A 131,993-nucleotide genomic window follows, 5' to 3' on the forward strand; every position below is an offset into this window, starting at 1 on the left:
TGTGGAGCACCAGAATCTGGGCGAGCGGAGTTTGTCTAGGMGGAAACAATCCTGTCCATTCACCTGCTTAAAATACAGGCACTTACCTGTCTGGTGCTCCAAACAGAGGTTCAACCTTTATCCATCTCTTCTTACAAGCATCCAAAGAGGGAAATGTCATTCTCTGCATGTATCTTCACTGGCCGCTAGCTAAGGCTGTGTCTCACAAGGATGTGGAGAACGGATGGTTTTAGGGGAGCAGCCACTTGCATGCTGAGAACTGTTGTCATTGTCACCCCTAAGTCTTTCCCTTTTTCCAGTAAATAACCCAAACTCTTTCAATCTTTCTTCATATTTTCTAAACCTATGGCAATTCTCATTGCCTTCCTTTAAACRTTGTCCGTCCGGTTCCTTTCTTTCTGTGCCTCAAACTTGACACAGGTAGTGCAGCTAAACCTTATCAGTAGCGAGCAGAATAAAAGCATCACTCAGTAGTGTCTTGTGGGTCATGCTCCTGATTGCATATGCTAGCATAATGCTTGCCTTTTTTCATCATCTTTTGATGAAGCATAACTTAGAGCCTTTTCCACAGTGCTGTGACGGTGCTTTTTTTCCCCATCCTGCATTCGCGTGGTTGATTATTCTCTGCTGGTGGCCTCTGTGTTCCTAGTGCTTAAAAAGATTTTCTAGCTCTTTGTTCTAAGAACTGAAGTTCATCTGACTGGGCTATAGTTTCCCAGATCTTCTTTCCCACATTCTCCCTTCTATGGAAAGATGGATACAATATTATCTTTTTCCAGCCTTAGAGTACCTAGCACACCCTGGCACCACTCAAAGAGGATTGCTAAGGTAATAAGATTGTTCAGCCAGGCTTCTACGTATTTTACTRTGAAATTTGACAGGTTCAGTTGCAGTCTCTGAGCTTTTACTATCTGACATCTTATTTCTTGCTGAGAGGTACTAACAGTGCAAGACACTTGCTCATAGTTGACTTTTCAGTGAAGGATGATACTTTGGCTTTCTTGATATCAAATGTCATTTATTTTGCCTTTCCACTGAGAAATAGACCAGCATTTTTCTTGATTAATATACTTCTGGATTTTTTTTATCCTTAGTATCTCAAAAAATTAATTCTCTCCTGTGTTTTGCATGTTACTCACTTAAAGAATGCCTTGCAGACCAGTTATTGGGGAAAAATAAAAGGATTGTTTAGGTTTCAAATTCTTTTATTTCCACACTGACTTCCAGAACAACTCTTTCTTTATTAAGAAAAATGGGATTTCGCAGAAGCATTGTTCAACATATGGGATAGTGAACTTGGCGACTTTCTGTTCCTGTTACACACAAATATGTAGCTTCATTGCATCTTTGTTTACAAGGTTAGAGTTATGGGGAAAATCTCTGGCTGTTCAGCAGACAGGGTTTTTGTTATATACAGTGTGGCAGTGGAAAAGTAGTATCCATCATTATTCTTTGTAGACATTATACATTTATCCGTGATACAGAAAGTGATAATATTTCTTAAGCACCCTGGATATTTGATTTAACAGGCAGATGGCAGAGGAACACTAAAGTAAAGGACTACTACATGTGCCAGCTGTGTCCTGCTTGTGCARTCTAACCATGAGCATCGATAGAGTCCAATAGTAGATTGGTTTAGATGCTAGTAAAAGTTATTTCTTATTCTTGACCTCAGTTAGGAATTTGGCTATCTTATTTGGGAGACAGTRCAGTCAAAGTCATGTGCTATAGCAATACTTGTGCAGAATTGGCCCCTTAACTTGAGRAAAAAAAAGCCTAGTAGAACTTTGTAACCTGCTTCCTTACTTCAGGGAACGTTCGGTTTGGTGGTTCTCACAGCATTTCTATTTACGAGAGCCATGCAAATGCTCTACCTGTTATCAAATTCTGTTCTGAACGATTTTTAAWCAAGAAAATTAACCCAATGTCCTCAATCTCCAAACTAGTAATTTACTTTTCATATTCCCTAAGCTTGACGAAAAAAAAAAATCACTGATTAGTTTTCACTTCTGCTTACCCTAATTTACTGCCTTGTTTCTGGAGCACTGGAGTGTTGTAGAGTTTAAGCTGCAAATAATTTATGAGGAAAAACAATTTATTTGTGTTCCAAGCTTTTATTCTGATACTACAAAACACAAAGTCTGTCTTCATGCTTTTCCTTAAAATGCATTTTGGACGTAAACTACTCTGTAACTTCTCATGTAAAGCAAATATTTCAGACCTCCTTCTGTGTTCCAGTAATGATGATGCATGTTTTGAACTGAGATCTAGTAACTGGCTTGCTAATTTTATGTTACAGCTTTCTCATCAAGACTATCTAGAACATTTAAACAGATTATGTCATGATTTGCTATTGCTATGGATAGATATTATATAAAAACACACAGTTAAAAATGCAAGTATACTTGTATAATATTATTCCTGAAAACAGGCTATGATAGCCTAACATGCTGTTTAATTAGCTTTAAACTGCTTGCTAAAAAAAAAAAAAAAAGCATTTTTCAGTTCAGTGCAATATAACTCAGAGAATAGTTTGGTTTGTCAGTTTTCCTGGGGCGTAGTAGGAAATCCTTTATTGCCCTGAATGTGTGCATAAGCTCTGCCTTTGCTTCACAAAGCAGACCTAACAAAACCTGACAATTGCGTCTTTATACTAAAAAGGATTTTTAATATACTTGTATCTGTACAATCATATTTATCATATACTATATTTTACTACCTAAAGTATGCTGTCAATTCTTACTTTTGCATCCCTGATATCACATTTAAATCTTACATTTATGCAGGGATTGACTTCCCACTTTGGAGAAAGAGAGGAATTTTGGCTTCTTGGTACATTTTTAATGTACTTAAATGGTATTCCCTCCGAGACCCAATTTTAACCTCCTGTTACCTTATTGAAACACGTCAGAGTCACACAGGGCAATTAATTCCCTGAATGAAATCATCCAAAGTGACACGTGGAATCATGTCTGAAGACAGTGCATTATCTCTGACAGACTCCTGCTGTTAACTGTATCATAAAAGAGGCCAAGAATGCAGATTTTTTTTGTGTAGACTATGGTTGGACTGAATTACCACAGAGAAATTCATTAGAAGCATTTGACTTCTTTCTTTCTGGTCATCCAGGAACTGAATTATTAATGAGCAAGTACATTAATTTTATTTGCTAATAGCAGTTTGTCTTCAAGGGATGAATTAAATACTTTGGCACTTGCAACTTAACGCATTTGCAGCCTTTAATTTTCCAGCGACCAATTTCCCTGGGAGGAATCCAAACGCCTGAATTTGCTCCCAGGTTCCCAGGGCAGTGCAGGGAGACAATTTGGTTCTTCAGAAGAGTCACTGCCAAACTGGGCATGGAGCTGGTCTGGACTGGCCATTAATAAATAGTCAACACAGATAAGTACCTAAATAAATATTCCTTTCCAGAGCACAGATGCTAGAGTCCACGTTGAAGACTGATGCTTCTTCTGACTCCAGATCCAGTACTGTCTCCTGAGGGTAGATAGCCACAACTTTTATTTCCATGGAAATAATGTGCTACTACTGCCTCACTTCATAATATATGAGAAGAGACTCACTGTTTAAAATTATGGGGTAAAGGATAAAGCCAGAAGAGGGAAACTTGGTTTCAGTTATCTACCAAGCCTGAAATGAACCAAACAGGCTTTGGTTCCCTGGAGGAATGTCCTTTACATGAGGCTGAGAGTGGGTGGAAGAACAACTCCTCAAACTGTGCTGAAGCCAGATGTTTCTGCAAAGGATATGTAAGAGTCATGAAGTGAGAAAAGAACAACTTGGGGGAATCTGCCCACTGTTTCAGACCCTCCTGTGTGAGGTAAGTAGCCTGGATCCCAGTCCTCACTGGCAAGACTGCAGATATTTTTATTAGATGACCTTGCAATAAAAAGCACAGAAATGATTCTAGGAGAAGACGTCAGAACCTAGCACTCTGTACTTCATGGTAACCTCTTCTGGAGAGCCTCTCAGTTTATCTGGATACCCATACCTAATACATTGAAAGTTCATACCTTCTCTTCCTTTAAATAGAAACTGTGATTGCAATCACAAACTTTCATTTTTACACTGTAATCTTTGACTTACATCAAACCGCATCAATATATTTTCTTCATTCAGGACTGTTCAGAATGATGCTGATTTTTTTTTTCACCACAGTGGAATGTGTCTGGCTGTATTGGCAAAGAAAGTCTTGAGGTCAAATCTGAACCTATGACTTTCTACTACTTGGCAAATAAAAACATCTTTCTTGGTCAAGCATCCCCACTGACCTCTTATGTACCCCARTAATCACAAGTGTGAGCAAAGCTGACCAACAAATTTGGTGTTGGTCACATCCGTTTATATCCCTCTATATTTCCAGTATCAGTAGCAGTTATGTACTGAATGGCCCACTCGTACATAACTATCTGATGAAATGAATTAATACTAGTAATTTAAAGGGAAGTTAAGTAGGTAGCCTTCTTCATGACTCCTGAAATCCCCAGTTACTCATTCAGGAATAATAATAGTTGAATGCTGTCTTCAGATTACCTGTGGGCAAAATATTCCTCCCAAAAGAGTTTTAGATTTAAATCTCTCCTGAAAACGAAGTTATTAACACACAGATGAGCTGTAACAGTATGCAAATTTTTAATATTTCAGGACTATTTAGCTTCATGTAGTATTTACTTCTGATGGGCAAGGAAAATCTAAAACCCAATCAATTTCCCCTTGTCCTGCTCGTATTGCAGCATTACAAGCAAACAATCCAAATTACTCTAGCACAGGGAATAAACGCAGAGGTAGCTGAATGTAGAGAGAGACGAGAAAAAAAAACAGTCTTCTGCTTCATTGTAACTCCTAGTTTCTATAGGAGGGAAGAGCAGGAGCTCAGCCCTGTGGGAGTAAGCATTCTCTAGGGAGCCCGATCCAGATCCTTAGCTGTCGTAGGTCTTCATGAAACTGATGGCGTTTGTCTCATTTACCTAAACTGAAAATGCAACTGGAACAGTATCAAAGGCACAGCGAGAAGCCTGACTACTTAAACTAGCCCAGCCTGCCTGGACACACAGCCTGAGCGTCACYGGTGACGTTTTCCACGTGGAGGGTGGAGCTGCTGCGTGTGTTTGCAGCATTGTCTTTATGGGGCCCTCTGAAGCTAGGAGGAAGCTGAGAGACAAGGGCTGACAGTGAGATGGAAGAAATGGGAAAGTCATCAGTAGRGGTTACCTGCTCTCAGTGGAGATACACAAATATCATAGGCACCAGCATAGCTTCTGCAGCCCTGGCTATGACCCTTTCGTGCTGTAATGGGTAAATTAGAATACAGGATACATAATACAACCTTTCCTCCTAATTACAGTCCTCTAAGTATTTTGATACAGAATCATTTTTTTCTTAGAGATTTCCTGTTCAGTCAAAGGCTCTAGAGCTGTTGATTTCATATTAGAGAACAGAGAGACTCATGATGGATCTGACCATAGTTAAAGAGGAAGGCAAAACCAGAAAATGCTGCATAATTGTACATTATTAAAAAAAATCAAGATGGGAAATATCTTGGCTTTTGGAAACATTTATTCCCTCCTCCGAATTTGCATCAACTAATATAAAAGGATGATGATTAAAGATCACAGCCAATAAGAGTAGAAGACTTCCTAGTTTATGGGGGTCTCTGTGGCATAACAGGCAGAGCATTCAGCTGTTAATTGAAAGGCCGGTGGGTTGAGCTCACCCAGGGATGGTGCTCCCATGGTGAGGTGCCTGGGGGACTGTGCTGCTTGGCACCCTGGCTTTTATACGGGCCAAAGTAGCTCAGCTGGGAGAGTGTTAGACCTAAAGATCTAAAGATGCCTGGTTCAASCCCAGGCTTCGGCAGGCAGGGTCCTTGTTGCTCCTTCTCTGGAGATATTCAAAGCCTGCCTGGATGCAAACCTGTCTAATGTGTTCCAGGTGACCCTGCTTGAGCACAGGGGTTGGACTAGATGATCTCCAGAGGTCCCTTCCAACCTTACTGGTCCTATGAAGGAGGATGCCGCCTGTAGTAGCTTCCTCTGTCCTTGATGGAAAAGTTGTCTTCACCAGTCCTATGTATTGCCAAGAGCTAAATGTCTACAAAGGAGCTTCTAACAGCCTAAAACATTCCTATTGGAACTGAACACCGATTTCTTTCTCCATCCAGGCAGACTTTTCGCCTATCCTTAGATCAATCAATCTGCAAATAATGAGCTCTGCACTGTTTTCTGTCATAGCACATTTGGATTTTTGGCGTTGACACTGTCATAATTTACACATTTYGAAACAATATATATGGTATTCAAATATGGGAATATGCTATGTATACTATTGTATATACTGCTATATCACGCTTCTCCCAGCACCCAAGGGTCCTGCCTGAGAAGAGCCGACTGCTGGGGCATGTCATCAGCTCTCAAAGGGCGGGAAAGCACATTGAATTCTAATTTTCCTGTCATATGCACAAATGTTAGTTCAGCATTCCTTCAACATGATTTAAAAATACTGTTAGCCTAGAGCAAAAGGACAAACTAGAGTGCAGAGGCTTAGAGCGTATCTGCAATACAGGTGCCAATGCTCCACGCAAGCCCATCCAAAACAGAAGTGGTGGAGGGCAGACAGCCAGCCAAGGCTCACCAACTTGAGAAAGAGGCAACAGTGGTTCCAGTGCTGAATGTCTATGCCAGCGCAGCCCTTGCTGTGTTGTATTTTGTATTACACCAGTTTAGGCTAGTACTGACTTGGAGATATTCACACCATTGCCTGATGCAGACACACTGTGACAGACTTATCTAAGGCCAATTTGTAAACTCATAGTGCAAGTTAGATCCCCAAAACTGTGTGATCTTTGTAGTTAGTCCAAAGTACTTTCTTGTTATACAGAATAATAGGCAATAGGATTATTTAATTCAATCCAGAATATTTTTCAGGAAAACAAACCGTGTGGTAATATTGCTAAGGTAAAAGCGTAAGGGTTGAAATAGCATTGGGCTGGGAGAAAAAGGATAAAAAGAACCTACGCTGTGGTAAGGGGCTGCTGTAGATTAAGTACAAAAGATGGTAACCATACTCTTTTTGAACAAACTTATAGAATAACTAAAAGRGCAATAAATAATGGTAATGGATGAAGCACAATGTCTAGCCTTATGGCATACCTCATTTCATCCTTTGTAAATTATTCCACAATCTAATAGCTTTCAAGAAGCTTTTCTTAACCTTGAATCTGTCCAAATATATAAAAATGTATTTTTCTGCTCATTATCTCAGCTCTTTTTCCACAGCTTCTAATAGTTTTCTTCCTTCCAAAATGTTAGGAGAGCCTCATAAACAAAAAACTGAAGCTCTCTACTGGAGCTCTCTGAAACAAGTTCAGGTATGACAGCCCGCTCCAGGGAGGTCCCCACATCACAGAGAACATCATTACATCTGGCACTGAGTAGCAAATCTAGCAGAGAGGTCCATCTCTGACTACTATACCCTAACATGTCTGAATTGCTGATGTAGAAGTGGTCAGCTGGTGTAGCCAGAGATGGGTCTGTGTGTCTGTCCCATCTGAAAGCAAAATCCTGTCACTTTAGSAGCAGTGATTGCTCCGAGCTGGGTGGTAGCTCTTTTCAGTTGCTGTGCCTTTCCTAACAGGACTCTTCTTGCATGAAGAAGGTGTTGATCAACCTTCCTACCTCAGACAAAACTACCTAAATAAAAATAATGGCATGGCATTTTGATGCTCAGGCTTTGATAGGCTAGACCTAAGGTGTCTGACAGCAGTGAGAGGCAGAAGAGGAACATTCTCTGTCACTGCTAATACTGCATCTGTGAATATGCAGTCATGGACCAAACATTGTAAGGGTTTTGGAAACAGTCAGAAAGGTCTGTCATTTTTTTAAAAATGAAAATAAATAAACAAGGAAAATGACTATCTCGTGTGCCAACAACTGTGACAAGTGCCTTGATTTACTGAAGAACCAATTACTGTTCCTGCACATCCATACCTCCCACTGCATTTTACAAGACAYGTCAGTGCTATTACATCTAAATAATACAAAACAACTTGTTTACAAAAGCAGACATCATTTTTTTTCCTGCCTTCCACTTGCCAATGCAAGTCCATCATGTCAAATTTCATCTACTTTAATTAAAAAAATGTGCATACATTAAGTGAACTTCAAGATCCAATGATGGAATCAATGAAAAATGCCTATGCAGTGGGTGAAAGCAAACAGAAATGCCTCTTCCTTGTTGAAGAATGAAGCTACTCATAGAATCAGCGAGGTTTACGATCTGTTTATGCCCCAGTATTTTAGATCACAAGCACCACTGCTCCTTGAATGGCAGAGCTGACCCTAGGGCTCAAGAGAGTTAAAAATGAATAGAAAAAAAGTGATTTGTTAGTGGATTCCCTTTCCTCCATTCTCTTTGATATGAAGTAATTAATGCTGAACAGCCTGAGAAACAAATAATACATATCTAGAATGGAGCATTAAGTATCCTCATTAAAACAGGACAGAATCTAAGGGTGAATCTGGAAAAGCCAAATCTTTCCAAAGGCACTAACCACAAAGAACTGACCCAAGTTACACTTTTCCAGATGCCAGAATGCAAATGAAGGCAATATCTGCTCCCATGTCAGTTCTTTCCCCTTGTCATTTGCACAAATAGATGCTCCTGTTCACTTCTCCCGTTCTGTACCGTTGTCCTCAGCTGTCTTTGCAAGACAGGCTGAAATCRTCTCTCCTGTTTCAGACAGCTTGTGAGGTACTGTTTTCATCTTCCCAAGAGACCAATGGATTGGCTCCAGGCTACTTGCTAAGTATGCGCTTGTCATAGAGTGACACACGAAATAGATTCCTTGACCTACCATAAATGCCATTCCCCTATTTGTGTATTTGCAGGAAATTTTTACTGGTGAAGGACAAAAAAAATTACAGCACCATTGTTTCAAACATTTGAGGTTTCTTGTTTAGGTATACTCTGAAAATGAGGAAATATGTTTCTAAAATTTCCATGTTTCAGTAGTTTCCATGGATAATTTTGCTGCTAACAGACAKGAGCCCACTGGAAATCAAGTCAAACTCTTCCTAGTTCACATGCTAGCATTAGGAGTACATATTCACCAATAGTTAAGAAGCGCGTGGATAAATCTAGCCTAGGTCAATATCTGAAAATGAAGCTGGCTATCTAGTTCCAGCAGGAATAAAACAGAACTGTCACCCTTGTTATAAAAATAAGCAGGTAGGATTTGAAACGTACACAGAAAATGTGTTTACTGAGCAAGGGAAGGAACACTAGAGGATATGACTAATGTCTTCTGACCGTGGTCACCCTTCAAAGTTTTGTCATCGAAAAGGCAGCTACTCTTAACAGGCCTAGGATTCCAGCCATGTTCTTCTGTTTTCTAAATGAACAAGAGGCTCTCTCTTAGAATTACTCAGCTCAGATCCAAGGGAAGCTTACAATGCAAAACAGGAAAGCAAAACCTAGTAGGCGTGCTAGCCTATAGGATGTACTGCTACAGCAAGCTGTTGACAAATCTCCCATGATGTCTGTAGAATCTGTGGGTAGTTTAGTTTGCCTCTTAGTCCGTTAGCTAAATAATTTAAATAGAATACTTGAAAAAAAAAAAAACCCATACAATGTCCTTAAAATCATTYCTTTGTTTTGAAATGGAAACATTCAGAGATATCACTTATTAGTTCTTTGCTCTTCCTGAAGGAATATTCTAGCTAGCTTTTATGCCAGCTCCTCCTCTGTGACAACTAAAAATCTGAAATGCGTTATAAGTCCTAGGTATTGCAACGTACAAAGCTCGTATCTGTGGCACCTCAGAGACTGAGGTAATACAGAGTCAAAGAAAATAATACTGGGTGGGATGTGAAGAGGACATCTAGTCAAATTCCCTGGATTAAGGCAGAATCAGCAGCATCTAGACTATTCCTGAGAAGTGTCTTCAAAACATCCGGTGAGGAGGTCATGTGGTAGAGATTTGCAAGCTCCCTAGGCAGCCCTTTTCACTATTAACTACTTTAATCATTAGAAAGCTTTTTCTAATGTCTAACTTAAATTTCCCTTGCTGCTATTTAAACCCATTACTTTCATCATATTCTCAGTTGATACATAGAATGCTTTATTCCCTTCTTTTTCACAGTAAACATTCGTAGATGTGAAGACCATTATCATTTCTTTCTCATTTCTTCTTTTCCCACAGCTACAGTCCCAAACATTTCAGCCTTTCTACACAGGTCAGGCTTTCTAGACGTCTTATCATTCTCCTCTACTTTTCTTCCAGTTAGTCTGCATCACTCTTGAAAGTGAAGCCTAAAAATGGGATATTATATGCCAAGTACAGCTTTACACACATAAAACTTTCCTGTTTTAGCCCCACAAGTAATGAAAAAAATATGTATTTGTACTGAAGAAGAGAATAGGTCATATGAGCTAAGCACTAGACAGTCATATAGTAAGTGAAAGTTTCYCCCGAAAGGCTTACAAATAACAAACATAGCACATTAACAAGGGCAAGAAACAGCATCAGGAAAGTTTGTAATAACCAAAGTAGTGACATAGTAAATTCATTCTTACTATATGCTAGATACTCCTCTACTCCTGATAGTAAACCTGAAACAAAAGGGAGATGGTTAGGAAGATGCTCTGAGACTATGGTATTCATACTGGTATTTGGAAACCAGTATGTTTTGTAATGTACTGCAAAAGTACCTTTCATATATTAAAGCCTGCAGCCCACTAGTAGGCTATACTGAACTGTCCRCTGCTATCCAGAAGGAGCATGTTTCTCAGAAAACTTGATGTTTTTCATAGCCCACCAAGCCATGTCACYTGTCAAAACTGATCCATTTTTTATGGACCAATACCTAGCACCTATCAAGTCAAATAAACCATGTTCTAATCAAATGAGATATATTGACTATGTAGTGAAACCTATCAAATCACACACTGAATGARTTTAAGATACCTACAAAAGGGATGGAATTTTTTGATATGACAAATGTCCTACTCTAAGGTTTAGTGTTTTGTTCTAATCTTAAGCAAAGCTTCATCTGCTTTAGTGAAAACTTCTCAAGATCAGGCTTGACTGGATTTTTAAGAATTTCTTTTCATAAACTCCTGTGCAGTGATAGGTGCTCTTCATTCCAATTGAAAGTCTTCCATAAAAGAAGATGGTGTGATATGTAATAGAAGAGTATTGCTTTTCTACATGAGCTTTGCATGGTAAGCAAAGATTATTGTAATGAATGTTGCAGAATCCTTCATTACTTGCCAATACTAACCAACAGGACTTGGTGCAGAAGACTTGACTAAGATTTCCATGTCATGAGTTGTGATCAAATGCTAACCTGGATAAATCACAGAATAATTTAGGTTGGAAGGGATCTCCAGAGRTCATTTTCTCTGACCCCTTGCTCAAGCAGGTCCAGGTAGATCAGGTTACTCACAGTCTCATCCAGTCAAGTTTTGAGTATTTACAAGGATGGAGACTCCACAGCCTCTCTGGGTATCTTTCCAGTATCTGACCCATCTTATGGTGAAAAAGTATTTCCTCGTATCTAATTAGAAATTTCTGTATTCCAACTTGTGTTTATTGCCTCTTATCCTACCACTGTGCACCTAGTGAAAGTTAACTGCATTAAGGTCTTCCCTATTCTTCTCTTCTCCAGGCTGAACAAGCTTAGCACTCTGTCTTTCCTCATTCATCCTGTGCTTCAGCACCCCAATATATCCTGGCAAACCCCTACTGGAATCTCTCCACTCTAATAYGTCCAGGTGTCTCTTGCATCAGGGAATCCAAAACTGGATGCAATACTCCAGAGGTGATCTCKCAAGGGCAGAGCAGGGGGAACAGATAGTTTTCCCCAGCCTGTTGGTACAATCTTGCGTTAGCAAGCCCAGAATGTGGTTGTCCTTCTTTGCTGCAAGGGAACTCATGGTGAGCTTGCTCTCTGCCAGGACCCTCAGGACCTTTTCTGCAAAGCTGCTTTCTAGACAGTCAGACAGTCYCCAGCCTGTACTGGTGCAAGGGGCTATTCCTCCTCAGAAGCAGGATTTTGTATTTGCATCATCAAAAGATAGGGAATAAGTTTCCCTCGAGGTAAAAAGAAGTGTTCCTACTATTTATACACTGTATATTGATGGTATGTATTTAAAATACATGGAAAGCAAAAGTATGGATACCATATAGTTTCATTACAACACATGGTTGCCTCAACCACTTTACTCCAAAGGCTGCAGTCAAATTATTAAAGGTAGCTTTGGTAAAGGTGTATACATGAAYATTAACAGTTTGTCACTGTAACAGAAAAATCTCCCGCATGGACTGCTTTATGGAGGATTTTCTTTCTTTTCATATCAATTAGTTAGAGGCAAGAGCGTTTGCTACCACAAAAAATAAAGTGGATTAGCTCATAGCTCTCTCTGAACCCATGCCTTTCTGAGAGGTAATAGCTAACACACAGCAGTCTCCTTTTAGCTTTTGCTCTCAAAGAAGATCTGACTGTTTACTTAGATCTTCAAGGAGAAATGGTGTATAAGGAATAGGATCTTATCATTGAAAAGCCAGACTGACTTTTTTTTAAATTCAGCCTTTGCCAGTCTCTCTAGCTGAATTTAACAGAAACTGTTACCAAACTCACAATTTCCCTGAAGGGAACAATAAGCCACAAATCTCTTCTCTACAGGGAGAACTGTGACAGATTGAAAGAATAGTCATAACTATCCTCCCTCGTAAACCACGGTAAAGCTAGAGCAAATTCTCCACTCTGAGTGCTTTCAATGCTTTATGCTTGTTTGGCAATATTAATTCATGGACCACCAAAATATGGTCTTCCTCACCAGGAAGAATCCAGTCTAATCTGCTTCTAATCTTAACAAGAGCAGCGGAGAGCTTTTGTCTTATTTCAGACAAAAATCACTTATTCAAGAGCATGAAAACATATTTTTATAGAGAGCATTATTTTTTTAAAAATGTTATTCATTAATATTTATAGTCAAAAAAATAGAAAACACTGTATCATGTGGGTATTTGCCTTTTTGTATCCTCGCACTGTCTCCTAACTCTGTGGTGTTTGCGAGACAGGAACATTTCTTGGATCACTTTTCTAATTTCCTTTTCCTGACCTTTACACCTTTTAGGTGTATTTTAAGTTATACCAGTACAGTAACCAGCTCAATATATCATTTCACGAACTGCCAGAGACCACCTGCAACACAGAGACTGTAATTCTATTATCATGGGATTCTTGCAGCTCTWCCACAAGCCTTTGGGAGGTACGCTGATACCTCTTTTGGCCGGCTCTGTCAAAAAACCCATTCACAAGAAACATCTACTCTGTCATCTCTAGCTAATTCCTTCCATTATGAGCTAAGGTCTGATTTCAACTATTGATTGTAAAAAGATGTTTTCAATTATTTTTGATGTTTAAACAGCACCCGATAAAGACTATCTCCATTTCACTCTACTTTTTGGGAAGATTCCCCGTAAGTCTCTGAGGACTTTGGGGACTACAGAGTTGGTGCTAAGGCCTTCAGCTCAAGGCAACCACAGCTCTGCCCAGCAGTGGCTTAAATCAGAGGAAGAAAAGTTAAGCTGCCCATTGCATCCTTGCACAGCAGCAGCACTGRTTTCCTAACTATGCTCTCGTGTTTCGATGACAGTCTAGCACAGGAAGCAGGTTCGTGTACACCCTAAGGACAGCAAATGGGTCAACAGAAGCACCCATCTCTGAGGGCACCTTGCTGAGAGACACCATAACTTCCAGTCTCTTGGGTCTCAGCTTCGCAGATACAAACTGTGCACTAAGCAGCGGCCTAACTACCTGGCTTTGTCAGAGGTGTTGTTATAAGTAAACCCTAAAGGAAAAGATAAAGGCATTTCACAATTCTCTTTCAGTTAGAGGGGACCAAAGTATAAGATACTTACAGACTTAGAATTTAGCACTCTTGAAGCTTCAAGGTGCTCTGGTTTTGGAATTTTAGGTGAGCTTGTCCTACTATCACAAGTCATTCTGAAATCCACTTCTTTGAATTTCAAACTTTTCAGTATATTTATAACCAAGACTTTGATACTCACAGCCTGCTCACCACACTAGCCACTGATTTACTTTGAACATAAAAAGCACTTTCACAGAGATCAAAGWGTTTTTGCAGATTATTTCTCAAAAAATAAAAGGAATACAACAGCCCTGTTATTTGCTGCAATATTTGCACACTTCTCCCACAGTCTACCAGATACTCATTTTAGGGGCTGTGATGATGAATAGTCAAGATTTTTATATTAAGTATTCATTGATGTAGGAGCTGGAAACTAGGTCTCTACCCTCTCTCCCAGGTGATGCTGTGCCAAGAGCCTGTAGATACACTCTTTGTACTAGAGCACTCATGGGGCTGGTGGATATGCCTCAAGAGGTAGAAAGAACAGACCAGGCCAGAACAGACCATTCACGATTGCCAGGGAATTTTTAAAAGAAAGGTGTAATATGCACTTATTCTAGCAGCCAAGGAAGGATGTAGGAAGGATGTGTAGTTTGGGTGRCTTTCAGGGAAAAGGAGAAATTGTTGATTTTTTATACAGCATTTTGTATGGTAGGCATGGGCTGAAACCACTAAGAGATTGAGCCCTATGACTGCAATAGCCACAGATGTGTCTGGCTTATGAGTCCACACAGTGGCTGGGCATACAGGCATCTAACTGTTCAACTCTGTCAAAATAGAGGTGGTTCTGCACGTATCCAGGAAGAGATACTTAGGGAACTTGTGTACAACAGAGGCAGATATTGAAATGTTATGTGGAAGTTGAGTAGGGTGTTGAGGTTCTACATTTTAGATACAGGATAAGGTCAGATGGTGTTATATCCAAAGTTATATGTAYTATGTTAGAGATTCCTGAATATTTGACTGAAATAGTCTGGGTGACCATTCTCTACTCCTCTTCCTGAAAATGGTCTGTGTTAAAAGAACTCAATGCAGGGAGAGAGAGAGAGAGAGAGCATGAAAGGGTGCCTGACTAAGTCAGATAGGCCATGTTTTTAGTCCTTGGGCTAAGGACTGAGAACTGCTTCTCTATTTTACATGACAGCCCCTGTACTGTTTCAGGGCATGGCTCTGCAGTGTCAGCAAGACAGCAGTGCCCCAGGGCAGAGGATTTCAGGCCCCCCTGCAGGCATGCTGGCTCTTCTGCCTCTTTTCCTGCAGGGCTTATGTTCCCCCTTGCCCCATATAAGCAACATCAGACCTTAGTCCAGGTTTCCAAACCCAATCCATGAGCCAAGCATTTTAAATATGACTAAGACTTTTCTAATTGGTCTAGCTCATATTTTCTGAAGCCTGGGACAGCTGTTTCCAAAGTCCATGGACAAATTGCTGTTGACTGCACTATGGCAAGATTAGGCCTTTAAACAGCTGTACTAAATGTCCCTATTACTGAAGATTATCATATTTACCTATTTCATGGTGATATTGGGATRTTGTTATTCTTAGAGCATTTTGAAGCAAAAGAACGCCATGAATTCTTTTTCTGTGAAAGAAACTGAGATATTGGGGTTTGGGAAAGGTAAGTGAATGCAATCACTTTTTTGGTGATATTGTATATCACATATCTACATACAYTTACAATAACAGATTTAAAACACTTAGCAAAAATCAGCTACACTAGCAAATACAAATGACCCTAAACCACACAGATTTAAAAATGTAAGAGCTGCTCACATTTAGGAACAAAATGCTGGGGTTTATAAGACTGTATTTTTAAGTAGATATCAATATATATATATTTTACAAGAAAATATATTTCATTATATGAATTCATATAATGATTATAATTATAGCATATTTATAGTACCTGTATAACATTATTTATTAGAATATAACATTATTGTGATATGTTTCACACTTATATTGTAGGTTACTCACTTCATGTGCTTCTTAGGCAAGTGTAAAATGACTTTGTGCATCCACATTTCGAGAATTCAGGTCCTTTTTCAGGTGCCTCAAACAGGCATCTTTAAATCTTTGTTTCCTTCTGCAAAGTCTGGTGTGATAAAAGGGTGGAYTTGCTTATCATACACATGCTATTATCACAGTAGGAATTGGGTTAAGGAAGCAAGACCCACAGCTGAGTGCCTTTTAACTGAAAGCCTGTCAGATTTAGCAACCCAGCTTTCATCAATTGTCAAATACTGTTGTAAGGAAGCCCACTTAGAAATGTCATGTGATAGAGCAGAAGCGTAGGTGTACACTGTATGCCAGAGCCTGTTTCATTTGCTATTTTTCTTCAAAGTTCCTCGTTAAGTGATTGCAGTCACTGCCTTCTAATAATTTATTTCTAGGTATTAAAAGGCTTTCTTGCATCCAAGTAATATATTTATATGCTCTGGCAGATGACAATATATCTTGTAYACTTTACAAACTGTAACTTAAAATACCAATTAAAGCAACAGCATTACTGGACCCACACAAATTACTAGACCGTGAAAAACCAGTAAACCTAAGAAAAAGCAGCATGAGCATATACTTGATTCAGACCTAGTATGTCTAAATAATCATATAGACAGTAGGTAATTCAGATTACATTCTTATTTTTCCATAAGACTTGTAGATACAGTATTCTCTGCGCTAGCAGGAGTTTTGTCTCCTAATAATATGAGGCAAGGGCATCACTCCTGCCCTCATTATTGGTTCTGGTATTTGCTTTTGGGTTTTTCCAATGGACACTTCGAATAAGAGCCTGGCAACATGCAAACCCAGCTGTCCTATCTTCTGCAATGTTTTTAATACTGTTGGAGAATCTGTTCAGTACACAGGCTGGTGTACCTTCAACATGTTGACAGTATCCAGCACTGCTTGTTGGAAATGCTATCTGAAAAGGCTGTATCACAAAAAGTTTGCATTTATAACTGTGTGAGAGTGTGGGATGGAGGCGATGAAGCTACTTTCATGTTTCTGATGCTGATTTTCATATACTTCTGCAGATGCACTAAGCTTAGCAAGCTGTATCTGGGATTACAAACAGTAGTCACACATACCTACCCAGTGAAATCACCTCACTCTTTAGTGCCCAAATTTTATTTTCTTGTGCAGGAAGCAAAACATGACAAAAGTGACAAATACATTTAGCTTTCCAAACACTAGACGTTTACAAATCAGTATTAAAATTTATAAGTTAAAGATTTTCTTCAATCTGGCTAAAACCAGAGAGACAAGAGAGTTTTTGCAAGAATAACTTCTTCCTTCCTATCTTTGTAATGCGGTTTCATTCCCTAACATTAAYACAAACACAGATATACAGTGCACTAGTATTTCTTCATGGCCTAAGAGAGTCATTCATTACAGCTCTTCAGAATTAACCTTCTACCCCCAKAAGGCCAGCTGTGTTTTTAGACCATGCAAGTTAAGCACGGTAGTATTCTCTCTCTAAAACCCAGGATGTGTTTTGAAGCAAATTCTCACCTTTCTGACATGATAGTGTATTGGGAAACCAGAAACCTTTATGAATGTTTATGAAATAGGCAGGAAATGAGAGGTAAAATTGAAGTTATTTCAAGAAAGTTTATAGTTTATCTAAATATCCTGACTTTAAGGAGTTTATTGCAGTGCTGAATAAGAGACACTAAAGTTAATTGCCTTGGATGTTCTTTTTAATGCGAGTGCAATACTTGTACAAATGTACTTATTAAGGGACTTGTGCAGTACTGGGTTTTGGATATAACYGCAGTGCGTGTGAGCCCTAGGGAGGACCTGAGGCTCCCCTGGGCTAACAAGGCTGACAGARGTTGTGTCCAGCCTGCAGGGCAGGTGTTGCATGTTGCTTTCAGTGCATGGCTTGTGCACTTCTGTGGTTGYGCAGGTTGGGCATCCTCCCAGGTCCTGTGCTCAGGATACCTTTGCCCATGGGCACTAAGATGAAAGGACCAGGAAGGAAGTGATGTCTGTTCTGTCCTGTCTTGGAGGCAGGACTGCACGGAGACACGCTAGGACGCAGGATCTGGGCAGCTGCAGAGAGCTCCCTCACCTACCGCTGCAACAGAGGAAGAGCAAAAGGCCTTCCCTGTTTCTCAATGCTCACAGGCAGGGTATGTTGGGAACAGACTAATATTTACTTGATATTATTCCATCCACGGAAAACTACTCTTCTCTGGGGAGCAACCGTCAAGTCTTCAATGCAACATTCAAGCTCATTAACAGCCTATGTAGACTGTCACAAAAGGTGGTCAGCACTGAACACTGTCTGTACCTGTACCTAGGTACAGGTACCAGGAAAAAATGCAATAAAGTGGATAACATTTGCTCTCAGAAAGGGTATGTTTGTTAACAGGAGCCATTCTGGTGGCACAAACAAAACATAAATGAATATAGGGTATGTTATAAAGGGCAAATCCAAAGCAGATTTTTAATCTAGAAAGCAAAAAAAGCCAAACATTTTATGAAGTCTATTAGAGACTRCTACTGCTACTGATTATACACAGTAAATATGAAAATACAATGGTACATGGACAACACTATAAAACTTCCAGGCAGACAAACAAGTARTAGCCTACAAGAATCAGTTTACACACAAATTGAAAAGTAAAAGCAAAGGTGAGGACTATGCAACCACAAAAGYTTTAAGGTAAGAGATAATAGGCAAAAGTAGCTAAGAAATTATCACAAAATGTTAAATTAACAAATAAGAGGCTAGKAAAGTCCCAGGTCACGGCATTTGCCATCCAAGCAAAAGCATCTTATAGGAYGTTAATTCTTCCTACCTGCAAAGATCATGGTTCTTGGATATCAGGTAAGTTAAGACGTTTTGTCTTTAATGTACTAGCAGTCACTTAGTGATTTCTAAAAATACAGATTAAAAACTAAATTCTTTATACTGAATTCCTTTCTATCATAATTTATACATATTCATTAATTAATTTCTTATTATTCTTCCTTGTTTCGTGCTGGATTTTCTGGTTTGCATTTTAGTGAAGGGTGGATTTTTTTTTTATTCTTCACCTGTATATCAAGTCTTCAGCTTCTTTTTAATCTAGTTCTTTTTCATCCTATTTTCAAGGACATTTTGAATTCTATCCTTGTCCTCCAATGAATTTGCTGTCCCTCCTCATTTCATGAYAGTTGCAATATTAATGTAAAAGCTAACTAGTAGAAACTGGAAACCACTTTCATTAGTGCGTTAAGAGATGAATCACAGCTTGGAATCCCTGAAGAGAATCAAGATTTCATTTCAAGCCACCTCTAAATTGTAATGAAGCTCACACAGCTCAAAGTCRCTTGGGAGCCTGGACTGGTGTGGTAGGAAGCTGCTCACTCACCTCCAMATTCCTTGCTATCTCAGGGTCTAGCATGTGCAGATGTATAGCTCTTCAGCCCGAGGTAACCTGCAAATGACACCAAATGAGGGTTTGAGAATTGAATCCCTTTTACACAATTCATTCCTTTGTTTGCTCCTCCTGCTACTGTCTATTTATTTTAAATTATTATTTTATTATTTATATTATTCCATTCCCCAGTAAATTAAAGGTGCCTAAGGAACAGATAAGAGATTTGATTCGGTAGGTACATACTACATTGAGCAGGGGGTTCACTTAAGTTCTCCCAGAGTACTGTCTGTCCTTTCCCTTACGTGATAGGCAAAATTGCTTCTAAAAATGGTCATTACAAGTTTTGTTCTTAGTGCATACTTCAACAGTCAAGTTATTCAGTAATATGCAAAATAGAGTCACTGCTCAGAACTTTAATTTAAAGGATTATTCTTGCCTAATATAGATATTTTGGATCAGAGTTGGAAGGTGCAGTCCTGCAGGGCTCTGTGCATGCCACACAGCTCCTCCATGCTCCGGGCAGCGCACRGTTGTGGCAAGAAGGCTGGGTGCTCGGGTTCCCACGCGGCAGCGCGGGATGCTGCATGCCGGTCAGATCCGAAACTGCTGCCAGGAAGGAGCAGGCCTTAATTTGGATTTTAGAGGTAAAAAACACAAGTGTACATAATTTAATGCAATTAGTGCTTAAGAGAACATTTTAAGAACAATATTAAAGCCCGACTTCTCTGGAGCCCCATGTTCGCAAGATGCAGCTCCCAAGAAAGCTAAGCTCTTCATCAGATTATAAGCAAACCTCTTCTCAAACATTAGTGCCAACACGGAGCTAATAACACGGCTGGGTATAACCATGTAAAGTGCTGTGCTTACATTTTTTTGTTCAAAGGGGATTTAATGAGATTTCAACCCAAAAGCAGGAATGCAGRGTGGGGAAAGCCAGAGCTCAACAGCAGAGCTTCTCTTGGACTGCTCCTGCCCCCTTGTGACTACGGCGACCCACTTTCCACAGCTGCTCTCGGCAAGAGAAAAAACATGTACACATGCAAAACAGGATTCTGATTTAACCTGAAAATTGTTTTTTTGTTTTTTTGTTTTTTGTTTGTTTTTTTTTCCTTTTGCAGTAAAATGACAGATTTGCTTATACTGACTCTCTTTCACAGGCATATTGGGAAAAGTGGGTCTTGCAGATTTTCCTTACTGTAGCCATCTTTATGGTTATAGCAGCTTCCAAACGCAAAGTGTTTCAATAGGCTTGTTCTTCAATGCCAAAGCTCACCTATAACCCGAGCCTAGGCAGCCCAGTCTGTTGCGTTGTTCCAGAAAGTCTCTATCACCACTTTGGCAGATGCTTTTGCAAGCAACAGGCAGCTCCTGCTTACACCATCTTTCTCCCCAGGACTTCTAGGGAAACGATGTTTTCCACCCCAGGCTCTGGGATGAAGCCCTCAGGCTCTGTAGCGGTGGTTGAAGTGGGCCAGACTGCCGGGCTTGACCACACCAGCCTCAGAACATCCTACATATAGATGCRTACATACATACATACTTGTGTTCTTCCTTTATACATCTGTAATACAATTAGCTTTCACATAYGTAAATAGAGATAAAAGAAAATTTATCAGGGATTGTAATATATCAGGGATTCTCTCTACACAGAAAGTAGGAAGGTAAGAACAAAACATTTTTGCTCAGGTAGAATTTCTTTATTTTCCTCTGATCRCTGCTGGAGACAACCCTCTTGCCCTACTTGATGAAGGGATAGGTTTTCAAAGCAAGACAAGCTTTTTACGTTGACAGTAGTCTCATGGTCCTTATGTAAGCTTTTTCTCTCCTTCCTCTCCAAATTTTAAGTATATGTTCCAAAAAGCAATAATGACATTGCACAACAGATACTTTTATTATCCTGTGACGTTCTCTAAAGCCACAGTAAACTGGGGACTACTTACTGATGTGCAAGTCATACTGCTTAAATCCCTTCTCCATGACAAAACCATGGAAGATTAGAAAGGAGACAGGGAAGGGGAAAGTTCAGCCACCTCAGCATCATAATCACTCTCCTTCAACAACATGGAAATCATTCACAGGGGCCATTAAAGAATCTATGGTTTGTTGGGAGCAGATACTGTGATATACATTACTCTTTGCATTTTACAAATATTTATCCATTTGTGACTTCTGAAGGTATACTAATACTGACTTGTTCTATATTTCCTTTTACTATGACAAATTATTGGAGACATTAATGCAAAGGATTTTGCTTATAGGCAGAAATACTAGTACAGTTATTCTTGCTGCCCATATATGAATTGTGTAATAATCATATTACTCCTGTAACATAATTCATCATATAAATAATTGCCAATTAATTCTTGATTGTGCTTTAAAACAAGCAAGATTAAATTATGTGTTTTATTTATACCGTCTTTTTAAGAATTTAAATTCTTAAATTCATTTTCATAACAAATAGCACTCCAAACTAGTATTATTATGCTCTTCACAAAAAAAAAAAAAAAAAAAAAAAAAAAAAAAAAAAGGTCAGCCCAGAGGCTGGGTGTCTGAGATTCAGGCTCAAATATCAAACTGAAGTTTAGGAATTGTTTCCTGAGCCTTTAGCTCAAGTTTCCACATCCAAAGCAGCACGCAATTAGATAACAAAAGTGTTCCTGTTGATGCTGGATGCACTGCAAACAGCAAGGAGACAGATTCCACATGGGCTTGGAACTGACCAAAAACTTGTCCACTGAAATCGCTGCTGAAACTGCTATTGATTTCAAATGGCAATAAAGACCATAAGTATGCCTGCAAAAAGCACCATCCGAATATATTGCCCCCAGCATTTCAAAGAAGGGCTCTCCACAGGGTGCCAGAAGCTCTCACTACTCCTAGTCTCTACACGCAAAAGTGTGTTTTGACATGCTCACTAATTTCCCCATTGCTTAGCCATCAACTGTAATGATGGCTTTGTGGTTTACATGTTCCAGTCTCTGAAGGACAAGGAAGCCTTCACAATTAATCTAAAGTATCTTACAATATTCTTACAAGCTTTGGCATTGCATTTCTTGTAGATTGTCACTGCTTAGCAAGTAACTTAGGCTGGATGCACTCCGACATCTTTTTAATGAGCATCATTCAGCCATCACTAGGTGAGGAAAAGCTTATAAAAAACTGGAGAATGAGAGCTGTCTTTGAAAGCTCTTAAGCACCACAAATTATCATTTTTGTATCAGGCACTCTGCAAGCCTCAATGACATTCATTGGCTATAGCTAGGTTAGGAGGTATTGCAGCCCGGGGGACTGCACTTGCAAGTGATATAGCTGATGCTGAAGACCCATACTCCACACCAGGTGTGTTTTAGGGGGTTTATTGCCATAAGTTGGTCCCATTAGCTGCTGAAGTGCATTAGGTGTGCTCCTGGACAGCACAGCTGCTCTAGTTTCATCTGAAAAGAAATCAATTTGAGACTCTGATATGAAAGCAAGGTAATTGTAGTCTATCAGGCAATTCACTTCACAAACATATTCCTAGTTACATCCAAAAGATTAATGTAGATAAAACCAGTGTTTCTTTTAGCAGTTCTGCTTTCCTTCATGACAACTCCTACCTGTAGAAAAAAATGTCTTTTATTTCTAGTCACTTTTTCCTTCTTCTAAACCTGCTTTTAAACCTCTAACTTGAGCATGGTAGAAAACAAAAAAACAAAACAAAAACAAAAAAAAAACAAACAAACAAAAAAAAAAAACCCACATCTCTCTGGCACTGCACTGAGTATTTGCACATTTTCGCAACCAACCATTTATTGACTTCATCTAATCTCACTTTTCTTCTGAGAAATGTCACAGTCAATCCAGAGGTTTGGCCTGCCTTCTTTGTCACTTGTCTATGCAGTCCTGATGGTGCTCTAATTCCAGTTTGGCATTCATAAACAGCTAAAGTGTATGAAATCAAACAGAATGGGACCTAGAACTGAACTACAGCTCTGCAAAAACAAAGCCAGCTTTTTGGATCACTCTCCTAAAGGCTTTATGTCTCCTTATAAGGTGCCTAAGGCCTCATCACACCAGACCCCAGCTGCAGTGCTTCGTGGCCAGCTGAGCCTTGCCTCCAGCACTGTAATGCAGGCTCCCAAATCCCCCAMGATCTCACCCCTGGGAGAACATTAGGATAAGCTGGATGCTCTGCAGAGTTACATTAGCACCAGCAGATGTCCCTGCCGTGTAAGAAATCACCATCCAGGACAGTGCCCTGAGGAAAAAACCACTTTYGGCAAGGTTTTGTGTAATACTCACGGATACGAAGAGCATCCTTCCTCCCTCTCCAAGCAGTCCGTGACAGAACTGAAATGTTTTGAGTGCACCAGTGAACAAGTTACACTCAGCTTTCTAGAATTTACATAATAAAGCTTCGTATCGCTGATCTTGACACGTATCTTTAGATGATGAAAATGCATATSAGAAAATATTCTGACTGGACCTGAGAAGTTGATGTTAACTGCGAAATGTTTTGCAAAACAGAGTAACCGAGACTCACTCTGTCCCTGTTCAGTGTCGACTCCGGGAGCACGCATGTAGCTGCTGTGCCATGGATTTATACACTAGCTTCCCGCACAGCGTCACCCCTTTACCTTGGCCCTGAGAACAAGCCCTCACGCCCAGCCATGCTGCCTTGGAGCAGAGGTCCTCCGAGCCCCAGAGCTAGTGCCAGACAGTGGCCATGTTAAAGAAAGGCATACAAGAAGTGGAGATACAAAGTGATCTCTCCCCATTTCTACCCTCTCACATTCCAGCTATCAGGCAAGTCTTTCCCCACRCCTTCAAAAGTGCTCTTTCAGTGCCCTTTTATGCTTTTCCATTAAAGTAAACAAATAAACAAGTGAAACCACTATCTTTAACTGACCTGAACAATGCCACAGCATAGAGAAAAGCAGTGGTTGCAGCTGAAAAAGCTGGATTCAAAGTCAGTGGACAAAGCTTTGTGAAATAATGTATGTTTAATATAAGGTGCTGTGACAACCAATAATCATTGTTTTATTAGGTTTCTAATTCCCAGCTCTGCTTTTCTTCCCTGTTCCCTGAGCCAGCATTCAGCACAACATGGTACAGATAAAAGTCTCCAGAAGAAGGTTAAAAGAAAATAGTGGGAACACCTAGTAGCTTCCTACCTAGGTCAGCTGCTGCATCAGACAGTGGCTCCTTGGCAGACATAGATTTTTTTCCTTCTGTCCACTACCCTACCCATATCCACTCCAGTTCTCATCTACTGGTTCCCCTCTTCCTGCTGGAAGTCTCTGAATGAGCTCCTTATATAACCACACTCTAAGTGATGGGACAGAAACAYTGGTCTTTTCTAGCACAGAAAATATCAATTACCACCCATGCTTACAAGACAAATTTAACAATCCCAGTTTTAAACTGCAGCAGATGAGAAGTATAGGAGGACTTGAAGCATAACTGGTTTCTGCAATAGGACAGCACAGTTCTGCAAGGCTTGAGTGCATCTTTACAGGCCTAAACAAGATGGTTTTGACTTGCAGAGCCAAGCTCAACTTTAGGGATGGCCAGGCTCTGTCTGATCTCAACCATCCTGTTGTGGGATGGAGTGGGATGTATAAGACAARACAGTTTCTGCCTATCCAAATTCCATACTGCCCATGCTGACCTTCATGGACAGCAGAGCTTATTTCAAGTGATTTACTTCATGTACCTGATTTACTCTACATACCACCAACTTGCTGAAGCTTACACTCTTCTACTAAAAATGTAGCTGAATTGTATTTAGGGAGTTTGTAGAGCCAGTGGATAAAGCACAAGTGTTTCTGTTAAGCATGAATTCTTGCGCAGGTTCYATAAAACGTTCACTTCTTAGTTCCCAAATTCTATTTTTTTCCTTTCTAGTTACCTATCTTAAATTCTTTCTTTGAAAGTCATTGATACTACCTGAGATGAACTTCAAATCTACAGACTCATTTTAAAATTTGGATGTAATTTAGCACATCATGTTGCTCATGTAAATCTTAGTGTTATGAAACTGTTTATGATTTTATTATATGAGCTTCCTGCAGTGTATATGCCAAAATATTTATAATTAGAAAGACCTTAGTGCAGAGTTGCTATTAATAGACAGGTCCTATTTTAGAGATGTGGAAGATGCATTAGATCACTGAATCGAACAGTAAAAAAAAAAAAAGAAAAGAAAAAAAATTTACTCAGAGCTTAAAAGAAAAGCACCATTTTTTAATGATGCTTTAACCATTTAACCATTTTTAACCATTTTAGTTTAAAAGTACACAAGTGGAGTTATTTAGAATTAAATCACCATGAAAAGTTGCATTTTATGAAATGATCATTTGAATTTTCATATCATTTTTCTGCCTGAGGTTTTCATAGTGAAGGACAGCTTTAGTTCTGACATGTTTAGGCAYGAACAGAAGCAGCACTGGAAGCATCATTTAGTGCTACGCACTCTATTTTTTTTTTCCTTTGACACAAAAGTTAATAGGCAACTAGATATGCACAATTTGTGGATGCACTTACTATAATGTGCCCATCTGAGTATCACCCAGCTGCCACTCTTTTTGAGCAGGCAATAATTTCTTGAGTGATTTAGATGCACCGCAGTAAGCACATCATTGCCTGCCTCAACTAACTGTAAGCCACCATATCTAAAACATAAATGAATTAGTTGCCTAGCAAATTAACACTTTTGAGAAGTGAGGTTTTAGACAAGCGTATGTCTGATCAGCTTAGGCCTTTTGGCTGAGGACTCTGGAGAGTGTCTGAGAGGTGAAGCTGGGCCCTGGACTCCTTCATGACACCTCATTTGTTTGCAAACCTTCACACAGCTTTAAGAAGAAATAGTCAGAGAGGTTTTAAACTCAATTGGAACTAATGTCCCAAAAGTAAAGGTTTCAAAAAAGCAAAAATGAATAAAGAGAGAATGTAGGATGTATTCATTAATTCCTACCTCTTCAGRATCTAACGTATTTCTCATGTTGTTAGGCTTTTAGAAGTGTTTCCAGACCATGCTATTCCTTTGGGTGCTGTAATGACATTTATGGAGGCCGAAAGGAAGCTCCAGTGTATAAAACTTTCAGCAAGGGTGTTTTAAGACACAGCAATTTTGTGCCATTTGAAAAGAGTATCATAGAAAAGATTAAGGCTTTTTGCTAAAGAAGATTAAACTTGTAAATTGGAAAATGTCAGCTTTATTTTTTTTTTACATCTATGTATTGTGGAAACATTACCAGAAACAAAGTATCTGTAAACTGGCTTTTTTGGATAATTTTAAAATACAGTTTGCTGGTTAGTATTAATTTTGACACATAGCAAGTCCCTAGACWGATAAAGGCTCAGCAGTGAGACACTTTGGAAAAGACATCCCTTAAATGTTTTAAGCGTGTCCTTAATACCCTGTCTGTGAGAGAATCACATAGGCGTGTTTGTGCTCTATTAACGTAGCTTATATCTGATATCCAGATTTTTTTGTAGCTGATTTGATGGGGTGCTGCTTAGGTGGCAAAATTAAAAACCAGTGTAAGTTGAGAAAAGGAAAATGGTAGGTTTGTTTTTACCTGGGATGGTTCTAGAGAAAATTTTCACTGCAGAACTCCCCTAGCRAACACACTGATGGCATACCACACATAACAGTACATTAATCCTGGAAGCACTGACCAAGAAGTCGCATCTGTGCAGGCCAGTCACATAGTAGAAAAAGGCATTAAACTCAAGCCAAAGGGAACYGAGATGTTGTGGAGACCTACTGAGCAAGCAGCAGGCCTTTATAGTCTTTCGTTTTTACTTAAATTTTGAGCCCCAGTAATTTGGACATAGGGGACCAAAACTTGCCTGTACTTACAGGCAGGCGACCTTGATAGAGTGAACTGCCCTCAAACAGACAAGAAAAAAAATAGCAACTGGGTTTAAAATAGGTGCATATTAGTATACAGCCCGCAAGGGCAACTGGCTGACCAACAGCAATCAAATCTGACCAGTCCAACAGAGGTCATAAAGACAGGTTTTGTGAGGACAACTTGCCAGATGAAGGTCTCCACTGTAGTAGGAGCTTAGTTATATTATCAGCCAGAGAATTCTTGAGAGAGAGATGTTATTAATAAAACAACTGCAGGAGACATTTCTGTCAAAGCTGGCATCTCATTAAACACTGCTAGTGCCATCTTGAAACAGGAAACCACAGTGTTCTTGCAACTACCTGTTCTGTGTGGATGTGGCTAAGGAATAAGAGAATGCGTAGGTGCAATGCCTGGTAGATACATAGCACAAGTGAGAAAAACTGACTAAATATTTAGACTTCAGGAAAACAAAGGTGATTTGCTGAGCCATGATCTTGAATAAGAAACAAAATGTTGATGTTGCCTTCAACAAGTAGATGGCAGTAGTACTACTCTCTGTATAAATATTCTGTAGAATATGCTTTTGTAGGAAGCGGACAAAGAAGAATGGAAGTCCTGTTCTGGAACAGGCAACTGGAGGCAAGAGTTTTGAAGAAAAGAAAATAAGTGTAGGTCCTCCAGCAAATATAGCTCAAGGAACTCTGAGCTATTTACTATGCAATCAAGCACCCATAAAAAGCCTGTTTTTTCTCAGATAGAATTTCATTATTTTCTGGGCATGTAAAGAATTAATTTGACCTCAGGCCTATCAATATACTGACTATTCAGAAATTACACTGAGTTGWGAAGAACACATGCAGTGTTCACATACAATATAGAGTGAATAGCTGGGCTGAAGTAAATGTGCTTTTTAATTTCTATCACTAAGAATAGTTTTGCCTAGATCAGTAGTATTACATGGCTAGTATGCACAAGTTGGTGCATAACATAGCATTATTTCTGCAGGTTTTTGTGGCAAAAGGGTATTTAGTTATTTGATATCCTACCAAATTTGAGAATTTATCCTGCCATTCTGTTGCCAACAGTTGGCCCTGCTATCTGTGTGTGAAATCTTTTTCTGCTGGATTGGGTAGCGTAGTTTAATATGAGTATGGATGTAGTAACACAGCTGCTCAGTATTGGAGCTAAAATTGAATATTTCAATACATTTTATTCAACTTGTGTGCATTACAAGGCTGATCTGACATATGATATGTCTATATTGCATTGGTGGCAAAACAAGCATACAAACTGAAGGTAGCTTTAAACTAGATGACCTAGCAGGGTCATTACAGCAGCACAGAAGTTATTCTGGACTGGGAAACCTGCTAGTGACTCCTCTCTGGCACACTTGCTCTGAATTCCAGGTTTTAGAGCTATCATGTCTAGTTACACTCAGGTTAGTGAGTCTAAAACTAATGTTTGTAGAAACTGCAGTGACTTTGATATAGACATACCTACCTTGCCTTAAGAAGTTCTTCAAAAGGCAATTATTAGGCATTGGTTTTGATTCACTAAGGAGTTTATATAAAGTTAGAGTCCCTGGGTCTGTGTACAAATATTGTAACTACTTTACACATCTTTACTTGATATTAAAGCAACTACCACAGTCAGTCAGGACACAGCTAGTAAGCACACAGCTAATTACCATGGACTGTTTACCCTTTGCTTTTCACCTGTGCAAGGCCAGAACAGGAGAACAGAAATGTGCTAACACCCCTTTGATTACACCCTGGCAATCCTGGAGTCACAGGGGTTGTAAAATGTTGTGATCTGAGATGTTTTCCTTTGTCATCCCTCAAGTGGTAGAGTTTGGGGGCTCTATGCCAAAAAAAGGGCTTTCCATTAAAAAAAGTATTCAGGTGCACGGCCAGCAAACAATCTCAGTTTGTTTCCTCCAGCTACATGGAACAGTATTTGTGGCGGAGGTAGGTGGAGATGTGACACAGCTTCCAAAGTTCACGTGGTAGGTTCCAGGTACAAGAACCCAGGACTATCTTGGATTTCTCTAGCATCAAATCTACAGGGCCAAATAAAGGTAATCGGATCCTTCCCTTAATATATACCGTGAACAAGTTCCTGGAACATAGGCACAGCAGCTTTTGGAAAAGCTGTTTGAGAGAGAAAACCATTTAGAAGGGCAAGAGCAGGGTATGCAAGAAATGGGTCATACACTGGAAGCCTGAGGAACAAACAACTATCTGCCAGTCAACTAACCTAAGGCACAGGACATATGCTTTTCACAAAGGAGGAATTCGTATTAGCTTATTAGGGGGAGAGGAATGGGGAAGGGCAGAGCTTTGGAGAAATCACTGCAGAAATCACTGAAGGGAAGGTGTTCTGAATTGTTGCAAGAAGAATACAGCTGTGTAGAGGCCTTAATGTGCTTAAAGAGCTAAGAATTTTGCTGTGGAGAACACACTCTTCATTGCCTTTCGATGTTCTGGGTCACCCAGTTCTGCCTGTGCTGTTCTGCGCTTAACATGAGACATTTTCACCATATCTTTCATTATGAAGTTCTCAAGGAAAGAAAACCAAGACTGCAGAAAGTTAAACTTGCATATAAGGCAACATGATGATCTGGTGAGTCTGAAGGAGCAACTAACTTCTCTCTCTGCCCAAACTAAGTAAAGACTGGGCACACGTGCCTGTTTTCTTCACCTAGATCAACTGAAGGCAAACCAAGGACTGCTTTGGTCGGTGTAAGGCTTAGGAAAAGGCTTCTGTGGTTCTTTTATTAGGCTTCTATCCTCCCCCCAACCTCACTTTGCACCCCCCTTTGCACGGATTCTGGCAACTATTAATATCTTTTCTCTCCTGGGTAAAGACCATCAGTTTTCTGAGATGCCTGTGTTGCTGGTGTCCTGAATACTCACATTAGGAGATAAGAAATTGATCCAAACAGTTCTCTTTGAAAAACTAGAATAAACGGAATTACAAAAGTTGAGGATAAAGCAAGGAGGTTGGAGAAAGAGGTCCACATGAACAGACTGAGGTGGAATTGTGCGTATAAGATGAGAGTAGAAGAATCAGACTGGCTGAGTTCCGTGTCATTTTTTAAAAAAGATATTGTAAACTCTAGTTATTTACTGTAGCTTCATCAGATTCATCCTTTCCTATTGCTCCTCATTTGTTTGCACATCAAAGTTTTTATTTAGGCTAATGTACTGCTAAAGGTCCATAGGTCATCTAGCATTAGCCAGTACAAGCATACAGATAGCCCGTGGATTGGCTAAGCGGACAACAATATTTATATCTAAATACACACACACACACACACACACACACACACACACACACACACACACACACACATATATATATGTATATATAGACACACATTCTGAGTCACACACAAGGTAAGTAATTTTCCCCAGGACTACTCAGCATATCCAGAGTTGTTCAGAGCTCTTTTCTAATCTAGAAGTTTCTGTTATCAATTTAGCAACATATAGCAATGACARCTGGAAGAACTGCAGCCTTCCAAGGCTGACCAATATATTCTGGTAATTATTCTGCCATCAACTTCTGGACTGTGTAGGGTTATCTAAGACACCAAAGCATTAGTGGATCAAGCAAGACAGTCACAGGCAGGAGCACATGAGACTCATCTTCTCTCCTACTCACAGCTCTCAAATCAGATCAGAAATCATGAAGCCAGCACTTTTCCCTCATTACCTCTTTCCCAGACTTCAACTTCTGTTTGAATATCCTCACTGCATCATTCATTTTATTTCAGTTCAATAGAAAAGACAGCAGAAGTGCATGACAGGCTTACAAACTCAAGCCATTCTTTTGGTAGGACAGGAAGAGATGAAACATATGGTAAGGCAAACTCATGCTGAATGAATATCTATCACATATTATAGAACAGCCTGAACACTGCAGGCATCTCTATGACCTTCAAGAAAACTGTGAAATACATGGAAAGATGCCCAAGGAGTTTCAGATGAGGGCCATTAAGAACAAATGGGTGCAGCAAAAGAGGCATTAGCTGGGGAGGGGTAAAGAGTTTGATTTTTTAAGGGACCTAGTTTGCTTCATTACTTGATATTCAGAAATGCAAATAAAGACTGTAGCAAATTTGCCAACTAATTTTGTAATAGTTCAATTAACATCCACTTAATAAACATAGCTTCTGCAGGTCTGCCTGAAGCATTACAGCTCTTTTGAACCAAGTTTCTTTAGATTGTCACATCCTATTCTATTTAGGTAGGGAAGATCCTTACATTTCTTTTAACCAGTACCTCTAAAGCCCAAATGTGCTCACCTCTCCCCCTACTCTTCCAAACACTCTTGAGACATGTGTATTTACTTCCTTCTGCATTAAACCATATCATTTAGCTACTATTTTCAGTACTCGGAGATTTAAAATACTGTGATGGTAAATTATTTAGCAAACAATTAGAGGAAGGAGAGCAAACAAACCCACTAATTTCCAAAAGTATCATTAATCATTTGGTGCAGACTCAGAACCCCAAGCAAATATTAAAATGATTAATCACTGTCAACATGTCAGTCACATGAAAAGCACCTTCAATTAATTATGCAAACGTTTCCCTCATACTTCAGAAGGTGTGAGCACAGCTAGCTGCTGTTTCTGTCAAGGTCACGCTTTGAATTCAGGAAGCTCTCCCCATAGTGCAGAGGTTCAAATCTATTCTGATGGTTCCTTTAGGATTTTCAAGCCTTCGCTCAGCAACCTTTATCAATGAATGTAATGCTCACTTTATATCTCAAATGAATACTTCAAACATAACCTTTGAATAACCTCCAGTAATTGGTTGACGAATGACTTTCATGTGAATTTGGATGTAAAAGTTATTCTAACAGAATTCAGGCAAGCACAAAAAAGTAGAAATCTGCAATCAAAAACTAGAACCAGGGCATTGTTCCAAAAGGCAGTTGTTCAYATACTTTGCTTTAGAGAAAATATTTTGGCTTACACAATTTAAAGAGTACCTCATCACATGTTGATAACAAATATATACCATCAATAACTGCTTGGAATATTAAACATAACTGCAAATTGCTAGTGTTAGGGGTCTGGAGGGATTCTTAACACCCRTATAACTAACTATCCAGCAGCTCCTGAGTAACCGGAGACAACATAACACACTCCAGACCTTTTCCATTGTATGAATGATATGAGAGCAAATACTCTGAAAATGAGGTCTACCCACATTYGAGTACGCAGCACATGCCCTTCACTGTTCACAGATGCAAATTCTGTTTTGGTCATGATACATAACCACAGTGGAAAAGTATATGATTCATGAGAGTCAATCAAAAGGGTTGTTGCTGGAAATATGACAGCAGTCCCAGCAAAGGAGCACTCTCTTGGAAGGACGTTACTCCAAAGGCTCGTCTTCATTTTGGTGCATCCTCCTGAACTCCCAGGAGGCAATAAAGGCCTAAATTATTCTGATTTTTCAATGTCTGTCTTGCTAACTTAAGGCTATACTTCTACTTTAGCTCTTTTGTTGRTGGTTATTATATACTTGCATTTGGCCTTCTGCCTAAATGTTGTTGCATTCAAATACAATAGCATYGTGTTTTGATGCTTTTTGTGAGATCTCATTTACTTCTCTGACTTCTTATTGAAGGAAGGGAGCTATACAGTTTGTTGCCTGACATAGGACTCTACACAAACCCTAGTATAACTATTTTCATATGAAGCACTGCATAATACTGTAGTATTAAGTACAAAGATAAGCAGGAGAGAACATCTCACTACACAAGCTGTCACTAAAAGAGAACACTCCTGTGACCCACAAAGGGAGGGTGCAAATAAGGTTTCCAAAGGAATTAGGCACCCAAATGTGATTTTAGTGTTACTTAGACCATATTTACGCACATCAAATACTCAACCCCTCCTCCTCAGGCACTGCTTAACATCCCAATTGCCTAGCTCTGCATATTCAGACTCCTGAGCTTTTTATTTGGTGACTCATTCCCACCTACAATAGAAGAAATTGGAAAATAAAACAAAGTCCCACTATCACTTTGAGCATCTAGGCTTAAGTAGCTCCAAGCTGCTATGCAGGTCTCCAAAATGGGTCTGTCATTGCTAATGCTGGAAGAGGAGGCAGCAAAGAGTGCGGCACAACCTCCCTCTCCACCAGCATGCTGATCAGGCTGTGGACAAGACCACAGCGGCTTTTGTGTGCTCTGTTGCACTGTCCTGTGTCAGTGCATTGACTCTGGTTTCCCATTTGCTCAAGGCCTCTGAACCATGCTCCCCAAGAGCATCCTTTGAAGGCTTGCTTGYTTTTGTGATTTTCCCCAGAATAGTCTGAAGTCACCCCCTCAGAGTTTGGAGGCTACCTCAACATTTAATCTAGATGGATTTTGGACACTGGTTCTGAGGATGAGTTTCAAAAACTAGCTCCTACCATACACAATGAATGGCTTTAAAAAAGGGACACAGCTTTTCAACATCTGTACATTTTTAATATCAAGAATGATAAGAGCTCTCTAGAGGCAGGTTTGACTATACATTAATTTTTTCAGCATGTCAGTTTTCCAGTGTTGTTAGAGAAGTCTGTATGAGAGCTGAAGGCATTAAGACAAAGCGCATGAATGAGACAGTAGAATAGCCTTGAATAACTAACGTAAGCCAGAAATCTTATGTGTTGACTCTTCTCTGTTGAATTTATCCTCTTTTCAGGTCATGAACCAACTGAAAAGGGGTTGGTGACCACTCATACAAGCATGCCCTTGTGCATTTGGCCCAGAGGCAGCTAGGTAGTTCCCTCTAGAAGCTTATTATTGGGCATCAGGGGCAGCACGAGTGCAGCTGGGAAAACCAGCTAGGAGGTAAGCAGTGATCTGTGAGAAAAAATTTYATACGTACAGTGGCATAATCAAGTAATGTTGAAACTTTGTAAAAAAAGTTATTTTCACATACCTTTTCAATAGGATCTCATTGTATGTGTTCTTTTCAGTAGRGAAATTGCTGAAGTAAGGTGAGCACTCAAAAACATGGTTGCCTTTGTGTTTTTCTTTCTCCATCACAAAGAGAAGTCCCATCTTTAAAACAGATAGAAGTCAGAAGGTATTTAAAGTAGAGCATTATTCTCCAATACTATATGTACAATTTTATGCAGTACTGAAATGACCACTTCCCACTTTTGTATGCAGAATTCAACATTAAATTGTATTTGAATCTTGCACTTGAACTGCATTTACTCAATTCTGTTGAAGAGAAGGGACTTTGCCAGAGAACTAAACTCTGCTTGTATCCAACTCTTAAATTCTTTATGCAGCCAGAATGATATAGGGGACATTAGATTAAATTTAGTATACGCTATCTGTATTAAGACATCCATCTTTCTCCAAGGGAAAGATAGATTACTCTAATATGCAAGGTTTTGTAATATCAAAGTGTCTTGCCTAAAACCGCAGCTTAGTTGGTAGATTGGGTAGAAAGAATTATTCCCATGTAGATTCTAACATTATGTTTTAAATAAAGGGAAGGCTACTTCACACAATACCGCACATGCAGTTTTGCTTTGTTCTAATGAAATATTTACCACACTGTAATTGCAGTCCATCCCTCAGGCAGAAGGATACTGCCAGACATGTAATAAATATTCTACTATGCCTCAGCTGGGCTTTTTGAAAAGGAAACTTGTCTTGGTAGGTGACCATTTTTTGATAACGGCTTGTTCCGAGATGACCACTAGGATTTTTGTTCACTAAACAGATTTTAGAAACAGCAAGGGTGTAAGCTGCAGTACACCCTATAGCATTTTGTTAGTCATTTCTATGTTTGCAAATCTTTACTAACTATGCCTCACAGAGAAGAAACAGGCCACGTGGGTCAGATCACCACGTCACTTCTCAACTGCAAGCACTTCATAAAACTACTTCTAAGAAATACTGATCCTACCCACACTGCCATAGCTCAGCACTGCTTTAGTTAACCTCATTAAGAACCTAGATCTTCCTTCAGTCAATGTCAGAGTACTTCTTTCCTTCAAAGCTCTTTCCAAAGTCACAAGAAATAATTTAATCATAACACAGGACATCAAAGTAGGATTGGATTTAATTCCACCCTTGAAAATCTATTTGTATTCAAAAGTGCATTTATCTTTCAGCCTCCTCCGCAGATCATTTGCACTTCTTCCACTACTGCCACCTCACCACATGAGCCTTGCTCTTCAGGTGCATGTAAATTGTGAATCTCTGATTCCATTAACCAATTTTAAATACTTCCATAAAACCAAATTACTTGAACTAGTCAAAGTTCCTATGATGTTGTAGAGAAAACAAACAAAAAAGCAAAACTAGTGAAAATAAACAACAGTGAAACTTCAGCTCCCAGTCAGTGCCTCAGTTCACCTTTCCAACCGTTTAGAGAAAGGCTATCATAGAAATAGAGGAAAACACACAAAACGGAAAAGCAAACTATCCTCTCAACTCATGGGATTCTCCTGCTTTGCAAGGGGTGGAAATGGCTCTTTCCATTCAGAGATGACAAAAGTTATTTTCAGATTTCCTTTCCAGTGAGTGGAGTTGAAGATAGGGCCAGTTTCACTCATGGATCCAGAGCCAGGGTCCTCAGGCAGCAGCCAGCCAATGGTCCCAACGAGGTGCTACTCAGGCAGTCCTTACCTGAACACTAAGGCCCTCCCAGACTGCTCCCTATCTCCATCACCAGTCACAGTTTCTCTTTCAGGGGACAAATATGTCAAGGACAGACAGGGAGAGAATAAGAAACAGTAAGAGAGAAGCTATTCGGTCCCTGCTTTTCCTTATTGGGCTTTGATCTAATACTTTGATCTGACAAATGGAAAAGAACAGTGGATAGCCAGAAGGTAGCAATTAATATACAGCATGACTTCACTCCTTTTACTTTCCACCTCCAAYCATAGCAGCAGAATTGCCTCAACATATTCCTCCTTACAGAATGGGGAGGAGGACAGTTCATGCCAGGGAGAGATGTATTTGTTTCCTCTTAAAAGATCAGCCTCACACTTCTGTTCAAAACCACAGATTTACAGAGTTGTTACATTGCCTATAACCAGATTTTAAATATTTATTGCTCGTGTGGTTGAAAAATATTGCAATCAGATGACAAGCAATCCTCCACAGAATCTCCCTCTGACAATACTTCATGCCGCGGGGGAAAGCATACTACAGCTGGCTGGCGCCTTGCTCAGCAAGCAGCTTTCACGGGACATATTCTGCTCGGGTGGATATTGGGTTCCCATGCATTTGGGAAGGGGGCCACACATGAAGGATTCCAGTCTTTCACATCTCACAGAGAAGACCCACAGGCTCGCAAAGCAGTGCAGCTACAGAACAGTTGTTTCCAGTTTTGGACACTCATGGTGAGCCCCACAGCACCCCATGTTGGCTGGTGGCAGGGCACTCTACTGCAGGGTTGGTACCAGCCAGTCTGCTGGCCTAAAAGAGGGCATCCCCTCTCCCACATCTCCATGAAGGGATCAGAAGTAACAGAATGGGAAACATTCAGTGCCTTGTTGGTCTGATTCATCCCACAACTTTGCACATATATATATACAAGTGTGTGTGTGTGTGTGTGTGTGTGTGTGTGTGTGTGTATTTTGGTGGAGAGCTATTATCAGAGTCTCTGATATTAGTAATAGAAACCTACATCACTGGAAGCAACAGCAGGTCTCAGAAGGGCCACATATCATTTCCACATGGCTTGGGTATCATCAGTGCTCAGTATCCAACCTTTGGGAAACCACCAATGCATCCAGCTGAACTAGAAGAACTGCTGCCAAAAAYGGGCATAATCTTAGGTCTCAGTCAAGCCCTTCCTCATCAAGCACCCACTGGACATACAGTGCAGGCTCCCTCCCCGGTCAAGCACATTCTGGGAACTGTAGAACCTTTTCTGCAAACTTAGTTGAACACACGGAAGGTGGAGTCAAATACAAAATGCATATCCAAACTTTGAATTAAAAAWACACCAATAACCAGCTTTCAGATCAATGTTTTTGGCTTTTAGTCATCTCTGCAGGAAACTGCAGCACCTTAACTTTCATCCAGTTTGTGGTTATTCAGATGTATATCAATGCAGCTCTAATGGTTTCCAACTTCTACTGAATCATCTGCAGTGCCTGCTACACTGTATGAATATCTTTCAGGAATGGAAGCAGTGAACCAAGGACTGTTAAACATGGGGTTTTATTTTTTTTTTCTAAAAAGATAAATATTTACCTGCAGAAAGGTATAGATACATAAGTAACATCTTAATACACATAACAAGTCAGGAAGCTTTCCTGATGATTTCATGAAATTTGATAATTTCTCTTGTGGCTCTAGGCAGGAAAAGATTTTTTTTTCTGCCTGGTATTTTGACAAGTTCAACACTCTTTCCATGTTTTCTTGTCCAGGTCTTGCAGTCACAAAATTCCTGATTTACTTTCATAWAAGTGAGAGTAAAGATCTTTCTGTGTAGAGCACAGGTTGTCAAAGGCTTGTTAGCTTCTTCCAGAGAAGATTAAGCCGTTACTTATGGACCCTGTGTGTTTACACAGGGGATGAGATCCAACCACACTATTCTTCTCAGAAATAGACGGAGATGGCCCAGCAAAAGTCTCTATGAAAAGAATAAAAGTAGCTTTGTTAGCAACGATAGTTAGTGAATTCACTTTTGGGTGCTGTAAGTGCAGCAATACTCAAATAAGGGAAAAAAWTGCCTCATACTTTTCCTTTTTTTTGTCACAAGATAGGAAAAAATGAAGGTTTCCAATGCATTTCCATCCTTGGAATGATGCAGAGTGCAGAAGTGTTATTTACAGCTTTTAAGAGCTAGAACAAGTGAAATGTTGGGAAAGACTTCACACACAAAGGAAAYGTGATATAGCCATAAAGAACGGGGAGAAAGGCATCATGGGTGAAGACAGGCACAACCTCAAAACTTCTTAATWTCCCAAGTCATCTGCACTGTAAAAGAAGAACCCATATACAAAAAAGTTTCTTGTTCCAAAGCACATAGGTTATGTCTAAGTCAAAGACACATCAAAACTGAAAACACTTAAGAAGGCAAATTTTCACATTACGTGTAAGTTGAAGATTATAGTAGCCAGCCACCCAGCACTGAGAACACGCACAAAAAAAAGCAACCCTGAAATGAGGCCAATAAGATGTCAGAGGGAGAGAAGGCAACAGAAAGTGGCAAGCAGTGAAGGTCCAGTACACAGGAAACATGCTGGGAAAATGCCAAAAACAAGCAGCAGACAAGATTTTCCTTCTGCTTTAATTCTTTGAGACTCCTATTTGCTGACCCAGCTTGTTCCAGTTTCACAGCATAGAAAGGCATCATCAAAAATCTTCTGCACATCTGATAAAGAAGGTACTTTGCCCAATTTTGTCTGATTCTATACTACTTTAACACCACTGGATTAAACCATTTAAGAGTTAAACCTTTAAAAGAGTTAAATCAGACCCTAGGATTCARAAAAGCAAACTCTGTATCACAGAAGTTATTTAGAAAATATAATTAAAGACAGAGCTTAACCATGAATGGCCATCATTACCATCCGTCATTATCATCCAGAAGAGTTACTGGACTTTACAGGCTTGGCCAGAGGTTCTCACATGCAAGACATAYTCAAAGGGTAGCAGTCACATGTATTCAAGTGATACATGCACATTTAAATGAGAAAAAGCCACAGGCTTTCCTGAGTTCTGTTCTAATGCAACAGCATTAAGTATATTAACAGCTGAATGTAACACTGTAATTTTTTGCAAGGAAGCAAGATTTCTTCTCTTTACCTCATGTCTCAGACTCTGTTCCATAGGGAGTCATGGGCTACTTCTACCCTTCATGAGCAAACTATATCTTTAGAGTATAGCTTTAACAACTTACCTTTCCAGAAGAGTCAGAGCCCTTTCCTCTTGAGTAAAGGAGGAAAAAAAATCCTATGTCCTGTTTAGGACACAACTTTTTCCTAGTAACAAAGGCTATTTCTGTGAGTTATTTCTTCTCTGAGGGGAAGACATTTTCTTTTTTCTTCCTTATCCAAACAGCTCAATAGTTTTGTCTCAGCTTTACACCTGCTGGAGGAACAAGAAACAAACCCCTGCCTCTGCCCRCAGTCCCACCCTCTTCTCCCTCCTCAGCTACCTCCAATAACCTCCAGGTGCAAAGCTCACTCTACTCTCCCAAACCTCTTGCTTTAAGACCATTTCCTTGTGTTTCTACAGGTGGTAATAGAAGATGGATTCATATAATCTTCTCTTCCCTAGTACTTCTTGCTACCTCAGTGTAAAGGGTTCAACAGCACCTCAGTTTCTGCCCCAAACATAACCACCCTTCCCTGGGATCCCTTTTGCAAGCAGAAGTGAGGAGATGATAAAGGGCTCAGATTTCCATTTCACAGAGTTACAGAATAGTTGGTGTTGAAAGCGACCCTCTGTAGATCACCTGSTCCAACCTTCCCTGCTCAAGCAGAGTCACCTAGAGCAGGTTGCCAGGACCGTATCCAGTAGGRTTYTGAATATCTATGAGGATGGAGACTCCAAAACCTCTCCGGGCAGCCTGTTCCAATGCTCAGTCACCCTCACAGAGAAGAAGGGTTCTTCCTGTGTTCAAGTGGAGTTTCCTGTGTTTCAGTTTGTGCTCCTTGCCTCTTGTCCTTCCACTGGACACAACTGAGAGGAGTCTGGCCCTGTCCTCTTTACACCCTCCCACCACATATTTACACACATTGATTAAATCTCCCCCAAGTCTTCTCTTCTCCAGGCTGAATGGTCCCAGTTCTCTCAGCCTCTTCTCATATGAGAGATACTGAGAGATATAAGGAGCTGAAGCATCCTTAATCATCTTTGTCGCCCTTTGCAGGACTTGCTCCAGGATGTCCAGGTCTTCCTTGTATTGGAGAGAACTWGACCCAGATCTCCAGATGTGTCCTCTCCAGTGGTGAGCAGAGGGGAAGGATCTTTTCCCTTGACCTGCTTTCAATGCTTTCTAATGTCTCCTAGGATTCCGTTGACCTTCTTCTGGTGTCCATCTCATCTCTCTCTATGGTCAGCTCAGCTAGCTGTCAGGGGTTCATTTTCACGAAGATGGAAGGCTTTGGCTCTCCATGAAACAGTGTACTCCCATGGAAAGAGCTTTATTTGCCTCCCAGGGGAGAAAGGAGACTGACAACAAGTCTGTGTTCCCTTAACAAGATAATTGCCACATCTCTGAAAGGCCAGCACCCTGCTTTCCAGGGATGGTGAGGGCATGGGGGTGTGATCGGAGAGTGGCTGTGGAAAGGTTGTGAGAGGCCAGTGAAGAACCAGCACAGCAAATTCCAGAGCCAATACGTCTCTGGCTTTGCCTCCTGAGGTCTGCAATTGCTCCCAGCAGGACCTTCAGCTGTGGGCTGCTGATATGGGAACTGTGCTAAGGAACATATTATTTTCACTGCAGAAAACCTTCAGATTGTAGTCTCCAGTGCAGACCACTTTTCACGGCAGCTGCATTAGTTGCTGTGTTCTTCAAAGGTTTCCTGCTGCCAAAGCAGTTATTGACATTGTAGCAATGTGATGGTATACCCAGCAAAGAGAACGACAAACAATTGTAGCCCCAGATGAAATACCACGGAAAATTAATTAAACATTCATATAAAAATAATTGCATGCTGCATAAAGATCATACAACCTGACATTTTACAGATGACTCATACTTTACTGCTTTTCTCAGGTTTTTATGTGAAGCCTGCTCTTAGTCATATTGGGAAGAGCACATTTGCTCAAATAGCCACGCTGTCTGTGTTAAGTGCACTCGCACTGACCAGCAATACTCTTCACAACTAGTAAGGCAGCCTCCACTGTGACTGACAGCTTAAGAGGTGCAGACTGTCTGATGAGACTTGCCTATGTTTTCCCCATTCTTTCCTAATCCTCTGAAACAAAAAACAGCTCAAAAGCTCACAAATAGGCAGATTTATTGGACAGCAAGCTCTTTACAGATAGCTGCAAATGTGCAGTTAGACTAGTTGTGGGCCTTGTGGGCACAAAATCCACTTGATCACCGTCACTAGTTCTGAATGGAAGGACTGCAACTGCAGGAAGAACAAGATCGTACCAGGCAATAAAGCACAATTATTTCCTTTTTCTAAACAGCTTTATCAAAACCCTTGGAGTCCATATTGTAAGAGATGCTGACTTTTGTTCTTTTCCCCCAGTGATCTTTCTCGGTTGACCAAAGTGTGAAGTGTGTAAGGAAGGAATCTGCGATGCCGCATTTGTCGTACCTCTGTAGTCGCAGACTCCCCATGAGGGTCATGGTATGGATGTTACCCTTCCTTTTAGCTCCACAGCAGCTCTTGCCTGCAGGCTGGCCAGAAAATGTGCCAACAGGTGATGGAGACTCACTGCATTACCACTGTGAAGCCTGGATGTACTTCTAGTAAGATTCAAATAAGGGAAGAAGTGGGGCTGGCGGAGAGAGCCAAGGCACGCCAGGTGTGTGGTAGAAAATAAGCCCACAACTCCTTTGGCTGTGGGAAATGGTGATGATCAACAGCTGGTGGCCTCGGGGGCAGAAAAGGGATTAGCAGAGAAAATAGGGCCTTGGGCAAGGGGAAGGCTTTCARTTTAAATCTGAGATACCTAATGCAAAACAGCATGTCAAGCAAGGCCRTTTAGCTCTGATGCTGCCCTGCTCCAGCGCAGCACTGGAGCATGTATTTGCTTTCAGGCTTGTGGTCAGCCCAGGAAGCCCAGAGGACCGTGTATGCTTTCTTCAAGGGGAATACAAGCAGAAGTGCTCAGCTGAAGCCAGACCTGGAGCCAGGTCCTGCCTCCAGCTCCAACTGACAGCCGGGAAATGTCACCCCGCGTATACCCAAATGTAATGACAACAGCACTTACCAAAGGAAATCTGGTCAAGTGAACTAATACATTTAACTTCTATGCAATAAAGATATATCTTCTAAAGTAGTTATCCAAGTGCCCCAGGGCATGTACTATATATCTTTCTGCTTCAACCACTCTTTGGGAAATCAGGATTGCTAAAGAGTTTGTGTTGCTTAAAGGGATCTGTACATTTTGGTTCACAGAGCTTGAACTGATTGACACAGTCTGACATATATTTCATTTTTACACCTGGACTATTTCATTTCTTTTGTTAAATGCACTTCTTCTCTGCAATGACGTATCAGCAACAATGTTATAATGTGTGACTTGGTGAATAAAAAGACGCACAGAAGGAAGAAACCATCTGGCTGAAAGAAAGTCTTCTGTCCAGGGGACACAGACTATAAATAAAAGCTTACTGATCTGAAAGGATATTCGAAAGTGCTGGTCAGACACTGTTTTACTGTTAGTCACACTTCAGTAAATCTTCCTGTAAACCCAGCACAGACTGATGGAGAAACAGTCTACATGCTTATTGATTTTTTTTTTTCTTTATTTAGTTTCCAGGCAGTGGAATTCCAGCTCATGGGTGTTTGTTTTCAGACCCTTTGCTATATTCTAGGAAGAAACAAAAAGATACATATGATTTTGGTATTCAGCTGGTAATTTCAGAGATGTCTTAGAACCAGAACTGGTTAGCTGYAAAAAAAACTGCAAAAGAACTCCAAAGAAAATCTCGACCAGATTCCCAAACCTTCATCATGGGGTCCTGTCCACCCACATGGCCAACCAGAGGTGGCAGAAATCTGAAGAAATAGAAAAATACAGAAAAATGGTCCCTTCTCAACATCCACCAAGGAATGAGGCAGCACATGAGGCGGGAAGACATGGAGAATGGAGRAGTGCAGCATTACACAATATCCTCRCAGGAGACTGCACGGTTCTGCCCAGGGACATGCATTTTCAGTGCACTTGAGTTGGAGCCCTGGTGATGCCCTCATCACTGCTGCCAGGTTCCCTGCAAAGTTCTTGACAGCCACATCTGTAAAAAGATGTTTGGGGAGAGACACTTGGGAACAACTTTCCCAATCGTTAGCTACTTTTCTGTAATATATTAGCCATTGACTTTTTCTTTTCTTCTTCAACATATTTTTTACTCTGAAATCATAACATGGACAGCTGTGAAAGCTGGAGCTCTGGTACCACTGGATGATAGACAAGCTCCATGGAAACATCAGGCGGCCGCTAGCCGCTGCAGGACCTTTGCGCTGAGCAGGAACCTTTCAAAGTGCAGTGATATCACAGCCGTGATCCCCAGATGTCCTGGCCTTTGTCATAGTCACTGTCMCCACAGCAAAGTCAGCAGGGCATGTAAGTCGATTAGGATGGGGAACATGAACAAGCTCTTCTCAGCGTCCCTTCACAAGGGACAGTGCAGCAAGCAACCAAGCCCAGGGAAGAAGCAACTGTGTGTTGACAGGCTGAATTTTGTATCTCTGAAGATTTGTTACAGGATTGTCAACAACAAATGGACATCTCACTGCCTCTGTCTCTCTCCATCTCACCATCATGTTCTTCCACTTAATGACAGAAGGGGTTTGGTGCATGGGATTTACATGGGGGAGGGTGATCTCAGTTTATGAAAGACATTTTTGAATGTCAAAAAAAAGGAGGAGATTTGCATTCATTGCTGAATACACTGCTGATTTGTGTAGCAAGCTTTATAGTCTAGGTCAGCTGCTGAGCAGAGAAAGGTGAGCCGGGAGCAGCAACGTGGCAGGCGGCAGCAGCAACTGCATTGACAAGGTGCCAGGATGCCGAGTGGCAAGTCTGGGCTGGGATGTGGTCCCGAGACAGGGACAGGGTCACTGATGACCCAGCAAGGCCACAGTGGTGAGGTAGGTCTGCAGCCAAGACAAGCAACCAGACTGTTGGGTGTGGGTCCRGGGCCCTGAAAAGCTTTGTGGTTATGAGATGTTTTTAGCTTGCTCTGTAGCATTGCAAAGACCATAAGATGCAGTACTTCAAGGAGTCTGACAGCTGAATTACTTTTTCTAAAATCAAAAGCACCTAACCTCATTGGTCTGCCATGCTCAGGCCAGTGCTGGAGTCACTTGAGGCTGGCCAGATGAACGGACTCAAGAAATATGACCCCTATTTTGTGTAAGAGGCAACATACCTTTTATCTAAATTTGTAGAAAAATTTGCACAATTCTGTGCTGATGTAGGGGTGTACTTTTCTCTTTTTGATCTTTAAAACAGAAGCTCAGTATGTATCAGCAAGAGGCTTATAATACTTCAAAAGCAACAAAGGATACAAAATCCGTTTGCTAGCATTTGCACAGCTCAGTGAAACTGTTCATACACATTAATATACCATAAAATAGAAATATGTTAAAACTACTAATGAGTTAGTGGATTGGCTGATCATGAATCATGTGAAGAAAAACGTAAAACATTCAGCACTGAGATTTCAAAACAGTTTAGGGAATTTAGATGCCTAGTTTCTAACGAAAGATGTGTGTTGAATATTTCTCCATTGTCTTGAGTCTTTTCTTGATTATATTAGATGGGGGTTAGCATGATTCTTGTCAATCATACAATTTCAAACAGATCAGCTGAAAATAAGTCAATGAGGCAAAGAGAAATAATCAGATTTCTTTTTCTCTCTGATTAATTGCACTGTTGCTATAGCTAAATTGTCAGCTAGTTCCTCAAACCTGCAAAATCTATGAGGAACGACTGCAAGAGCTGGGCCTGTTTAGCCTGGAGAAGAGAAGACTGAGGGAGGATCTTATCAATGTGTACAAGTACCTGAAGGGAGGGTGTCAAGGGGACGAGGACAAACTCTTTTCAGTTGTCCCATGTGACAGGACTAGAGGCAATAGGCAAAAACTGAATCTCAGGAAGTTCTGCCTGAATGTGAGGAGGAATTTCTTTGCTCTGAGAGTGACGGAGCACTGGCACAGGTTGCCCAGAGAGGCTGTGGAGCCTCCTTCTCTGGAGATCTTCAAGGCCCACCTGGATGCAACCCTGTCTAACATGYTCTAGGTGACCCTGGTTGAGCAGGGGGGCTGGACTAGATGATCTCCAGAGGTCCYTTCCAACCTTGCTGATTCTATGATTCTGTGAAATACATACGCAAATGCACATTAACTCTAAAGGAACTAAGTCCCTTAAGCTGAGTTATGCACATGCATAAGTGTTAGCAGAATTAGCATCTGCATTACGTCCTAACGTGTATCAGGCAATGTCAGTGGGGGGTGCAGGAATGACAGCTGTGTGGTCTCACTGTTAGGTTTGAATGTGCTAGCAATTTGTATATATATGACATTGTTTTCTCTTACCTTAATGCAAATACTTTATATACTTTTCCATTTGCTGATGGATGTTTGAAAATGCACAACTCTAGATGCTGAATCCTTATCCCACAAGGTTTGTTTGGGCTCTAGCAACAATAGTATAAAATTATTATAAAGTACTACTGGCAATGTGAACTGCATGTAAAGAAAATCACTGACTATATTTTCCTTCCTATGATAACAAATTAATAAAAACATTGACAATGTTGTTTTCATTCATTTCTTATACATCCAATAACAGCTTTTTAGCATTAAATGTCTTTATTAGAGAAATAAGTATAGTATCTACAAAATAATATTGAATTGATTGATATGGAAAAAAAGGCAGCACATTAATATTTGAAAATGTATGTAGTAAATTTTAATTCATATCTTAAATTGACAAAGCCAGATTTGTAAAGACTTTCCCGTTAAGTTAGCAGGAACTATAGGTGAGAAATCACTCCTGTGTTACACAAGCATTTTATTACATTAACCCACCACCAGTCGGTCCACCATAATGCCACTGCTCCTCAAGAAGAGAGGTACCTATGCAAAGCAGCCAGTCTCCTCTGTACCGTTTCTGGCTCTCATTGTCTCCCATCTTGTGTCCTCTGTTCATGCAAGTCTATTAAAACTTTTCACCAGAGCCTGACACTGACTAAGGCCCTTGTTATGGTGGGAGCTCCATGGGATCAAGCCCGGAGAAAGACGTCAGGGCTACTCCTGAACCCCAGCTCCWGGAGGCAAGTCAGTGTATCAGCATCTCAGCATCCTAAACCCACCTGAGTCTAATCGATGATAAAGTCTGCAAAGAACAGATGATAAATTTGCAGTTCCCTTGCGTTGCAATAGTAGGTTGTCTGGGTTGATGAGAGGGCAAAGGTCTCCATCACCCCTCCAGGAAAGTTACCCACTGTCTTCAGTGTGAAGTAGGTGCTCCTGTAGCAGTCTTTGCCTTGCAAGAGGAGACTTTGCTCCCTRCTCTAGGGGACTAAGGTAGCCAAAAGCCAGTTTCTTCACCCCTGTAGAAGAAATCTCTGTCACTGCTAAGAAGTGGTGTGTCTAGAGCTCCAGATCATCTTAATCTGAATTGTACTGCTTGCTAAAGGAGGAAACACAGTGCTGTGAACATACCTATGTGCCTCATATGAACAAGGTAGGGTTTTTTTCACTCCACAGATCCCTAACTGACATCCAAAATAAATCCTTGCTGTGATAGCCAGCTAGAGCCTGAATCCAACCCCTTTGAAATCATGTCTAGTCTCCCACTGGGACCCAGGGATTCCCTGGCTTCAAGGGGTTTGTGTACGCATGAGCAATCTGCAGAGAAGCCTTGCGTCACGTTGGCACCAGTGACAGTGGAGGAGACAGGCAGTGGGCAGCCTTCTCCTGGATTCACAGCAGTGCACAGTCTTCTTCCTGCTCTGGGAGCGACAGATGCACTTAGTGGGGACATAGGGTCAAGCTGTCCCTGCCTCAGAGCTGAGAAGCCAGAGAGAAATTCAGGTGCTGAGAACACATGAATTGTCACTGATACGGTCAAAAAGGGTAACAAGTCTAAAAATGGGAAGGTTCGTATCTATCTGGTCCACCAGCTCAGCTAGTACAGCTGTATTGGTGCAGTGGTGAAAGCTCTGAGTTAGCCCTTCAAGCTAGACATCAGCTGTCGCTGGAAAAGACGCTGTGTCCTCTCAATGTTTGCACACAGCAGCCATGAGTCCCTACACTGCCAAGGCATATTTCAGGATGACTGGGCACCTTGCTAGGGGACAGCTACGTTTTGTAAAATTGTGTCAGTAGAAACAGTTGGGTGTTTTCAGTCTTGCAAATTGCCTTTCACCCTCCCAGTCCTCATGTGAAATGCAAATAAGCAAACCTAATGCTTAATACCAAGAATGTCTTATTGGATACCAGATGGTTCGTATGTAGGTAGAGGTATGTGAATGCATGTGGGATTTCAGCCTGGAGGAGGATTCCACACTGCACAGGTATTGTTTCTCTTGGGTCATTGATGGAGAAGGAAATCTATATTGATTTTTTAAGATCTTTATGAAGAGCTCCACAATGCACAGCCACATATTGAAACCCTGCAGGTTCTGCAGAGTATCTACTTTGAATGACTGTAGACTGGAAATAAAGGTGAAGAGTATTTTCTTTACTGACTGTATAAACTACTGTTCCTTAAATCTTTGTAATGAAATTCTCTGAGTACACAAGAGGTGCTTACATGTATGTGCAGTGTGCTTGTGGGCTGCCAAAAAGTCCTCTCAGAAAGCTAGCCAGGGTTGCTCGGAGGTCTGGTCAATACTTTCCTTGGAAGGTTGCTGCTGGAAATTGTTCCTGAAAGTTTTTCAGTAAGGCGCTCTTTTTTGTTTAGACATAGTCCTTCCAGAAACTGTCCAAGGAATAATACCATTTTTTTGACCAAAAACTGTATAGCCAGAAATAAATCACTTCAGCCAAATCACTGCTAATAAGTGGTGTGTCTAGAGCTCCAGATCATCTTAAACACATCTCCAAGTGCATAATTAGAAAATTCTGCAGTGCTGCCTCCCTAGATTTTTAATCTAGTTACTTTTCAGTCCACATTCCCTTCTATGCGCTGGGTTCCCTGCATATCCCACATTGTCCACTCTGAAATGTCACCTTCTCGCTCAAAAATATGAGACCTATTCATTGGACGAGATATTGAAGCATTTGGGGTGAGCTCTAGGATACAGATTAAATGGAAGGATATGACATTTAGACTTCCTGTGAAGTATAGTAGCAACATTTCCATACTAAAATTTTATCAGAATTTGGCCCAAGGTTTTTTAGTGTTTAGATGTCTGCTGAATCAAGATTTTAGCTGGGGAGGGGAGAGGGGGTAAGGGAATTAAACCAGTTGGTCATCCCCTAAATTATCAGACAATAACATGAAGACTACTAACTATCCTTAAAATAATATAACACTGACCCATACTAGAATTTTACACCACAATAAACCAAAACAGCAGCTTCATGTCTGCAGAATCCCAGAGTGGTCCCAAACCAAAGCACTCATCAAAACTGCCCCAGCTGCAACAGGCCAAGCATAGGTATGGGGGTATGAGAAGATGGAGCAAACAGTATATAAGAGAAAGACTGCCCTATCCAATTGTGCACAAGAAGGTATATTCCCCTATGAACACATGAATCCTGATCTGGTGAATTTTTAGGAGCAGTTATAGGAACTAGAGATGAGAGTTGTCATTCTTTCTGCCTCCTCCTTTGTTGTATGTATAATGTACTTAAAAAGTTTTTCTCTTCTTCCATGGAAGTCTTCTGTGCCCAGYGTACTATGCAGGCAACGCAGCAGATGCTAGCAGGAAGAATGGCATCTCCTAGGCGTATGAAGAGTTTTGGGAAGCACAACACAAACCATAAAACTGTACCGATAAGAACATAATGACATCCTTTAGTTTACAGAAGCAAAAGGTGTTGATTTTCATGTCTTATTAAGATACTGAATATTCATTTTCTTCTAYTTGGTTCATGCAGACATGGAGGTTCCTGTCACTGATGTAGTAACAGTTTATAATAATACCACCTTGGAGACCATTTCCACCACCTACAAGTCAAGCCAAAAATGTGACTGCTAACTTTTTCCTTCCCAAAGCAGATTTACTATTCAGCACCTGTAATGAGAAGTTTTAGTCATCCATTTATACTGCAGTTACTGACTATAAGGTACCATAGGTATATATGCTACCTAGTTGAATGTTTCATGTAAGTGCATGCTGACAACCGCTCATATAAAAAGACATTAGGCTAATTTGGCTCCTGCTGACATGCAGTGGAAAACAAGCCCGTGTGCATCTGCCTAAGTAGGCATACTTTCAGATTCTTCTATAAAACATTTCCCTTCCACAGTCATTCTTGAAAACATACTTTTCCCATATCAGTGTTCATGAATACCAAATAAAAGGTAAAGAAATTGCCCTCAAAGGAAACTCTTCATTTTTATTTAAATGAATACCTAATGAACCTACTTAAGCAGACTTGCCCCAGGATATTTCTAGAACTATCTGTGAACAGAAACCAGTTAAATTAAATTATTAAGTGTTAAACTTTTTATGGAATTAGATTAAGCTTTTTCTTGTCTCAAAGTGTAATAAAAGCACTGTGGTAAGACATACAGTATGAGGCTGCAGAAAGCGCAGTGTGGTGAGGCACCTGGACACCCTGYATTTGCTAAAGTAAACAGGATCCTTTACTCAGTGGCAAAATACAGCACACTCAAAATGGGAAATTATTCTCCCAGCAGGTCTTCTTTTGGAAAAGGAAGAGTAAACGAAATTTCCTCAGGGCTTTTTGACCCATCAGTCAGGCTTTGGCATGTTTGGGCTATAGCTAGTGTTTTCCTTGGGTGCAGATGCTGACTCTGTGTCTGAAGCAGCACCAGTGTGATGAACAGCAACAGTCACTAATATACTCGAGGGACAGGGGGCTATATGCTACTTTACAATGTAGAGGTTTAATTTGCAATATTAATAAAAGTACTCAATGAACAGCCATTCATCAAGCACCTTCATACCCACAAGAAGAAGACAAGTAGTATAATCCAATGCAGAGATWGATGAAGAAGTACCTGGCATTAGAGCTAGTCTCTTGGTTGGGACTCTTCGCTTCCCCAAGTTCCCTCTCAAAAAAGGCATCAAGTCTCAGATAGATTTCTTGGTGTGCTTGCTGCAGAAGGAGAGGGAAAAGTCCAAGAAAAACGTATGCCAAGAGGGTCGTGCCAGCACGAGGGGGCAGGCTGGGATTACCCAGATGTCAGGAGTATTTTCAGGTATGCTTTGGGACATTAGTGCTGAGGCCATGGCCACATGCTGAAATCAGCAGTAACTTCACCAGAAGAAAAATTGCAGGATGGAGGCAAAATGTATTTTACTCATTTTTTTTTCACTTGAGATAAGCAAAAAGCAGAGTTTCCTAAATCTTTAAAAAAAGAAAAAGAAAAGGAAAAAAGCAACATCAGCCTCATTCAGCTCCATTGAGCTGTCACTTATGTTTCTCACTCTCCCCAAGACCTGCAGCTCTACTGGCAGTGTCCAAACATTAATGAATGTTTCCTAAAACAGTTTGGTGTGCTCTGTGCCCCCTTTCTTGTTAAATCTCTCTCCATTTTTTTCAGCTTGCTTTTCCAGGGATCTATTATCGTGTCATGTTTCCATTATCACGAGATTATTGTTGCTCTTTTTTTTCAGTCTAATATTGAATTTCATTTCAATTTATTCACCGACCTTTTCCTTTCTCCCAGTGGTTTTGGTATTGAGTATGCGATATCACAAGAGACTAAACATCTTCTTTATGAGAGATGTTCCTGAGGGTTTTTCAGGCTTGCTTTTATATCCTACAGTGAAATTCTGTATTTTTGAAACCAGATCTAGCCTCAGGAAAGCAATGAAATGTTCATTATGGCTYCCAGAGGTACGAGATTGATCGCTGAAATCACTGAGACTCCAGGAACAGACATGGATCAACCTTCTTACTGCTCCAGATGACTTCAGTGGCAGTCCCCATCGTGCATGTGGGGACATAATTCAAGCCACAAGTCAGTAAACAATTAACTGACCTCTTTATTAAGAAGATCTTTCAGAATTAATGGGAAACATACTTAGGCACCTTGAGGCAGAATTGAGGTCTCATATTTTTAATGCATCATATATYCATATGTACTAAACTCTGAAGAAAAATGGAATCACCCGTTGTACATTCCTGACAAAAACACAAGTCAAAGAATTTCACTGTACCCCGCTCAGCTAACGCACATGCCCAAGAAGTGTAAATGGTTAACTAGCCTCACAGTTAAAGTGTGCTCTATATTCACAGCCTGGATTTCTCTTAAGCTCCTCACTACAGGCTCTTATACAGCTCTCAGTGCAGCTGCATAAACCTTTGCTCATGTCTCTAACTATAAGTGCTTAGAGAGTGTGACCAGATTCTGACAGCCATAAATACTGTGAATTTTGCAWTTTTTTTTGCGAGATGCCTCAATATCCCTTTCATTTGCTTTTTCCTTCTATAAATAGAGCCTTCTTTCTGCAACCAGTCTCCAAAGGTCACCTTTCAGTGTTTTCCTATTTCTCATATTAAACAGCAATGCTTTTCAGCTGACAGTCCCACCTCAAGTCATGCATATGAGCATGATGTGAGTTTGCTTCAGACTGCAAGGAAAGAGCTGCAAACAAGACTGCTATATAATTGCTGAGAAGAATAACATCCATTGTCAAAAAAAGGGCACTTCATCAAACAAAATCTTGCTGCATGAATACAAGTGTCTCCGAATATTTGGTTCATGCTAAAAATATAGCACATTTATTAAAAATATATTTTTATAAACATTGGTATTAACAGACACAGATGTTAAGCAAATGAGAAAGGAAAAATAACCATGTAATGTATTTCTCCCTATGTTTTATCAGTTTTAGGCAGATCTTGCTCAATGGAATTGTTTTTTCATGGCTGCACCATATGTTCATTCCAAATAAAAAGCTTGTCAGATTCAATGCAAGTAAAAGCAGAAAGCAAGAGAAAAAAAATCATTTGACCTAACGGACACACAATCTCTGCTATGCAGCTATCTTTGAGTTAGGTCTTTGCAGATATATGGTATACATTTCTAATTGTATATAGCATACGGTTTTGTATATTTTAAATGTGTGAATTTCTTCAAAGCTACTACTTACATAACTGTTGTCATTTCCCCCCAAATCAAGGACCAAACCAAAAGGAAGAGAGCAGGACAGAGAAGTTTAGCCTGTTACTATGTGAAAAAGTCTTGTTAAATTAGTTGTGCTTCAGCCTTCTTCTGCCTGCAGGCAGTGCTTTTATGATGTGTTAATATAATACAGAGTCAATTCTGATTAAACAACTTGTCAATAGTCAGCAACGCTTGTTGGCTTGTTGTCACCGTTAATGGATGTTTTATCTGTCCCATTTGCATGCCTTCTAGTTTACAATGTTGTGTAAATATACACAAAAATGATAACAATGAGATTCAGAATTGTCCCAATAATTCCAAGCATTGCCAGGATGGTTTCTTCTTTGCTTTCCTTTTCTTGATTGCCTTTATCTTCATCATTTCCACTAGTGATTACCATCTTGGTGGCCAGTTTCTTTATCCTCCCTTTCAGGATAACCTAGAATTAGGAAGACAAATATCACAGCAGATTGTTAGTTTGCATTTTTAAGTTGATATTAACAGTGGAGCCAATTGCAGAATTTCTGCCCTGTAGCGTTTGATATAAAATGATAAAATGATATAAAATTGATAAAATTCCCTTCAAACAGGATTCATGTTTTTTCCTAGGTACTTATTAAGTGTTTAATTAAAGCAGTGGTTCAACTAGCTTGTATATGTCTTATAACCATCCATAATACCCTCTGCTTATGTGCCAGCAGTCACTTATAACACGTATAACTCATCTGCAATGTGCTTTCAATGCCTATTACAAAACTGGTTAGAAATGTACCAATGAAGTGTGATTCCCAGCGGTGCCAGTGGGGACTTTGCCTCTGTTAGAGTGTCAGGAGAGAATCTCGTAAGGTTGTGGAGACACTAGACTCACACTTCACTACCAAGAAGCAAATGGGTGAGAGAAATAAAGCTGTGAAGACCTTGTTTCTTTTTAATAGGGAAAACAGACAGACAAAGACATTTTGTCTCCTGACAAGAAGGAAGACAACAGTGACTTCCCAATAAATAATTCAAAGTAAAAGTAAAACCAAAATAACATTCATCTTGGCTTTTATTTTCCTCTTTCTTAATGTACGATGAAAAGTTTCTTGCAGTGCAGTCAGCTGAAATGTATTGATCTGCCTGCAGGGAGGATGCTGCCATTTCCTAAGCATCAGCCCCAGCCTGCAAACCACTTAATAAGGAAGATTCATCAAGTCTGGGACCAACTCTGACTCTAGGCACCACTGTGGTGATAAAGAAGCTCCTCTGATGTTCTAGCAAGGCACTGAGACCTGGAAAAACATTTGATTGTTCAAATTAGAAAACTCGTAACCTCTATTTATCTGTGTTTGTCATCAACTAACCCTGCAAATTCAGATCTAAGGGGTAAACTGGACTGTCTCAGGAAAATGAAAATGGCTGGCTTGTTTCTGAAAGCAAACTGATCTGCCAGCATCTAGGTTCAGGCTATGCCCTGCTGTTATTTCCCAGGCTGTAAACACTATTCCATGACCTTTCTGCTGTGGGAAGCAGTGGCAGGACACAGCAGAATATGCCTCCAAACAGCTCCTGCTTGTTGGAGGATTTCAGTCAGAAGTGAAGTGGAGAACAGGCAATTCCTCCCTCCACAAATCTGTGGAGTAAAAAGCCTGTTCACACTCAGCTTGGCCAGGCAGGAAGGGAAGGGCTTCCCAGGAACCAGCCACTGTCTCCTGTGGCGTGGCACGACATGACACAGCATGGCACAGCACAGCACTGCCCTGCACGACACAGCTCTCCCGCAGCAGGCAACACACCCCAGTGGACAGCAGTTTGACTGAGGTCTTCAGCTAAAGAGTTGCAGAAGAGTAATCAAGAAAAAAAGGGGGGGGATGGGAAGGTCTGGAAGAGGTGAGAAAATTATAGACCTGAGATTGAGAAGAAAAAGAGAATCCAGGCAAATCAATCCATATTTTGGAGTTTCTACAAGTTCCCCTCAGGTACTTGTAGGCATTGATAAGATCCCCCCCCTCAGTCTTCTCTTCTCCAGGCTAAACAGGCCCAGCTTTCGCAGCCCTTACTGCTGACAGCTTCCTATAAAGGGCTTCACAGTCGAATCCTAGCAGATACAAGTGAATAGCGGTGAGGTAGCACCAGAGGGGTACAGAGGTGCTGCTGACCTCTTTGCTTACATTTGCATTGACATTTACATATTTTGCCTCAGCATCATCAAGTGATTCAGTAGAAAATAGGAACAAGTCAGTAACCTGAGGACACCCACAGCAAACACAAGTCAGCACAATCAGGGGGCACCAAGCAGAGGGATAGTGTATTGGACATCAGAGCACACTGCTCCAGCAGATCTTCTGATAACCTCACCCAGGAGAGCAGTGCTTCACAGGTACTGGATACCTCTTAGGGCATGCTTGTTCCTGCCGTTCCTGTTCCACGTTTCCTTCCAATCCTCACAAAATCTCCAGTCCCACCACTGTCCTGTCTTTATTTGCTTCTCTTCACCTATGGGACCTCTTCTGGTAGCAGAAGGGTTTCAGCATACCTGCACTCAGCACCATCCAAATAGGACCCTCTSTCCCACCTCCCTTGGTGCAGATTTGCATTTATTGGGTGACCTCACTTATTAACTGTCACTGCACAGTCTGTGGAATCTTAACAAGAAAAGTGGTTCTGRGAAGTCTCAAGAGACTTGTACCAAAGCCATTTACATTAACCTCACAACCCGAACGCTCTGGKTCTGTATGGCATCAGACCACAAACCACATCCCAGGCTACGAAGTGTAGCTATTACTTCACCCACAAACCCATGAGTCATTTGGATATCTCTTTCTCTTCCCCTTCCRTAACTGAGAGGTTTGCCCTCTGGTCAAATGTTTTCTTGTCATTGTTTACCTGAAAAATCAAGTGGAATCACAAATACAATCAAATAAAATCCCAGGCTGGAACACAAGGATTCTGCAAGCCAGTCTTGAGGAAAGGAAGGGTTCCCCATGCCATTCAATGTAAATTCACACASAGCAGTCCAGTCCCAGTTTGGGTGTATTTCTGCACAAATTGTGCCTACTGACACTTTTAACTTGGGCATGGTGTCTCTGCATTACACTCACTAAGTAATCCTATTTCTGGGCTTAATGTGAGYAGAGGCATCTTGGGGGCATCTGAACCCCTATTATTATGGATATGTCCAATCTTTTAATAAATCCAAAGTGTACAGTATGCAGTGAAACCCAGGACTTCTTCCTGCAGGACACTGTAGATGCTAAAATTAACATAAATTCAAAAAGTAGCCAGATGATTCACAAAAACAAAAAAGTATCAAAGACTATTAAATAAAAAGATTAGCCTCTGGCTTAGGAAGTCCTTCATTTGTGTATTTTTTGGAAGCTACGAAAGTATTCTGCGGAAGTACCACAGCATGCTTGCCTTGTTCTTACAATGCTCCCCAAGCCCTCATTGCTGACTACTGTTGCAGAGAGGACCCAGGGCTATGCAGTCTCTGATGTGATGTAGTGCAATCATTTTCATATGCTTAGCAAGTGCTAATTATTAGCAAGGAGGTACTGAGTAGCTTCAAAACTGAACATCATCAATGTGACTCAGGCTGCTAGATTATTTCTGTCCTACTAAGGGTCCTTAATTGAAGGGGAAAGCCCTTAGCACAGTGTGGTGAAATATGCCCGATGCAGAGAAATAGTCTTGGTGCAGTAGTGATCTGAACTATGATGACTTGAGAGGGGCTGGGGAGCAATGAGAAGGCTAGAGCAGTGCAGTTTATACATGGGACGATGCACAATGCAGTTTGTTGGACAGTCACCTCTGTTTATAGCCATGTTTATGCACTGCTCACACTGTGACRCAGTCTGGGACTGCACGTACTGCATCCTTTTTTTTGGATGAAACTATAGCTGAAGATGTGTTGTAAGAGCTCCTCATGTGCTATGAACAACAAAGGCTAATTTCCACCCATGGCACAAGAGTGCAAGACTAGAGCTGGTCTGAAGTAAAACCATCACAACACGTGGACACCAAAAACATCTGTTTCCCTGGAGAGATCGCTCCAGTGGAATCACACTACTCGCTGATGTAGACATAGCCTAAACCACACGAGATCATAACTGGCCTGGTTTTGASAGACATTTAACATTCAAACAGGACAAGACTGGGACCAAATACAATCACGTTAATACTTCAGTTTGYCAAATACAGCACTGTTGAAATCAAGGTAAGCTTTGACTTTGAACTGTAAAGAGAATCAAAATTACTTCTCTGCATTTAAGGACTGACCTTGGGAGAAGAGAAGCACTCTCCTTTCAGCAAACTCAAGCCTTTAAGCTTCATGGCTGTCATGCTGAGAGGGGTATTTTAGCTGGCTGGGTTTTGTGAGTGTTTCCTGCTACTGTGAAAATATTTGCTGATAGTTTTAGTATAATTACTCTAATTAAAAAAAAATAGAAAAAGTCTTTTGGCTTTCAGGGTACCTTTTTCAGCCCTTACTCTCTTTGGGGAGTTTCTTTCACTTATATGACATTGTTTTGTATTTTTAAGATTCTTGTGATACATGTCTCCCTTTATGTTTTTCTGATGGGACTTCATACTTGTCAGAAGTATTCCTTTTCCTTATCCAGAATTACTGATAAACTTCTGATAAAGGACCCCACTGGAAAAACAACAATAACTGTATCAGTTCCTAAGTGTCCTCCTCATTTAAGTACTACTTCTTTAAGTAAGTGCCCTTCTGCCACATCAAAAGTAATGTCTCCTACTTCATTTTGTGAGAGTCATCATTAACCTAAAATTACCCTTTCAAGAAGATATTATTCCATGTGTTCTGTGATGCTCAGGGGAGAAAAGAATAGTCCAGTGGTTAGGACATATCTCTGATATTCAGCTCCTTGCACTGCTACTGTCTTCTTAAGTATCTATGGGAAATCCACAGTTTTCCATCTAGCAGGCAGGAATATTTTTCCCTATTTAAATACTTTAAAGAACTGTCTAGTCCCTGTCAGAAAATGACCTATAATAATAGAGAGGCCATACAAATACTTTCAGCAGAGACTAGTTAACATGAAAAATGCTAAATCCAACAGTGCTGTAAAAWATACCCACTGCCATGTCCACAAATCTATAGGGCTTCTTGCATGTCATTGTTGTTGCAAACAGTMAAAAGCATTTATAGCAAGAGGAAATAATTCCTACTGTTCCGGTCACTCACAGGGTGACTAATAACTGAGCTAAAAGTGATCAGTTGGTGATAGGGGGTTGGAAAAGGCAGCAGCAAATGCATGTATGTTAATTTACTGCAGTAGGTTTTGTCACATCGAAGATACAAAGCACATCCCTCAAGAAGTACCTGCCCTGGCATATCTGACAGCATTTGAGCATGCTGGCACCTTGACTTGCTCTTGAAAAAGTTTTGTAATCTTAAATCCTTTCACTCCTAAGTAATCTTAAATCCTTTCACTTCTAGGTTGTTATTCAGAAGGTCCCCACGCAGGCTGCACGAGAAGGTGCAGGCAGCAGAATGGCATCCCTGCACACCCGGGGGAGCTGAGGATGGTCAGGGCTCTGCGGGGGCCCTCAGCCCTCCATACATCATGCCTGTGCTGTCATGTGTTATCTGACCCTTTCAAAAACAAGAAATAAGAACTTCTGAAAAGCTCCCAGGGTCAGATGCTCAGCCTGTGCAAAGCAGCCTCCTTCCCCTGAGTTCCCTCCGTTTATACAGCTGACAATCCCGCTCCCGGTATTCAATCTAGCTTGGATATCAGCATGTATAAATTTTGTATTCTTAATCCATAATCACAGACAATCGCCAGCTAAATTGTTTTGATATTTAAAGTTGTCTACAGTCCCCAGGCTATTAGTTGTGATGACATATTAACAGATAAGAGAGCTTTAATTTTCTGAGGATAGTTCCACCTTCTGAGGATAACAAATACACAACAGAAGCTTGTTTTGATTAGCAAACTGAAGAGGGCACAGAAATCATACCAAGCAGAGTGTGAGTTCAGATGCTGCTGGAGCCCAACACCTTCCCTTATCTCACAAAGAAGCGACTGAATTACCAAGTAGGGAAGAGAAGCTCCTCAAGGATTTAACCCCACTTGAACATCATAGCCAAGTGGAATATTTTTCCCTTCCTCATTGCAAGTTCTTTCAACTGCATTGTCCTCCAAGGAGAGGCTTGGGAAAGCTGTGTGCTCAGCTCAAGTCCTGGACAGCCCCTCAAGCAAGATGCGGAGCAGAGCTTTAAAATAGAGACACTGGGCTGCCATTAGTAGCCTGTGGGAGGAAAGCAAACCTAGCTGACACATTTGTGCTTGTTAGTAATCCTAGGGACCATTTTCTAAGGGCATATTGGCATATTCTCACTTGTGTGGTGACTTTGTACCCACTTACAATTCTTGTGTAGTTCTGACTGGAGAAGCCAAATCCTAAACTTTACTTACACAACACGCTTTTAGATGTCAGTCAGGATCCTGCTCAGCAGCACTGGCAAGTGCACGGACACATATTTGCATTTATTTGCAAAAAGAGTAGGATTTCATGGAGTTGAAAGGTACCATATAAATGCAAGGCAAGACCAAGAGAAAGAAAAGCAAGAAAGAAGCTCTGGGGCCATTAGAAGTTGCATTAAAAGTACATTTAAAGCAGCTTGCATAGACAGTGTGTTGTATGTATGAATAGCAGGCAAATCAAAATAGATCGGGGGAACTAATATAGAGTAGCAATCAAAATATCTGAGAAAGGCAGAGGCATGCCATAAGAGAAAGGGGAGGGAGGCATGGAAAGGTACCAAGGGAGAGGTGTCTGATGTGGAGAAAAGTGATCAGAAAGAGCAGAAATGTGAGCCAAGTTCAATAATGCTCCGCCACTAGCGAGCAGAGTGACCAGTGCCTAAAGCAAAGAGAGAAGACACAAACACTTATGTATTCGTCAAGCAGGAAAACCAAGTCAGACTGTTGCTATGCTGGCAGGTTTTAGTCAGTGTGAAATACGTGCTATTTATAGTCCTACAGCCAGGATATTTGCAAGGGGCTTAGCAGCATGAGATCTCCTCTAGGATAAAGGAGCAGCAACAGTAGCAGCAAAGTGTCCCTTATATCACAGGGGCAATTCTGAAAGGGCAGAATCCAAGCCAGTAATGCATATGAGGGCTCGTTCTGGCTCCTACCGTGGGTCCATTCCTGCTTGCCCTGGCAGCTGTTTTTGTCCCCCTGACAGCTCTGAATACAGGAGAAATCTCAGCTGATTTACTTTCTCCTCCTCATTTATGTCTCTAGGACCATGCACAGCTCTGAAACATCCCAGATACCTAAGTTTTTTATAAAGAAATACGATATTTTGAATACAAGTATCCCCATCTTCAGAACAAAACTATGATTTGTAGCAGAGTAAAGCTCTTTAAATAACATGCTATTGCTGCAGACTCTCCTTTTCTGCCTCAGATCTGCGAGCTACCCACAGATTCATAAACAGCCTTTGGCTCCTCYGCCTACAGCAAAGTCTCCCTTACTAGGGTTCAGAAACCTTAGTAAGAAATCCAAGCCCAAGCTACAAGCCTAGCTCTCTACAGGCTTTGCTGTTCGCGAAATGAATAGCTTCACTGTGTGTTCAAACCTGGATGAAATAATGGTAAGTCAGCCTTTAACACATAGCCCTCTCCCCTCTGAGATAAGACGCGCTCTGATGAATATACTATTGATCAAAAATAGCAGCTTATCTAAAATGGGACAAAGAGTGWTTATGATTCAAACTCCAAATTTTTCAGATCTAGAGATGATGAATTTTCTGGCTGGGTCCAAAMAGGGTGAAATTTCAGGATAAAGCTCAGTGGTTTAGAATGGCCTATTTTGTGTACACAATCCATTTTTTCTGATACACAGCACAATGTGTGTAGTTGCTTTGTGCTAATGCTCAGAGGCAGAAGCTTTTGAATTTCTGTTGGTACTGCAGCACTCACTTCCTGTTTTTTGTCCTTTTAAATACTTAGTATTTCTTTTCAGACCTTTTAAGTTAAAAGAGTATTTCCTCCCTCCCACTCCTCCCAAGGTTAACTTCTGATCACCTTCTATCAGCAAGAAAAGAAGAAGAATGACAGGGTCTATGTTTACTTTGGTCGTATTACTCTCTGCAATGTGGGGAAATGCAGTGTTTTTTTTTWAAAAAAACAGTGACAGTGACAATATGTGTGCTCTATTTTCAGACAATCTGCTGTTCTGATGGTTGCAGACARTTTAACTCTTGAGTTACAGGGACTATATTCATACGGAGGCAGAACTGCATTCAAGTCGCTGGAGCAGCTGACCCCACCAGGGAGCCAGAGATAGGAGCTGAATCTTCTCTCCAGGGCAGCTAAGAAGGAGTAGTGCTCAAAGGAAAAAATGCACATGCTGGGCACAACGATGGGTTACACATGCCTTTGGGACCAGCTCCCTCCCTCTTCATCTGGCATCTGCTGAACCCTCTCCTTCAGAGCTGCACAGGCTCTGGTCTCAGCAGCAGCAGGCACAAAGGGAGAAGGAGAAAAGAAACCAAACAGCCACCCCAAACCCACCTTCTGACTCTCACAGAGAACCACTGCTACTCCTTTTCCCATTGGGAGGGTTGGGAGAGACAGGGCTAACCACAAGGGAGATTCTCCCAACATTGCCTTATAAGATGTCCAGTAAAGGCCAACTACACTGCAGTGATAAAGGGCATGAAAGTGGTCCAGCAGAACAAGATGAAGGTCCAGCTAATCAGGTATCCTCTTGCCATTACTTGTTGCCAATGGTGCATGGTGTGAGAGTACAGTAATACTTGTCCCAGTATACCTAACTAGATTCCAGAAATCTGCAGGTCAAGGACTTCCTCCCTCATGGGTAGCAACTTTGGGCTTAATATCCCTTCAAGGATTTGTTTTCTCTAAATTTCTCTAGTTGCTTTCTGAACTCATGTTAACTTTTTTTCTATGTAGTATCCTCTAGCAATGAGCTCAAAAGATAACTAAGGGGCATCTGAGAAAGCAGCCACTTATGTTCTTTGAACCTGCTGCTTGATTCCTCATTATCTAGTCTGAGAAACAGTGAATAATTGTTTTTTATTCTGCAGGTCAGCCAGAGAGCTATAAATCTGCTATCATAACCCCTGTAGTATCACATCCTCAACYTCACCAAGGCTGAAAAATCCTAGTCTAAGACAAAAGCCATTCCATGCATTTGGTTATCTTGGTCTTTCCCTGGGCCTTTTCTAGTAGGGCACTAGGGCTTTTTTTGAGCAAGAGAGGACAAAATTCTTAAGGTTTCATGATATTAAAGTGGAGCCGGTGTACTATGTACTTTAAAAATATATTAACTTTACTGCAAGGATTTTGTACTTTATACAGACCAATGCTGATAGAATGGATACATTTCATTCACAAAACAGAAACAGCTAATATCTCCACATCTCCAAGCTAAACTCCAGAAACTAAAACAAAATAAAAATGTGAAGTCCATGTTTACTCCTTTAGTTTTTCATCCATCTTTCCTAAGCTTAAAACAGCATAGCAGCTCTACAGAGACTGCACCTGGCTGCTGGCATATTCAAATACCTACCCTGCTTATAACCTGTGGACATCAATTAATAAACCAGTACAGGGAAATCCTGGAGTTTTATCTTTGAATGGTCTTGTTCAGCAGTGTCAATTCCTAATATCATCCATTTTGAGAAAGAAAAAAAAATCTAAAAAAGCCTGAAAATTTGTATTTTGGCACAAATAAAAGTAGCAATTTGCTGGCATAGTCAGATGAAAGAAGTTAAAGTATGTCTTTCTATTATTTCAGATCTCAGCACCTCATTTTGTATTTCAAGTGCCTCTCTAGGATTCTCTTTTAGGTGCAAAAATAAGTTGAGAACTTAAAAAGGAAAAATGCAATACTCAAGTCTCAGTGAAAGACAGGTCTCAGTTATGTGCCAGTTATCTGTCACAAGCAATCTGAAGAGCTGCCCTCACACCACCGCGTTTGGAATTAATTCTTTAACACAGAGCTCAGAAGTAAGCCCTCCTTACAAAAAAGTTCTCCTTGGGAAGAGCACTGAAACACTTGAGGAATGTAATGCTTTAAAAGCAGCTGTTAGCTTGTGGCATAACTACATCTAGAAAACCTAAAATCTTCACTTTTACTTCCAGCTGTATCTATGCTCTGAAAATGAATTACAGTTAGATCCATAATTCACACACATCTATGACACTACATACAATTCTAGCTGATATACATATCTAACTGATATGTTCTGACTTAGGAAAGTTGTATTCAGTTTTTATAACTTTCTCAATTTCTCATTTGGCCTGACATGATGTATGCCAGACATTTATCCCAAGGAAAATGTTTTTTTTTATTATTATTATTWTTTTTGTTTTTTTTTAAATCACCAGGATTTACCCTGTACAGGAAGGATGCTTGGCAACTTACTATTGTTTTAGCTATGTATAAAGAATCTGACAATCTTTTCTGTGAAATATCTTCACTTTTGAAGCAAGGGCTGCATTAACATTATTGTAGCTGAGATGGCCTAAAGACAGTAAGACCTGAAGGTCTTATTTATCTGAAAACTTGTTAATTTTTAACTGCTCAGTTTAACAAAAGAAATTACTTCTACTGTTATTTTTTTCCTGTTTAATTACTATATTTGTACAAACGAGCTGCATGGTACTTTTATAGATATAATATTGAATCTATAATATTCAAAATATAATATGCAAATGATATTGATGGTTGCCAGTATGAGCCCACATGATGTGAATAGCAAAGCATTGTCAGTTTGCTTTCAAAAAAAAAAAAAAAATCCCTTGTTTAGGAATTACAGTTCCAAAGACCAGTTAAGAAATGTCAAAATTAAAGGAGATCCAGGGTGAATACAGCCCTCTTCTGTATGTACTATCAGGAAGGCTTTAGCTGATTACTGCTCTGCCCTCCAGATTCCTGCCTCATTCAGTGCAGGGTGCATTTGCCATTGAAGACAGGAGAAAAAGGCTTTTGTTTATAGTATTCTTCTATTTYGTTAACGTGCAATTTGAATGGCAGCGGGAGATTTTGAGATACGGAGTAATAGTCTTCTCTTTTTGCTTCTCTTGAGGAACGGGACGGCAAATTCGCACCACGCGTTTCAAAGGCATCCCCCGTTTCAGGAGGCTTCCTTTGCTGGGAGCCTGACTTGAGTCTTGGGGCCACCACACATGGAAGTGCTGCACACTGGCCGTGGTAACGGAGGCCGATGGGAGCTGCCTTATGTGCTGCTAGGTACTCTGAAAAAATTAACTTTGGTATCCACAGTTCTGAGGATTGTAACCTTAATCATCTTTGCCTTAGGTTTCCACMTGTACCAGCAACTAGTGAGGCCCAGACCTGTTATTAGGGTGATGTAAACATAAATAAATCAGCATGTACATGTAGTAAGGACCTGTGCTGTGGAACACCATGGAGTATCCCACAGGGAAATAATGTTGCCTTCATTGCAGGGTTTGAGCTATGCACTGAACACTGAAAATAAAATAAAGCACTGAAGTTGCAAACTGCGTCATCCATTCTGCACACCAGGTGTGACTTAAATCCTCTGCAAAACATAGTCTGCGGCTGGTGCACCTGGGCAAGGTGGCAAACTAATGTTGTAGAGAGAATTTTACCCGAAGCATTTCTTAACTTTGAGTGCTGAGGTTTGCAACCTTGATAATGTTTTTTTCACATACTGTTTTGTGTGCAATTATTACCTATGTCAGCCTAAATTTAAAAATAGAGCACCTCCCTGCTGAACACCTGCTTGCAGCTGCCTCTTAAAGGTGCCAGTAACCTGCAACTCACGGGGAAGGCTGCTGGAGCCGCGGCAGCAGCCCCAGCCGACCGCTGAAACCAGCCTGCTTCAGCGACGTGGGCTGAGCTTCCCCAAACCGAAGCCGCTGGAAATCCCTTGCMGCTTTCAAAATATAAGGCTTAATACGATAAAATAACAGATAATTCAAGGAAGAAACTGGTTTCTAGAACAAAGTTAGCAAACTAGGATAACGCCCTAGGCAACCAACTCCCACACCTTTTATTATCATCATTACTCATTTATATTGCAGCAGCATGCGGCAACCCCTGCTGACGTCCGGGCTAGAAACCAGGCGCAGACGACAAGAGCAATACCTAGCCCAAGAAGCTTACCAAACCACAACGGCACGGAGGGTGGGAAGGGGGAGAAAGGGAGCAGAAGTGTCCTAAGGTCAACCTGCACGTCCTGGAGCGGGCTCTGCCCTCCGAGCACCGGCCTCACCGGCTCGCGTGCAGCACAGCCGGCAACCTGTAGGGCCCAGGGGCTCATGATTAACTCCCCAAGTGCTGTGGCAAGTGCATTGGAAAGGACRCTGAAGAAGGCAGTACAGAAGATGCTGTATTTCCTACCCTCTGTTAGGAAACGGGTGTCACCTGGCGTATGGAGCGCAGCCATTTTGATTAAGCTTTTTCTTATAGTTTATTCCCATTTTCCTTACAAAGATACAAATTATTTGGCTATAGATCTAGCAAGATTGTTTGCTGATGGCTTCCAAATGTGCACAGTATGCGTAACAACCCATGCTATTTTTCTGCCTGTAGTGGCTAGTGTACCCCGTAAGGAACATATTTTGATAGCTAATGCAATGCAACATACACATCACATTGCCTCAAGGTCAAAGTAGGTTGTATGTGTTTGTATGATGAATCYCGACGTACTCTAATGTACTGCCAGTAAATTAAAGTAATTCCCAGATAAAATATGAATGAACTCMAGAATATAGCCATAAAAATAAACATATATGGTGGATTTCTTATATTAAGAGTATTTAGTAGCATATTGGTACCTCCCCTTAAGGATTTAGAGAGAGGAATAACTATTTTGCTACATTTTYCTTTAGTGGACACTGAGCCAAATTCTGTTCACAACTTCTGGGCATAGTTTGCTTTTCATATGTAGGAAAGAAACTGAAACCTGCTTTAAGTTCAAAACGCAATGCTCTATTACGAAGTGAGAAATGGTTCCTTCTAATGAATACTCAGGGACACTGGTAAACGTAATTAATTAATCTGTTCAGTGATASCATAGCATTGCTAGACGCTGTGATCTAAAATGTAAATTAAACTGCAGGYTGTACTGATTAATGTTAGATGTGAAAGGAATGACTGTGTGTTTAAAAAATTAAAAGTGCAAAATACTCTAAAAAATAGCATCACTTTACTCATCCGGAACAACTGAGGCAAAGCAAGACGAAACACATTATTTAAATTCATGAAGCTGTCCAGTGAAGCTGTCGCGGCTGTCCAGAGAAGTGAACTCTTTCTTTCTTGATTTYCAGACCAGTACCCTACTCTTTGGACCACACTGCCTGCTTGGACCATCCATGTGAACTGATGGAGCTCAGGTCCAATTTATACTTGTTGAAGTCTTGCAGCAYAAGCATTTTAACAAGTCACTTTACAGTACCAATAATTGAATTCAGCTTAAGATGAACATAGAAGAAAGAAATAGTAAAATGTCTTTTGACCTTTGCTGTTGGCTACAATCAGAACCATACAGCAAATAGTGCAGAGGGGCAATTTAGGACAAATGCAAAAGCTGATAGAAAAATGTTTGTGCATGTAATAGAGCACATTGAAGAAACTGCTSAAGAACAGTTCATCCTGCTGAAAATATTATCCCTATAAAGCTGCCAGGTCAACGTCATCTTAGATTATRCACTGTACTAGTGCCAGGCATAGAAAACCCACCCACAGGGCCTACAGTCTTGGGCAGGAGGTCACTAAATACTAGCAATTGATCTATGGCTCTAGAGGAGGGCCACAAGTACAGACAAAATGTGCAGACTTCCTTTGTTCAGTAGTATACCTACTATTTTCTTAAAGAAATAGATTTAAAAAAGCATTAAGAACACTGTTCTGTCAGTTCAGTATTTAGCAATATCAATAATGAATTAAAAGGCATTAATACAACTCAGAAAAACATGTTTAACATAAATTCCTCCCCACTTTCTGCTGCAGTGCCAAMCCTCCAAAAATCTCTTTTTGGTCAAAGAAGTCATTCTTCCCTGAAGACTTCCCAGTTGCATAACTRCATTCACATAGGCCTGCCTGACTCAAGAACTAAAGCTAAGTCCTATTTCACTTCTCCTGTCAGTCCTTGGCTTCTCTCAAACACACTGACACAGGCACAGTCTCTGACCCTTGTTCTGCTCACAAGGCTGGACTTGATCTTACCCTTTAATCCACTATTTCTATATCTATGTTGAAGTTGGATGCTTAGTTGCCCCTGCCACAGGTCTGACAGGGGACATCTTTTTGTCATCCAGAAACTTTTTCTGTTGAATCTGGTGTGGATGTGGCCCCAGCCAGACAGTTCCTGGTGCATCTCAGGAGCCCTTTAAGATGAATAATCTTACATTTGAACTCTACCTTCCAGTTCCAAAGGCTCTCCAATTTCAGAATTCCCAAACATGCTTCAGAAGTTCATGGAGAATACATGCAAAGTGGTTGGTGACTAAATGCAGCCAACTCAGCAGTGAAGCATAGGTAGTTACAAACCAAACAGCCATATCAAATGGTCCAGGGAAAGGAAAGGATGAAGATTTTTCTGGAGAGAAGATATGTAGCAAATTCATATAGGGGAACGTTTTATTACTTGAATCAAAAGAAATAATCTTTCTTTGCCAAAAACTGGAGAGACTAAAAGCTTACAACTCTGAATTAGCACAGCAATTATGTTAGCTCTCTTATATTTTAAAAACTCAAGACAAAAGTTTARTGCTCCTGACTTTGCTTTCTAAATAGAAATTAAGAGTTACATTAGACAAACTCCAATTTAAAATCTCAGCAGGGCTAACAGATGCATTGAAGAAGAAAGCTTTTTCATGGTACAAGCTTAATAGYGGGCATTTTCTTTCCATAGATCCAGTATTTATATTCATTTTGTTATTTGAAAATGTGTCTTGGGGGACATAAATCTGCATGCACCCTAATTACACTTGCCTACATTTTGTGCCTAGACTCAGATGAGGACCTATGGAGATAGCTTAGCAGAGATTTTGGAATTGGGCAYTCTATTCCACACTGATTATTAAGACTGACTCCAGTTATTTCTCCAAGGGTTAATCTATGTTATGGAGAAGAAATTAATTCTGTCAAATTTTCAGGAAGCTAAGATTTGACCAGCAGCATTTTTGGTTTCTTTCTGAAAGAAAACACACAGAGGATCACTGAGTCCATCTTCCCAAGCTCATGACTCTCTTCCAGTCGTTCCCAATTCCTTCTCTCCTCTCCTGCTCATTCCTTGTTGGAGCTGTTCTTGGATGGTGTCAGAGCTAGAGCTGTCCAGGCGTGGCAGGAGAGGTTGCAGGTGGTGTGCAGAGATAAGCAGTGTTCCTGTGGCTTSTTGTGCTCTGAGAGGAAGACACATGTAGGCTGATGGATTCCTTCCAAGAGAAAGCTTAGGGTTGTACAACTCACAGCTAGCTTCAAGTCCCCACAAAAAATCCAAGAACCTAGCTTTTTATGAAAACCCACTGGCAGTGTTTTACTCTGAATATCACTGCTTCTTGGACTACAAATGTCAAAAACATAGCTGCAGTGATGTGCTGCTGGAGGCTGGCCTTGGGAAGCCTTTCTTAAAAATCTGTCAGTGAGGCTGGGTAGTTCCCCTCCTCTGACGAAGTCAGCTGCTCTGGTCACAGCTATGCTCCCTGCACTATCCCTAGGGCTAAAGTAAACATCACCAAGGAGAAAATATTCATGACTTACAAATGCACAGTATTTTGCTACATGCAGGTATTCACAAATAAATAAAGGACAGAAGAGAATACTTTTCCCACGGATACCTTGCACACCACGCCCTAYCAGCCCCAAACTGAGCTACCGTAGGTGCACTTCACATACAGCTGGGGACAAATTCTTCCCAGCTACAGTGGCGTAACATTTTTGTCAAACACTGCTGCGTCTTGCAGGCAGATGGGAGAAGGATGATCRAGCAGCCAAAGCACGAGGTGGGAGCTGGTGAGTTGTGGCCTCTGGCGGGGCTTTGAGCAAAGGCATAGGGMCTCCCTTTGCAGCGTGACGTTGGTCAGCACAAAAGGCCGAAGTGCGGTTCTGGCTCTGTCTGATAAACCACGGCTCTCTCCTCCCTGCTCATTTGCTCTCTCTCCCCGAGGGATGCTGTGCTGAGCTACCAAATGTTTTATTAAAGCACCTGATTTCCACCACGGCAAAACACATAATGGGTTGCCTCTTCCTCACAGCTGCCAGGTGGCAACTGCTACCTAGGAAAACAGGGATTTGCAAAAATGACTGCTTCTTGCAGACAGCACRTTACCCTCTCTCAAAAGCCACAATTCTTCTGTTAGCACGAGTCTCTGTTTTCCTTCTGTTTTCTCATTTGTGACTTCTTGTAAATGCTAATTTTGGCTTTTCTGTGTCATTTTACTGTCAAAATTGTAAGACTAGACTATCACTAGACACCTCATCTAAGAAAGATTTACAGCTCTTTGGTCTTCATTATTTCTGTTTTATTTTGTTATAATTTTACCAAACTTTTTTTTTCCTCAGTAACACAGTAAACAAGCTATACAAAACCTCCCAAACTTGGCTTATAAATTACTGCTGCTCCAACTTGCAGTCATTTATAACTGACATCAGCTATCTCTCTGCTGCAGTCACAGGACTGCTGCACACATAGATGTGCTCAAGCTAGCTCCAGCACAGCCAGATGGGAGCAGAAGTCTCCCAGAAAATGCAAAGGCCTACTCTTCAGGGAGGAGCAGCTTCTTGAAAACTCAACTGCAGTCCTGCGGTATCTGCTGGATGTTCCCTAAAGCCTACGTTCTACCATCTTTCCTGTACTTGTTACTTATGCCAGGCAGATTAATGTAGGCTTGGTTGCRTAGTACAAGTGTAAATATATGCCCTAAATGGAGATAAGCTGTCATTATTGATCATTAAATGTCATTAAATGGAGATAGACTGTCATCTTATACAGAAGAATAAGAAATCAGTTCTTTTCATTGTTGACCATTTTCACAGTTTCATGACTGAAAAACAGGTCACTTGAGTGAAACTAAACAAAAATCATGGTAAAAATCAGAGATACCCAGTTACAGAGAAGATCACTACTTTGATCACTTGTTAATACTAGTGGAGGTCTGCAGGCAAAGGGATTGTACAGAGACAGAGAGATGTGAAGGCCTAAGTAGACAGCAAATATCTCTCTGAAGCAGTCACAAATAGAAAGTTTGGGGTAAAAAAAAAAAAAAAAAAAGCTACAAAGCCAGAGTCTGCTCGTATTCCCCCATTACCACATCAGACTCATGCTAGTAACTGTGGTGAAATCAGCCTGTGGTGTGATTTACCTGTGGATGCTACCCATGGCACAATTCTCACTGACTCCACTAGGAATTAGATGAGGCCTTAAAAGCAAAAGCTGCTTAGAAAAGCAATAGCACTAAAAGCAAAAATTACTTTTTAATAACTTAATCATCACAATTGTCAGCATATTTATCAACCCCATATGCATCTGTTASTCCCTGAAAACAATGCAGATACTGAGTTATTGTCTCCAGTAGCTTCAAAGARGATGATCATCTCAGAAAAACAAAGATTCTCAGAAAGTGCCTTTCTTTTAGCTGTCCTGCCTTTACTCAGTAACAGCTTTTGCCAAGAATAGCCCTTGGCCCTTGGCTGCAGCACTGTATTCTAGCTTATGCATTTAAAGAAAAGTACAAATACAACCACAGAGACATTAGCAAAGACCAGCAGTAAAAGACTGTCATTGCAAAAAGCATTAAGGATAATGAAAGTGTTAATCATTCTTACAAAAAATCGATAAAAAATCCATATATAATGCTAACAACTGGGTCCATATATTTAGTAAAATAACCAGTAACAACTAGATACTCAGTTTTTGACTGCTTTTTATTGTTCTGTGAGCTTATGGACTTAGTTGAATCTATGGAAGTTGCATTCATTCAGAAGTTAATCCTCCAGAGGATGCCCCTTCTCTTACTCTGTCTTTGTACAGTGTCTAGCACTATCAGGCCCTGGTCTCAATAACTGAAAATAGATACAATTCACTGTGATAAGCATAAGACAAAAAGCTAGAAGCTCCCAAATTTCAAGCACAGCCTGCTCTTGTACTGCTGTTTAAAGGTGCTTGATTTGGGCTTTGCAGCTGTTCTGAGCACCTGCAGCCCCCAGAAGCACAGCAGTGCCAAATCCTTGCCAACAGCTTGCAGAAGCAACTTCCGCTGTTTTCTCCTTGCCCACAGACAAGCACGGGACTGAACTCTATCTCAGCTTCTTCCAAGTGTCCTTCAGGCCTTGAATTGCACATACTCTATAGGAGAAACCATGAGGTTTCCTTTGAGCTCATGGTCTTGTGCTAGCATAAATTAATTTATCTACTATGTTCTAGATTATGTGAAAAAACAGCAGCCTTGCATATTTGCACTTCATCACCCATCAGTGAGCTAGAAGAAAGAGGGCCAAATCCTGAGAGGGTGGGAACTGATCTAATTCCATTGAGCCAGCCAAGATACATCAGCAAACACCAGCTGGAAACATACTCATTTTGGCATATATCTTAAGCCATCAGGACAAGCAGCCAATGAGCAATGCAGTACCTGACCTGTCAGCATGATACAGAACATTTACATAGCTTTTTACAAACAGATTAGCAGATTAATCCTCACCTGGGGACACACAAGCAAGGTTCAGTAGCCCTGCCGAACAGATTTGAAAGCTGACTCACAGAGCAGTGGTAGCCTGATTTTTAGGAGAACTTAGCGTCTTTACATCTTTTATAAGCAGAGAAAGGATGGCACTTCATGCCTCCAGACCAGGGGGAAAAAGAGATGTGAAACAGAACAGCAGCTCCTGCACAGCCACGTGTGTCTGCAGGGAACTGAAGCTATGGGGACTATCCTAAGTGCAGATTTTCTGGCTCCTTTTTAATACATTCTAGTTGTGACAATCCCTAATAGGATGGTGGCTCGTACCATCACACAGAGGACACAGGAGCTTCCATGTGCAAAGCGCTCTGCTTTTCAGATCCATAGCATAAAGCAAACCAAACAGCTAGGGTGGTAGGGTCTTGGATGCAATTTCGTATGTAAGTGCACCAGCGTGGCTATCCAAAACATCTCAGCTCGTCTCATTTCAATGGGATCTTTTTCTAAAAGTAGCAGCAGTCATCCCACTTTAGCACATGGATGAAAGGCAGGACTTAGCCCGTGTTTTGAGGAGCAGGGAAGCTGTGACGCTTACAGCCCACAAGCCATACTGACAGAGCTCATAGCCCAAAAGAGAAAGTGGGACATGGAAGTGGCTGGTGAGACAGCATAGGCTGTTTTGTTTAGTCATCTGGGAGACATCATTTATGCCACCTGTAGCATACCAGCAGCTAACGGGCCTGCTCTTAACGGTGTCGCCCAAGGACTGAAAAAGAGTTGTCTGTAAGCCACAGGGTACTAGGAGGTCAGGTCCAGACCTCCTAGCGAGGCAGGACTGGGAAYGAGGCCGCTCCTGTGCTGGGACTTGCAGTTAGGGTACAGACGTATGCACGGTAGGAATAAGAGGATCTGACACGCAGCAGACATGCACCCAACATATGTTGGGTTGTAGGGGGTTGTGGTGTGTGAAGGTTAAGYGCATCCCCCATGTTGTGGCGATTAGGTGTGTGCATTCACCTGTACTGGGGTAGACACAAAAAGGGCCAAGGGCACCTACTGCAGATGTGTGGGCAAGGAGGACATGTCACCAGATTCTTGAGTTATATAGTAATTCACGTGTTCTATCTTGGTAAAAAGCTTTGTGATTTACCACTAAAAAACTGAAGTCAGGAAGGTATCCTCTGTTTTATAAAGGAAATTGCTTATTGATCCTCTCTGTTTGCATCATATTCAGACTGCAATAATCACATGCTTAACCTGCAGGACTCCAGAAAGACTGTTTCTCTCTTCACGCATAATTTGACTTCTGCAGGGAGATGGTGTACCTCTCTCTGAGGCTCTGGAGAATGGCTGCAGGTAGAAAAAGGATATAAGGTAGAGTGCACTGATGTTTCTGATATTAAAATCCCTGTGGTGCCCATTTGGTGTGTCTTCTTCATGTACTCAGAAATATATTGAAAGTCAGATTAGATTTTAGAATGGAATTTGGGGGCAGATTCAAAGAGATTATTTTGGGTTTCTCTGTAACATCGGTTCTTGCACTAGTTTAAATTCAGTAAGGAGGACTGGGATTATTTTGTGGTGAACACGAATGGATGGAGCAGATTTTCTCTGGGCTTTTCTGCATTAAACAAGCATTGCATTGCTTTTGGTGAGTGCAGTATCCTCAAGGATACCAGGTGTCCCTTACAGTGCCATTATAGAGCATGAGCACGCACAGAAGCAGAAATTGAGAGTCTCGTAATTGGGAACAGCACTAATGGACTAACCCTTCATCCATAGCCTCAGATGTGCTAGTGCTATTAAAACTATATTATAAGGAACCCTCAGGATGGTTCCAGTGACATGACACATTGAAATACCCTGAGCATTACAGGAGGTTATGTCAAAGATGCTATTTGCTTTATACAAAGCACTGAGTTAACAGTATCTCAAAATGGCTCTAAAGGAGCAGGTGCTGTGTCTGTCGGCACACACTTATGTAGTGGTGTTTCAAGAATGCCTCCAAATGTGCCAAGCTCCAAGATGCTTTGATGCAATGTGAAGCATTTGCTGTGGAGTGAAAACACAGAAACCTGAAAACAAATGGGAATGACATGAGGGAAATAGATGACTCTTTCTAAGGAAAGGTCAGTGTTCTAGCTTTGATTAATACAGGTAGAGAACAAGTACTGTGTTCAGCAGCACAGAAACAATACCATGCTAAGGGTCATTATGGGCATCCATTAAAAGCTACTCTTTCCAGAATACTTAAAAAGCTCTTCCAAAATCATGACTTCTCCTGCTAAGTAGTTCATTGCTTCTTGATCAGTGAAAAGATAGATTTGCAATGAAAATCTGAACAAAATCCTTTCAAATAATTTCTATGCTGGGCACAAATTAAAAAGAAATCCCAACAATACGTACCTTAAYATATATCTTAATGAACAGTCTTGCCATATGCATCCTTAGTCCTGCAGGTTAAATAGTTTTGTTTTCAAACATAAAACTTGCCTTCCTTAACAGAAGATTCTGATATTCTTAATATATTTAGTTCAGTAGCATCTTACTTTACACACAGTATTAGTAAGTTTTGGGATGTGTTAACATGAAGTCTGATTATTATTATCAAAGGTATCACAGTTTGATCTGAAGGAGAAACTCACACTTAACAATAATCTAAAGACACATGCATAAAACAGTAAGGCCTAAATTTTTAGAAATCAGATATCAGGAATATGCAATGCATTAATTCCCTTATTAAACAGGTAAAAAAGTGTTAAGTGTGAATCTATGATTTAGATTCACAAAGGGGACATCATTTTCTACTCACACCACTCTCTTCTATCTAATTTAGCTTAAAAGAAATGCTGGGACAGGTGTTTCTCCATTTTGCTCTCTCATAAAGAGCTATACCAGACATCTGTTACCCTTCTTGCAATCTCTTATTTCACCAAAACCTAGTGATCTGTTTGGCTTATCAGCCTTCCTCCATGGTTCTTGCTTCTGAGGCTCTTTCTCTGAATAAAATTCTTAATTTTTGTTCATAAACTTCAGTACTTCTTCTCCAACATTTCTTACCCAGCTAAAAGCCACCTTACTTGCCAAAGTTCAACAATTATCCTCCTGTAATCATTAGGTTTAATTTTCTGATCTATTAATGTTACATGAAACACAAAAATGCTATAAACCCTATGCTCAGATCCTCAAAGGCATTTGGATCAGTGGTTTAAATAAGAACTAGAAGCTACACGGTATGTTAAGTTCTTAAATACTTCTATGTGTTTGAGCTGAGACACATATGCAGGAATCTATGGGAGATTTTCCAATCTAGCCAGAGAACCCTTTTAGGACCGTTTTTAGGTTAATTACAGATATCATATTGTGTGTTTTAGGAAGGGGGTCGGAGGTAGCAAGCAGCCAGGGGATGACACTGTATGCTTTCATTCCTGACGAAAACGGAATCCAGCWGCTCTTCCCGGCTGCCCTGTGCCCCGCGCTCGGGACAACCCTGCCCCTCTCTCAGGGCACACGGTTTTGAGGAAGGTTATCTGACCGCTCCCTGTAAAGGAGCGCTTACGGACTGAGGMACTTCTTCCTGACCCTTTTCCATCGCGAGCCAATAAAAAGTTCACGTCGGAAAAAATAAAAGGGTACATGATGCACTGGTACGTTTTTTAGAAGCTCTTCTTAACGCGTCCCGAGAATGAAATGTGTGCATTTGGAAGATGAGCTTTCCAGAAAAAAACACYGCTTTTAACTGACTTTTCATACTCCAGCACGTTCATACGTCACTGGGTAATCGGGTAAGTACCGAACCCTTCAACATCCCGCGAGTGCCACAGCCGGAGCTCTGTGAGACCACCCGAGCGAGGCAGGTCCCCTCGGCCCGGTTCTGGGAGACTGCTGTGGAATTCATTCCAAAACTCTGGCCGACTTGCACAAAGCTTCTCTTCCTTCTCAACCTGTACAGTATTTTCCTGGATTTATACTAGGATGCCAGAGTATACTTTTTTCCCCCTAATTTTTGATGTATTTTTAGCAACTAAGTACTTCTTCTTAACCTGTCTTTTCCTGTTTCATAAAGAGGATAAAAAGCTGAAAGATTACCCTGGACACAGGAGTCGTACTGGGGTTAATGAGAATCTCTGCTAGGCCCCGTATTCTCTGTGTCATCTTTCTGTGCAAAAGTATGGTATTCGTAATGACCTGTGTGAATTCCAGATAAGAAATCATCAGTCTTTTTGCTTTACAATGGGATTCTTGTCTGTGTTTATATTCGATTTATTTACCAAGAGCCCTGAAAATCGGTACATATTCCCACAAGTATCCTTAAATTCTGGCAGTACAAACAGATGCACACGTACACCCTACAATCTGTCTGGCATGTTTAGGATGCTTCCATTTGGAATTTGCTGTTTAATTGCAGATATAATTCTCTGTATAGCAAATCAATTACATAATTAAGGGTTACATTCAAATAAAATAGCTCGGAAGACCTGAAGAATTTTTAGGACAACTGTATAAAACTGGAAAGGAAGTATGCATCAAAAAACCCTTTTCGAATTTGATACTTCAACTAATATTAACTTAAAAGCCCAAATACAAGTAATTAAGCAAAAATGAATAAAATGAAGAATAACCTTGCAGGGACAGTGATGAGCTAAGAATAAGGACATTTGGGTTCAATTCCGAATCCTTTCCTTGCCAGTATAGCTTAGGGCAGTTCTTTTTATCGCTCAATTCCTYGTCTATTCAAAAGGGATGTTAATTCTCAATTAATTCTACTCTCTGCATTCATGTCTTTTGAAAAATAGGATTCTTCTGGTAGAAACTGCTTCTCCCGGTTGTGAGTTGTACAACTCACGGCAAAATGGAAGCCTGCTTTCAACTGGAGACACAAGGATAATTAAAAGAGAGAATCATCATCAGAACTTACGTCTACCATGGACCTGGTATGAACTACTGTTCCCTGTAAAAGATAGAGGGCTACACACTACGTAGGGCTGAAAACAGCCCTTCAAAGAACTTGCAATTAAAGAGCTGGCCTGTAAAAAACAAAAAAATGTTGGGGCAGCTATAACAGATCTAGTCAGAAAGTGCGCAACAAAATATTTTCCTCTCAAAATAAAATAAAAAAAAAAAAGATTTTTTAACATAGCTGCAACTCTGCATGAGGAAAAACCTATATATGCAATTTCTTGAAGGAAAAATGGAATAGTCTGATTACAAATGTTAAAATGAAGCATTGTGTCATTTTGAAATCCATACATATGTTACTAAAGCTTTTCWTTTTTTWAAAAAATATTTCAATTCAGTTTTCCATTTTTCATTTTTTTGTCCCAGTTTATGATAAACACAGATGTTGAACTACTGAAATTTCTTGTCAGAAAAATATAATTTCCATTGCTATTTCTGTTTAAACAACAAAAGCTTAAGACTCAGGGTTTTTTTTTTCTTCGTTTTTTTGCAGGCTGTGCAAATAAAACAGGTTTTGGTGGGTCTTGGATCAAATCTGCTCAAGGCATTCTAAGTATAGGAATTGCTTATATGCTGTATTATTAAAGAACATTTTTGTTGAATAGGAATAGTTGTGGAAAGTGTGGAAAGTATTTCTACCACTCAGTATAATTGCCCTGATAATATAGATGATACAACTCTAATTCACATAATTTATCCAATGAAACAGTTCAATGAATTGGAATTAAATATATGTGTTTGCAGCATCAGGCCCTCATTGGATAGTATCTTAAAAGAAAAGAAAATTACTAATTTCACTTGCTTTAGAATTCACAGAGAGAGAGAAAGCCAAATACAGCTGTCGTGCAACTGTTTAAAAGGAAATGATTAAAAATGCCACTAAGGAGAGAGTTCTAAGCCTCAGTAAATCATTGACAGGAATGTCTACTACAAACAAACGTCTGCTAAAAATATCTTATGTCATGCACAAAAGCTTCTTACACAAATCGCACACTTCTCAGAAAACAATCAACTGCTCTTGCTACGAATGTGGTGCTGTTTTAGGGCTAAGTGCAATTAATCTATTGCCGCATTAGTGTATAGTACATATTTTAAAGGTTGCTACGAGTGCTTTATCTAATGCTTTTCTTTCTTGCATACTGCATAACTTAATGCTAAAAAACTTGGTAAGCCTACTCATATTTAGTAATAGCGAGTGCTTTTGTAGGTGGTCAGTGGTATTTTAACGGAATTCACTTTTCTGATGAGCAACAGAAATAATTGCCAAAAATACCTAGTAACAATGTTAATACTGTCAGAAAGATAAATAAGACAGTGAATGATTCCAGTAAAAATATACTTCTTCAGATTTGGAGAMTATCAATAAAAGTAAATTTTGCAAACTCTGATAATTCCTCACTGAACAATGTATCTATATGTTGCATGATCTTTAAGAATGTAGTTAACCTATTTTTCTTGTCCTAATTACAAAGAAAAAGGATGCGCACGGGTAAAAGGAAAAATAAATCTGTTTAGAAGGGAAAATACAAATTATGCCCAAAGCTCAATAATTCTGTTGCCATGACAATCAAAGAGCCTGGTCGTACAAAACATATCCTAGTTTATTCACATGAGTAGTTCCTACTCATATGAGTTGTCCCACTGATTGAAACAGAACTGCTGATATGAGGAATGATTTGCATTAGGAAACTTGAATTTATGATGCAGCTCTTTCTTACTTAAAAAAGAGCTAGTAGGACATAAATACAAGCTTATTTCAACAGTGATGTTTGCAAGATGACTTTTGTGAGTTGTATGGCCCTTGCTTGGTTTTATTATTGCTTCTTGTACTGATTGCACATTTTATAAGGTAAAATATAAATATAAATTTATTTCAGAGCACATTGCCTATTTTGAACCTTTACTTTTAAAACCAAGGCTGGTTCCTTTCAACCAGAAAGATAGTTGCTACAGTAATATGTTTGTATCATCTCAGTTTCCTCCAGCTGCAGTGATTTGAAAAAGCTGCATTTCCATTCTCTCTCTCAAAGCTACCTTGCAAAGTTACTCATTGTAAAAGAAGAACTGCCTCAGAATTTGCATCCTTTTGAATAGGATTTTAGCTTTTGTTCGTGTTCATGAGCACTGGTTTGTCCTCGCGTAGCCTGGCCCAGTGTTCTGCTTTGGCTCTTTGGACCCTTCCCACTCTTGAAACCTGCTGCCAGGAAGCGTCACCCCTGTTCCCAGCTGAACAACCCCTGTCATTGGTGCCACGGACCTGCTCCTGATCTAGTTCTGACCCATCAAAACCAGTAGGACTTGCCAGTGATTAACCTTCGGAGCAGGGCAGGCTCTTACCACAGTTTGCTCAGGAGGCACTCACCTTTCCCTCTTCCAAACTCAGTGATCATCCACAGTGGAGAAGAAAATATGCCCAACYCACACCATCACTCTTTCATCTTGTTGTTCTACCCTAATTTTTAAAACACATATCCATACACTTTCTGGAAATCTAACTTGTTCTTCCAGTTTAGTATAGTCACTGTAAGTCCTGATCTGCCTGGCAATTTTCTGATCACAACCGTAACTTTTGGCAAATTGCATAGTTAGCTAATAACATCGTCTCGCACTCCCCTAGGATGTTCCATCCAAGAAATTGAAAGCACGTTACAGCTATTAATGAACAAAACTTTGCAACATCCACCAAAGAAATCATTTGTAATCATTTTCAACAACCTCGTTTACACATGACAAAAATCACTTGATACGTGAACTGCCCCATAGGATTCCTTAATTTTTCTAACAGAAGTAACATTATCAGAAGTAACTTTATCACTGCTCAAGCTGGTCATTTTCGGCTTTCTGAAATGTATAAAAGGATCCGTCTCCCTCCATATGTTAATCACAGCACCTGGCTCTGCATTTGACATTTCTTTCCCATGAGAAACAAAATAAAGTAAATATTTTTACCTGCAGATCTTGCATTAAGAAAGTACCAGACATTCAAAAACCTTCTGTAGCTTTCATTTACTYAGATAATATTTATTCATAACTAGTCTTAGGTCCAGACAGTATTTTTTTTACCTTCTATTTTTGCCTTCTAGCTATCAGTACACAACTGAGGTGCTGGAAAGGTATAGCACACATGACCCGAGAGAGAACGACAGGAAGAGAAAGGGAGAGAATGAGAAGGCAGGAGGAGGGAATGCAGGAAGGGAGAAAGAGAGAAAAATGTCAAAGCAAATTCTTAAACATCTGCTTTAGCCTGGAAATAGATATGATACATCTACTAATTTTCCTCTGCAAATACAACTGACAACACAGGTGTGTACAAACCACACACAAATATGCTCTATCAACAAGCAAGGAAGAAAGAAATGATCTTACAAAGCTGCTGCAGCAGTCAGGATACTTACTCCTGGAAACAACAATGTTAACAAATGTTCTTTTTGTCAGATCTCTGCGTTTTTTCAAATTTCATTTTTGTTATTATTATTTAATTCTCAGCATACCAGAAATATTATCAAGGAAGGAAAAAGGCCTTACCATGTAGTGCATCAGGAAGAGATGAGAAGCACAGAGCATGCTGCAGAGATTAAGCTCAGCATGGCATTTAGATATCCTTTGGAACTGAAGAAAATTGTCCAACCCATTCTTCCTAACAAAGTGGACAAGTTTTYTCTAGGCTTGAATTTTTCACCAGAAGTCAGATCCTTAAAGTGCATTATATTTTCTTCTTCAGGAGATATATTTCCTCCAGTTAAGTTTCAGCTCTGCAATGCCATTTCCAATCAGCTCTAAGAAGTTCTTCACTCCCAGATTCGTAGTGTCATCGGAGGGACTCCAAAGAAAATCGAAGAAGGAAAGAAGAAAAATAAACTTACTGAAGCCCTAAAAGTACTATGTAGAAAAGAAGGAGAAAAAAAACCAACCCTGCATTTATTCTCCTGTCTATGTGTTTCACAATGATCACTACTACCTCTTTGGTCTCCCGCGCTCAGTGTGTGGATTATTTTTAACCACRGAAGAGACAAAAACTTTCCCAGTTCACACATGATGCTTTTTCATTACTACTGCTCGACCAAACATCCCTTCCCATCTTAAGGAATCTTTAAAATCATCTGACCATAACACCAGCTGTCCCTTCCCCTTCCCATCAAGCATGAATATGAAAATTTCTAAACAAGCACTGGAGAACGCTTGACAAATAACCTAGGCAAACAAATTAAATCAAAAAGCAAAACCCTCACAGCAGGAGAGCTCAGGAGATACCTTGCCTGCAGGATTTGGGGACATGCACACTAAGTCATCGCAGGGAGGGAGACAGGGATGGAGAACGGTGAAGGGAGGCTGGGAGAGGACGGGGTGGGGACTAACTGGGTGTCAGGCTGGAGAGGGTCCTGAGCCACCCTCAGCCTCCTGCCTCCTCGCTGATGGCAGCCCGGGCTTCCCCTGCACTTTCTGCAAGGCATATTAATTGAGCCTGGTTGCTGAGCAACTAACTCTGGGGAGCCACACGGCCAGCTCCGGTTCAGCTCCAGCAGCCGCAGCCCCAAGACCCGGGGGATCCRGCTCTGCCCTCCTCTCCCGCCACCGAGTCCTCTCAGGGTGCCCCCAGCTACCCCACGGGGAAGCTTTGTGACGAGCACCAAAAAGCCCCCGTTGATGCAGCGGGGAGAGGAGGTGGGCTGTCCTCCCCCCGCTCAGCGCTGCACCGACGGAGCGCGGGTGAGGAGCCCTCCTCGCGCTGACAGCACAGCCTCCGTGTCCCCACTGCCCGCATGGGGCTGCCCGCGACGGGGCACCCCGGCCTGGGAGGGCACCTGGGCACGGAAGGAGACGGGCCACCTGGGGCAGCAGGGACCAAAAGGCAGGTAAGCCTTCTGGAAAGAGAAGCTGGATTAACCCTCTGGTTGTCCACCTGGGTTGCAAAGGTGGCATCAAAATGATGAACAACTCACAYAGTTATGCCATCGGTTGGGTTCAAAAGTGAGTTTCTAGTTAAAGCTGTGGCTGCTTAAACTCTGTCCTAGCAATAAGAAGGTAAGTGCACCCCTCATTTCTGACCTCTTTCATCACACTGTGCCTCAGAGACAGGGCAGACACCTTCTCCGACTGAAAGAGCTCAAAGGAAACCAGAGCTCCTGTCCCTAAGAGTTGTCTAGATGTTCTTCCTGGAGACTGCAAAGCAGAGCTCTGAGTGTAACCTGGTGATTGTTTTAACAGATGTTGTGTTTAATTTGCTTATAAGAGGGAAGCCTGCTGTGCATTTTTGGCCTATAAAAGGAGACTGATAACTGCATCAGATAACTGAATGCTGACTCTAAAAGACTCCTAGAACAGCCCAGCTAACAGCTCTGRAGAAATGATGGAGAGGATTTATGCAAGGTGGACAAATCCTAAACAGGACCTGACCCTTGCAGTTCATGGCAGGACTTCCAGTGACTCCTGTGCCCTTAGAGACTGAAAAAAACTGAAATGACACAGAGTCCAAAACAAGAAATTTCTCTTGTGCTATTATGCTGGATAAACCTTTAGTCAGATCATGGCATTCACTCAGCAGTGACTACGTTCTCCTCCTGTTTCCCTGGTAAGACCTGAGAAACAAAAGGCCTTCAAGATTTCTCTCCCTGTTGCCTGGCCTTAAGTGCAGTATCAGATCTTGACCAAACTGCTCACATGTGATAGCCATCAAAAACCTGAGCTAAATCAGCAGTTATTTCTGTCACGGTGATAGGGCAAGTTAAAGGGCAAAGCCCCGAGAACTGCCTTAGCTGCAGTCACAAAAGCAGACAGATAATTCTCTTTTGAAAAACTCCAGCCTACAGCTTGTGTGTGCTATCTAAATGGCAAACACCAGGTCTTGGTGAAAAGGGGACAGATTATGTTAAATAAAAGAGTAACTTTTCTGACAGTAGCKTGGCTTCACTTCACTCTGCTTTCATGCTTTATAAGGAAAGCTCTACAGTTTAACCTCATTTTCTTAACAGAGCAAAGTTCTTCTTGTATAGTCAAAGCTCATGAAGGACCATTAGAATAGCTCAGGAGAGCTTCTATATGAAACAAATCACAATATATTCAGTTCATCCACTGCGTCTACAAATACGAGTGTATACTGGGTATACTTCCTCCATGAATTGGAAGAAAACGTTAACTGGAGGCTTCCTTTAGTATCTCCAATTTTGTCTCTGAACTTGGCAAAAACTGCCTGTGACAATCTATGATTTTTCCCCTAGTGCAGCATATAAGAAATAAAACAATGTCAATAGTAATTTAGTAAATTATGTTCATTTAGTATCCTGTCAACAACAGAATATAGAATGATGTTTCTAAAGAAGAGATCCTGCAGCAAGTTCATCTGCCTTCAGGTAAATGTTTCTCCTAGGCTCTCCTAAGGTTAATTAAGATCCTAAACAYAGACTGCCCTGAATGGTTCCTGCTTCATATTATTAATTTGGAATCATTCACTTTCTCTGATTCTCTTCTTCTGAAACTCTGGATATTTCTTCTCTCTCTCATAGTACCTCATCTTTGCTACTTGATAGGAATAAATCCAACATAGGTCTTCTGTAGTAGTGGGCAATGCAAAGAAGGTATTTTGTTGTGCACCACTGTTCTCGTATCCTTCACTTTCTCCCACAAGTTTACGTGCTTGCAAAGTGCTGAGGAATGACAAAAAGCAGGGCTGAGAGAGAGCTAACCCATCGCTGTCTCACAGCAGGATCAATCATGCACATGCCATTCCTGGGAAATTACATTAACACCAGCACTTACAAGCCTCTGTTCTGGATGCTCCTTGTTTTTGAAAGGCAATTTATTCCAGTGTCTCACTACTATAAGAACGGCATTTCTAAGCTCCATAGCTGTAAAGTTAAACCTACTATTTCTTGCCCTATTCACAACGATCAAGGAAAAGAGCTCCTCCATTTCTCTTTGCAACTACCTTTTATGTATTTAAAGAATATTATGTCTCTCCTGAATCTCTCTCTTTCTAGATTAAAAAGTTATTTCTGTCTTTACAAATCTATCATTTTTTAGGTAGTGATTTGTCACACGCTGACCACTGGATCACAAGAGTACACAAAAACCCKGTCTGAAACCACACAAGTATAGGGATGCACATTAATGCATGTAAAAGGAAGAGGAATCAGAGAGACAACGTCTTGCTTAGGAAGTGAGTAGGAGCAGGAAAACAAGGAGAAACTGCTTGGTGCAGTTGCAGTAGTAAGGTTACATATTGTTTCAATATTCCTTTTTTCTTTTCTGAATGAAAAGGGGTAGGAGGACATGAAATATGATTAGATATCATGTGTCTGACATGTAACTGATGATTTCTTTCAATTTGTGGAAAAGGCTCAATTTAAAGGTATAAAAAAAGGGCTTTTTCCTTTGAATTTGTATAATGATTCACGGCATGTGAAATAGAAGAGAGAAGTTACAGCAAGGTCCCAAGTAAATAGTACAYGGAAAATATAAAAATACATAGAGAAAAAGATTAGGAGGGGAATATGTGCTTGGGAGGGAGGTAAGGCTGGAAAGTATATGAATGTACAGACAAAGGGAACAGAGAGAGGTGGAGAGATTTCCCTAATTCTCACAAAGACATTATTGCATTTACATGAACATATCTCATCATAACTTTGGTAAAGAAAGATTTACTGCAACAGGATAGGCTGTAGTTGTTCTATTTTTTCCCCTTTTTATCTCTCTGTGTTCATGTGAGTATCTGCTCTTATCCTCAACAGCGCAGTCTTTAAAGAGTATGATGATAAGTTATCAATATCCTAATGTATCTTATTTTGTACTTTATTTATACAAGCAGAAATACCAAACAGTGAAGCTCTCTGTACTGGAGAAAATTTTATCAAAAGTGCTGGGGAAGGGCAGCTGAAGGAGAAAGCAATAAAACAAAACAACCACAGGAAGAAAGCAAGTCAACAATTGGTAATTTCAAATTGAGAGCAAACTGTTTGGCATGTAAGAAGCAGCCATCTGATTATTAGAAGTAATTGCAACAGTGGTAGTTTTGGAGATGTCAACATTTGTGCCATTTTTTTTTAGAAAATGCAAAGCAGCTTAGATAAAATTCAGTCCCTGACAGAAAGCAAGTATAGCATCTCTCTTTCATTTGCACAAACTTTGAATTCCATCTTGGATAAATGCTTGCTACTATGCATTCAAAAGGCTGACTAATGCACATTATGGTCTATTCCTATTCCTCTTGCTATTTATCTTTCCTCTTCCCATCTTTCTATCCTTTCAATAATATCATTATCCTCTTTGAGGAAATGAGTGGCCCACGAGCGTAAGGACCAGGGCTCACGAGGACTCCGTCAGCCTCCCTGCCCAGGAGAAGGGAATGGATGGTCTCACACCGTTACAAGGTAGGTCACTGCAGCCAAATCAGACCAGGAGCATCACTGAGCGTGATGTGTCGCTGAGACCTGCTAACAAGGAAAAGGCCCCAGAGAGACAAAGGGGAAGAAATAACAGAAAGAGCTTTTTGTCAGTCTTTTCTAGCCCAGAGTGCAGGGAAGGACCAGGCTGAAGGACAGCATTTGAAGAAGGTGAGTTAGGGAGGCAGCTGCCATGAATTTGCAGCCCTGCCTGGGGACATGATGCCTTGGCTCCTGTGGGCAGTGGGATGCCCATGCTGTAACAGCAGGGCGGAAAGCTGTGGGGACAAGTGCAGCAGGCCAATGGGGACAGCAGATGGGCTCCCTGCATAGGAAAGGAGACTTCTGGGGCCCAACTGCCCCCCAGCCCAGAAGCAGAGCTACGGTCCCTGGGCAAAGGGCTCTGAGGGCTGGAGAGATGCAGGCAGGAGCTGTAAGAAGCTGAAGAAGCGACATCCCATGGGAATCTCACGAAAGAGGGAGCTGAAAGCAGGGTTGTGCCAGCCTGAGCTGGGAGGCTGGGAGCCTTACTGCTCAGGTGCTCAGACCACCTCACCAACGCCTGACGGACCGTCGCCGGGAGGTCCCTCCCGCGGGCCGCCCAAGCGTGCTTTGAGAAACTGCACACAGCCGCCTCACCTCCTCCCCACTTCACCCGGCTCCCTGCCGCCGTGGTGCCTGCCGCCGAAAGCAACTCAAACAGCTTGTTCGCCAAGAGGCTGGCCTTCCTTATTGCTTCAGCCACATCTTTTCCTACAGTTGCAATTTCTTGAGAACTGAATTAAGATTTTAAAAGCAGTATCAAGTATAAAAGATACTGTAATTATAACACAGTTGCAAAGATATGCACAGATCACCAAAATCATTAAGTATGAAATGATAGGTACCATTTAATTATGCACCAATTTTTAATAAAAAGCCTCTGAGAATAATTTGTAAAGTTGGCTGGAAACATTTCTCATTTTGACCTTTCAATATCCTGTATCTCAGTTACTACTCAGTCAATTACAGCACAAACAACYGAATTGATTTCTTGCCTTTTTAGTTTAAATATCATATAATATGTGCAAGAGAACTGGAGCTTCAGTGAATACACTTCCAGATCATCAGTAGCAATTAATTGGAAAATCTAACCATAAAAAGAAAAATAGGACAAAAGAGTCTCCAAGAACATGACATAGCATACATATATAGTTCTATCTATCTGCAGTATATTTAACACCCATAAAAAATATTTCTGACATACATTCAAGATAATATTACTATAATAATTATTTTCAATATTTTATATGGTAAATGACCTAATTCTTCTCTAGTTTACAGCAATGTAAATCAGACTGTTATCAGCTGTTATCACAGCTGACAAAAACTTACAGCAGTGTGAAAATAGTACAGCTAAAGATAAATAAAGCCAGCAAAATAAAAAACATTTTAGACTGGTTGTTTTCTTTCTTTTTAAGTAAATAGTGTGTTTCTGAAACTTAACCTCTAACTAAATAATGAAAGAAGTTTACAGCTTGTGGTTGATGAAATTGCTCATACCTTTACAAATTAGTCTGAAATAAACTTTTAATGAATCTGATTCTAATTTCACTTAACTAAAGTAAACCTCATGTACATTCCCTGATTTCAATGGAAACATCCTTAATTTACATTGGTATAGCTAATAACAGCACAGACTTTGTTCTAATTTAAATTGGCTCTATATTGCTAAWGTAGCACTTCTCTTCTTACATTACCCTAAAGTAGGAGCTGCATCTCACTATAGCTGTATCAAAAACGTATGCATGGGAGYGTGAAAACCTGGATAGTAGCACAGCTATACTCACTGGAGGAAATACATACACTGAACATCTTTTTTTTCATTGGAAAACAAAAAACTGTTTTGAAGAAAACTCCCTAACACATAAGTGGAACATAAGTAAATAATCTCAAMAGAGTTTAAAAGTGGTAAAATCCTGAGCTTGCTTTTGTATAAGCAAGAAGCAGCAGCAATTGTGCTTTTTTCTGGGTCATCAGTGCAAGTTACACACCAAAATGAGCGGTCGGATCCTATTCCTCCTGAGCTAGGSAGCCAAGCTCTCTCTGATCGCTCCAGGAAGAGGATTGGGCTCTGCTCTTATTACTAGCACAGTCTTTCTCACACAAACCGCACCGCCTGTTGCACCGAATGAAGACAGACTCACACTCACACTGCAGCTTAAATAAACCGGTTCYATGTGTGCATTAAACCACTCTGGGAGACAGGCACCATTTTCTGAGAAGCTCCGATATATTTGCTGTGCTGTTCAAATTTGCTCTATTTGAACTGGAGTCTCATTAGAAAACAGTACAGCCACGTAATAAGATGGGATATACAGTGCAAGAATTCGTGAATCCCAAGGGTGGTCATCCGCCTGAAATAGATAAGCATGTTCACACAAGGTAAAGAGAAGCTCTGAAGTAAGTTAAGCAGCAACAGTTATTACTGCTGATTAAATATTCACATTATTTCTCAACACGCAGTATATCCACTGGGCAAAAAATATAACAGTATGCTAACGAAGGATTAGACAGGCACTGGCTAAATTAGTCCTATTACAGTTTTGTTAAGCTCTTGGGTGTGTATTACATGACATTACTATTTTAGAGAACAAAATTAAGTTACTTCTTCTCTCTCTCTCTCTCTTTTTTTTCTTTTTTTTTTAATTTGTAGTTGTGTTTTAAACAAGAAGAGGTGGAGAAGAGACTTCCAACCCTGGGATAACTTCCAAGCATCAGCAAAAAAATCATAACCTGTATATTCATATGATTCATACCTAGCAAGCTCTTAATTACTGCTCTACACACAGTACGCTGATAGAAGGAATACTACACAGCAGTCAAAGAAGTCCTAAAGATCAGTAAATACCCTAAAATGCCAAGTATGAGTTCTGGCATGGTAATTCACAGTATCTGAATAAATGCATTTTAAGGAATTTAACACAAGCCCAATTTAAGTCTCTGCTCACGTTGCTACTATGAATACAACTGCTCTCCAAATCCAGTATTTTCTCTAATAAAGCCTTATAAAACACATCTGAATTTAATTTGTTTCATGCAAGCAAGGTTCACCTAGTTAACGCCTGCTGATACGGAGGGTTTAGTCTGGTTCTCCGTCAGCGGCCGCCGAAGGCACCCTTGGGGACAGCCTTCTGCTGAAAGTCACTGACGACGAATCACAAAGTCCCTAAACCTCCACGGCGATTGCACCTTCGCCAGGGAAAAGCCAACGCCCTCAGCAGTCCTGGCAGGCTTTTTTGGATCCTCCCTAATTTATCACTCYGTTGACCAGTACTTTGAAAAGTTTACAGATGAATAACGCACAGGTTTTCACACCGATTCCTCAGAGCCAAAAGATAAAGCAAAATATACAAATGTACACCCCCAAGATACTCTGAGGTTCCCCTTTAATGAAAAAGAAAGGTCAAAACATGTTAAGTATTTAAGGGATACCTGTTTCTTAAATATTCCCTTTGTTTTCAGACCTTTCTTTAGTACTTGTTTCTGTTTAATTAATCACAGTGTTYGCACATCTTAAATGCTTTGTTTTAGTGTCTCACTCCCTTCTGATGATTGATCTGCTGTGAGATTTTAATGAGAGTCATTTCTCATGTTTTTATGCARAATTATTATGCAGAGGAGAAAGTGGTAGTAACTCAGTCTTCTGTTAATTACACATCTAATAATTCTTAGAAATTTATTTATAATTGCATATGCTAGAAGGTTTTGTTTCAGCTATCATAGCCAGATGGAAAATAGAGCTTAAATTAATTGCTTTCTGTAAACAACCATATTTTAAARCAAAAAATAAATATGAATATCTGTATTTGAGCACGACATACTCTCTTAGAGCAGACAGTCATTCTTGAAAAATGAAAATATTACAGAACCATGTAAAATCTTTGCCCTTCAATAATAATTATTTCTTAAAGACAGTAAACATTCTCAGAAGACTGAAAAACTTAATGAAGAGAAAACTATTTATGGTGAAAGTGTCTTTTATTTTCTAAATTATAATCAGATCTTTTATATTAAAAGTCTTCAAATAGGAAGCCTCACATCTAGGGGCATAGCAATGCCATTACTTAAAGAGAGTAACTGTTCTTTCAAGGGTGAAAGAGAAAGAATTATCTATTTTAGATGCTGTTACATTCCCACTGGAGAGCTAGGAAACCTCTTGTTTACACAGTATTTCTACAATGATGCAGGACTCATCTGAAATGTAAGCTGCCCAGGGATTCAGTTTAGCAAATTATGTTTTCAGGGAAAAGCTATTCAACCAAAATCATCTTTAGAAAGTTAATTATAAACATATTATTATGTCTAGCATATGGAATAACATTGTTTTAACCAGAGTAATCAATCTAGAAGTAATTATATGGTTGCAGAAAGAGATCTAGACACAGATACCTCACTAGGTACAGATAATTGATGTGCAAGTCCTCTTCTGATAATATATACATGTATACAATATTTGCCTATGTTATGGATTAATACAGAAAGACAGTCAGATCTTGGCTATAGAAAGCAATAATATTACCATGGAAAATCTTCAGCCTATAAGTAGTGATTTATAACCTAACAGAAAATGACAACATGCAAGTCCTACTGCATCTTTACCATTTAAGAAATACAGTTTGCCTTCATGTCTAAAACATTTCCTTTCACCACCAGTCCCTGCGAGCCCCCGCTCCCTTACCAAAAGGAAGGCTAGAAGAGAAGCCTGTAAGACTTACCTGCTTGGCTTAGAGGAGAGTAAGAAGTTTAAAGCACCAAAGTCCTTGTGATAATCAGCCACTAGATTTTAGCTTATGTGGAAGTAATCACACTCTTCCATCTTTTAGCTTTCTCAGTAAGTGAAAGCTAGTGACRGATGCCAGCAGCCTTGTTAAAATATCACTGTAATCCGTTCAAGCTTTGGAGATTGCTTAGAAAACCAAGTCCATAAACATGCACTGTCTATAGCTTCACGAGCAGCTCGGCATTTCCCAAGGGTACACACAGCTCCTTTTGCAGTACCGTACTTTACAGAGCAGTCTACCTTTCCTGATGTGAGTTGAGAGAATAAGCTGTTAAAAGTAAATTCTATAGGAACAAGAGTGCTTTTACATGTTTAAGCTTTCTCATATCAAAGTATCATTTTAGGAAAGGAGACAGTCTCTAATTCTGTTGATCGTTGCTTTTTCTTAGTAAAGAAAAGCTTCAAGTAGAGAAGCAGGCAGCAAAGAATAAGATACAACAGTTCAAGAAGCAGCAGGCAAGGATGGGTGTCTTGTGATTGCTTTGAGTTAATACTCCTCAGGGGAGATGAAAAAAGCACAAATACAGCAAAATCTGTCTTACAGACTAAAAATCTGTTGTATAAGTCAGACTCTGGCAGAGAAGAACAGCATGAGCACTTAGTCTCTTCATTTCTAGCATGCCAGAGTGCAAAGAAAATTAGAAGCTTTATGTTTATTAGCAACAAACAGGTAGGAGGAGGGAAAAAAAATTCAGAGTTTATTTAACTGCTGGAATTGTTTCTGTTCCCCTCAGAAATGTATAAGAAAGCTCCAAAAACTATCGGAGATGTGTATATAAAAGTGAGATTTATCAAGACCACAGAACTTTTTATCATTTCCAGAATTATTCAGGGCGTATGTGGAGGATGAGCATTTAATAATGCTGCACCCCCTAGATAAAAGGAAAAACTTACGTGAATGCTCATTCTTTAGTCTAAACACACCAAGTCTTTGGGGCTCCCTGAAAAACATGACTRCAAAAGATATTACAAGAATTGTAGGCACTGAGCATTTTTGAATAGCTGACCCAATTCTTGGCACTGAGTAATGGAAACTTTAGCCTAAAAGCACCTGATTCAAATGCCACTGAAGCCCAGAAAAATTGATTTTGAGAGACTGTGGATGAAGTCTTTCACCAGCTGGCTCCTGTGGTCATCACTATACAGACCACAAAATTACCATAGCCATCTTGGAAGGAGCTGGTTGAAACCCTACTCTAATCTGCAAGTCATATGGACATAACAGTGCAATGCTGAGTCTCAGCTTGATCAATACATGCAATACAGACACAAGTCTGTTCTCTTCAGGACTGAAGAAATCCCATTTATTTATATTATGAGTCCAGTCATGGACAAAATCCCACTGAGCAAGATGCTATTCGAGCATAAAATGAAGAAACCACCCAATTTCATGAATTTACAGTCCAGTTGTTACCTTTCATACTATCTACACATACTCCCCACCTGCAATGCCACTGAATCTTACAGAATCCAAGTTTCTTGAATTTAAAGCTTTCTATTTATTAACCCTGTCATATTTTGTCTTGTTTTGTTTTGTTTTTTCCCATAGTAGACTTGGTCTAGCTCTTTCCAATCAGTGAAAACACCACAYTCTGACAAAATAAAATAAATATTAACCCCTTTTTCCATCGGCCCAGTTGTGAGAGAGGCATGAGTCACCACACATCTATATGGTACATGGAAATATGAACCTTGAAAAAAATGCCCACATTTCATGTCTGAGTTCTAAGAAATTGCACACATCTGACAGAGCAAATCCCGTCTCCTTGGCTCAGAAGAATTTCTTTAATAGCTCTGGACTTTGCCTGAAAAAGCTGCAGTACCAGGTTTAGTCTGCAAAGTCCTTTCTTTCCCAAATTCACAGTTCCATAGTTTGCTGCAATCCAAGTATCCTAAGCTTGTATGTATGTGCAAAACTGCCTGCGCTTTGATAATGCTTTGGCTGCCAGTATGACTGCATCCTGCTCAGGAGTGAACTTACTTCTGTGTCCCGAGGCTCTAGGTGTGCTGGCAACCTCCTCGCTAACTCTGATGCCCAGGTAGAAGGAAAGTACTCTTGCTGGATGCTCAGCACCACCACTCCTCCTAGAAAAGCCTCTACTAGGAAGACGGCAACATGGTTTTGTGAGCACTGCAGAGGAAACCCCAGCCTGCAGCATTCAGGGGCATCTTGAGTTGCATCAGCTCCACGCAGCCCTATYCAGGTTCCTAAGAGAAGATCCCTCTTCCTTGTGAGCTCAGAGATTTGGCTGGTTGTTCGCTCCTTTCAGGAGACTTCCCATGGCCTTGCTCCCTCCTTGCTGGCCCTCCTTCCCTCCAGAGCCTACCAACCCCAAGGGCAGCCACKGGCACAAGGCTGCTCTTCAGCCAGGCCTTTGACAGAGCATCACATGCAATAGCCCTGCAGCAAAAAAAAGCAACTATAACAGTTGTACCATCTATCACAATGTATGTAAGCAAAAAAGCAGTGTTTCCACCCAGAAAGAAACCACTGCTGCCGCTGACTCAGCACCCCATGAGAGCTGAACATTAACATGTATTTCCCACTGCACTGCTGTAAATTCATGCCACAGATAAAGGGTTGCCCCCAGCACTGTCACTGCAACAAAACCTGTAGTGTTATGTAGCAGAATTCTCGATGCCATCCTCCTAGTCAGCTCAAGTCTGACTTTTAAATATACTCGGTYAGAGATTCTGTGTTTTAGTACACCTCGGCATTTTGGGTTTCCACTCGGAGAAATCTTTGAAGAGGTCTGATGTTGAATGGAAAAAATGGAAAGACATACCACATATCATTCTTCTTCAAATACATCAGCAGCAAGAGGAGGACTAGGGAAAATGTGGGTCCACTGCTGAATAGGGCAGGGGCCCAGGTGACAAGGGATACAGAGAAGGCAGAATTACTGAATGCCTTCTTTGCTTCAGTCTTCACCTCTAAGGGCAGCCCTCATGAATCCCGTAGCCTGGACATGAGGGAGAAAATCTGGAGAAGGGAATACTTTCCTTTGGTTGAGGAGGAGAGGATTAGAGACCTTCTGGGCAGACTAGACATCCATAAATCCGTGTAGAAGTTGTGCTTGTGGATACTATATCGAGCTGACAGGACACCTGGATATGATGCCCGTTTTTCTTCAGGCTTTTATGGACTGCAGATGGTCTAAGCATGCATCACATTCAGAAGTGAACTACGTCAATTAGCTCTTGAAAAAGCTCACTCTGAAGTGATCAATCACCCCTTAGCCCCCTAAATATAAGAGATGCATCACAAAATGCAGGACACAGAAAGAAGAGAGATGATCAAAGGCCAACCCAGGGATAAAAGTAGTGCTGGAAAGGCTAAGAGTAAAGAAGAAATAGAAATGCTAGCAAAAAAAAACCTAAAGGAAGAGAGATGGAGGGAACAGAAGGAGAAGGGTAATGTGTAACAGCATTGAAAAACATACAAAAGGGCAAAATCATGAAACAAATAGCTGGGAATCTCAGCATTCATTTTCAACTTTACAGAAAGACAATATCTAAAAAGCCTGTACAAGGTAACCCCTGAGAAGATAGGAACTATCTAAAGTTTCCCACATTAGTATGTTCTTGGCCTTTCGTGAGTAGGTATGTTTACTAAAGTCAGTCTTAAAGAACGCATTTTATTCTTTTAGTATTTATTCATACCTATCCCTCTAATCTAACATTTACCATTTTTCAATAGCAGGACATATTGTGTTAACAAACATTCAATTTACCTACAAATTATCTGCTCAATACCATTAATTGAGTGGATGTGTTGGAGATTGAAGGGGCACAACAAAAACACCCAGTGCAACTCAAGGCTGCATAAATTGTAAAAATAAGCTCAGTCTGCTTATTTAACATAACGAATATCAGCCACAGAGAACAGCACAAGACACTATTACACCTGGTGTTTCTCTCTCTGAAATTACCCAGCTCAAAATATTCTGAACACTTCAACAGCTAAAAATGGAAGAGAAAAAAGGATATCATGTTCAATCAAAGTCCTGATAGGAGCATCAGGAAAGGAGGAAACAACTGCAAACAAACTGCAATTTGACCATGTCATGCAATTAACAAACAGTCTGGATCAAATTTTCTTCTGATTTAATATCCAGGAACCAATCACTGGCAATAATTGGAAAGAGAAGGTGACCACTATCCAAATTCTGCTTGTTTGTCCTTTTAAACAGTCCCAGAGAACACTGCAAGACTAAGACTGGGCTGAAGACTTTATCTGAAAGCACTTCTTTCGGTTCCGAAGTGTTCGCTACCTGATATATGGGTCTCTTGGGCCCGGATACGTGGAAGCAAATGACTCACTTGCTAAGGACACAGATGTGTTTTTGCAAACTGAGCTGGAGCAATTTAAGAAAATGCTCCCTTATTCTTTCATTACCATTCATAAATTAAAAATCATCAGCAATCAGCCCCTAAAGAAGCAGTTTAAACTAAGCAGTTATACTTTGCATTGATACGGATTAAGTATGCTCGTGTGGGCAGTTACTACCTCTCAGCTGACCAGAAGAGCAATTCCCAACTCATTGCTAGTAACTAAAAGTTGATTAAGTTAACTGATGAAGTTATAASTTGATGAAGTTAATTTCTTCTCATCCACAAGAACATACCAATTTTTACTTTCCTTTGCTTCAGTTTCAACACTATATATTGCTTTCCACAAAGTGCTGCTCATTCAAGTCCTAGTGAGTGTCAGGGCTGTCTAGATAGAAACTGAAAGGGATCACATCTATGGACAAAAAGAGTGTTTTTAAAAATATAGGCTCATAGGATATTTCAGGCTGAAGGGTTAGGAGGCCAGCTAAACAACTTCTCACTCTGACTCAGTTTTGACTGTTTGTCAGGCATATCCACCCTCCTTGCAAACGTAAMTATAGGAATAGGCTTCTACTAATGTAGAAAACGTGATAGATTTTATTGCTGTTTCTTTTCAAATTTTCTCTAATTTCATACCTTCAAGAAAAGAAATTACTTGAAAATTACGAACATATAATATTTCTCACCATATGTTATTCTGTAAGCTTGACAACCCACAGATAAATAAACCACAGATACTTTGCATCAGTTGCTGTTTGATATATAGGAAAGATTTTTGTATATTTATGAAAAAAGAGGACATATGAAAGACTCACTCCAGTCATCCATTCCTAACGATATTCACATTAGAGACAGCCTGTGACCATTGCCGTTTACTGAGCACTTCCAACAGCATCTCTAGTAAAATTGCTTCAAACTCAGTTTAAACAAAAGAATATGTTTGTGTCTCACGTGACTCAGATTAACTCAACATAACCATCAGTCAAGTTACATATAAAGAGAAATATAATATCAAAACGAGACTGTAGTCCTGTTTTCAATTATAATGGCTTAACCAGACGCAAGGAGCATTCCCTTTGTATAAGCACGCTCTCATAGGATTTCAGTCCAAAAACTCTGTTATTTTTACCTCCTTTTTGTCATCACAGCTCAACTTCATTTCAACTTGCAGCTTTTGATGGGAGCACTTGAGAGCAGTATTCGAAAGCTGAGAGCTAATGTTATCATCATTACCCATATGTAAAGCAGCTGTAATATTTACTTCCCACAAGGAGACACTGTGAGGCTTTCATTATGATTAGTAAAATGCTTTGCAATCCACAGATGGAAAACACAATCTAAAGTCAAACAACTCTCCTTAGTAAGGAAGTTTTAGCTTTTCAGCCCACTTCTAGACTGGCAATCATATATTTTGCTCTTCACTATTCATAGAATCGGTAAGGTTGGAAGGGACCTCTGGAGATCATCTAGTCCAACCTCCCCGCTCAGCAGGGTCACCTAGAGCATGTTAGACAGGGTTGCATCCAGGCAGGCCTTGAAGATCTCCAGAGAAGGAGACTCCACAACCTCTCTGGGCAACCTGGTCCAGTGCTTCATCACTCTCACAGGGAAGAAATTCCCCCTCACGGTCAGGCCAAACGTCCTGTGCTTCAATTTCTGCCCATTGCCTCTTGTCCTGTCACATGGGACAACTGAAAAGAGTTTGTCCCCGTCCTCTTGACACCCTCCCTTCAGGTACTTGTACACATTGATSAGATCCCCCCTCAGTCTTCTCTTCCCCAGGCTGAAGAGGCCCAACTCTCACAGCTGTTCCTCATAGGGCAGATGCTCCAGTCCTCTGATCATCTTTGTAGCCCTACGCTGGACTCTTTCCAGTAGCTCCATGGCTCTCYTGTACTGGGGAGCCCAGAACTGGACACAGCACTCGAGATGAGGCCTCCCCAGGGCTGAGTAGAGGGGCAGGATCACCTCCCTTGACCTGCTGGCAACACTCTTCCTAATGCAGCCCAGGAGACCATTAGCTTCCCCTGTTTGGTCTTTAGCTTCTACTTTTATCCTCATCCCTGGAAACAGATGACATTGTGTTCTCACATAATTCTTTGCACATTTTCCCAACTGAATATCAAACAGCAGCTTCAATTTATAAAGTTGCTAGAAAGCAAAATTTCAATTACCTAAACATTAGCATCATTCACACTACCAAACACATTTCAGCAATCTTAACTGCGCACTCCTTAACTGATAATCCCAACTGAAGAGTAATACTGTTTGACTTTGGTTTGCTACATTTCTTGTATAATTATATGTATATATATATATATATATAAATAAATATTTAAAAAATAACAAAATAGTAGAAACAGGTAAGAACAGAGTAAGTGGTATTCCTATGCACGTCTGTACTCCACCAGCACATTGGCAAGGAGAAACTGTCCTGAATTTTCTGTCCTGACATATTAAAGCAAAGGTTTAACAGTTAACTTGTTCTCATGAAAGATCCTGTGACACTTCCCATAAGCTTTGGGTGACAAATTCAGAATCTTGGACAAAATCCAACCCAGGAAATTACCCTCTATAACTGCATCAAATTATTTCTATGTATTCAGTTGAGTAATATATTTTTCTCCATTCTCCATCTTAAACTCCTGTTACTGGAGCTTGCAGTAATATGAAAATTTTATTCAAGTTTTGACTTCCCAAATAATCCCAAATAGTTAAATTTTGCAAAGTATTTTAGGAATCATTGGATTCAAAGGAACCCTAAAAAATTAAGTTTTTCTATTTTTCATCTTATGTTAAAGAAATAAGTTCTTATGTGAAGATAGCATTTTTCTAAATTCTGCATCTGATTTCTCCACTAGTAATTTCTTATTCATTTTTATCTACTTTTCTCCTGCAAATGGTGGGTAATATTTTCTTCTTTCAGCCCTCTTGTTAGAAACTGCTCATGAAGGAAGAGAGAGAGAGAGAGAGACTTGTTTCTTTGGTGTTAACACAGAAGATGATATAACGGAAAATACGTTTTTTTGTTGACTGCCATAAACCTCAAGTATTTAAAGAAGGACAGCGGTCAAAGACTGAATAACTACAGCTGCTTGGAAATGTAACTAAAGCCCTGAATTAGGCTGAAATGCTGTTATGAATCTGAAACTTATGGGAAAGATTAGGACCAAGAACTTGTGAGTATTCTGGCTGAAGGCTTTGGAAACTCTTAACTCAGTAAAACCACCGGAGAGCAACATTCAGGCCTGCTGTCCTACAGCAATTTCRTAACTGTACATTATCTGCCTCGCTCCATCAGCAGCACCTAAGAAGTGACCGCTTCTGACGCGGCACCTCGTCGCAGACAGCTCCGTTCCGGTAGCTTGGACAGGGTGAGCCTTATCGCTAATGAAGGCGGTTGTGGTCGTCTTGCTCGGCGCACAAGGACTGTCACACTAAATCACTTTTAATGGATTTGTTTTACAGATGCAGTCCTAGACCCGCTGAAAACCCAAACCACTCAGCTTAATTTTTCATTTCGCTTTTCTTTGAAAAACTCGTGCGGGTTCTACAAATGTTGAATGATTTTCTACTGGAAAGTGTAAGTTTTAAAGTTAAACCTTTTTAAAATGTATTATATCCTGTGTCCATACTTGACTTCTGAGCTTTCCTGTGACTTACTTACAATACCTAATATGGATGAAAAAAATCTTTAAGTCTATGAAGAAAACATCATCTCGTGAGAAGACAAATTTGTTAAGGTGCTTTTGATCTGTGTAGACTTATTTCCTTCTGTGTATACTTTATCTACGGTTAGTTTTAGATAATAATATTATTCCCTGCTAAGTATTTCAAATGATATATCTAGTACTTATTCTATCAAACAGCTGCTATAAAATAATATTAAAATGAAAGATTAAGAGCTCAAACATCAGTTAGTGACAGTATTATAATTGCATATACAGCATTAGTACAACCATAAGCATATGCAGTTTTGAATATCATTTTCAAATACTATTTCCTCAGTGTAATATCTTTCTATAACTCAAAAGTGTATGTGAAACTCAGCATCAAATGTTCACAGACAAAATACATGAGACAGAATAAAACTTGTCTGTGTATTTCTGAAACTCCAGGTAATCAATAAATCCCAGCCTCCAATATGTGTGGGTGAATTCTGCAGAGGAGAGGGCAGCTAGGTTGTTTTTTAACACATTTTTTATTATATTTTAGAGGAGGGATATTCTCTGAGGAAGGCCCCGTTTATTGGGAAACATTATTCGTGAAAGGCAAGCCTAATATGATACTCAGTAAGTTCCACCCTAAAGAGTCTTCTTTTCTGAGGATATCAGTTACTGCAGGATGCTAGGTGATATGCATGTTCCTTCCTTAATCTGAAATTTTCAAGCTTTTTCTTGGCTTTGCAATTTTAATGCTCTTTTAGCATTTTTTAAATTTTTCTTTTAAAGGTTATATATTATACCCTTGTTCATGAAGACAAAGAGAACCAACTAGCAACATTTGCACAAAAATATATTTTGTGTCATAGACTGTGGAATAATTCAACAAGCATGCATATCTACCAGGAGCAATTACCTAGTTCTGTAGTATATTTAATCTATTACATTGTATTTCTCTTTCTAAATACCTGTTGCACTAACTTCTCAGAACTGATCCTCATAAAATACAACAGTGTTGCCTGAGTCATCATTACAAAGAGTTGTATTTCTGATTCAAACAGTTACAAGCGGAACAAAATATGGCAAATTTTGTTCTCATTTTTACTTTAATGAAAAATTTTCTTAACAAATTGTAATCTAGTGAAATTATGCAAGGTTTTCATGAGGAAATCCAGAACAATAAATTTCAACAGAGACCTTAAGTCAAATTTACACAAAAATGTTTTCTGTAATATGTCTACTACATAGAAAGCTCTTTTTCTCATAATCTTTATGCTCAAGTACATACATCTCACATACAATGGTGTTATTCATTACTGAACCTAAGAAAATAGAAAAATTATTGTTTTCCTTTTTCTTTTTTATGAGTTTTTTTAGGTTTGTCCTTCAACAAGTTATTTAAAATTTTAATTCTTTCTGTTCTTTAAACTAATTTATCCTCAATTCTCCTTGTTCAAGTTATAAGGCTAATTTATATGCAGCAAACACAAACATTCTGCAAGAATCTGCATAAATATTTCTCCATCTTTTTAGACAATATCTCATTGGTACAGTTCTTGGTTTCTCTACAATTTTAACAAAACAGATGCTCTGTATCTCTTAATAAATCATAAGAGAATATCTATTAGATAAGAAGTAAGGAAGAGTGTAGAAGCTAAAAATGCTGATGTGTCTCTCCCAGGCAAAAAAAGAATCACTTTGAGAACTTAAAAGAATCTCTTGCATCAATCTAACAATCTTAGAGCTCATTATGTATAGTCCAACTCAATACACCAGTGCAGGTGCTTTGCTCATCAAAAACTTGAAGGCTCTGTGATTTCCCACCACAAGAGGATATTGTAAAGAATAAGCAATAAGCAAATTTCTTATGGTAGTTTTGTTGGCCTACTCTGCAGAAGGTTATAACCATTACCTGACATTTTTCTCTCAAGGCTGAGATTTCCCATGGTCTTAAAAAATGTTATATCTGGGCTTTTGCATTAAAGCATTAAAAAAAAAAAAAAAAAGTAGCAGGAGTACTAATTGCTTTACTTAAGGAACTGTAAACCTTCTAAGTTGCTGTAAAGCAGGGCAGGTACACCAAAAGCAATTTCAGGATAATTTCTCATCTTCCCCAGGAGCAGTTTCTAGTCTTCCAGTTTCAACATCAAAAGCTAGGGGTGAAATTCCTTTCTATGTCCTTCTACATTCATTGAAATAGGAATTCATTGAGATTTACTGTCAAGTAAATATTTCCAAAGGTGTTTTATGTTTCGGCATTTGCTGAGTTACAAACATACTTCTTGAGATAAACCTCTGTGAATGCAAGTGAGATTTATCACTTTCGCCCTATCAGAATGGGTTTTAAGCAACATAAACCAAGCACTTATGCAGAAAAAGCTGAAGGACTGTTTAAAAGGCACGTCTTTCTATCTTTTGCAAGCATTGAAATTCTGGTTCCAGATATATGACCTTTGAAAATGTTCTTTCTCTTTTTTTTTATTCTTTGATGTTGGGAATTTATATCTCAGAAGCATGAGATATAAATGATGATATAGTAAATGATCAGAAAAACAGTTCTAAGCAAAGAATTACAAGAGTTTTATGCCAGTTCCTTTCCCTTCATTCTATAGCCCCGAACTCCTTAGTATCATGTAAAAAGAAAAGCTTTTATAAGGAAATAAATATATTCTTTCTGTTTTGACAGCAATGAAATACACTTAGTAATTGCTGTAAAAAGTCATATGGAATTCAGGAATACCAGTGATGCGTACTCAGGTCTGCAATCATTATTAAAGTTAATCTCTGTCTGGATTCAGTGGGAAATGCTTTGACATCGAATCATTGAAACTGAAGAAGGAATCTTCCTCTATACTGCTTTCCACAATCCTGCAGTGTTGTGTCACGCATTCAGTGTGTAAACCCACAAGCCTGGGCACCAGCAGCATGAGTGCCTTTTTCAAAAGTGTGGTAAATGTTGTTCCCTAGACCACGCTTTTCTGCTGAAACACTGATTCCCACCGTTTCCAGTAAGATCACTGTTGGCCCTAAAAAATTACTCCCCAAACATCAGACCTTCTTTTCATGAAAATTTTATTTGAAACAGTAGGACTAAAACTAAATTCACTCTWGCAAAACTAAGTAGGACTGTCCCGCAAAGGGTCACAGACTGGGACCCAGAAGACGCATTCGGCTGGTCTTCGTCGTATAATGGTCCCAACCACTTTGGCTTACTATTCTTCACCCTTAGCTAAACAAGGTAACTCAGAATTAAAACATCACTAAGTCAACTGTGTAATTGATTTACATTAACTAGGAAGCAGTAACTTCCTGTTGGACATTTAATTTTCTGTCCTTCCATGTCACACTGTATTCAATTTGCCTACAGCTTGAATGTGTGCTCTGCTAGTGAAGAACAAAAAAGTGCTATATCCACAGCGTTTTGCCCAGTCTCCAGCCAGGTGCTGCACTAACGACAGGATTATAGGAAGTGCTTAACATAAGACCCTTTTACACTGAACTCTTTATCTTCTGCAACGTTTTTATTCCAGGGCAACTTCTTCTCCATTTATATGATTTGCTTTTTTTCTACCTTCCACTCTAGAAAGCACATTTTATTTGAACTTCAACATTCGTCTAAAAAATTGACTGCATTTGTGCAGAAGAACCCAGTTATTAAAATCTGAATTAATCATACAAAGTAGTAGTAGAAGATTAAGAAACATGATGGTTTATTCCTCAAAAAGGATCATGAGGAGATCACAGTTTTCAGTGACTTCTTTGTTTCTTTCTTCACTAAAAATGTCAATGGGGATCAAACAGCTAACAAAATTAGCAGCAGAGACAGAAGTAAGTAACAAAACTAGAAAAGTGACAAACACAGGAAAATAAGTAAATCAGAGGTTTTAAAATAAGCTAGACTCACTGAAAATTCACCATGAATTGTTTCAGCTAGCTCTTTATCTCAAGGCTGATAAACTATTATCATTTGAAAACCTGTCAAAAATAAGAAAGGACACAGAACTGGAAAAAGGCAAATCCTAANAAAAAAAAAAAAAAAAAAAAGGAAAGAAAAAGAAAATAGGAGGATAAGAAAGAGGAAATAAGACTAATCAACTTAATTTCAATTCCTGGAAAATCCAGGCACAAATAGTCAAACAAATAATCCATGAACACCTGAAAGATAGTGAATACATAAGTAATTGTCAACATGGATCATTCAAGATCAAATCAATTTAAATACATCTAATTCTTTTGTTTAGGAAACCGACCAGAACTGCTTAGAAATAACAGTGGAAAATAAGTAGACAAAAATAGCAATAATGAGTCAAAACAAAACTTCACTCAACCGAGTATCTTTCTCTGACAGTAGCCACTAGCTAGTGTCAGGGAAGAACACAAAAAATATGGCAAATATACACTTATCTTTCCTGTAGTAGATCTTCTAGGCTTCAACAAATCTGCAGCTTATTGACCTTCTGGGTCAGAAGTTATATCTACACATCTTTTCTGTGCTTTACATTCATAAAAGGTAGGATATAATTTTTATTTTGAATAAAATTCCACAGGAGTCTTCTGTAGATCTGCTACTACACTATATTTTCATAAATAATTTTCATGCTGGTGTAGATAGAATATGCTTATTAAATACATACATCATAAATAATTTTCATGCTGGTGTAGATAGAATATGCTTATTAAATTCATACATCATTTCAAGATCGAAGAAGCTTCAAGAACTGCAGAGGGCAGAATTAAATTTCAAACAATCTGGACATGTTCAAGAACTCTCCTGGAAAAGCTGCACAAACATTCACATTCAGGAAGAGACAAATGTAAAGTTACATGCTTTGATCTGTCCCGCTGTAAATGTCCGAGAATGAAACCAGAGCAGATCTGAGCATGTGTCAATGATGTTGCCAAAGACAAACACATTGCCTCAACGAAAGGCTGCCGGCAAGAACCCGTGTGGCATTCACTGGCATATGGTTTTTGGTTACAAACACAGCACCTCAACAAAAATGTAGGCACTTTGGAAAAGACCTTAGAAAAGAGCAATAAGAATGGTGAGAATTCAAGAAAACAGGAAAGATGGAAGGGGTCAATTAATCTAAAGGAGAGAAATTTGAAAGGACATATAACGGTTTTCATGAGTACAAACGGTAGATGTAAGGAGGAGACTAAGCAATTCTTCGTGACTGCTTGGGACACAGCAAAAAATTACACACTCAAACAGCAGCAAGGGAAATTTAAAGCCAAAACTTTCTAACCACCTGGGTCGTCCACAAAAGCAGCTCAAATCTCTATCACTGGTTCTCAAGAAAGAGTTAGGCAAGCACCTACAAAAAATGGCTTAGGCACAAATGACACAGCTGCCAGCAAGGGTGAGTTCTGAGTGTTTTCCAGCTATGTTTTCTGAACTTACTATTTGTTTTTCCCTGTATTTTCTGTTAAATGCAAATAACTACTGGAAAAAAATCACCAATGGCTATAGTAGATTCTTGATTACTTCTGGTTGTATTTGTATTATGATTCCTTCCTGAGAAATACACTGTCTTGCAACAGATTATTTGCCAGTTATTTGGCTTGATGCAGAAATTACTGACAGTGACTTTATGGTTTGTCCTCCTGGAGGAGATTAGCTACATGACTCTAGCGGTTCCTTTTGGCCTTAGCATTTATAACCCTATAAATCTATTAAACAAATATGTTCTCAGTGTACTATCAAAGAYGCTACTGCTTTTTTTCTTTCACAGTGTTGTATCATATTAGTATACATCAGGCTCTGAAGGGACGCAATGCACCGGGCACAAACTGAAATACAGGAAATTCCATTCAAACATAAAACTTTTTCTTACTGTGAAGGTGGTCAAACAGTGGAATAGATTGCCCAGAGAGGCTGTGGAGTCTCTGTCTATTCAAAATCCTGCTTGACACAGACCTAGGCAACTGGCTGTAGCTGATCCAGCTTTGAGCAGGCAGTGAGACTAGATGCTCTCCAGAGGTCTCTTCCAACCTCAACTATTTTGTGATTCTGTGAATCCTAGATTGCAGCTACATTAAGTGCATCTATTACAGACCAACCAAATAAAAACTCTGAAGCATTCAAGAATGAAAGCAAAAAACATGTGAAGGACATTTTCTATCCTATTATGTTTTTCATGGATTTTTTTTTTTCTGCATCTTAGTTACTTTTGCTCCAACAGGATGACTTTTCTAATGAAAACTAGGCTGTTTTCTCCTGTCGGAGGGTGTGAAGTGGATCAGGTGAAAGTGACTGGCTTTGCAAGACACTACCCTATATGTGTGCAATAAGCAGTGATGCCAGCAGTATAAGAAGGGTTGTTAAGAAGGGGAGCCTGATGAGATGCTCCACATAACTGAAAGTTATGAAGACTAGTTTAGTACAATAGTTTAGAATAGATAGGATGGAAATACAAATAAGAAAAAAATCTCTACTCAGAAGTATACAAGTTGGTAGCAAAGAAGAGTTAAAAGTAAAATGGCCAAATTACTGGAAAATGGCCAGTGTGCATAGAAAGACAGGAAGTGGAGGTGGAAACAGAAGGAGTCGCCTTCCACGGCCCAGTAATGGATGATGTCAGGCTCTAATCCCTCCACCGAAATCTGCAGCTTTGCCATATGCAAGTCACATCTTGTGCCTCATATAAACCAAATCATCCTGCAACTAGTGGTTCATCACTAACAGCTCTTTCTGAAGGCTCTCAAAGAAGGCTTACCTTTATTCCCAGGGCAGTGGAAGCAGGACAATCCACCTCCCTAGCCAGACTGTTTCTTCAGAACAAGGATCASCTCTTTGATTTAGCTGATCCCTGAGAAGGTAGGACAGATAAAGTCTTCTTCCAATGCAGGGAAGATGGAGATGCTTCTGAATGGAACTGAAAACTGGCAGTAAATCTAGCTAGTGCCAAGCTAATCATTGGAAATACTAACAAGATGGCATGCATTCCCCTCACAGTGCATAAAAAACATGAAACAGTGCATGAAATTGCTATGTGAGTCAGGCACTCACAGACTCAAACTGTGTCCTGGATCATATCAAATATTTCCAAAATAGAAGTCTCCCTAATTCTGGCAAATATCTGGAAAATGGTAGYGGTAATTGTAATTATGTTATAGCTTAGGATTTAAGTGTTTTTACACAGGAAATAAAATATGTGAACACAAAACCTCCAGTCTGATGGTTCAAACTCACAATTTCTATCTTTCATCTGCACTGCTTAAGGTTACTGTCTAAAAGGAAGGCTTGGATGGAAATCACATTCCTGAGGAAGCTATGTCATCACGTAATAAAGATTTCACCAGTCTCATATACTAATAAACTTACTATTCAAATTTGCTAACAAATTGAGAATGTAATTTCATTAGAAAATGAAAATTAATGGCAAAGTGACCATTAAAGAGAAATCATCTGTGAATCATAAATTACCTCCTAGAGCAAATGCACTCATTTTGCTCAAAGAGAGGATGGCATCTTCCACAGTTAAATAAAACTAGTAGAAAAAATAACTGTTTGATTAAGCCCAGCAATTAAATTTTGCACATATGAATGCTACCACACCCCTGCCTTCAGTACAAGGCCAGCCCTATAGCACATAAATAGCACATAAGGCTCAGCCCTTTACTCCCTGAAAAATTTGTTACTGAAAGAATGTTACACCTTTCCCCTGTTACCTCTTCATTAATTAAGAAAGGGAAATCATGCCACATAAAGCTACAGGGATCAGAGCAATCAAAAACTGTGGTGAYACTATCTAGTTCCTTCTCAGGCTTCTGCTAATACTCCACCAATTGCTAGTGTGTCCCCTAGCAATTTAAAAATCTTATCTAAAAGTAATAGGTTCTTGAGTTCCCTGGAAACCTATCTGACATGTCACGTGTTAGTTGGTCTTGTATATTAACTTGTGTATATGAGGCAAATCCCTCTGTTCCCAGCTATAACGTTTCCTAGAACAGATACTTCTCCATGATACCTTTCTACAGCTGTTCTGATTTTTGTCCTTGAGACTTTTAGACTCTGCAAATATTCCAGTTGCTCTGTATTAGTATTTCAAGCACTTCAAGCTTCTGCAATCATCCTTTTCAATTCTAAAGGTTACTTCTTGAAAGTTTAAAATATTTTGTGTTTAGGATATCTACATTTAGTTATCTCCATGTAGATATCAACACATGCATTAGCTGTTCATCCTCCTATTACACTCAGTGGAGATCTAACCCTTGAAACTTGGAGCATGAATTACCCTTATCTAGGAAACTGGTGGCTGCTCAGCTGAATCCCTTTCTCAGCTCTAGTGACTACACTAGACCTTCATTGACTCTAATAAGAGCATTGAGACTGAGGGCTCAATTCAGTTGCCCACATAGAGATAGGTAGTATTGAGACAACACAGAATAACCTCCAGCTAGCTATGGACCTCCCAGACCCACCAAGGTATCTTGCATACTCTAGAGCATCGGAAATGGCAGCAATACCTATGTGAAGCCTTCAGCTCACAAACACCTACATGTAGACATAACAAATTTAAGTCACTCAGTTGCCAGGTGAATCCCTGGAATTTATGAACTTGAATAGGAACCTTTTCTAGGTAAGCAATGTTACTGCCACAGTATAGGCAGCACCCCCTAAGAGCGGCTTTTGGTAGCTTTCCTCCTGCAATTCAAGAGGAGACAAACAGAGCACCTGAAGTCATATACGTTCTAGACAGTAACAGGATGTGCTGCATATGCTGTCTTCAGAACTGATCAAGCAGAAAGCACCAATAAATGCTTTMAAAAGGGTTAGAAGTGTGATTTCAGGGCTTAAGGCTCACTTTAAGGTATATCTATATGGTCAGATTTAAATAGTCATGAATTAACTTACTCCACAGTTCATATCAGCTGAGATCTACAACCATCTAGATGCATCATCACAGGATAGTATTTGCATTAAAAATTCACACCTCTCAGCTTCTAAGTTCAGGCTCAGTGGATGGCAAAATTGGCTATACTGCAAGCCGGCTCTGGCCTGCACTGCACTGATTTGGAGCATGGAAGGAGTAAGCTTGTAATTCTTGACTATTTAGAYGTATTCAGACACTTTAGTGCTGACATCCTTACTAAAAATTACTGGAATCTTGGTAAACTGAGATTTCAGGGATCCAAAAGATAAACCCTATGAAACACCAAGCCAGTCTATCCAGACAGAAATACAATTTCATCTTTTTGCCAGTCCATGAAGGAAAAGATATCTTTCATGGAAAGATAATTTCAGGGGGGAAATAATTGCCAATAACCTACTATTCAGTGAAAAACATTGCTCTCCAAAAAATTCAGACAATATTAGTAGACATGTGATTTATGTGCTTTTAGTCTCTTACTAACTTTTCCAATAAAGCATTTTAGTAATAATTGGTCATACTTGATGTGATTATTGATATACTTACTAACAAAATTTATCCCTTAGGTTGGTTATCCTGCTAGATTAGATTCAGCTAGCAGACTAAGGTCTTTGAACATCTTCCCACGCTGCTTGTTGAGACTGTGCCAYGTCCAGTAAAAGCTGCAGTGTCCACAGAGAGAAAGAAGACATGCAGCAGATGCTTGACTGCATTTCTTTACTTGCTTGACTGCAGTAACTGCTCTGAGTGGCAAACAATCCACTCAGTAAAATAAACTGCTGCAAATGCCCACTGTGGAATGTATTGCTTGGTTATTATCTTGCTCATCCTCTTTCCCTGAACAGTTTTGTTCAAATTCTTCTAYGAGTCTATGCACTCCTGATTTATCAGCTTTATCTTTTCTCCAAGGTCAGAGATCATACTTCTTTTTTGTTCCAAGATTATTTTCCCTCTTTTCCACAACAGTTCTCAACATCTATACATAAAGTTGTTTTATTGCTTTTGTTAAGGTGCTTATTCTTGGCATAAATTCCTGCTTTTTGACTTAAGTATGACAAGTTCTATAAATTATTCAATCTTTAAATCAGACAGTGTGAGAGAAAACTATGAMATCTCCCATTTTCAAATCTGAACACAGAAACTGACTTCAAAAACTAAAACGTGATGATTTTAAAACAATATGTATTAAAAACATCCTTGGTTCACGAAGATGCTGCCACTTAGGGTCAATGTCCAATTTATCTCAGTGCACATGCAGAAGACTGTAAAGTAAGACTAATGAGCGTGGCGGAAACACACACAGTAATTCATCATTGTAACAAAGCACAGCACAATTATCAGGAATTTCAGATGCCTGCAGCAGTAATGCAATTACATGGAAACAAATTGTTTGGTCTGCTCAGTTAGAARTGCAAGAACACTGAGCCAAAAAATAGAAAGGGATTACTGCTCTCATATCCACAAATTGTCTTTTTATGGTATGACAAATGTACAATTTGGCTTTCTTTTGGGGTTGTACACCGAAATCRTCTTCAGTGCCTGTCCAAATAAGCCTCTATATTTTGCAACAGACCATTTTGCAGAAAACACAGGAAGAAGAGGCAGGCGGCTTCCGGTGCCAAGGGGTTAATGGATGTAACCATGCCATCTTTCTCACGCTTGCCAAAAACTTTAATACAGCAATAGTTCTCAAGTAAGACTTCACAGAGGGAAACCTTTAATTAGCTGCAATTTACTTACCTCAAAAAAAAAAAAAATGTCTCTGCTTGGTGTTTCTTACTGAGAAAAGACTAACATCAGCATTCACTTGAATAATTGGGTTTGCTCCTGCTCCTGGTTTTCAGCTATCGGGAGTATGGTTTAGGCTGCTGTTTATTTGAGTTTCCTCCCGGAGGACCCCTCTTCTGCAGAAGAATTAAAGCTATACAGTGCTTACATAGACAATTCCTGCACTTGTGATTGCAGAGAACAAAATCCATTCCGAGCAAGCACTAATAATAGACAGTGCTGCAACCAGCTGCTGGGGGCTCGCATGCCTGTGAGACATAACACCAAAGGCCAAGTCACTGCTGAGGGGAGCAGAGAGACTGCATATGCTACCACAAATCTCCACTGTGTTTCAGTGATCACGTCTCTTAGGTAAAGTGGGACTTTGAGAGCAAAAGTCTAATTAAAATAAGTAGGTGTTATATAACCATGCTTGTAAGGAGTATTTTCTGCAATATCCCTCGGTTTTGAAGAGATGCCTTTTCTTTAAAGCACTTTCAGAACTCAGCTGCAATTTAATGGTTGGGAGACAATCAGAAAATAAATCAGATTTTGGTACTCTGTGGTCATATTTCAAGGATAGATGTGGCTCTTAGCATTTAAGATCAGTAACCTCGTCATGACCAACATCAACATTAAGGTCCAAAATCAGTTCAGGGAAAGTTGGATAGCATACATCACACAGTTGCTTTTAGGAAGACACCCTCACRCTGCTGAAATGCCCTGCGTGGAAATGTTGTGTTTCAGGGAACACCTTGGTTTCCCCAGGTTTTCCATCGTGGTTAGGACGGCAGCAGCAGGCACCAGGGAGCGAGCTCYGCGCTCAGTCCTTTGCTCTTTATAATCGGTTTATCTCTGTCACTTCCATGTTTTCCTTCCTCACCTCATTCAGTTTATTGATCCTGTCTTTCCTCCTGTTTCTCTCTTTCCTGGTTACTCTTAGACTAGCGCCAGTGTGGGAACTGCCCTGGGGAACTCCGCCTGGGCACTTTCTGGTGGGTACAAAAGTGCCACGCTTGGCCAAGGAAAGATCCTCTAGGCAGAGGTAGCAGGGAAGGCTGCTGGGGCGCCCGTCCCGGGTGTCGAGGCCGTGGGGGAGCCCGTCGTGCTGCTGCACTGACCAGGTAACACTGCAGCCACTGAAGACCAGCTGCAGCAGCTTCTAGTGGTTCCTGGCATTTCCCTCAATTACACCAAGCCAGTGAAGAACCATACGAGGTGCAAAGGTACTGAAGTTCTCTATCTTTCAGCCTGGTTTGCCAGCACCGCTTTCTTAGGGGGTGCTGCCCATAATCCTCCAGCAAGGAGGAGCCAGCTCTAATTAATGAGCACCTTACTGCAAAAAATACATGTATCATTAAAAACTGCCTTAAGTTAATTTTGCTGGATGGGTGAATTCTGCCAAATTATTTTAATTCTCATAAACCAGCTTCATCTACCTTTAATTTGCTGATCAATCTGTTGCAAATGTAAACAGTTTTGCAAGAAGATTTTATGATGTCTAAATATCATTCGTATCATCTCCTGCATGTACTTATTTCACTTCCATGGAATTGTGGGATGATCAGTTCACATATTATTAAGTGCCATGTGTAAAACTCCCTTGTGGCAGCACCTCAGAATCGCTGGGAGGGGGCTGTAGGATTTTTTCTGTTTTGTTTTAATCCCAGCACACCCAGATGATCTATGCTCTGACTGCTGCAAATAGAAACATTTTTCAAGAGAATGCTTCTGGCGGCAGTTTCTCCTGTTTTTCCCGTGTTTTTGGTGGGTACATATGGGTATGTGAACAGGTATGGATACATTCACGGTATGTGAACTTTCCAAATGAGTGGTTAGTCAATCAGGCACCCACCAAACCATTCAATTCAAACAAGCAGCAGCGAGCCCATATCCTTGCAACTTTTCTAAATAATAGCACAGTTTGGTAGGTTGAGCAATTACCAAGTTTCTCCAATACCATTTAAAATAAGATGCAGCCCTATAAAAGTTCCATTTGGGGTATCAGCAGGAAAACAGAGTTCCTGGCACTAATTGATCTCGGATGTAAGGGAGATAAATTGTCAGAACATTAATTATCCTTAACCTGAAGAAAGATGCAGATATATCCATTTTATTTTATCATTTGAATATAAGAAACAGGACTAAAGCAGTAATTCTGACAGTGATGTTAGAATAAATATAACCTAATATGGAAAACATATAACAAGGAGAAATGTTGAAAAATATAGGAAGGAAGAAAATGATGACACAGACATGCAAACAACAGTGATTTGAAGCTTGTCCTGCATGTTAGCTGTCTTTGATCACACCAATAACATGTTACTGTCACCATCTGCCAACTGAATTCTCAAAATTTATCTAGATTCTGGTATGAAAATTCAGGAAAAGAAAATTCAACCACTCACATATTGAATGCTTATTTTCCACAATGCACAAATGTCCTCACAAAGAAAAATCCAGAATGGAAATAACAAGGTCTATGAACATGGATATGTGAAGTGAATRATGTTTTTGAGACAATTTAGCCAGGACTGGCACCAGGAAACTGTATCATTCAACAGCGATAAACACAATCGAAAAAGATTTATTAGAGTACTCAATCCACCTCCTTGTCAAAGCAAGACTGTTCCTAAAATTATCTGAGTAGCATTTTTCCTAGTTTAGTTTTAAATGAATGAAACAATGGCTTTTCTGCTCCTTGCCTTGAATGACATCCAAACTTGGGATTCAGCATTCAGTGGCTTTTGCTGTTCTCCACTTACAGAGCCTATTTATATACAATAGAAAACCTCAATTTATATTAGCTGGGCATATACAAGAGCGTCCTCAATCAGTAAAAATGTCTTCTTATTTGCAGTTATGGGCTGTATGGATGCAGTCTCAGCAGCTGCCAGACACTAGCACTGAAAAGGCTTTAGTCTTTTATATCATAACCTGATCACCCATTCTTTTGTCCTATTATTCTGATAGACACAGTACCCTGGGGACTGTCCGTAGACAGACTCTTCCTCTTGGCTGTCAAGGCTGCTTATGGACATTTGTAGATATTTACCTATCTTTAGTCAGTAAGATGAAATACATTTCACTCTCTCTTGTACTTCTCCATTTAATAACATTTCCCTCTAAATTGCCTCCAGTTTTCTGCACCGTTAATTAGCTTTTATGCATTACCAGRAACAAAAGCACTTCAGCAGTGACCTAACTGATTTCTCTATAGCTTGTGTTCTAGTTTCTGTTCATAAGACACTTCAACTTACATTAGTCAAATTGTTTCCCCCTTGTAAAACTCTAGCATTTACATACTATTTTTCATTCTGACATATCACTACGAGGATTAAAAAAGGGCAGAGCAGCTGAGGAAATAGAAGTCCAAGTACTGAGACTTGTCTTTGCCTGAAATACTCAAATTGGCCAAGACGGTATTACGTTTTTCTGAGTGTGTTAACGCAGTATTTTCTACACRCCATTTCGATCTAATATTAAACAAGAATAACTGACCCTGGTCTTAAACCTCAATACAGTGRAGGCTTACCTGTTAGGCAATGCTGGTTTAAGCCAAGGTTTCCTACAAAAAGGATCTCAAAYTCTGTAATTTCTCCAGTACTGATTCAGTCATGTGTGACTGGAGCATGGATTTCTTTGGCTGMCTGTAAATAGCACACAGCTTTTCATGCACGTTTTAAACAAATTTATAGCTCACACACACTTTCAATTTTTATTACCAAACTACTAGAGACATAAAATTTCCATGAGTAAACAGTTCATACAGTAGCTGAACCTCTCAGCATTAGTGACATGAACATGTTAATAAAATKATTTAGTTACATAATATCATTTTACTTATTATTGAAGAATATATCTATCTGACTTACATAAATGTCGACTCATTTAGAGGTCTAAAGCAGAAGTTTCCCAAACTGATGGTCTATGCATCCCTGACAACGGCCTGCAGCTGAAGGCTTACAGCTGGCTGGTCACATGGTGCTGGTTCTCTCTGGAAAGCGGGAAGAGAAGAGATTAATGAAAAATAAACACTAACCAACAAAAAATAGTTGCTAAAAGATAAAAATTAATTTGTTACAAGCAGTAAAATACTTTTGCTAAAAACTATATTTTACTTTGTTCTTTTGATTATAATTTTGTCAAGCAGATTGCTTATACAGAAATTTTCTCTTTCAGGCTGTATATTTTAAGGAAGATCCACTCATTCCTGAGAAAAAGATCATGTAAGTTGTTATCTGTAAGATATTTTTGAAGCAGTTTGTTGGAAACCTCACAAAGAGGGAAGAACAAAAAATGAGAAGTTTTTGATAAGACAGGCTTGGACTGCAGGTGCGTAAGGTGTGTCCTGGTTATGGACAGCCATTAGGAGGTCTTCAGCTTCTGCTGTTGGGTAGGCTGGGATCTGTGAGAAACCAGAAGAAACAGGACCTCAATATATTCTGCAGTCTGACAGCTGGGCTACTCAGACAGCAGTAGTTCAAAGCTCTTTTGGGCAATTTAACCTAGCGTTCAGGACATCTCAATGACTGACACAACCATACAACTAGCAGTCAGAAAGGAGGGTGCTACCAAYAACATTCTAGGCAAAACACATGCATAAATTTCAGCCTAGTTTGGGCTAAATACATGATTAGTTTCAGGACGGCCTCAAGTATGTTCTTCAAAGAGTAGACTGTTTCATCCTACTGCAATTAAATTGATTTCTGTATATGTAACTTCCACAAACATTTGCTGAATTTAGCACATAGTGACATATGCGGAAGGGTTTTGGTCACATTTTTGTTCTAAATGTCCCTGTGATATTAGCAATACTATTTTAATCCTTTGTCATTGCCTCCTCATTTTATTTAATGTCATTAATGCTAATTCTCAGTCTCATAAGCTTACATAAAGATACATAGACAAAAAAGGTACAGAAATAACATATACTACTAATCAGAAAATACACTTGCAAATTGCTGGTCTCAAAAGCCATTTTTGAACCACATTTCGTATGACCTCTTTTTTTTTTTTTTTTTTTTTTTTTTTTTTTTTAATCAATGATGGCTAAAATTAAGTTCAGAAATACATTCAAGAATAGTTATTTTATTAAAACATAAAAACTTTTCAATAGCACAAAATAGGGACTCAGTTGCTGAAACATCATGAGCGGTTCCAAACTTTCTCAGGTCTAATGAAAACCTGCTGTAGCTGTATTAGTTATTCAAGTATTACAGCTTGCACTGCAGGATATAAAAGACTCATGTCAGTAGAGATTTAAAATCACAGAAGTAGAACGATACTTAATGGTTAGTGAACTGCATTGGAATATTCCTTAAAGCAATTTCTCTTCTTCTGTGTCTACATTACATTGCATTTTATTTCACCCAACTCTTGTGAAAACTGCAAACACTTAAACAGGTTGTGGGTTTGATACTGCCCCAGAAATTCAAGTAAAACTTAYATGTCTCCACATCTAGGCTTGTGTTTCATAGAGCAAACAGAGAAATTCTGAGAATTACCAGTTAGCACTAAACTTGTAAACAATAATGAAAARGAGCAATTCTAATGAAAATAGCAAATTCAGTAGGTAGAATCTTTCCAAAAATGCAAATTTTGGATACTGAAATTCACTGTAGTGAAATGCAGATTGAATGAGAGATGCACTGCAGTTCTTCCTAACGTCTTAACAACTCCTGCAACCTGTTTTCCGTTGCATGTGCCAGACAATAATCCAAAAAACCACCATGTTTGCAAAATTGGGCTAACATTTGTAGAGATGCTTTGAAGGCAGTTTCCTAGCCATGTGCACAGAATCAGACTTCTCAGTGCTAGCTATGAAACACCCAGGTAGTCTAATGATTGTGAAACTACAAATGGGTTCATTTAGACACCAGTCTTTTGTCTGAGTTACCGCAAGCTTTCTATTCCCTCTAGTTGCCTGGGTTCCACAGGAATAAAGCTTGCAACAGAATTGCAGAATCACAGCATGGCTGAGGTTGGATGGGACCTCTGGAGATCACCTAGCCCAACTCCCTTGCTCAAGCAGGGTCACCTAGAACATGTTGCACAGAATCATATCCAGCCAGGTTTTGAATATCTCGTGAGAGGGAGACTCCATAACSTCCCTGGGCAACCTGTTCCAGTGCTCTATCACCCTCACAGTAAAGAAGTTTTCGCTCATGTTCAGATGAAACTTTCTGTGTTTCAGTTTCATTCAGTTGCCCCTCTGCCATTTTTTTAAATAAATTTGTTCAAACTCTGCTGCTACCTGCAGATGCCTCTTGCCTAATATACTGTGCATGTCACACACTGCAAAATGGCTTTCTAGTATTTCCGTCAGAGGTTCTGCATGTTTGTCATTTGGACAAGTTCACTCCTAGAAGAGAGAGCACAWTGTCTCTCTTAGAGTGAGCAAGTCTGTCTTCTCCAGGCTGTGCATTTCCTTCTGTTGTTTATCACCATCTTTTTTTCCTACCTCACACTCATCCAGGTGCATTTTTCCAAAAATATACTTGTCTGGTCAACAGGGACATGTCTACCTTCATCTTCACTCTACCTTTATTCCCATTTCAYGGTGGCAATACTTATTATCTCTTGGGATTACTGTTCACACTCCAGCCAAAAACTGGATTTGGTACATGCAGTTCCTCCCTTCCGCCATCTCCACAAGCTGGCTCACCTGGCAGAAGCCAGCACTTCCTCATGCCACTTCRTGCTGCCAGAAGCATTCATGCAGCCCCATGCCAGACCATAACAGGGAAYGGGTCCAGATGAAAAAGAACAATGAGTATCTTTCTTCAGCACTGCTGGGTTATGGCAATTATTTATATTACTATGGCGTCAGTGTTAAGAAGTAAACTCTTGCTTGAGAAAGTCTGACCAGCCCTGAAGTATGAACAATTTATACTTTAAATACTTTTCAATATACCAGTCTTGTTAGAGATCAGACCTTGGATTCCTGGTTCAGCTTATCCTAAAATACCTCAGGAGCTGTGCCAATAGGTTCTCAGACTGATCAATGTGTCTCACTGTCCCATTTATCCCCTATGTTTCCTGTTTATTTTCTGTGAGCTGCAGTGTTTAAACATTGTCCAGACAGGGAGACCTCATAGGCCATTTTATTTTCGGAAACCAGTGCAGATCAGCAAAAAAGCTATATATTGTAGTCTTTCTAATAGGCTTCATGTTTTCTCTTTGATATGTAAGTCTCTTCATCTAAATAAATAGGTAATTCAAACTGCAAATATTTGTTTGCTTTTGCCTCATAGAAAAAAAAATAATCATCACCACTCCAAATATTCTGTTCACGTGTGGCAATTCCTTACACATAGGAAGGATTGCATATCTAAAAGTTAATTAACAGATATAGGTAATTTCCATACATCTTCCTCTAAAGGTTACTGCAACAACATTTACTGAATATCCTTTAACAATTTAATGGCAACTTGGCAGTGGTATCACAACAAATAAATTTAAGTATCATACAGATTACAGTGGCAGAATACAAAGTATAAAGAAGTAGTATATTTCTTAACGAAGCTGTGACATGAAAAACATTGACCTGCGGTCCTAAGTCATTTTCATAAGACAAAAGCTTTCTTGCTAATAAAAACAAATCAGTCACTGTTCTGCAAGACCTCTGTAATAAACTGTTGGGGAAGCTGTGCTGCTGTGGCAACTCCATTCAGCCAAGCAGGAGGCATTATCATTCCACCCTCGTGCTTGAAGTTTGGTGATAACATTAGCTGCACTATCTGACAAAGTAGCCTTTTTGATTAATGGGAGATACCTCCAGAAATGGCAGGGGGACTCAGCTTAGAAGCATATGCTACCTTGCTGGTCATATTAAACAAAGCCAGCCTGACATTAGGAGCACAGTGCTGGGCTTAAATGACAGGATAGAATATTAATTACAGAGAAGCTGATGGTAGTGCAGTGGCCTTGCATGAAATGTTGCCAGCTCAGAGATTGCTTATATTAATACAAGCAACTAGAACACGAGGTGGATGAAAGAGGGGTGAGGAGGTGCAAGTATTTTGCATAGGAAGGGGGAAAAAAAAATAAAAAAAGGTACTTTCCACCCATGAGTCCTAAACTGCTTCTGAACAAAYCCTGAACAGCTTTGCAATAATTATAACAAAAAGTTGTGCCTCATAATTTGTTTTGTAAGATAAAGAAGTTGCATGCTGGCTTTTCTTCTGTTYGTTTGTGTGGGGTTTTTCAGGGGGAGGGAGTTTTGCAGGCATTGAAGCTAGGATAAGAAATTAAGTGATTTGCAGGAAATCTGTGATTCAGGTTAAAAGGAGCACAGGTTATAATTACAAGCTGTTTTAACTGCAAGCTCATCCTTACACATACACTCAGCTGGAGTCATTTCCCAGGGATCTAAAATGTCACAATGATTCTTTTCTTTATCAGCCATATTCTCATTTGCAAGTATCTTTGCCATTCTGGTTTCTAAATGAGGTGTTATCTGAAAATATCGAAGTACCAGGGGAGACTGCTATTGAAGTATTTCTGACCTGAATAGTAAATAAACTACTGGAACTTTTGCAAGAGACCCAGGAGATCTTTTTAATCACTGCTTTTGCTTTCATGTAGTGGTTTTTTTTTTTTTTTTGGATACTTTGCCACTTATCAGACTAGTTCTATCTGAATCTATATCACAAGCTACTCCATTAAATCCAATCAGAATTTTGCCCAGCTGCAACAAGGTCCAGACAAATAAGCACAAAAAAACCCTTAACRAACGCTCTGCTGTCAACTGGGACTTGCTGGGGTACGTCACAAAAAGTCATTAACATGTTTTGGAGGAATGGATAAATAGGCATTTAGAGTAGAACGAAAGGGTAGAAGAACAGGGGTAAATGAAAGAAGCAGATAATACGGGCAGAGCTGAAAAGACCATCAAAGATGAGAACACATGCAGTGACTCTGTATAGTTAGTAAAATATAATGTAGCCAGTCTGTGACTGGAAGAGTTGTATAAAATGAGAGTGTTTCAAAGTTCCGCACAAATTCAAAAGACTTGTTCCTGCTGATGCAACATGAACAGCTAATTATGATGGACATAATACTGAGAGATCCCACTTKAATTCAGGTCCACCAGGCTCTACAGAAGCAAATTGGTAGACAAGCCCATCAGTTTAAGATAAGACATGATAAGGGTAGAAAATGAAATAAAACTGAGCAAAAGAAAGTTAGTCAATGTTCCTGCTATTAAATCTATGCACAAAAGTAGATTACAGAGCAGTCTCCCAAGAGCAGCCACAGGTGCCACATCAAAATATATCATAGTGAAAAAAAAAAATCCAAAACACCACCACCACCAAAAATCCCAAAGACTTTATACTCATAGCAAAGTGCTGAAGTATCCTGGACTGTGGGTAATAAACCTGTCACATCAGAGATTAACAAAATTACTATCCATCTTTAATTGATAGCAATATTCAATTGTGGCTTCTTAAAATCTTAAAGGTTTCTCTGGTGGAAACTTGAAATACCAAAGCATTTTTCATGTCACATGTGTCTCAAACAACAAAGTGAAATTTCCAGTGCAAACCTGAATTTACATAATCTAGATAATGGCCACAGTTTCAATTCTCCAGCAAGAATGAGTGCCAAAAAGCACACTATGACCTCAAAATAAGTTTGCTTTAATAATCTGTCACTCGTGCTAAAGTTATTACTAGTATTTTACATGCTTAGATCCATTGCTACCATTTGGATAAGTTTAAGTGACCTTGTATTTGTTTGTATCCATTAATCGACCTTTCATAAACACACATTACTCAGCAGCTTACAATCAATTAAAGCCAAAGGGACTTAGGCTCTCAGGATTTTCAAAAATAACACATCAGCTTTACTTTTTATGCCTCAAGTTGTGCAGCTGAAGTGCAATTTCCAAATAAAATCTGATACTTTGTCTAACCTTTTTAAGGGCTTAGCAGTACATTTTCTTTTTATTGTCACCCTTAGAACAGTTCCTTCTGTTACAGGCTTGAATACCATTGCGATGGCAGAGACAAGAACAGGAATTTTCTTCGTGGGTCTACATCCATGCAGCATCTTTCACGTAGGATTAGCCCAGAAGCTATCACTAAGAAAGAGAAAATGCATTGCATTTCCTGAAGGCTTCTTGGTTGGGTTGCTCAAAATTTTTACAGCCTGCAATAAACTCCCTGTGGACTGGCTGTTCTGGCTTCTCTTGCTAAGGGAATATGGTGCTGGTGGCTCCTTCCCAAAGATCAGTCCTTCACCTCATTTCTCCTGCAGAAGCAGGAACAGCAAGCCTGATTCTCCAGGGCTCATTTTCTCTCTGTGCTACATCTTTATATCCTGTTTATCTTTTTATCCATAGCAGAAGTGGCCCAAACCCCGAGGTAGTCAAAATTTTGCTTATAGCACTAAGMAAACTTGAATCTCTTTGATCTAGGAAGATTATACTGTACCTTTCTCCAAGGAAGTATTTAGTTAGGCACCCTCTTCCTCTACTCTCCAAAACCAAAGAAACAGTAAAGTAGATCTATTTTTGCACTATTATAATAACTTAYGGAAACTCTATAGACAGACTGAATAAGTGAACATAAATTGAGCCAAGGATGTTATTGCACTTGACCACAGTAAGGGGCTAYAAGGAGTGTGATGTGTTGAAAAAGTCTCAGTTCTTTGGCATCCAAGATAATTTGCAGATATGGAAGAGGTTATTGGGACCATCCTCTCCCTAGGCATTAGCAGCTCCTAGAAGGTGAATCCCAGGACATCACAACTCCAGCCACTGTCTTTCTGTTGAGATGACTTCTGTTACTTCCCCAATGGGATGGATTCTTCTTTATCATGKCATGACCTTTGGTAAGAATACACAACCAGCACAGCAATTGAGTAAATCAAATTATCTATGGATATAGCATTGACCAGCTGGATCTTTGTGAAGTGCAGAAGGAAGGAAGAAGCCACTGTGGTAATTATGTATTTAATCTATTTTACAATAGCAGAAGAGCACTRGATCTCGACAGCTTTCCTTCATGCACCATGTTCTCACTTCCTAGGCCAAAAAGTCTCCTCACGCCCTTGACAGGAGCCATAYGATTTCCTCAGCCCAGCTTACTTCGTGCCTACATCCAACTCAGTAGTAACTGTTTGCTCTGGTTCAAGCAGTACAGAAATTAAATAATAATAATAACAACAACAATTTGATCTTAGAWATTCTACCTGATAATTTGGTCCAAGAGCAGCCTGACTGCCTTTCCAGAGGTGTTTGTGACATTAATTTTGGTCTTTGAGATATTTTGAGCAGCCCATATTTTAGAAGGGAAGCCTGTATATGTGTCTAAGTAATTCTGCTCCTTTAGTCTTAGTTCTGTGAACAGAGTCTAGCCCTAAGGCAAAGCCTAGGGTAGAAAGTGAAATACATTTTTAAAGGTTGTTTGTTAATTGAGCCCTAAACTGCTTCCTTATTCCTTGCCAGTTTTATCCTAACATAAGAACAAATCGATGTTAAGGCACTCTGCCAGATACCAGGCAACTCAGACTACRCTGAGTCTCCTCTGACTTCCTCAGCAGCTAAGATCTCTCAGCACCACCAAAAGTTTGCTCAGCATCTAACAGCATTTAAACTTAAATGGGCTGCAATTTGCATATGCACATTTTAATWACATGCTGCTATGCAGAATGAAACCAAAGAGCAAAACACAAACAGCTCAACTAAGAGCTTGTAAACTATGTAACAGCAGTGGTTTTATAATTTCAGCCTGTTTATTATGCTTTGGGCACCTGTCTGTAAAGGGCTATGGTTTAGGTCACTGTCAATTAGTTACCTCCTTCACAGAAGAAATGCAGCAGGAATTTTGCCAGGATTTCATTGCCTTCCTGTACTTAGTGCAGAAAACAATGAGAAAATTAAGAGGTTTCTCAGACAGCAAGCCTGAAATTCACCCTTTTTCTGAAGGCCATTGGACTGAAGGAGAATGATCAGTAGCTTTCCTGAAAGAAAAAGGCTCCATCTAGCAGCAAGAGAGGAGGAGGGCTGAGAAGTGTTTCAGTGCCAGCCAGGCTCTGCTCTCAGACCTCAATCAAATTCATTAGAATGACATGAAAGACCCAACTCTCACCTCCAYTCCATGGTGACACTGCATGGAGCAGAGGAAAACAGGCTCCTCTAGGGATGAAGCCTGCTCCCAAAAGCAGAGACCCTCCGGGCACTATCTTTTGGCATTTCATTTTTCTTCTAGGACACTAGGTCTGGACCAAGAGAAAACTTTCAGATTTTCGTTTGACTAGTAAGGCAACGGCTCTTGGCAACTGCARTCTCATTTGTCAGTACTGTTACATCCTTTTCCATTGGTGTCCATGCTGCTGCAGTGCTCAGCTGTTGACAGATTAACTTTAAATCTTGCTATTTCATTATATGTGGGGCTTTCAATATTCTCTAAGATTTCTGGCTGACATTATAGCTTCTAATGCACTTTGTTGGCAGTTTTTTTTCCCAATTGTGTGTGTGTGTCTGTCCCTGCAGTCCTTCAGCATCCCAGAGTTAGCATTTCACCAGCTCCATTTCAGCAGTGTCCAGTTCTCATTTGAGAACAGATGKCGCTGTTGAGGACAAGAGCTCAGGAGGACATCTCTGACTGATGCCAGCTAACACTTGTGCCTGTTGTTTCTGTGCCAAWTCTACCAAGGCTCCAGCACTCAGTAGCTATTTATTATTGTAATGGGTAGAATGCAAATATTGGACAGGTAGAATCAATGCCAACCTACCTTTTGCTCCTGTCTGTAAGGGGAATATATCATCCAGTAAGTATCCAGGAAGCAKCCAGTAAATGAGAGGACTTTGTACATCTCCTAATTCTTCACTGGTGGAATTTGGCCTCTGTCAAAAAMATTGAAATTGAAATTTAGTTCCATGGTCAGGAAGGTGAACTAAGTGCAAGTAGATTTAACAGTGTCTTTCTACATCACCAGAAGGCTGGAGTATTATCTCTGAAAACAGGTCAATGCTCACAATTGGGAAGATCTAAAAGCCAGTGTCAGCTGTTTGCGTCAGCAATGAAAGACGCTGCCAAGGGCTCTGTTGCTAGTATCAGGGCATGTCACCCAGCCATGCAGTGGGGGTGCCAGCCCGAGGAAGGCAGCCCAGAAAGGAGTCAATGGGGTGTGGACAACCAGAAGGGAAAAAAGAAAGAGCTGACAACAAAACCGTACTCTGTTGAGTAGGTAAAGCCTAAGGCACAAGAGCAAGAGATAGGTACTTATGGGAAGCTAACACGAGGCTGTTCAGATGAACACAAAAACAGAGGAAAGGGACCCTGCCTCAGCCTTAACACTGTGGGTAAATGGCCTCTGAGAAAGTGCTTGCCTGAACAACTGGCCAGATAACTGGATTGGACAGGAAGAAGTTTWCTAATCCTAAAGTCCACCCAACTGCCAGGCAAGGCTGGGAAATAAGCCTGTTTTGGACAACAGTCATCAAGGTKATTTAAAGGGAGAGAAAAATCTCTTTGGCTTGTTTTCCTTGWCTTTATTTCTTGCTTTAGCAATGAAAGAGAGGAAAAATTTGTGGTAACAAAAATAAAAGAATTCAGGGCTTCCAGAGCTATTATCATCTCATGAAAAAGGCTGGAGCAGCGTGTGGGTAAGAGCTGCAGTTTCTGTCACAGCTTGGCCACTTGTACATATGTCATTGTAACGTGGTCAACATTGGGGCAAGGAATTAGCAAAAGGAAAACAAAACCCCCAAATTTTCATCCCTTTTTTTAAGCCATCTTAGTTTCGTTCTGAGGGGGTTCTTTGGGGAAAATTTGTTTTTTTTTTGTTTTGTTTGTTTTTGTTTCCTGGGGGGGAGGGGTGATTTGTAAATAGAAGTGGACTTGGCTGTCTTAAGGAGGCCTATTCCACTGCCCTTATTAGTTCTCGCTGAAGGGAAGGATCATGGTCACAGCCTGCAAAGCCACGTCTGCACTSTGCACAGTCCAAGCTACTGGAAATACCTCCTGGGAGTTGGGATAATGAAATGACATTGCTATTTTTTCTCTCTAGCAGCTCTACTTTAAACCATCAGCAAACACACTTTTTACTCTTAAAACCCACTGTGCTTTGATTTAAAAAAGTCCTAGGTCAGAAGATAAGATCAAAATTCAGTATGAACTTGAAGCTGTGAACTGCTTTTCATCAAAATGCTGCTAAATCTTTGATGAACCTGATGATAGTCAAAAGTTGGGATAGAGACRGGGTGAAACTCGAAGAAATAGTAAGGTTTTGCTCTCACTCTGGATAAACCATGAAGGAATTTGGTTGAGATTTTTCTAAGTTTGACACTCATTCAGGTCCTTAATTCAAAGTGCATTTCAGAATGTGTTAAATCACAGATTTCTATGGTCCATTAGTATCTCTAGACTTCATTGCATGCACTGACAGTCACTATTCAGACACACAACAAGAACTTAAGAACTTTAAGTCTAATTTAAATATGATCAAGTACAGGATGAAGAGAGAGATTTGACCAAAATGAGATCTAACCTAGTGCCCTAAAAATTTGATAAAGCTAAGCCTGATGCTTTTCACTGTTATGAAGACTCATAATGCAACCATCAGTTTGACTCTTCCCATCTTTAAATAAAACATTTTCCCTGGCAAGATCTTGGCTGCCATGACAGCATTTAGTTAGGGCCTCTGTAATGTTCAAGACAGGGTCTATTAATACTTTTAAAGAGGTTGTATTTTTGAAATTATGTATAATAAATATCAATAGATGGCTCTGAGATAAATGCATGACTGAATTCCTTCAAAGACCTTCTGTTTAAGATATCAAGTTCCTTGAGCAAATCACCTCCTTTGTGCTCATTCTAGGGCCATCAGCTACTCTATGTATAATTCACATGGCTGCCATTTTCACCAGCATTAGTAATAAGAATCATCTAATGCAGTTATAGACAAGAAAATYTCATCTCTGGATTCAGACGTCCTTGTAGTCCTCGTTGAGGGAGACCTCTCGTAGTCTATCATAAAGCTGCAAAACAAACAACCAGGAGGAAATTGCATTCTTCCTCTTGGGCATTACAAACCAAACTCAAATGAGTGAGTGTTTATTTGAATGAGCATGGAAGATAGCAGCTTTTTACAAGTGGGCAATCCATGCTGTATCTATGGATCATTGTCTGCTAAAATCTCCTTAATAATTTACTATGATATGCAGAGATTGTTGACAGGCTCTTAAAGGGCAACAAGTGATGACACAAGTGTTCATTGGAAAGGAYCTGAAAATGGAAACTGTGACATATATATTCAACTTCCAAAAAGTCTGATTGATAAACAGCGCATGTAGGGTTTCAGTTCACTATATATATATATTCATTAGAACTAAATTTTAAAGAGTGGAGAGACAAGTTATTTCATTTTCCTTTGAGCTTTTGGGGGCAGAACTATGTAAATGCAGAACACTAGYAGCCTTGAAAAGTTGCCCAGACCTGATGAAAAAAATCTGAAGTGATTGTATAATATGCATTCTGGACTGAAGTCTCCTCAACATAAATATTCCTAACTTTTTGACAATAAGGCAGTATTGCCCWGTATTTGAAGTGAAGCTTGGCCAGATCTCCTCTTTGATACAACTTTTCGGTAACTAGTTTATTTCCTTGCACTTAGGGTTTATTTTGATAGTGTTATGGCTACCAAGACATTCAGGATCTTGAAACATATCATTATAGTTCTCCATTAAGAATACTAGGAAAAAAATCCTTGGTTGTCAGTTAAAATATGTTTCAGAGCCAAGTTAACTGGTAATTACATTTGCATCAGGTAGTGTCTTACTGATCAATGTCATGGTCAAAGAACTTCACTAGGTCCACAAGCAACAAGTACCTAAATCCAGAAAATTCTGAATGGAGTTTTAAAGTAGATATGGAGAAGTAGAGAAGGCTTGCAGTGTGTGAATACCAGTTCCTTCATGATTATAAAAATCATGAATACATAATTACACCCAGCGTTCTCAGGAGATAAATCGTTCCAAATACAAACAATGTGACAATGAACTTCGGAAAAGAGGGGCAGTGTGAACCTACAACAAGCTTGTCAGAAAAGCCACTTTGTAACCCAAAGTGAGCTACAGYCATCACTGCTCCCTGTGGAGGTCCCTTAGAAAAGCAAAGCAACAGAAGACAGAAGAATGCAAGCTGATACTTGCCAAAAGTCTACTAACAAAATACGATTGATTTTCTGTTTAGATCTATGTATAATTGCTGTAAATTTGAGAGAAGTCTGAGAGTGAGAGGTTGAAGGAAACAGCAAACAATGTCCATTTCTCACCCTGCAGTAACTCCTCCACTTAACCAATGACTTTTTAGTTAAGAGAGATCTGAAACTCTAAGAAGGGATTTATTTCACTTAGATTTGAATGTCACTGATCTCTAAACTAGTCTCTTAAAGTCTACCTTGAGCTAGTAACCTTAAGCTCCCTAGAGGAGAGCATTACATATTTTTAGGCAGGATTCATCCAATCTATTTTGCACATCTGCTTTATGATACAATATGGCCTCACTCAAGAGAGTCCTGTTCCTCTACACTGACTGTAAAGGGAATCTCARTGACTCACTTAGAAGTAGAAGTCTACCCCATAGATCTCTCAGATGAGATATGCAGAAGCTTAATGCTGGGGCTTATAGAAAAAGTGGATAGGATTTTCTAGCATGTAAAAATGAAAAGCTTTACCAGAGAAGATTGCAGGAGTGAGTCAGAAGAAAAATTACAGAGTTTTCTGTCCGATGGCCTGGGATCAAAGTGATGTCACCAAATGCTCCCCCCCACCAAAAAAAAAAAAAAAAAAAAAAAAAAAAAAAAAAAAAAAAGTCTAACCTGAAGAACTGCATCTACCTTTTGCAAAACCAAGAGAAGCTTTGGGTATACAAGTGCCAGTAAGACACAAATCTGAAATAACTTCTAGAGACTCAGAAGGGCAAATCTGAGTCTCCTACTTTCCCTGTGAATACCGTAATCTCTAAGTAAACCTTAAGAGCAAGGTGGCAGGAACACTACTTTTGATTATACAAATGGACAGAGCCAATCTTGATCTGCTTTTCTGAAAGAATAAAACAAGATCATGGTCCATGAAACTCAAGAGGATGGACACATCTTTGCTGGAAATCTGGAGGTATTCCAGAATGCTTCTGCAGTTATTGTTACTACTGGTGGCTCCCARCTCTGTATTTCGTTTTGGATTGCCATTTATTCCCTGGCAAACTGTCTGAATCCCACTCTGCAAGTCCAATGCCTCACCAGGTTGGTACTGCAACTTCAAAGTTCTTTATTAAAGGTATCCCAATCCCCATCTGAGGTCTGGATCTTCCCTCACTGACTCTCTGGAAATTAGATACCTACATCCCTTTGAAAATCACATCCTACATATTAATGTCAGGAATTTCTGTCAGTAGGTAAACAAACAAAATCACACAGTGAAATTTTTATTCCCATCCTCTTTACTCTCCAAGGATCACTTGAAGTATTCCCTGTAACACATTCTTATACATACAACAAAGAAATAATTGATGATAATGATGAGTGATGAGAGAAAAGTGTCCTGGCAGGTGTCTAATTGAAAATAATCACTCAACAGCAAACATCCAGTACTATTTACTAACAATGTACCTCCACATCAGTATTTTTTTTTAGATTTCAATATCCAGAAGTCATCCTCCATTTAAGTTAATAAAATTTTACTTCCTTTTGTCCACAGTTATTGACAGACTATTATCTAAATAAGTATGAGCTCTTTCCTAATTTGCAGGCAATTCAGCTGTGAACAGCACACAAAGCCTTGGCTATTTTAATGAATGGTTACATTGCTTTACCAGTACTGACCAATTAATTGCTCAGAAACTGCATTTGGTTCTCCACTGTGGTATTTGCCTAACATTAGCATTGTGTCCTAACCCATGCAATGGTCATATAGACTGAGAGTTTTATTATAAGCAATCTAGGTTGCTTATAAAGTACCAAAACCTGGGGTAGTTAATGGTTTGGAAAAGCAGGCTGTACTAATTTATATTAACTTCAAATGTTGCTTATGGTATTTTACGTTCACTTTGCCCTGGCATACATGATTACACAAGCTGCAGGGCAGGAGAGTGAATAATTCAGCCCTCTTTCCTCCTCCACCCAGATCTTTTATTTGTATGTAAAACACTCCATTCCCAGAGAAGTACAGATGTGCAACGGTAAGTAAATTAATGAGGTATAGCCTGGAGGCATATCACCTCTATGTGCCTTGAAAGCACCTACCTCTAGAAATACAGAAACATGGGTGTGCTGTTCAAATGTTGTTCCTGTTTTTGTTAATAATAAAAACATGTAAAAATTTAACACTAGGTCCCCCATTGTTCATAAGTTAAAACAGCTCATAAAAAATGATAGAAGAGGTGCAGTCTGCACAGTCTGTCCTAGGCACCAAGACTTTTAGGAATGGCTTTTTACCATGCATCTCAGGAAACGCTTGTCTGATTAATGACTTTTGTATATATGCTGTCAGAGCAYATTACAGTCCCATTTCACGTATGGATGTTTTGACTTGCCAACTGAAGTAGAAGAATGCAAGMGAATGATATAAGTATTTTGTATTTCAGAATTAAATGCATTCTGGTTTTAATTAGTAGGAAAAAGAACTGATTTGCAATAAGATCTGATAAGCCTCTTGCAGCACAATCTGCAAAGAATGTCAAGGGCTCAGAGTTAAGGGCTCAGAGTTAAGCTCATATTAAAAGTGGAGCATTACAATTGATTTTGTTTCATGACTTGCCACACTTTCCTAGACCCTTCAGACATGTCAGCTGTGACTTCCACTTTTATCACTGTGGCCATCTTTCCCCTCTGCCTCTTTCMTGCTGCTGCCCAATACTTGCTCTTCTGCTCTCTGTCTATAAACGTACACACTCTGCTGGGCTTGAAGCATCCTCTGAATCCTTCTGCCTCCTCAGTCTGGGGAAATTCAGCCCAAAGTCATGCACTTCTTCAAAAAGACTCACACGCACTCAAGTTCTCTATGTTCTGGTATCAACTATGTACATCAGAGAGCTTCAGCTAAAGTGGAAGATTTAACATGGGACATTGCCACACAGATGCAAGCATCATGCACTGGTATAGGTCATTTATCCTGTGATGGCAACCATGTATCTTTATCAATGCCACACAACAAATGTGTGGCAGCAAACAAATAATAAACCTCCAAATGTTTTTCCAGTAAACATTTAAAGGTGCTTCACAAAGCATTGCTTAATTATAGATGCAAAAACATCACTGCAAGAGCTTGTTATTGGATAACAGCTATATTAATTAAGAGGTTTAGTGATCTCTTTAAAGTACGTAGCAAGTCCTTATCAGAGCTGAAAACAGCATGCCTGCATTCAACTCCTAACACYGCATACTCACTACTTAACAATCTTACCAGAAGAGGTAGCACGCCTGAAACAGCAGCAGGATGCAATTTGAGTGCTCAGACCCAGTCTTGCTCTAACAACTGCTAAGAAATCTAGCTCAGGAAAAGGACAGGGCTAAATCCTCAGTAAGTATAAACCAGCTGAGCTCCATTAGAGTCAATAACTAGGCTGGTCTTCAGTATAAATAAAAAGCCGCTGGAGAATGCCTCTATTTATTAGTGTGTTAAGGACATTTTGCAAGTGAAGTCTCTTTCACTTTAATGTGGCTTTGCTGATTATCACAGGTATCCTTATCTTACTGATAAAAGGTTGATCAAGTATTCTTTTTACTTACCAGCCTATCTTTATTCACATGTTAAATACTTTCACAGTGATTATTTATCTTACACTTGGAGAAACCACCATTACTGTCAGAATATGCTTTTCCATTAGAATTGCCATGACGTTGTTTCAAAACCAGTAAGCTGAATAGTGATAAACTGGATAAACTTAAAAACATAAGGGTCTCCAATGATCCTTAATAAAGTGCACAATGCCTCAGTCACCCCAGCTTCCTCTCAACTGCAGTCTTGTTGAAAAGATGATAGCCACAATGTTTCATCAAAATATAAATTACATGGTAAAATACRGCTGTGATAGATGACGAACGACAAGCAGGAAAGTCCATGATAATTCCAGACTGAGAAATTTTGACTCTTTCATTTGTAGCTATTAGCACTACTTAAGGAACACTATAGAGGTGTCATTAGTCTTATTTTGGGGGAGTCCAAGAAGGTAATTGTCTCACTCARCACTAGAGAGGCACTGCTGGTTAAGCTTAGGATCTTAGGTCTTGATTCTGTTTTTAAATAAATAATTCCCTTAAACTGGTCACAAGTCTGGAAGCCTCTTTCCATTACTGAAGCAATCATGGCTTTTCATTCCCATGTGGTATCCGAGTTCTGTTTCTGGGTGTTATTGTGCAGATGGCCAAGAGAGGGCACCCAACCCTTTTTTACCTAGACCCCCACTGTGAGCTCCAACCAGCTGTACTGCACTGACCAGTGTCCTTTCCTAGCAGAGCTGCTCAATTAYCGGAGAAAATTTGTCTGCCTACAGATGGGCACGAATTAAGTGGTCAGAAAGCAGCAAACAGCCAAAATGCTCTAGAGAAGGGAATTTCTTGACTGGTGTCATGGGTGTCCCTCACAGAACTGGGTCGCATCCAGATTTCCTTGTGTGAACCACAGATGAACAGGCACCCAAAGAATTTTCTCCATAAATTCTCCTTTTTATTTAAAAGGTAGGCGAATCAGAAATACCATTGAAGATTTGCAAGCTTCGTATGTTCCAGGAAGCAAGAACATGTGCTGGGGCTGAGRTCAATAGCAAGGTTTATTTGTTTGCACTTGCTGGTACAGTAAGTGGCCTTTAGTAAATTTTTGTCAGACCAAAGAAATCTAACAGAATAGATCATTACAAGACCGTCACTGTTCCTGTACACTACTGACACTACCTGAGTGAATAGCAACTGTGCGGCCCTTGACAAGAGGAAATATAATCTTCAGCATATTTGAGGACAAAGTGTGATTTCYAAAGCTTGGTCAAGGGAAGGGTGTTTAAAGTTACCATGGCATTTTCAAGAAGCCCTCCCAGTGCATTTAAAAGACCTGTGACAATGATAAATAAATCACTCTCCCCACTGATACTTTTCAAAATCACTTATGAATGCTCTGTTCAAAACTGCATACTGTTACAATACGGAAAAACAATAACATAGAGACACATCTGACTGGATGCATACACACAAACTAAAACACAAACTGTCGGCCTAGGGATGAGGTGGAGAAAGCTTTATTAATAATTTCCACTTAATGGCACTTTGAAAATAAAATTGCTAAACACAATATACCCGCCAAACTACGCAACTGACTTTACGTCATGTCAGGGAATAGCTGGCAAAGCGTTCAGCTGCACAGGAAAGCCAGCAATCAATGAGAAGAAACRCAATTCACCATGCTTGATAGGTGAGCCAGGGAGGCAGCAGTACTTCAGGGAAAAYGTCAGGAGTGACATGTGGGCACACWCTCGCTGTCTTCAGTGCTGAAGCCAGACCTGGTCTCACGGGCAAACTGACACTGTAATTACAGGACAGTTCTATTGATCTCAGACAGAAATTATCAGCCACAGTCTGGAAGGTGGCAGGTAAGATTGCCCAATAAATATATATTTCCCCATGCTTTGAGCTGCAAAAAGGGTGATTAAATGAAGATTGGTTTTCACTTCTCAAAAGCCTTTTCATCATTTGSAGATAGAGACAGGCACATATGAAGATGTCTCCCTCAAAAGAAGCATACGSTTTTAAATTCTGTTATTTTTAACTACTCTTTATAGCAGAAGTAATGTAACCACAACACATTTATGTAAAAAATGGAATAATCAKTAAACTCTAAAAGTTCAAGTGCAGAAATCATTGATACAAAACCCTAACTGCAAGGGTTAGATTTTGCCGTAAGCAATACCTGCCAGTAGTTCCACTGAAAACAGAGCATATTCTTAGAGAAATGCTATTAGGGGAATGACAGGCCAAATAAGGTGCACTTTTAAAGCATCAAGTATAAAATCCACATCCGGGCTTTCACAGCTGGCTCCAACTTCTCTCACCACATTTCCYGGCACCTCTTGCCCTTGTTAGCAATGCTCTCCCCAACTTGTCTCAAGTGTTTCTTTTCCCCAACCTCCAAGACTTCTGCAAATTAACACTTCTGTTTAATTATCAGTACCTACCAATCTCTCTTTGCATCACTCCACCTGAAATCCAATCTTGGCAGCATTTGCACAAACCAAGGAGTAATTGTGCACGGAGGAACAACTGTATCAGGTCCCATTGTTGCTCCCTTTAGCACACTGCTTATTTCTTGTATCTCTCACACACAGGCTCTTCTAGGCAGAAGATCAATTACACTGTTAACTTTAAGCAAACAAATGATCGTAACAAGTGAAATGTCATTTTTGAGTAATGTTAGCGCATCTAAGTTACTATCATAAACCAGCCAAAATCTTGGTGACTAAGTTGTGACTCCAGGATAACCCCAACTAAAACTCAAAGCCCCAAGCATGTCATACCCAAGAAACAACCCTTGAGATACAAAATCCTCCCCAATGCCTGGAAAAGAGGAGATAGAAAAACTTTCACTAGCAGCAAACTGCAGTACTTCTGACCTTGCAGACCCGACTGCATTCACAGCTAGRCCTATCCTTAACCAAACCTTATCCCATCCCCACAGGGGCCTATCAAACAACACGTCCTTGCTACAAAATTTGGCCACTGGATCTCTGGAGACTGCTAGTTCCCAAAGTTACCTACAGTGGAGATAAGCGGTAAAAATGAGGAAGGAAGCAGCAAATCGAGGCACAGATTTGCTGCGGGAAGCAGCAGGGTGGGAAGCCTGAACACAGAGCAGCCCCTTGCCAGCACTGCCCCATGCAGAGTGTGAGCTGCTTGCTTGGGGACAGTGTGGTGGCCCCTCTGGACCCATGGTAGCTGAGCAGCCCACCCTAGCCCCAGGCCCCCTCCCAGTGCTATCAGGTCTTCATTTGCCCCACGACACCAGAGTAGGAATGAAGCTAGTTGCAGCATAAAATGCACAGAGCCCCGGCGGCCACCCCGGCGGCCACTCCACAGCAGGTAGAGCTCTCACCAGCGCCCAGCATCTCTAGTGAGGAGCAAGACCAGGGTAAAGGCTCACACAGGGATCCTCTCCAAATTTAAGCTGGATCTGAGGAGGGTGAAGTCTTGCCAGCRGTTCAATATTTAAACAAAGCAACAGGATTACCATTCCCTAACCTAGTRTGCTTAATGAAATCTTCCTGGTTTCACATAATGTGACTCTCACAAGAAAACGAGAGTGGAAATTAGGCCCACAGTTTGGTGATAAGATCTGGAGAACACTCCCAGCTGCTTTGCACCGCACGTCAGTGAGCGAGGCCAGGCAGAGAGCGAATGTCCACCTGGGCTCCCACACAGTGCGGAGAGGGTCACGGGAGGTGGAAGAGGGCTGTTGAGAATGCCTTAAGGTATTGGGGGCCCAACCCCAGGTGCAGAAGGAATCAGACCTAGCTCTGGGGATCTCCCACCCCTCTGGAGACACTTCCTTCACAGCTTACCCTGTTGGGGGCAGCTGTGACCACCACCAGCACCAGCAGCTCCTCTCACCTCCCCAGCTTGGGCAAGCAGCAACCCCAACGGCAGTGCAGCTGCCACTCTCTTTTATCTCTTTCCCCGAGACTGTAACTGTTTCATTCCCACCCCACTCCTTCAGAAAGATCAGTCCAGCTTTGCATCAGGCTGTGAAGAGAGGAAAGCAACTTTTGTCTATCTGAGCAGGGTTTTGCCACTCAGCTATTTCATGGAGAGCAGACCACTCTTTTGCCCTGATGGACACTTGGCCATCAGCCCACTTGCCAAGCTAAGGAGAAGGTTCTCAGCTGTTCAAAAGAACCATCTCAGTATTTCTGTTACATTTATATATCTTTATATATATTTATAAATGTGGATATATATTCTGATTGGCAGTTTTAAGGTATTTCTAAGATGTTCAAAAAAAACCCCCAAAAATCTATTTTTCCAGAAAAGTGAACAAATAGAGAGACTGAGATACCTACCCAGAGACTCAGTCCATCACTGGGGAGCAGAAAGTGACTTACAGTTAGTTCTCGTTACCAAATTTAAGCCTATTTAGGAAAAAAAATTTTGGAAATATGGTGCAGCTAATTCTGGTCTTCTGAAMTGCACTGAAGCTAAATGCCTAAAGAAAACAGTGAATACTTCCCCAAATTTACATGAAATGTACGGAGTCAAACAGCTGTGTGCAGACCATAGACCATGGAGACGCGTCCACAGAGGCAATTTCAGTTCAGAGTTATTGACGAATTTTTACTTATTAAAACCATTCTTGAGACCCAGCTGAATAGCATCCTTGAGGTGTATCTATTCAGTTCTTCAAGCGGACTGCACTTCTAGGAGGTGCTGTTGCATTGGTGAGGCCT

General features: G+C 40.1%; 1 protein-coding gene and 1 non-coding gene across 2 annotated transcripts; one reads left to right on the forward strand and one right to left on the reverse strand.

Annotated features, from left to right (window-relative positions):
- Positions 1–5,803: 5,803 nt before the first annotated feature.
- TRNAL-UAA (transfer RNA leucine (anticodon UAA)) lies at positions 5,804–5,877 on the forward strand. Its single transcript has one exon. It is a non-coding gene; the product is annotated as a tRNA-Leu (tRNA).
- A 46,213-nt stretch (positions 5,878–52,090) lies between these two features.
- Positions 52,091–120,384, reverse strand: TUNAR (transmembrane neural differentiation associated intracellular calcium regulator). Its single transcript, XM_085317634.1, has 2 exons — positions 120,304–120,384; positions 52,091–52,547 (listed from the first exon to the last, which is right to left on the reverse strand). Exons 1-2 carry the CDS (start codon positions 120,382–120,384, stop codon positions 52,362–52,364), a joined length of 267 nt encoding a protein of 88 aa, XP_085173760.1. The 3' UTR covers positions 52,091–52,361.
- Between the last annotated feature and the right edge of the window lie 11,609 nt (positions 120,385–131,993).

Source organism: Rhea americana, unplaced genomic scaffold (assembly GCF_003343005.1).
Source record: "Rhea americana isolate MKP2758 unplaced genomic scaffold, rheAme1 scaffold_5, whole genome shotgun sequence".
NCBI lineage: Eukaryota > Metazoa > Chordata > Aves > Rheiformes > Rheidae > Rhea > Rhea americana.